This window comes from Salmo salar, chromosome ssa01 (genome assembly GCF_905237065.1).
Source record: "Salmo salar chromosome ssa01, Ssal_v3.1, whole genome shotgun sequence".
NCBI classification, from domain to species: domain Eukaryota; kingdom Metazoa; phylum Chordata; class Actinopteri; order Salmoniformes; family Salmonidae; genus Salmo; species Salmo salar.
In genome coordinates this window covers 52,283,298-52,427,476 of record NC_059442.1, presented here as the reverse complement: position 1 = coordinate 52,427,476, position 144,179 = coordinate 52,283,298, and the positions used below count along the sequence as shown (strand labels likewise).

Sequence of the window (144,179 nt, the reverse complement as noted above, 5' to 3'; positions counted from 1 at the left end):
AAACCAGATTGCATCGCGGAGAAGGTACGGTGGGATTCAAAATGGTCGGTAATCTGTTTGTTAACTTGGCTTTCGAAGACCTTAGAAAGGCTGGGTAGGATAGATATAGGTCTGTCGCAGTTTGGGTCTAGAGTGTCTCCCCCGTTGAAGAGGGGGATGATCGCGGCAGCTTTCCAATCTTTGGGAATCTCTGACAATACGAAAGAGGTTGAACAGACTAGTAATAGGGGTTGCAACAATTTCGACAGATCATTTTAGAAAGAGAGGGTCCAGATTGCCTAGCCCGGCTGATTTGTAGGGGTCCAGATTTTGCAGCTCTTTCAGAACATCAGCTATCTGGATTTGGGTGAAGAAGAAATGGGGGAGGCTTGGGCAAGTTGCTGTGGGGGGTGCGGTGCTGTTGACTGGGGTAGGGGTAGCCAGGTGGAAAGAACTTTTTTGAATTTGTGCTACAGGATGCAAATTTCTGTTTGAAAAGCTTTTCAAACTGCCTGTGTATATTGGTTCTTCACTTCCCTGAAAAGTTGCATATCACAGGGGCTATTCGATGCTAATGCAGTACGCCACTGGATGTTTTTGTGCTGGTCAAGGGCAGTTGGGTCTGGAGTGAACAAAGGGCTATATCAGTTCCTGGTTCTACATTTTTTGAATGGGGCATGCTTATTTAAATTTGTAAGGAAGACACTTTTGACTCAAGACATTTCAGCTTTTCATTTAATTAATTAGTAAAACATTTTAAAAACATAATTCCACTTCGACATTATGTGGTATTTTGTGTAGGCCAGTGACAAATACAAATCTCAATTTAATCAATTTTAAATTCAGGTCGATTTGTACATTGAACAGCGCAGCAGCTTTTTGGTATGTTTTTGTGATTTCTGTATAAATAAACATCGATGACAAAGATGGCTCTTCTACAATGTGGGTCATTGGGAAATAATGTTAGTTTTCCCCAATTTTGTCGAGGGGAATTCCATCTTATGATGACTATGTATTTATTTGTGGATGTCAATCATCGATTTCGTATGATATGTTACTACAAATTGCAATTCGTACAATATGTTACGAAGTCCAATTTGTTGTAGCCAACTTTAGGCGGTTTGCTAGCTAATGCTAACGTTAGCTAGGTGGATAATGTTAGCTAGGTTAGGGGTTAAGGTTAGGTGTTTGGTTAAGGCTAGGGGAAGGGTTAACTAACATGCTAGTAGTTTTAAAGTAGCTGAAAAGTAATAAGTTGCTAAAGTTGTCTGTGAGATTCGAACGGCAACCCTGACCAACCACCCTCTTTCGTTTTTGCCTTATGTAACCTTCTGTCTTAATGTAACCATACCAAATGTAACATATCATACAAATTTGAGTGTCCCAGATTTACTATGTTAAGTCTAGTCTATGAGACCAGGCTGTCAACACAACTTTATAAAATGACTGTCTTCTCTCTCTGTGTGTGTGTTATTGTTTGCCTGGCTGCTTCTTGGGTCATGCATTTTTAATGAGTCCTGTCCCCCATTTCTCAAACAGGTTGGAGCACGCCAGGCATGAGTGGTGCACACCTAGGCGAGTGGCAGAGGAGGTCCTTTGACATTTCATCTGGCACCTGCGCACCTGAGCAGACGGCAGACGCCTATCGGGCACACATCCTCGCCATTCAATATGCATGGGCGAGCTCCCAGCTCTCTCAGGCTGGCACGGCCAGCCTGCTCAGGACTTACTCTGAGCGCTATGCCGCAGTGCTGGACTCGGACGACCCTCGCACGGGGCTTAACAACTATGCAGAGAGCGCACTGCACCTGGCCCGCAGTCAGAGGAACCACAGCGACAAATGGGAGTCGTCCCTGACAACTGCAAATGTGCTGGAGCTGCCGTGCGTGCAGAAGATGATTCAGGCTGGGACAAGGGGTGGAAAGTCCCTGGTGACACCTGCAGATGTTAACGTCACTGTTGGACAAGAGAGCAGAGGTAGCTCCCTGCCTGTTTCCTCCACTGGACTCAGAGCTGCAGAGCCTCCATTCAACCCCCTGGGACCCACATCATGGCCCAAGGCTGCGGGCAACAGCACTTTCAGCAATTTACAGAGTATTACTGCAGAGAGACCAAGAGGCCCTGAGGGATTCCCCAGCCACCCCAATTCCTCTGCTGGCCCCTCAGGAAGTGCTCAGTCTCTGTTTGGCCAGCACTCCTCAGCTCCACCACATCCAGGCCCTGAAGCGAACCAGTCTGTCTTCTTCAACACTAACCACTCCAAGAGGAAGACATTCTATAACTCCTGTGGAGAGAGTGGCAGAGGGGGGGCATCTAGAGGGCAAGACCCACGTGGTGGTGGCACTAACTTCAAAACTGCAAGGGAGCAGTTTATTGTTGATCAGCAGAAAAAGCACTCCCACCAGCCCCAGAGAGCTCAGCAGCCCCCTGGGACGGTGGTTGCCATGGGGAATGCCACGAAGAAGTCACTGGGGGCCAACAGGCCACGGGGGACATTTTCCAAATTTGTGTCCCCAATGCCAAGGCAGGAGGACAAGGAGGGTGGGGTCGGTAGCAACAATGCCCAGGAGACTCAGCCAGTAGACGAGCGTCTGAAAAACTTTGAGCCAAAGATCATCGAGCTGATCATGAGTGAAATTATGGACCACGGGCCGCCCGTAGCCTGGGATGACATTGCTGGCCTGGAGTTTGCCAAAGCCACCATCAAGGAGATTGTTGTGTGGCCTATGCTCCGTCCTGACATCTTCACTGGCCTCCGTGGTCCACCCAAAGGCATCCTCCTATTTGGGCCCCCGGGGACAGGAAAAACTCTGATTGGGAAGTGCATCGCTTGCCAGTCAGGCGCCACCTTCTTCAGCATCAGCGCCTCCTCTCTCACCTCAAAGTGGGTGGGGGAGGGAGAGAAAATGGTGAGAGCACTCTTCGCCATTGCCCGCTGCAACCAGCCAGCAGTCATCTTCATCGACGAGATAGACTCTCTGCTGTCCCAGCGTACGGACGGGGAGCACGAGTCATCCCGGCGGATAAAGACTGAGTTCCTGGTTCAGCTGGACGGGGCGGCCACCTCAGCCGACGACCGCATCCTGGTGGTGGGGGCCACCAACCGCCCTCAGGAGATAGACGAGGCGGCTCGGCGCCGCCTTGCCAAACGCCTATACATCCCCCTTCCCGAGGCAGCCGCAAGACGGCAGATAGTCTCTAACCTCATGGCCTGCGAGAAAAGCCAGCTGGAAGAGGAAGAGCTGGAGAACGTGGTCACAGGGACGGAGGGCTTTTCCGGGGCCGATATGACAGGACTGTGCCGGGAGGCAGCGCTAGGCCCCATCCGGAGCATCCAGCTCAGTGACATTGCCACCATCACCCCGGACCAGGTACGGCCCATCCACCACTGTGACTTCCAGGAGGCCCTGAGGATCGTGAGGCCCAGCGTCTCAGCCAAAGACCTGGAGCTCTATGAGGAGTGGAACAATACTTTTGGTTGTGGTCGTTGATCAGGGAAGCGGTATGGACTCACATTACACATATTAGCCTATATTTGCTATTTACTGCTGTTGGGGATTTATTTAGTTTATGTTGAGTAAATAAAATTGCATTTTAGATTTCCCGCAACAGACTCCACCATAAAATGAGACTATTTTAATAATCTGTCTCAATGTTAACTTGATTTTTCATTTACTAATCCATGGCAAAATGTTTATTTCCAAATATAGGCTATTTGTTTTTCTACACTGTTGATTCACTAAATAAGATGTTGGTGTAAGTAATATGTTCCTAATAAATTTGCTAAATGTTTTCTATTGCGTTGCACAGCAAACAGGTTTTCCTTTGTAACACAGAGAGGAAATGTGACAGTGTTTTTCTGAGGACGGATTACGGGAAATATTCCCTATTCACTCCATTAGCTAGCTACCTGTTTATCCAAAGCAGATGAAATCAGGCCTACATCAGCTTTCAGTTTCTTGTCATCATCAATGAGGCCTAGTGTCTCCCTGTCACTTGCATATTTTCATCCCTTACAGTTTACATTCAACCTCGACCTTTGATCTGGCAAAATTACTCCACCTCAACAATTCCATTTGGCGAAAGCAGACCTGCCAACACGCACGCATTTTGCGTACCAACTACGCAATTCTCTGTCCATGTATGCAGGTATGAGGTCTGAGTTAAAAGTGCGCAGAAATGAATAGGGCCTGATTTATTTTATTTACATTTTAATAAAAAATAAATCCACTGAGTAAATCTAACATCCTGATTCTCGAGCTGCAACACACAGACGTGTATGGAGTTTGTGTCAACGGACATGGAGAATAAAACATCATTATACGATTAGTTGTATTTTCCACCTAACATTACGAGGATCACACATCCTGGTAGACAGTAACTGTAATTATGATCCACGTCACAAAAAGCATTACAAAAGTATAATAAAAAATAAATAGAAAAATCTTGGCATTAAATGGAGTCGGGAGTTTAGAAGATTGGGCGATGAAGAATGAATGAGTGTCCGGTATCAGCTATAGAGGCAATGCTTCTAAAATGCCTTTGCATTAGATTTGAGATTTTGTCAATTTCGAAAATCTGAATTGATGTATGCGCTGCAAAGAAATACAATAAGCACCTTTACGTAGGCTGAAACACCGGACTCTTCTAGCGAACAGTGTTCAGATTCCCTTTGCGGTAACCAGTCTGTATCGACGCGATCATTTTGTTTTTATGTTTTCAAAATGATTTAGCTTTTAGTGTTGATTAGGAGCCGTGTCTAAAACTTGTGAGCTGGCCCTAGTGATTGGCCCTGTTTGTAAGGTGACAAGCGTTCCTCTGCTTTAGAGACTAAACCTGGGGACCAAGGCAAGCTGGATCTGAAGACTTTCTATGCAGATGTCAGAAAATAATTGTATTTTGCAGTAGACTACATGTTGCTGAATTTACATTTGGAGATGTGCTCCTTCAGCATGCAGTGGTCGCTGACATTGCCAAAAGGCAGACTGTCAAGTTCTCATCCCTCAACCTTTTCATGGCATGCTTTCCCTGCATTATTCCTGAGGGAGCCCTTGTTGATCTGGTGGAGATGAGTTTAGACTCTATCAGGCAACAACCTCTGAGCAGAGTCTGGTGAACATGTGCACGGATCAGGCCTAGAGAGACATCGGCACAATGAAAAGGGGGGGCAGCCTTGTCTACTCCCACCTTTCGGCTGTGATGCTAGGGATATTGGTCATATTCCACAGCAATGCAGACTGTGAATGAATATTCAGTCTCGTTTCCAAGAACAAAACCCAGTACAGAGACTCCCTCAGTACAGACATGCTGAGTCCCCTCGTTACCAAGAAGGTTTCAACGATTGCCAGAGGAACTGTTTTCCACAGAGAAGTCTACCCTGATGCCCTGCTGCGTAAGGCTAAATCTGCTAGCTACCAGGCAAATCTGTCTAGGTAATGATTTCCTGAACATTTGAAGGTCTCCAGAAGATTTGTTCTCGCCCACTGTTTCCTATCATAGGTTTTTCGGTTTTATTATGGATAACATGTTTTATTTGATACTGATGCTCTTCTTCAAACATTTGTTCTTATCATATTAGAGTTTTTTTTATTTTATTTTTTTATGTTTTATCGTGGATGCGACGTTTCTACATTTTGTACCTAAACAAATAACTTATTTTGTTTAATAAAGTAAAACAACTCCAAGAATAAAGGCCCTTTGTATCTTCTTTGTAATTATGTCTTGTTAGTGACTTTTATCATGTGTAAATGGAATGCTGTCAAGAATACTTGATTTGGTACAATTCTATAATTGCGATCAGACTCACAAACGGCACGCGCACGAGCGTGCAGGGGAAAGAAAACCCCAATTCGGCGAGTGCTATGCAGGTGAGTTGTATCTCCAATTTTCCACGTGCGTCTGGTACTCTAAAAAGCTGGACAGGGTTGGCAGGTCTGCGAAAGGCACATGCATACTCAGATGAACTAGCTCTCGTTCAGGCAAATAAGTGCATTCAGGCTATCCGGAAGGCCAAAGTTAGTTACTTTAAGGCGCAGTTCTCTCTCTGTGGATCTAACCCCAAGAAGTTCTGGAAAACGGTTACAGACCTGGAGAATAAACCCTCCTCCTCACAGCTGCCCATGTCCCTTAATGTTGATGATGTGGTTGTTACTGACAAGGAGCACATGGCTGAGTTCTTTTAATCACCACTTCATTAATTCAGGATTCCTATTTGACTCAGCCATGCCTCCTTGCCCATCTAACATTTCCTCATCTCCCACTCCTTCTATTGCGACAAGCTCTGATGCTCCTCCCTCTTTTCCCCCTGCCCCACTACAAAGTTTCTCCCTGCAGGCGGTAACTGAGTCCGAGGTGCTAAGGGAGCTCCTTAAACTTGACCCCCCCAAAAAAAAAACATCTGGATCAGATGGTTTAGACCCTTTCTTCTTTAAGGTTGCTGCCCCTATCATCACCAAGCCTATCTCTGACCTTTTTAACCTGTCTCTCCTCTCTGGGGAGGTTCCTATTGCTTGGAAGGCAGCCACGGCGCATCCTTTATTTAAGGGGGAGATCAAGCTGATCCTAACTGTTATAGGCCAATTTCTATTTTGCCCTGTTTATCAAAAGTATTGGAAAAACATGTCAATAATCAACTGACTGGCTTTCTTCATGTTTTATCGTATTCTCTCTGGTATGCAATTTGGTTTCAGCTCCGGTTATGGATGTGTCACTGCATCCTTAAAGGTCCTAAATTATGTCACTATTGCCTTTATTCTAAGCAATATTGTGCTGCTATTGTTATTGACTAGTCTTATGCTTTTTGATACGGTAGACAATTCCATTCTTGTGGGAGTATTGGTGTCTCTGAGGGGTCTTTGGCCTGGTTTCCTAACTACCACTCTCAAAGAGTGCAGTGTATAAATTCAGAACATCTGTTGTCTCAGCCACTACCTGTCACCAAGGGAGTACGCCAAGGCTCGATCCTAGGCCCCACTCTCTTCTCATTATACATCAACAACATAGCTCAGGAAGTAGGAAGCTCTCTCATCCATTTATACGCAGATGATAATCTTATACTCAGCTGGCCCCTCCCCGGATTTTGTGTTAAACGCTCTACAACAAAGCTGTCTTAGTGTCCAACAGGCTTTCTCTGCCCTTTAACCTTGTTCTAAACACCTCCAAAACAAATGGTCATGTGGTTTGGTAAGAAGAATGCCCCTCTCCCCACCGGTGTGATTGCTACCTCCTGAGGGTTTAGAGCTTGATACAAGTTCTTGGGAGTATGGCTAGACACTGTCCTCTCAGCACATATCAAAGCTGCAGGCTAAGGTTAATCTAGACTTGGTTTCCTCTTTCATAATCGCTCCTCTTTCACACAGCTGCCAAACAACCCTGATTCAGATGACCATTCTACCCATGCTAGATTACGGAGACGTAATTTATAGATGGACAGGTAAGGGTGCTCTCGAGCGGCTAGATGTTCTTTACCATTCGGCCATCAGATTTGCCACCAATGCTCCTTATAGGACACATCACTGCACTCTATACTCCTCTGTAAACTCGGTTATCTCTGTATACCCGTCGCAAGACCCACTGGTTGATGCTTATTTATAAAACCCTCTTAGGCCTCACTCCCCCCTATCTGAGATATCTACTGCAGCCCTCATCCTCCACATACAACATCTGTTCTGCCAGTCACATTTTGTTAAAGGTCCCGAAAGAACACACATCCCTGGGTCGCTTCTCTTTTCAGTTCACTGCAGCTAGCAACTGGAATGAGCTGCAAAAAAACCACTCAAACTGGACAGTTTTATCTCCATCTCTTCATTCAAAGACTCAATCATGGACACTTACTGACAGTTGTGGCTGCGTCACCTGATGTATTGTCTCTACCTTCTTGCCCTTTGTGCTGTTGTCTGTGCCTAATTGTTTGTACTATGTTTTGTGCTGCTGCCATGTTGTGTTGCTACCATGTTGTTGTGTTGCTTCTATGCTGTGTCCTCGTGTTGCTGCCATGCTATGTTGTTGTCTTAAGTCTCTCTTTATGTTGTGGTGTCTCTTGCCGTGATGTGTTGTCCTATATTTTTATTTTTAATCCCAGTCCCCGCAGGAGGCCTTTTGGTAGGCCGTCATTGTAAATAAGAATTTGACTTAAATAAAATAAAAACGAATTCTCAAACGGAGAATCCAAAATGTTCCTGAAACATTGACTTAATTAATGGATGGGAGTATTCTGATCTAATGATAAGGCTTGCCCACTGATCTGCCTTGTATTGCCTCTGCCTGTCACGGTGACCGTATGCTATTAAGCTGGTATGTGACAGGAAAACTGTAATTGAATGTTTCTGTAAGAATCCATATTTTAATGATCCCAAAACAAGTACTTTTTGTATCCTGCTCATCTCACTAAGCTATTCAGGTATGTTTCACCAAATGCAAGACTGTCTGTCCTCCCCTTAAAGCTGAAACTTGCCCTCTCTGCCAAGTCTTAGTTCTCCAGATGTACAAGGAGTCAACAGAGATTTTGAATGTAGTTTAAGTTGAATGTCTTTCTGTAAATAGACTGTCACTGGTTGAGAAGGAGACGGTTAAAGATTGTGCACACAATTTTCATAAAACAATCTTTGAAAAACTGGAAGACCATGAAAAGGTTTCATGTATTTTTCATTATATTTTTGTCAAGTCGCTGATTAATATTTCAGAGTTCTGGCGTTGGCTGCAGTATTGAAACTTTGTAAAATCAGCCAGCAATGCAAGTAGTGCGCACATGCCAGAGGGTTGGTGGAAGCTTGTCAGAACAGCAAGGCTCCCCACAGCCGGACCGGGACAGATACACAGAATTCCTCTGGTGCTGGGATGGCAGATCCAGACACTTGACACCCAGAATAATGTCATATTCTACCATCATGTACAGTGGCAAGAAGAAATATGTGAACCCTTTGGAAATACCTGGATTTCTGCATAAATTGGTCATAACATTTGATCTGATCTTCATCTAGGTCACAACAATAGACAAATACAGTCTTCTTAAACTAATAAAACACAAACAATTATACGTTTTCATGTCTTTATTGAACACCCCGTGTAACATTCACAGTGTAGGGTGGGAAAAGTATGTGAACCCTTGGATTTAATAACTGGTTGACCCTCCTTTGGCAGCAATAACCTCAACTAAACGTTTTCTGTAGTTGCGGATCAGACCTGCACAACGGTCAGGAGGAATTTTGGACCATTCCTCTTTACAAAACAGTTCAGCAATATTCTTGGGATGTCTGGTGTGAACTGCTCTTTTGAGGTAATCTCAATCGAGTTGAGGTCAGGATTCTGACTGGGCCACTCCAGAAGGAATATTTTCTTCTGTTGAAGCCATTCTGTTGTTGATTTACTTATTTGTTTTGGGTTGTTGTCCTGTTGCATCAGCCAACTTCTGTTGAGATTCATTGGCAGACAGATTCTTGCAAAATGTCTTGATAAACTTCGGAATTCCTTTTTTCCATTGATGATTGCATGCTGTCCAGGCCCCGAGGCAGCCCCAAACTCTGATGCTCCCTCCACCATACTTTACAGTTGGGATGAGGTTTTGATGTTGGTGTACTGTGCATTTTTTGTTCTCCACACACAGTGTTGTGTGTTCCTTCCAAACAACTTGACTGTAGTTTCATCTGTCCACAGAATATTTTGGAACATCCAGGTGCACTTTTCCAAACTTCAGACGTACAGCAATGTTTTTTTTGGACAGCAGTGGCTTCTTCCGTGGTGTCCTCCCATGAACACCGTTCTTGTTTTACGTATCGTAGACTCGTCAACAGAGATGTTAGCATGTTCCAGAGATTTCTTTAAGTCTTTAGCTGACACTCTAGGATTCTTCTTAACCTCATTGAGCATTCTGCGCTGTGCTCTTGCAGTCATCTTTGCAGGACGGACACTCCTAGGGAGAGTAGCAACAGTGCTGAACTTTCTCCATTTATAGACAATTTATCTTACCGTGGACTGATGAACGAACATCAAGGCTTTTAGAGATACTTTTGTAACCCTTTCCAGCTTTATGCCAGTCAACAATTCTTAATCTTAGGTCTTCTGAGATCTATTTTATTCGAGGCATGGTTCACATCAGGCAATGATTCTTGTGATTAGCAAACTCAAATCTGGTGAGTTTTTTTTATAGGGCAGGGCAGCTCTAACATCTCATTGATTGGACTCCAGGTTAGCTGACTCCTGACTCCAATTAGCTTTTGGAGAAGTCATTAGCCTAGGGCTTCACATATGTTTTCCAACCTACACTGAATGTTTAAATGATGTATTCAATATAGACAAGACAAATACAATACTTTGTGTGTTATTAGTTTAAGCACACTATGTTTGTCTATTGTTGACTTAGATGAAGATGAGATGAAATTTGATGACCAATTTATGCAGAAATACAGGTAATTCCAAAGGGTTCACATACTTTTTCTTGCCACTGTAGCTTTAACAACTTCTAATTCTAGGAATGTTGGGTTGAGTTTTGGCTTTGAATTGAAGTTAATCAGTACTAGGCTACATTACAAAGGAAAAGGACCCCTGTCAAGTTTTTTGAAGATGACATAGGTCAGGGGTACTCGACTGCTATTTGAGAAAGTCCGGTCACCCAAATGTCCTAGGTGGCAAAGGTCCGGATGTATATTGTCATTTAACGGCGTAGTAATGGGCCCACCTCACACCCTTCTTGTTGGCGGAGAGCATTTTGCCATTTTAAAGCTAATTTCCTGCAATTTTACACATTTTGCCATGGGTCCGAGAGAATAATTTTGCAGTTAAAGCTAATTTCCTGCAATTTTGCCATGTTTTATGTGTGTTCATATGATACCTGAGTGACGGGGCACATTTGGGGTAAAAGCCCCTTGGGCGTGTAATCTGGCCATGATACAAGATTTAGGTAGCTGGTTAGCCTAATTTACTTATCTAGCTAGTAGTCAACTGGACATTTCTGACAGGTTATAAATAGATCTCTAACGTCTGTCAGTGAATGACATAACTAGACGAAAACTGCCCATGCACTATCACATTTCCAAATTGCACCTTGTGTGTTCTACATTTACAAACCTCAACAGCAGTAAATTGAAAGATTGACCGACAGCGGTCTGCCTGTTGAGGTATGGCTGATTTTAAATAAATGTTTTCTAAGTTTTATTTGAGTTGCTGACTGCCAAATAATCTCATACATCCATCTTTCACAGTATTTTTGTCCTTACACTCATCCCAGTTTGAGCTATCACAGCCGCCCACCGTCCATGAAGGTAATCTAAACCTGTGAACGCCAGTCTAACATTTGTAGTCCATGGATGGACCCCTTTCCGTCCATTCATAAGATTAACAGATATGACTTGTGGGCATGTTAAACTTTGATGCTTTTTTTCCCTTGATCTCAATGGTCAAATAGGAGGTGCTTATATTTGTCCTGTTTCACACATGTACAAGTGTGTAACCTGTACAAGTGTGTGGTGTGAAATGGACATGTGATTATTTTTTTTTGCATATCCAACTCCCCCGAGACACCCTCGGAGAGCGGGGTCACGGCCAGGGATCAGCCATTATTGGTGGTGACCCTGGAGCAATTAGGGTTAAGTGCCTTGCTCAAGGGCAGATCAACAGATTTCATGTAGTCGGCTCACGGATTCCAACTAGTAACCTTTCGGTTACAGGCCCAATCTTTTACTCTGAACATAATCTGTCAAATAGGATCCTCCCTAATGGAATGGTTCACTCTGATTCTTAAGTGGTTGAGTAGCCCTATTTTAGCAAACTGTCCGAAAGTGGAGGTGAGATTTGGGATTCTGGCAGGGGGAGCGTTTGTTGGCCAGATCACATTGCAGCCATCTGGACGGATGCCCCTGTCGCTGCACAGCCCTGATGAACTCATCTGCCGGGCCTCGCCTCTCTCTCCAGGCAGCTAGGCCTGGTCCTCTGAGCCCTGGCCCCAGCCTCATGTTCCACTGCCTCATCCTCGATGTCCTAGCTAGCTAGTTGTCCACTCTCTTGTTCTCTGTGTTTTCCTGGCAATTCACTCTTCTAGGTTATCTCTGTGTGCGACATGAAGCATTCACCCACATCTTCTCTGTGGCCTGGCAATCCTCTCTCTGTTCTTCTGTGTGTTCGCATTCACCCACTGTTCTCTGTGTGCGACAGTGGATCTTTGCTCCCTGGTTTTCTTTGTCCTGGCAGTCTGGCTCTTAGTGTGTAAGCACTCATTTCTCTCAAGTTATCTGTGTTCTGGGGTGCATTCACTCGGGACCAAACAGATCCAAACGTAAGCAAACAAAGCGGAACAGGGAGGGACCGTCCTGAATTTTTAACGGTTTGGACTAATAATTACACACCTGGTCTGGACCTCTGCTGTCCGGTGTTCAGTGTCCTGCCCTGTGGTTCTTTACCTGAATTATTTGAGCCCTACTGCCCTATTGCTAGATCTTTTAAACTATAGTGAATGGCTTAATCAACTTCTCTGTCCTTTAAGCCATGGTGTACCACTGCTTGGTCATCATGTGGTTTCATTATATCATTAATACTTTTATATTTCAATCTCTAAACTACCCTAAATATTCCTTTCTGAAAAATAGCAGGTAGATTGGGCACATATGCAAATGCTTAGTTGCCTGAATTTGATAGTAAGGACACTTTAGCAAACCCATATTGGAGGTAAAAACCATGTAAAGTATCTAATGTGCACTTTAAATACACTAAGTATTCATTTATTCATCATGAATTAAATTGGCAACAATGGTTTTACTTAAAAAATATATATAAATATTTACCAGGAATATACATGTCAATCATTCACTCAGTTTTTCCTTGACCATTAGCAGCTACATTTTGAATGACTGGCGTATTGTGAACTTAACGATTTAGGAAAGTTCGAGAGAGTGCAATTACATTTCTGTATTTCTATCCATTTATTTAGCCATTTGGTTATCATGGCAGCATGGTTTGGTAATGAAAGAATTGAGAAGGTTGCTCACTCATGTTTCGGGTGATGTACTATACTTGTAGCTTTGCCTAGGCTATATTCTCAATGGCTGAAATGTACAGAGCAAACACCGTTATCTATTCCATGGGATATTTTTAGATCATTTACATTAAAAGTCAAATGTATTAATGTGCCAGATGCTGCACCCTAATGATTTATGAATTGCTTTGAATAACTACAATGGATTGTCATTCAAATATCCAGGGGTAGAAATGGAATAGTGTGAAAAGTTGTCAATTTCCTCCAGTAGGAAAATACAGTGCAACCTTCTTTGAAATATCCTTGAAAATATTTGAACAGGTATATAATGTAATCCTGGTGAAGCTTACTATGAAAGAATGACATATCAGTGTTATTTTTGTGTATGTAAAATATCCTTTATTGATATTTTGCAAGCATGATATATGAGTGAAAATACTTTTTAAAAGTTTAGTCCAAATTGAGGGTAACATTTTCTTTGCCACCGAGGTAAAAAGCTGGGACAAAACCGAATCCCATCCGTACTTTATATCAAACAAACATCTTTCAGTAAAAACACTCTAGTTCGGTCATTTATTCAACTCAAATGAATGTATCACATTTGATTAATGGTAGGGAATGTTTGAACTAAACGAATCAAACAGGAAACCCTAACACCAACTGTAATAAATTACCAAAAGGTACACATGCATGTGTACACGGCATAAATAATATATAAAAAGTTCATATAAAAAAAACAAGAAGTTTAAAATAAACTGTTACATTTAAGTAAAATAAGGAGCAAAATTTCCTTCGGTGGGATTCAAATAGGTTATTATAGTGAAGAATAACATTGTAAAGTTATAACTTAAATGTCAAGCAATACCTTGCCATTTAAAAGACAAATTTTTTGCATGTTTGTATTCTTTAGAATAAAATATACAGATATTCCTGTCCAGGTAGGCTATCAGAAAACAGACATTTATTTCATGTACACAGACATCAAAGGGTAGATCAGTGACTTAACTATACAGAATGTGACATATGATACTTCCTGCTGAGGCACAATCATTTTTTAAGTTGTTTGTTCAGTTATTTGAACACCTTTTTGTTTTCTAAAAAAGCAGATCGAGGAATAGTTTCTTTTTCCTCCTGAACATGTGAAATACACATTAATTAGACTTGTTCTCCAACATGCAATTTCTTGACAATGTATAAAAATCGTGTGTGTGTGTGTGTGTGTGTGTGTGTGGTTTAGTACATGTGTGTGTTCATGAGTAAGTGTGTGTTCAGTTGGCAACTCAGTAGCGATGCTCCCCTCGGGTCATGTGTGACGAAAACTCGTAACGGTCCTGACTGCGATGGCCACAGAGGTTGCACTCAAAGGGGTCTCGGAAGCCATGGCAGCCCATGTGGATGGTGTACATCACATGGTCTAGGAAGAGGATGCGGCAGTGTTCACAGCGATATGCCCTCACCTGCTCCCCCTCTCCACTCAGCACCTTGAACCCCTCCGAGGCAATCTCCATACTGGCCCGCATGGCCTCGTACTGCCGCTGCTGCTCCTCCTTCCCCAGGGGCAGCACACCATTACGTACCCCGGACGTGATGTGGTTGGTCAGGTAGATGAGGCCCGAGGCCCCGACACCTGCCCTCTCTTCATTGTTGCTCTCCGTGTCGGTGGAATCCTGGCCACTGTGGCTGGGGGAGCCGTCCTTCTCGCTGGAGGCTGACTTAGACTTTGCGAGCAACAGAAGATTTTCGGCTGCGCTGTCCTTGGCTGACAGGCCGTGGCCCTCTGCAGGGGGCTTGTGGAGGGGGTACATGGAGCCCATGACCCCCATGTCAGAGGAGGTTGGGGAAGTCTGGATGAGCGGTCGGAGTGACTCGGCACCCAGGTAGTTGATGGCACTGTTGATGGCCTGGTCGATGACATGAGGCTGCATCAGTTCCCCCGGGCCACCCTCGAAGGAGATGTCGGAGAGGCGTTTCTCACCTGAGGGTTAGAAAGAGAAAACAGATGAATACCAATGTTAGACTGCAATTCAAATTTTCAAAAAAGTTTCCTGATATCAAACATTACAAGGACTTCTGTTTAATTGTGGTTCTAGTGGTCAATTTATTGGTCACGTTTGACATATTGAAAAGTGATATTCCTTATTTAGAATATTCCATTCTTTTGCATTTTTCTCATGGCGGATTACTTAGTTTTAGTTGTTATTTCTGATATGTTTTGTAACTATATTTTTATTGTTAATTTAAGAAAGAGTCATCTTCAAATAAATGTATAATACACCAAGGGTAAGGATCAAGTTGAAATCAATGAAAATATTCTCTTTGCTCAACTTAAATAAAGCTCAAACATTGTTATAATGATATGCAGATTCCAGGCACAAGGGTGAATATGTGCTGTTTCTTTTAAATAGCTTATTCTGCAGCGCAAAGGTAGCAAATCAGAATGCATCAAACTGAAATACACAATTCTGACAATTGGAACCTAAGTCCTGTGCTTTACATGTTTGTTGGTATGCGAAGGTAGAAGACTTTATCCCTTACCTACAAACTTCTGTGGCATAGTGCTCTTACGTTTGGCTACATTATTAGCTAGTCTGTCTAGCACCAAGGCTCTCTTAGATCCCATCTGGCTTAAGTCTTCCCTCTGCTCATTCTGGTTGCTTTCTTCCTTTACTACTGGAAAGCAAGACAGAAAAGTAGGTTTCAGAATCAAAGTAGTAAAATCTGAACTGATAAAAAGTATAATTACTGTATAACAGGATCTTGCTACAATTTGCAAAAGCATCCCTCCCTGACTGTAGATACATGGCACAATGATGAGGAGGCCTTTATTGATAGACGTGCTGCAGTTGGTATACATTGGCCTTACTGACTAAGAAAAGCAGAGTGATCAACCTTTCTCATAATTTCCTCTTCTAATTTCCTCTTCTTAACCTCTGCACTCTTGCCCCACTTCCTAATGTTGTCAGTTCAGTAGGCTACATGTACATCCGCTCACAATGGATCTTTCCTTTGTATAAAGAGGTATTTTTATGTGAGCAAAAGCTACATTATCTTACTATATTTGTTTAACTTTAAGCCATGTTCCACATGCAGAAAATGATTCTAAGATTTTAGCAGAACTGTCAATACATTTTTAACAAAACATGAACTGAAAATATTACAGAAAAAAATGTCACGCTCTTATTTTTGGTTCATGGATTCACAGAATGAAGTAGTAAAACTTGAAGACCTGTCCGCCATCCAAGAAAATAAGCTGCCACTTTTTTTTGACCACATTTCCTTACTGAATAAAGTGTTTTCCCCATTAGAATAACTGGATATGAGCACTCCAATATATTATGGAAGCCTTGCATCTGAAGAGAAACATTTATTCTCTAGATAAATGTCATTAAAATCGAGTCTGACCTGTTGAAGTATTGTTGCAATTTCAACATTGTTGGTGTATTAATGTTGCTACCAGAGAGAGTCGAGTAGCCAAGTTTAAAGTAGGTCAACAGTGTGGGTGGAGGTGAGAGACTGACACCAACTAACCTGTATAGATGCTGTTCTGCAGCCCCATGCACTGGAGGTAGTTGTGACATCTCTCCTTGTGTTCCTCCAGAGAGCTACGCTGCTTGTAGCTCCGCCCACAGTAGGCACACTTGTGGGGTTTTCCAACTGCAAGAAGTGACAGCATTTAATTGAGAGCAATTTTCAAGCATGTGAGATGTCCATTGTACTGTCCATATTGTGAGTGGTGTACATGGTATATGTTGTATTTTCAGTTATAATAATGGCATTATTTGTCATTCTCCAAAAGACCCAGTCCCATGTTTCATTGACATGATAAATGTAATGGTTTTATAATCATTTCTTTGCAGATGACACATATCCCACTGGGCAAAGACGTCAATTCAACATCCATTCCTCATTGATTCAACGTCATTTCATTGAAATGATGTGGAAACGATGTTGATTCAACCAGTGTGTGCCCAGTTGGATGGTTCCCACTCCACACTAAGACCACAGAGTACAGGGCAGGTGTTCCCTCACAATTCCACTGGGTAAGTACCACCACCTGGAAAGTTAATTAGGCCCTAAACGGGAAAAATTGGACTGAAACAGGGAGGGACTACATGGTCCCCCCCCCCAAAAAATCTGTTTGAAAACCTTTTAAAATGTTGTGTGCCCTAATGTCCACAACACACTGACCACTAATCATATCGTCCTAACTCACCAGAGTGGGTACGCAGGTGACCGCTGAGGGCGTCTCTCCTGCGACAGGCGTAGTTGCACAGGTGACACTTGAAGGGCTTCTCTCCTGAGTGGAGCTTGATGTGACGTAGCAGGTTGCCTTTCTGCGTGAAAGAAGCGCCACACTGGGTGCACTGGAATGGACGCTCTCCTGAGGACAACAAACACCACACAGCAGGTTGTTAGGGCCATCGCACAGGAGCAGCTGCCACTCATCTACACTATGTATCAACACTTTAAATGTAATTGGCTCATTGCAAATTAGTGCTTGCATATTTTTCACTAACAAGCCCACTTTTGTAATCTCACAAATACATAACTCACAAAGACACCTACACTGCAGTTATGTCAATGTTATCATGTAGGAAATAGGAATATTTTCAGCAAAATCTTGTTTTATGAGCTCAGACACAAAATGACAATAATGTACATTACAGTAGATTAGTATTTTATTTGTAAGAGTAGGCCTATATGAATGGAATTCTATGTTTTATATAATCGAGGGTTAATGCAAAGTGTTGACAGTGTGTGGGGAATGTATGAACATGCTTCCTCTTTTGTCATCTTACAGTATGAGATGGACCGATTTTGTCATTTGTATCCTTTTATCAACCATTCTGAGTTTGTCATTTTGCTTTGAGCCACACCAATGTCGGGGCTCAAAGAGAACAGCCTCTCTTCAGAGAATAATGGGCCAGGTATAAAGCCATTGTCTGAATTTTGCTATCTGGATGCTAGAACTAAAGCATCTCCACCAATAGCACCACTGTGAATGTGGGGTCACTGTACTACAAGACTCCCAAGCACTAGAACACAGTGAATGATGGAGGAACTCTGAGCACAGCCCAATCAACCAGCCTAGGAGGGTTTAAGAGCGGAGTGACACTCCATTTCTCCATGCACTCCCTGGCCCTGAACCTCGGAGCCGAATGGCGCTCTGATCGAACAAGAGCCTTTCAGACTCAGGCTGCCAGTTCCGTAATGCACCAGTGCCTGGGTCAATTTGATCAGAAAATCTATTTTTCTTTTTTTCTCTTCTTCGTCTCTAAAATAAGAGCAGCCCATCACAATGCAAATTCAAGCTCATTTGAATAAAGTGAAGGAAACACTTTGTGTTGAGAGCCAGTCTTCCTGATCAGTGATTCTGGAATAAACCAATATCTAGCCTCTCTGAGTGTTGTGGCATTCTGTGAGAAGGTTTTAATATGGCTTCTTTTTTTCTTCAAAAAGGCCCCATAAAATAAGAGTTACCAGTGAAGCATCAAAAAGGATAGAAAAAAGGAAACTCATTAAAAATGCATTTCAGGAGCAGAGACACCACAGAATATTTTCTATTTAAATAGGAGGCACTTCATTATATATTTTATTATATGTTATTTTGCATTTACATTAGTCTAGTGTTCCTTTCTTCCATTTTGGGTTTCATTAGTTTCTAAAGCTTGACAGTTAAGTGCCTTTTTGAAAAATGTTCCCCGCCACTGGTTTGGGTTCATTACAATAGAATATCAATTCTGAATTTTGAAAAACTTGTAGTACTCGGATAATTGCCATTTTTGTGGAGATTCCATTTAATTGCTGCAGATATCCTGTTTTTCAACTGTGATATAAGGGCATGTTTAGGGATTATATTCATCATACTTTTTCAATCTTATCACACAACAAATAGATCACGAGCCACTTCTCTCACGTGATAATTTAAAAGAACACTCAGAGAATTATAATTGTATAGTGGCTTCCTCAGTCACCCATACAGAATATAGTGTAGATACTACAGATGACATACTTGACTATATTTCAATATTTCAGTCTAAAACATACCTTTACAGCATTATAGACCCATATAATGACTATAGCACAGTAACTATGGGAAAATATGCCTCTGAAACGAATCCAAACCAATGAAAGCTATATATTATCCACATACAAAACTCAATACAATGTTTAATAACACATTATCGACTCATGTTAAGCTCTGCCATCATAAAATAGCTCCAATTGTTCAAGTAATAACTTTTACAAAACAAGTATTCAACTGCTTCATTGCACCTCAATTACGGAGAAATGACATGGTGACAGTTAGCAGCTCCTGGTGCTTATCTCATTGAATTAAACACAATCGGTGGATGCCTAGCACTGTAGCATGGTAGCCTACTTAGTGGTCAAATATTCAAAATCATATTTATTAGGTGATAAGCATGTAATTACCATTTTAGATTTCCAAGTAAATGGCGGACTCTAAAATAGTGTGAAACTCCAATTACGTGTGTTGAAGCTTATAACTCATGCTCTGTAGGCAACTTTGGAATAAGACATAAGAACACAGACTAACCCTAACAGCACTCTGTCTACTGCTCTCAGTGTCTCAAGTAATGATAAAGACACTGACAGAATCCATCTCATCTTCTCCACCCCACATACACATAATCTCTCTGTAAGGCTACCAGTGAGCGTGGGTGCAAAGTAAGGGCGATGAGTATCGCGGATGGCTTACCAGTGTGGCTTCGCTTGTGCACCATCAGCACATTGGGGCCAATGCAAACTATCCCACAGATATCACACTTGAGCTTCCCGTTGGGCAGGCGGATATCCCCAGCCGAGGAGTAGGGGCCCTTGCTGTCAGGGCCGCCTGCATGGGAGCCGTTCACTTTGGCCCCCGAGGCATCGAGCACGCGCAAGTCTTCCGCACACTCCTCCTCCTCCTCGCCATTCATCATCATGTCAATGGCGAGCCCATTCTCCTCGTCACTGCGAGCCTCAACTTTAATGTTACAGGCTGGAAAAGAGGGCAGTGGGCCACTGTTTAGAATAGGAACATGTTTCTGGGGGACTATAGCCCTTAACTGTGTAGAAATATGAGTACATTACTATATTACTACTTGACTAGATGTAAATCTTAGACTTTCTATGGGACAATATGTGACTTTTTAGTTTAAGGGCATGTCTATGTCTCCCTCTACTTGGCTGGTTGTTTTATTCTATGAGTTCTATGAACACCTGTGAGAGCATGCCTCACCTCCAATTAACTTACTGATAGGCATAGTTAATTGCGGCGTGAGAGCATTTAAATCAGCACTTTATGTGCAGCAATCCTCAATTCAACTTTATTGGCTGAGTACACTAGGACCAAACTTTGAAACAAATTAGCTGAAGTCATGCAGTAGGTTCTTGTGATCAGTGTTCCAGATCAAACATAACAGATGAATAATATATATTTGTTTTAAACTTTTGCTAATGAAGATGGGGAAACTATATACTGCATCTCTCATCATCACTCTTCTGTGAAAATGACAGCAAGATAAACAGGAAACAGAGACACAGGAAGCCGTGTGAAACTAAGGATGGCAGCGGTGTCAACCAGACCAACAAACTATGATAAACGCACACACAAACACGCATGCACATATACACACATAAAACGATAACTTAAAAACACAATATCTGAACACATAGCCTGTTAGGCTAAAACTGATTGAATCAATGTTGTTTCCACATCATTTCAACAACAAAAATTAAATGTGAAGATGTTGAATCAACGTGGAAAACTGATTGGATTTTTTTTAAAGTCATCAAAGTAAGGAAATGTTGTCTTTTTTTCACCCAACTTTTAAGCTAAATCCAATGACATGGTGAAATGTTTTGTAGATTTCATGTTGAATTCACTTGACAACTCAACCAAATGTAAATCAAAACTAGACGTTGGAACTCATATCAATTTCAACTGCCCCCATAGTCACTTCATCCTGGCCCCGGGTTTGCGTAACTATTGTCATTATTTTCAATGGCTTTGTAACCAGACTATGGCATGAAAATCATTTTAATCAACATTTATCATCTCAATAAGCACAAGTTTTAAAGGAGCGAGTGTAAAAGGAAATGTGACGACAAGCGCCTGATTAAATATTGGAGGGAATAAACACTTGAAACCTTGCAAACCCCTCAACCTCATTTGCATTTCATGGTGGCTGATTTCCTCATGTGGCTACCTTGTTTGTACACCCAAAGAGGAAGAAGTGGAAATAATGAATTATAGGAATCTATAGCGGAAAAAGGGGAAGCTTCAGAAACAAGGTCTGCCTAACCAAAATACCAAGAATTATGGAGAAGTGACAGAAAGGGAAGCACGGACAAGGAATTGTAAAACGGTGTAACTGAAACTTGAGTCTTTTTGCAGGACGGTTGTTTTCACTGACACTTGGAGGGAACAAGCTTCCATAATGCATGATTCATCCAGTGAAAGCGGAAAGGCAACTGGTGTGAACACAGTGACTTTCTGTTGCTCTCAAATACAACTTCATTATCAACCTAACACCACCATCTTGGTGATACTGGATAAAATCAGCATTTGGTATACAGTACTATGTCAACTATTCAAATAATCAAATTAAACATCACATTGGTGATAGTGGATTGACCAAAGAACAATTCATGTTAGAATTGGTTATATTATGTTAACTGCTGAAATACTGTAAGTCCAGGGCAGCATAATGCTCCTCCCTCGCCTTACAACATTTTGTCTGTTGCCCTGTTGTCACTTTGCAATTGGACACATAGCCTACATGTCTTTCCACTGAGCAGGCGAGGTGAAGAGAACACAAACCACACGCCTATAGAACACAAAGGAAGCTAGCTAGATGAAAGCAGAAAGGCACGAAATAGAACAGAAAGAGAGAGAGCACCCCAGGCAGAGAGGCAATGATAAGTGTGAAGAGCATATTTTCAATAACCACAGACGCTGAATTAAGGCCTGCATGTCTCCAAACATGTTAGGCCTACAGGTCAGGCAGAACAATAGACGTGAAGATGACTGGGTGGTTGGCCACAACATGAATACAACCATTTTCCAACTTCTACATGATTACAGTAATGAGAGAAAAATATGTTAGTACCTTCTATGGTTTTGTTGTTCGGTTAATGTAATGCATTAAACTTGTACCGTATTTGGGGGCTCGTCTGGGATTTCACTTATTTATTTGCATCAAAGAAAATAAGTGATAGACAACAATACAGAAAAAATGAAATAAAACATTTAATGGTGTGCAGGTGTGGTTGGAAGCCCAAGGGCTTACATGAAAACAATATACAATACATAAGTACAAAAATAAGAAATATTTTTAAAACCGATAACAAAACCTACTAATTATGAATGTATACATTTATTGATCAGTAATCACACACACACAAAAAATTTGCTTTGTTAAAGTGTGTGTGTGTGTGTGTGTGTGTGTGTGTGTGTGTGTGTGTGTGTGTGTGTGTGTGTGTGTGTGTGTGTGTGTGTGTGTGTGAGAGAGAGAGAGTTGCAGTACCAGTCAAAAGTTTGGACACACCTACTCATTCAAGGGTTTTTCTTAATTTTTACTATTTTCTACATTGTAGAATAATAGTGAAGACATCAAATCTATGAGGTAACACACATTGAATCATGCAGTAACCAGAAAAGTGTTAAACAAATCAAATATATATTTGAGATTCTTCAAAGTAGCCACCCTTTGCTTTGATGAAAGCCTTGCACACTCTTGGCATTCTCTCAACCAGCTTCATGAGGTAGTCCCCTGGAATGCATTTGTTAAAAGTTAATTTGTGGAATTTCTTTCCTTCTTAATGCATTTGAGCCAATCAGTTGTGTTGTGACAAAGTAGGGGTGTTATACAGAAGATAGCCCTATTTGGTAAAAGACCAAGTCCATGTTATGGCAAGAACAGCTCAAATGAACAAAGAGAAATGATAGTCCATCATTACTTTAAGACATGAAGGTCAGTCAATCCGGAACATTTCAAAGAACTTTGAAAGATTCTTCATGTGCAGTCGCAAAAATCATCAAGCGCTATGATGAAACTGGCTGTCATGACGACCGCCACAAGAAAGGAAGACCCAGAGTTACCTCTGCTGCAGAGGATAAGTTCATTAGAGTTTACTGCACCTCAGATTGCAGCCTAAATAAACGCTTCACAGAGGTCAAGTAACAGACACATCTCAACATCAACTGTTCAGAGGAGACTGCATGGATCAGTCCTTCATGGTTGAATTTCTGCAAAGAAACCACTACTTAAGGACACCAATAATAAGAAGAGACTTGCTTGGGTCAGGAAACACGAGCAATGGACATTCGACCGGTGGAAATCTGTCCTTTGGTCTGATTTGAATGATTTGAGAATTTGAGATTTTTGGTTCCAAACGCCGTGTCTTTCTGAGACGCAGAGTAGGTGAACGGATGATCTCCGCATGTGTGGTTCCCACCGTGAAGAATGGAGGAAGAGGTGTGGGGGTGCTTTGATGGTGAAACTGTCTGTGATTTATTTAGAATTCAAGGCACACTTAACCAGCATGGCTACCACAGCATTATGCGGCGATACGCCATCCCATCTGGTTTGCGCTTAGTGAGACTATCATTTGTTTTTCAACAGGACAATGACCCAAACAACACCTCCAGGCTGTGTAAGGGCTATTTGACCAAGAAGGAGAGTGATGGTGCTGCATCAGATGATCACCCAACCTCAACCCAATTGAGATGGTTTGGGATGAGTTGGACTGCAGAGTGTAGGAAAAGCAGCCAACAAGTGCTCAGCATATGTGGGAAGTACTTCAAGACTGTTGGAAAAGCATTCCTCATGAAGCTGGTAAAGATAATGCCAAGAGTGTGCAAAGCTGTCATCAAGGCAAAGCATGGCTATTTTAAAGAATCTCAAATATAAAATATATTTGGGTTTGTTTAACACTTTTTTGGCTACTACATGATTTCATATGTGTTATTTCATAGTTTTGATGTCTTCACTATTATTTTACAATGTAGAAAATAGTAAAATAAAGAAAAACCCTTGAATGAGTATGTGTGTCCTGGATACAGCCCTTAGACGTAGTATATTGACCATTTCCCACAAACTCTGACGTGCCTTATTGCTATTATTAACTGGTTACCAATGTAAATAGAACACTAAACAAGTATTTTTGCATCATCCCGTGTCATATTGTCTGATATACACACAGCTGAAATGCTGTTTCAGGCAATCAGCATCGAGAACCCTAACTACCAGGTTTATAATTATTGTTAATTTGACTTAAATGTCTGGCGTTGACATTGAGAGGCAGATTTAGAGATTAATTGTAGTTGTTTTATTGCTCTCATTGTTTGTCCTTCTCTGTGTGATTTGACACTTGCTTCCCAAAACAAGTAAATCAGGATGTGTGACTGTGTGACAACATGATATAAAGTAAAAACCCTTTTATTTTTTTACCAGGCATGTCAGTACAATGATGGCCTACACCGTCCAAACCCAGACGACGTTGGGCCAATTGTACGCCATCCTATGCGACTCCCAATCACTGCCGGTTGTGAAACAGCCTGGATTTGAACCAGGATGTCTGTAGTGACGCCTCTAGCACTGAAATGTAGTGCCTTAGGCCGCTGCGTCACTCGGGAGCCCCCCTTCTTCCTATCCCCAATTTTGTCGCAATTTCCCCATACTGTACATCTCTGAGAAGCTGCAGCACAGCAGTAATAGTTCCCTCTGCCTTGCTAGGTTCAGTGCTGTCTACCTCAGCTATGTGATAGTGAGTAAGAGAGAGGCCAGAGCGACAACATGAGGGTTGGTGTAGAGCACTGAAGCTCAGGTATCTTTCCAGAGACTTTCCAAGGCAAAACCCTGGGCTTATTCACTTTACTTGGAAGTTAAAGAACTAAACATACTTTTCAACACTGTAGGCTATCATATAAAATCAGCAAAAAAAGTAATGTCCTCTTACTGTCAACTGCGTTTATTTTCAGCAAACTTAACATGTGTAAATATTTGCATGAACATATCAAGACTCAACAACTGAGACATAAACTGAACAGGTTCCACAGACATGTGACTAACAGAAATGGATTAATGTGTCCCTGAACAAAGGGGTGGTCAAAATCAAAAGTAACAGTCAGTATCTGGTGTGGCCACCAGCTGCGTTAAGTACTGCAGTGCATCTCCTCATGGACTGCACCAGATTTGCCAGTTCTTACTGTGAGATGTTACCCTACTCTTCCACCAAGGTACCTGCAAGTTCCCGGACATTTCTGGGGGGAATGGCCCTAGCCCTCATCCTCCGATCCAACAGGTCCCAGACTTGCTCAATGGGATTGAGATCCGTGCTCTTCGCTGGCCATGGCAGAACACTGACATTCCTGTCTTGCAGGAAATCATGCACAGAAGGAGCAGTATGGCTGGTGGCATTGTCATGCTGGAGGGTCATGTCAGGATGAGCCTGCAGGAAGGGTACCACATGAGGGAGGAGGATGTCTTCCCTGTAACGCACAACGTTGAGATTGCCTGCAATGACAACAAGCTCAGTCCAATGTTGTTGTGACACCCTGCCCCAGTCCATGACGGATCCTCCACCTCCAAATCAATCCCGCACCAGAGTACAGGCCTCGGTGTAACGCTCATTCCTTCGACAATAAGCTCGAATCCGACTATCACCCCTGGTGAGACAAAACTGCAACTCGTCAGTGAAGAGCACTTTTTGCCTGTCCCATCTGGTCCAGCGACGGTGGGTTTGTGCCCATAGGCGACGTTGTTGCCAGTGATGTATGGTGAGGACCTGCCTTAGAACAGGCCTACAAGCCCTCAGTCCAGCCTCTCTGAGCCTATTGCGGACAGTCTGAGCACTGATGGAGGGATTGTGCGTCTGGGTGTGCGTCCGGGTGTAACTCGGGCAGTTGTTGTTGCCAACCTGTACCTGTCCCACAGGTGTGATGTTCGGATGTACCGATCCAGTGTAGGTGTTGTTACATGTAGTCTTCCACTGCGAGGACGATCAGCTGTCCGTCCTGTCTCCCTGTAGCGCTGTCTTAGGCGTCTCACAGTACAGACATTGCAATTTATTGCCCTAGCCACATCTGCTGTCCTCACGCCTCCTTGCAGCATGCCTAAGGCACGTTCACGCAGATGAGAAGGATCCCTGGGCATCTTTCTTTTGGTGTTTTTCAGAGTCAGTAGAAAGGCCTCTTTAGTGTCCTAAGTTTTCATAACTGTGACCTTAATTGCCTACCGTCTGTAAGCTTAACAACCATTCCACAGGTGCATGTCCATTAATTGTTTATGGTTCATTGAACATGCATGGGAAACAGTGTTTAAACCCTTTACAATGAAGATCTGTGAAGTTATTTGGATTTTTACAAATTATCTTTAAAAGACAGGATCCTGAAAAGGGACGTTTCGTTTTTTTGCTGAGTTTACTTAGTAAAAGCTCCAACTTCATTGATTTGATACATTGGTACAAAAGAGATGCTATATTTCTAAATTCACAAGCTATACTGAACAAAAATATAAATTCAAAGTGTTGGTCCCATGTTTCATGAGCTGAAATAAAAAATCCCAGACATTTTCCATATGCACAAAAAGCGTATTTCTCTCAATTGTTGTGCACAAATTTGTTTACATCCCTATTTGTCCTTTGCCAAGATAGTCCATCCACCTGACAGGTGTGGCATATCAATAAGCTGATTAAACCGCATGATCATTACAAAGGTGCACCTTGTGTTTGGTACAATAAAAACGTTTTGTCACACAACACAATGCCACAGATTTCTCAAGTTTTGAGGGATCATGCAATTGGCATGCTGACTGCAAGAATGTCCAACAGAGCTGTTGCCAGAGAATTAACGGAAGAAATTAACATTCAAACTGCCTCCAATGTCGTTTTACAGAATTTGGCAGTACGTCCAACCGGCCTCACAACCACAGACCATGTGTAACCACGCCAGCCCAGGACCTCCACATCCATCTTCACCTACGAGATCGTCTGAGTGGGGGTGGAGGGGGGGTGCTGAGGACTATGTGTCTGTAATAAAGCCCTTTTGTGAAGAAAAACTAATTCTGATTGGCTGGACCTGGCTCCCCAGCGGGTGGCCCAATGCCCACCCATGGCTGCACCCCTGCCCAGTCATATGAAATCTATAGATTAGGGCCTAATGAATTTATATCAATTGACTAATTTCCTTTTATGAACTGTAACTCAGTAAAATCCATTTTTGTTCAGTATAAAAAAATAATAGGAAACACAGGTAACTGATAACAAGCCATTGGTGTTGGCTTAGATATCTAGTGTGGAAGTAAAAATAGACTGCTGGAGGTTCCTGTAACGGGGCTTCTTTTCTCACTGCCTGATGAAAATAGGCCAGTGTGTGCTTGCTTGACTGTGGAACCAACCACATGCGTGTAAAACCACGTAAATGCCATACTGAACATGACTCCTTTCAGTGTGTCAGTGTTGATTAGGAGCACCAAAAACAAAGTGTACTTTTCTACTAGCCTTGAATTTTCGAGAACTCAAAAGCTTAGCACTCGGGGATGAAATAAACACGGTTGTAGTGAAGACTTAATAACTCTAACGATTCATAGCGAAAGAGAAACTGTGTCATCAGAAAGACCTACTGTGACATGTCATTTTACTGTCTGTGTGACTGTAATGACCAAATATATATTTTAACACTTGAATTCAGTAAGGCAACTTGTAAAGCATACTTGTGAGATGATACGTCTTGTACTCCCCACACAAGGGGAATACTTGTTGTGCTTGTTGAATTGTATGGTGAGGCAATGTAGGATGAACCTAGAGAAGCTTTGTAGGACGAACCTATGCTAGCTTTGGAAAGTAAATGGAAAACTACAAAAAGCAACCTGGCTTTGAGGTCTTGAGCTTCCGTTATACTTTCAGCCTCCCTGTCTCAGTTGCACGATCCTGTGTGCGATCTGCACTTCAGGCCCATAGCCTTTGTACCACATGATCCTGACAGATAATAATAACTCCCTGATGCATTTGGGGTTTATCAGCGAGCCAGCGATGCACTGCATAGATATAACAGTCACTTCCTCTCACGCTGGTGATTAGATCTTCAGGGAGTGCAGAGCAACACATACACAAACACTTACACTCACTCACACTCAAAGAACAACACATACAACAACCACACACACTATTGTCTATGTTTAGGCCGACCTCTCTCCTGATTCAGGACCTCTTCAAAATACTGTAAGACCAGAGATAGAGATGAAGAATCATTCAAGCCGTCCTTAAAAAACAAAACTCAACAAAGAACACAATACAGTACATTTTATCACTGATGACCTCTCATGACCTCTCAGTGAATTTACAAAAACATGTTGAAAGCACTATGGATTAATGTCTGTAACGACATTCCCAAATTGATCAACAAATATCATTCAATTCACTTAGGAAACGCGTGTAAAAATTCTAAACTGTCTGACTGTGATCTCTAAGTCATAGTCCCCATTGTGCATCAGTGAAGATTTGAGTCATTTGAGCTGTTTTTCCTAATATGTAAAATCTGGCAAGTGAAATGACTAATCATAGGCTCAGCCACAAAGACAGTCATATGGAGAAAGCCATGGCTGGCTAGGGTGAACCACAGCAGCATATGCCTGTGTTTCCCATGGCCTACTCTTCTATCTCTAGCTCAACTGCACACTTGCACAGAGCCCCCCAAAAAAGGAGCATTTATGACCAAAATATCAGGAAGTATTAGGGGCCAGTCCATGTAATGCTTTCAGAAATGTATTCAGTTGGTGGATCATGAATAAACCTTGGAATTGCAGCTGCTGGACGTGAAAGCCTCATCATGTTTTATGATGATTGCTCCGCAACAAATGCTGACAGACGTGTTCACATCGACTAAGTGAATCTTGATAAAGATACATGTGTACTTCGTGATAGGTAGGGTAGTTACAATAAATTCCTGGTGCACGACAATGGGTATCCTTGTCGTAAACTATGGCATGCTGGCAAGGGTTGGAGTTCCTTATGTGTGCTGCTGAGTTAAAAGCTTGACAGTTGAAGTGAAAGCGTGTGTGTGTTTGCAGGTGCGTTAGCAGTGCGGTGGTGCGATGCGCTGGGATGTGCAGTGCTGATCTCTGAACTTGACTCTGCTCCTGAAGACTTTATCTCCTGGAGTGTTGAAACTGACTGACGGCGAGTTCTTCTTAGGAAACTCTTGCACATCCTATTTCAGTTTCCTCTGCTCTGACATGTTATTTGACATGCGTCGCCTCAAAGTGCAATGGTACACTACACCACACAGCTATCTGGAACTAATACAGAAGGAAGGACATCTGAATTTTACACCACAATCTATAGTAACACTTACTGTGTATTGTAGTTATCACAATGGATCACCGACACATTCCCACAAAGATACCATAGCTATTGCTTGCATGAGCTACTGTGCTTTTAGGCATAAAATATGATATGGTTCACCTTGCATGCAGGTAGTGCAGCACTAGCGGTGCTTTTCACAAATGTTCTCATGAAGCAACAATTCAAATTCCAAAACTCCATGTGGTAAATGCTGCCTGGTGTCCCCTGATATTCCAGTCATGTCCTGAGTTTAAATAAACGTGTACATCAACTAGTGCTAATATTATGTCCGTGATATTCCCTGGCTTAATTTAGTAACATCCTCATATCAAGGGCACATTAGCCATTCCTTAAGGTTTTGCCCATCATGAGACGGATCAGAGAAATGTGCAACCTTTCCTGCCAATGACCTAAATGCATCAATAACTTTTAGATTGCATGTTCAAAAGAACTATGTTTGGTTAAGTGCCAGATGGCAAGTAATGAGTGGATCTAAGGGATTGTTGTTACATGTGGTAACCGCTTGTTGGGATGCCGTTACGAAATGTTACGTTACTAACAAAATAGTTATGTTACTAAGACATTTGTTTTTATGATATGTGCAGTGAGCTCCAAAAGTGTTAGGACAGTGACAATGTTGTTGTTGTTTTGGCTCTGTAATCCAGCACTTTGGATTTGAAATTATACAACGACTACGAGGTTAAAGTGCTGATTTTTTTGTAGAGTCTGTAAGCTTTATTTCGGGGGTATTTTAATCCATATTAGGTGGACTGTTTAGAAATGACAGCACATGTTGTACATAGTCCCCATTTGAAAGAGACCTAAAGTATTGGGAATATTCACTTATGCTGAGTGTACAAAACATTAGGAACTCATTCCTAATATTGAGCTGCACCCCCTTTTGCCCTCAGAGCAGCTTCAATTTGTTGGGGCATGAACTCTACAAGGTGTCAAGACAATTCCACTGGAATGCTGGCCCATGTTGACGCCAATGCTTCCCACAGTTGTGTCATGTTTGCTGGATGTCCTTTGTGTAGTGGACCATTCATAATACACAAGTGATACTGTTGAGCGCAAAAAAAACAGCAGTGTTGTGGTTCTTGACACACTCAAACCGGTGCGCCTGGCATCTACTGCCATACCCCATTCAAAGGCACTTCAATCTTTTGTCTTGCCCATTCCCCCACTGAATAGCACACATACACAATCCATGTCTCAACTGTCTCGTGGCTTAAAAATCTTTCTTTAACCTGTCTCCTCCCCTTCATCTACACTGATTTAAAGTGGATTCAACAAGTGACATAAGGGATCATAGGTTTTCCCTGGATTCACCTGGTCAGTCTGTCATGGAAAGAGTGAGAAAGTTACTGAGGCATAAATATCATACCCCTCCCCCCAAAATGCTAACCTCCCCTGATATTGTAATGGTGAGAGGTTTGCATTTTTTTTGGGGGGGGGGTGTAATATTTACGCCTCTGTAATTTTCTTACTTTTCATTATTCACGAGTCATTCAGGATTATCCATAATCATGGCAGCATCCACATTAATGTAGAAGTGTTTAGAAACATATCTATACTTATTTACAATAAAAGTAATTCAGAAATGACACAATACATTAATTTCTATTGGGAACAAAATTATCTGAAACACAACCAAAACAAAACAGCAAATGCATCCAACAAATTTGTACAGTCAAAGCTTGATGTAGTCATTGCGTGCTAGGAATATGGGACCAAATACTAAACTTTGACTATTTTAATACACATATAAGTGAATTTGTCCCAATACCTTTGGTGCCCTAAAATGGGAGGACTATGTACAAAAAGTGCTGGAATTTATTTTAAGTGTACGCGGGTGTAACAAACACATGTATTGTTAATTATTCATATATTCGTCAATTATTTCGACATCATTTTAATAATCATCATTATTTTCATTATTATTAGCAACAACAGTGCTACTAATTTTGTCCTTCTGTGGGTATACATATTTCTGAAGGTGCTCTGGAAACGGCTAGGTTTTGGGGTACACGGGTAAAGGTTTGATGGATATACTGGTCTAGGTGTAGCAACTTAACTGGTTTATAGGCCTACTGATGTAGGAGTGCTGCATTGGAGAAGCACGGTGAAACTCGTGATCTGTCACTCACCCATGCCTTCTTTGTCACCCCTGTTGTTGTGTTGCAGATTGGAGCTAGCAGACAAGTCCTCTGGGATGGGCATGGCCTCGTCGTTCTCCTCAGACACGTCATTGGGAGGGGGGCTGTCCCTGCCTACATGGAGAAACACCAGCAAACACCCATTAGTCACCAGAACATGGTTCATTATTGCTCATAAGATAGAACCATAATTATCTATAACCCATTACATGTGGTATGACTGTGTCACTCAGCTTGGGCTCTGTGCAACTCATGCTGTGCTTCTCTGTTCTACCAGACATGGTCCTACAGCACCAGTTCTGAAAACAGAAGCTCTTACCTGGCATCTGAGACATCTCCTGTGCCTCCTCTGTCTCCATTCGGTGCAGGTACTCTAATGTGATAGAGAGACACAGAGATGTAGATGTGTTTAAATGTAATCAACGGCACCGCGGGGCTGAAAAAACACAACATTATAAAAAAGACACAGCTGACTAAAGGGATGACCTCTCTCTGTACAACTCCGTCACCCCGGCAAGATCACTCTTGTCACACCGAAAGACACACCACTGTCCCCCACATTACATTACAAAGAATTACAGACATTTTCATTACAAGTCTGACAGAGAGGGCGGGCTGGGAGAGTGGCTTGGCCCCGCATGATGGACTATGGTGATGGGGGTGCTGGGAAGGGGCTTTCAGACCACATTTGTTATTTATTGTTAATTTCCTGCCACGTAATGATCCACAAATGCAAACTGACTGCCGCAAAATTAAGCAGAAAATTAACTGGCCCTAGGTCACTGAGGATGCGGCTGTTTGCCCGTGCCAAGCTTATCGGCGCTCGTGTTCGCTCTAATTTACTGAGCATGCATCGCTGAGCACGCCACTACCCGAGCACAGACATGTGCGAGAGGAGCCACAATCAGAAACAAAGAGAGAGGAGAGGGAGAAAGATAAGAAAGAGAGAGAGAGGGGAAGAGGGAGACAGACAGTCCGAGAGAGATGCAGAGCGGGACCTGGAAAGAGAGAGCGAGACAGAGAAATATAGAGAGGGGGAAGATACAGAGATAGAGAGGGGAGGGAACCAAGACAGACAGGGAGTGTGCCAGAGAGCAAAAGTGAAGAGAGAGAACCAGGGACAGAGAGATCGATAGGGGACGGCCGAGGGGCCCCGAAGTAAGTTTCTCTCGCACAAGAGGAGGCAGTTTAGTGAAGAAGAGCACATCCCCTGGCCAGAGCCTGCTGCATATCTGAGGAGTCACCAGTGCGCGTGGCCCCATTAATAATGCATCCCCCTCAAGCCTGCAGCAGATGGGCACAACAGCCTCAGCCTCGGCACCGCCACTTCAAGAAGGCCCTTGGTGGAGCCGCTTGCCCGGCCCAGCCAGCCACACAGGGAGAAGTGAAGCTCCCTAAAATAGCGAAGCAAGCCTGAGGGAGAAGGGGAACCTAGGCCTTCCTGTTTTACTGACAGATGGCTCCACACATTTGGAACAAATAGTGGGAAGCCACCAAGCAGCCCCCGCCGCTGTCGCAACGCACAATGTTCAGCGGACAGGCGAGTCGAGGCTGAGGTTCCACAACCCACAGACACCCAGGTCCCACGTGGGGGAGGTGGTGGGGGGTTGCCGAGGGGGTAGGAAGGGCAGAGGTCATTAGTGCAGAAGATGTGGTGCAGAAAGCGCAGTGGGTGTTGCGTGCTGGTGTGTGTCGATATAAGACTAGGAGACCAGGCCTGCGTCATCATTCTTTAGCATCTGGAGTTTGGAGGTCGAGAGGGGGTGGTATTCTCATGTGCCCTTTTTTTCTGGGCAGATGGTGCAAAGGGAAATACTGATGGTGTTGGTGGGGGACTTTGACAGAAGTGAGAAATGCATTCCCATGTTAAACCACAGAGTTGTGTAGGCATGTGGAGAGCAAGGTGCATGAGAACATTCAGGAAGTTGTATATTCACTCGCAGTGACACTGTTCTTACTTTTAGTATAACTACCCGATGCTAGATTCAAGTCATTTTTTGGTGGCGGGGAGCATTTTCCATATCATACTTTTATTCCCTGTCTAAGGTTCACGGTAACTTTTCATTTTAAACCACAGGCGTTTGTGAAAACAGACTATTAGTTGAATTTCTTGCTGTAATGTTTTTTTTTTCTTGTTGATGATTCTCAATATATTGTATATTTTGTGGATGGTTTCATTCAGACAGTATTCCAGAGTGACACCACCTTCTAAAGTCCAGTATGACAAAACAAGGCACTAATGGCAACAGCTGCTTTCTGAAAGTGCCTCATAAAGGGCAGGAAGAGTCATGGCAGTGGGTTTGAGTGCGCTTACTAAGGGGAGGAGAGACAGGAAGAGGGCTGTGGGTTCACAACACCCTCAGTCCTAACTCAAGGGATTGTGTGTGTGGGGTGTGTGGTGGGGGTGGGGGGGGGGGGCTGTGCAGAGCAGGGTGCGAACACATGAAAGGGAGCAGGGTGGAGACTGAAACAGCCAAACCGTTAAACAGCCAAAGTGGACTACACCAGCACACTTTGGATAATGGGAGGAAGTAAAAACGGACAGACAGGGTTTTATAATGTAAACTATAATCTAGCAACTCATATTCATCCTTAAATGTTGGAATATCAACAAAAAACATATGCAAATAACATGTGGGCTAATACGAATGAATAAAACAGTGGTATATGAAAATCAATTCAATCTAGGTGGTGATATAGAACTTCAAGTTTTTCAGACGTTTTTGTTGTTGGTGAAAATTAAAACAAGAAATTTATCATATCAAGTATTCTTACTGAAATGTTTTTGTTCCAAAACTATTATTAGTATATGCTGCTTCTGTGAGAAGTGTGATTCAAGACTGTACTTGAAAATACTCATTTGTTTCTCCAGAAAATTCCTTTTGACATATGGCATACAAAAAACAATCATATGGACAAGAAATTAAGAACAGTGGCTTTTGTGGCAATTCTTTCCTAAAATACAACGTTATCAGTTTGATGGATATATTTTGATACTAAGATTTAAAAAATGGATATGACATTTCGTGTACTGAGTCCCACCTCATCCATTGCGGTGTTAAATAAAACAATATTTGTGCCATAACTCGCTCATGCCTTACCAGCGACCCACCTGTGGTTCCAAACCCACAATTTGGGGAACCATGCCCTACTACACTACACCACGTAATATAATGAACAGCTAAACAGTCATCTTTTAAAATTATAGAGCGATTTCTCATTGGCAATTAAGGAAATGTGTCGCCATGAATTGAAAGATGATAATCTTACTGAGCAGATGTTTGGGCACCTATTGTAAGGGTTAGAATGGCTACATTATAGGGGCGAAAGGAGTTTCCTTATAGGGTCTTCAATTGCATCTGACACACTTCATTACACTAGTATTCAGTGACGATCATTTTAATAACTGCCTTTCTTTCGCTTTCCCCTTCCTCAGTCTGCTAGTAATAAGGAAGTGGATGTGTCCACAAGCATGTATTTGCAGCATTTCAACCCTCCTCAATCCGAAGAAGCAGATACATAAAATGTCATAATTGTGCTATGGGGTGGGGTGCAAGTCATTGTTTGATTTACTAATAGTCATTTCAATATACTAAATTGATTTCATATGAGGGCAAGTACATTTGACTAGTTGTTGTGTTTTTCATTTTGGATTCGTTTTTTAAAATCAACTTTTAAAAAGTGTGTAGGTTACTACCATCAAATTGAAATGCAAGTGTTTAGCTGCCCTAAAAAAACGAGTACCTTTAAGAACACCTGCTCTTTCCATGACAGACTGACAAGCTCAATCCAAATGAAAGCTTCAGTCAGTTTTTCCCCAGCGGGAGGCTATGTTAATTAACAAAATGGAAATATTGTTAACAACAAATTAAATCAAGTTAAAACAATATCCACATTGCTTTTGATGCTTTGTGAGTACAAACTTGACAATGCAGCAATGATATACCTTGTTATTTTTTAACCAAATGAATTAGACTTGAGTTGGATTTTGCATTGTTTATTTATATAGTTCTACGTTATAGGAATATTATAACCTACGAGTTAAAGTTTGTAGAATTAAATGTCCCAGTGCACAGAAGTGTGAGAAGTTTTGTCGACTTGTTTCCCCAATTTTTGTCTCAAAAAGAATCTTCCATTGGTGTTTTTGTTGAATGTCAGTTTCACAACATGTTAACAGTTACTTGAGTCCTGCCCACCAATACTATCAACACACATGTTATGTTCAGCTCAGACCAACCAATGATTGCGAACGTCTTGGGCACCTTGAAACAAGATTTCGAAGTGTGTGTGTGTGTGTGTGTGTCTCTTTTTCATGTAACTTTGAGAAAGCAGAGAAACACATAACGTTTTTTTTATCCTGTAGGCAACGTAGTTAGTTATAGATAATTAGTTTCAGCGGTTTCATTAAGGAGTGTTAATATAATTTTTATGCGTTTCTTTTAACTCAGGCCTGCTTCGTTTGATTTGTAATAATATGAAGTGGACTTCTGAAATAAGAACTCCAGCTTGAATGACATGAAGCAAAAAGAGTTATAATTAGATATTCATTCTGGATGCGCACAGTTGCAACAGGTGTTGAACTGGTACGAAAAGTGAAAGGAGTAAAACTTGCAAACCACAAAAACGTATTTTTGTTTTTATATTAACCATAATTATTTTAGGCTTAATCGTCAATGGCAAGAAATATAACCTAATGGTCCTATATGGTCAAGATAATTGTGAGCAATTCCTGCAATCTCCAAAAAGGAGTATGGGAAAAGAGGAACATTTTCCATTATTCCATTATTTTCCTAAGTGCGTTTGATATTAACTACAATGCTGATCAAAAATGATATAACATTCATTAAATATTACAATTTCCCTTGACTTTTTGGTCAAATCCGTTACATGCGCCACTATGCAAATACTCGCATCACAGGATTTCAGACGCTCGCGCACCTGCACCAGACTTCAGGACAATGTTTTCCAATCCGCTACATAGTTCCTTTTTTAAGAGTAAGGCCCTTTCTTACTATTTAGAAATACGAGTCAACGCTTTAAATTAGTTCGAAGTTAACAAGCATCGTGAAAGTTACTCTACCTGCTATTCCTTGAGTTTGCAATATGAAGTTCTTCCAACTCTCCCCCGCTCCATGTGCAGAAGTTCGAAGCGCCGCGGCAGCCCCATGGAACTCTGCCCTCGGTCCCTCCCCTCTCCACTGTACTTCCTCTTTCCAGCCTAACATTTCAATGTTTCTGTGCTCGACTGAGGCATTTTGCTTGCTTTTATCCAGAGGTCGAGTCTGCTTGGGGAGTGGAGGCAGCAGCCCTTGGCACTTGCTTTGTATCGTGCCAATCAAAGCTGACACCCAGTAGACCATTACTGGCAGCCATGCATGAGATGGGATGAGGCGCACAGGAGACTGGACGATTCATTGTTTATTTATTTATTTCGTAGAGAAGGATGGGGACTCCTCACTTGCACATGGGCAGCTCCCCCTCTGTCACCTGTTCTGGCATCCTATAAGAGTCACAGCGCAATTAAAACGATAACTCTGTCGGTTTCAGATTGTTTAAACAAATACTGTGGCAGGTACACCACAACCATTGTGGAAAGTTGCGTCTTCCCATATGCTTTTGTAACGACAAAAATGAATATTATCTCATATGCTCCCCTATACTTTTATACCATTCGAACACATTTCATTATTGAATCATGAATAATTCAGTGACGTTACAGAAATGTAGGCCAGTAGGCCTATGCGCTTAATCACCCAAGGTTTTACATTGTTATCCCATCTTTCCAGTAGGACAGAGACCTTTGAGGTGGCAGTGGTTTGCTGAAAAACGAGAAAAATAGATAAGTGTCTAGATCAGGTGATGCTAACTGAGGATAATGCTCTGGTCTATAAGTCTCATTTGAAATAATTTATTCCAAGCAGCTCTGCGATTGAAAAAAAAATGTCAAGAAAAGTCAAATGTATGAAACACCTAATAACACTTTAAAGAGACTCATAAAGACAAGCAACCAATTGACTCATTGCTACTGTCTCATTGATACTGTATATATACTGATTTTGTATCAGCTGCTTCCTTGTTTAGGAGTATCAGCATGTCCCTCCATTGGAAGACGGCAGTGTGGATGGATTGCGCGAAGAAGTGCTGCCTCTCTTCGCCAATCCCCCCACCTTTTTACTCATGTCACTACTATATAATTGCATTTTTGTTTAGTGCACTGAATTAAAGTTCTGCCAACATAGTAGCAGCATTTTAGCCAACATATTTTAGGCACATTAACTTTATTTTTTTTTCTTCAGAAAATTCATAGTAGTTTGTAAATGCATATTTAAAAAACGAACTTGTTAAGAATATTGGTCTATTACAGTATTGCATGCACAAATGGGATATTGCCTCAAATTATTCAAAGCGATATAATTTGTGGATTAATATTTATAGAAATAGTCAATAAATAATGAGTAATATACCTCTTATTTTATTCAAACAAATCGGCTCATTTCTCTGCCATGTTTAGTCATTACATCTTAAATGAAGTTTCTGGTACAGTGAATCTTTGCTGCCAATATACTATGAGAAAAGTGACTGTTTCTCCCATTATCCCATTCTTTTCTAACCTTTCTGAGTGGTGTTATCTGTGGAGATGCAGCATGTTCTAGATAGCCAAATCCCCTACTGTACAGTGGAAGGCAGCCCTTATCTCAAAAGTAGCACAACATTCATTCACAGGCAGTTGGTCTGGTCATGGCGCAAAAGAGGAACTTTTTGCAGGAGTATGTTTTTGGTCTGTTGTTTCCACATGCCACTATGGATTACAACAGTCTCCAAAGAGTCATTTCGATTCAGTCTCTATGAAGGCTAGGTACCTTTAGCTACAGTACAGGTCCGGTAAGGAACATACTGTGAGTGCGAGGCCAATATAAAGAGTTGTGTCATAGCAGAATTAAGGGCCCTGTAGCCCAACTCCTGACCAGAGGCCAGACAGAGGGAATCTCGGAGCAGAAGCATGAATCAGCACAATGCACATTCCAATCATGACCAGCAGAGGAGCATGGTTTTCCCAGCTGTAGAGATACCACCCTATTCCAGTGACACAGCGGATCTTCTCACACGTGGGGCCACACCAGGACACAGGGACACAGTGTAGTTTAAAGAGAGGTTTAATCCATCACGTTTACAGTACTTGTGTTTCTCTCAGCGGGTGGCACAGTTTTGTTTCTTGAGCACTACTTTTGAAACGTTTAGTGACATTAATAAAGTGTACAGGTATAATGGGTTATGATGAGGTTATAATACATTGTAAGACTTATAGTGAGCTTGGGTATGTCTTGATATCATCTTATATTGATACTGACTGGATAAAAGCCCTTAGTTAAAAATGTCAGTAAAAAATGTCCCACGTTGAGAGACATAACATACTATATTTATAAGCCTTATTATAAGACATGATACATACTCGTATATGCTTATAACAAGCTATGAAGCGTTATACTGGCAGGCTTTAAGTGTTACCAAATGATCCATCGCAATGTTTTATTTCGCACAGTGGCTTTCATAAACCTACAGTAACGACTTGTTATGGAATGATCATCATATAGACCAGACCACATACACCAAACACAAACACAGACTAATGAACAAAATATCCAGCCTGTTTCTTATTTCATGGATCTTTAAGCAGTATTCACAGCTTCAAATCTGGAAGCACGAGCAGCATGTAGCCCTTAATTGGTTTCAACACCTTTATAAGTCAAAGACGTTCAAGACCGGTAATCACGTTAAATAGTCAAATTTATCTAAAAAGTCAATTGGAAAGTGAAAAAACACTTCTTTTGGAATGTATTATGCTGTGGAATGTCAGAGTAAATTAAATTCCCCTCTGCACACTAAAGCATCAATTTCCTTATGGTAATTATCTGCTGGAATGAATGTGTTACTAGAAGTAGTCAGGCATGCTTGACATTTAGCCTCTGTATGGAGAAACGAAGACAAAAAAAATAAGATGAGGAAGAGAAATGAATCTACTGGCTAGGCAGGCATTGGAAGATCCTGAAGGATAGTGGGTGATTTAGTCATTGTGTTAGTAAACTCTGCTTTGAAAAGGGGACCAATAATGAGATTCAGTCCATTGGCAACCCTGTGGGAAAGGGAGGGTGTTTTTAGGGGGAGGTAGCTAAAGCAAAACTATCAATACGCTCCTTGGTAATGAAGAGGCATGATGATAATAAATACAAAAATCTCATTTTTTTCACTTTTTTTTATTATCACAGTAAACAATGTGCACAGCCCCCGAAGCATACCTGTATGTCTGCAGTATGCCTGTGTATCTGAAGCCTTAGGAAAGTTGTAGAGAATCTGCTGCTAAACTGCTACTCTGGCAGTTAGTAACAAACTACACAGTAAAAAACAGGATGAAAACAGAGTCTAAACTGACTTTTAATTTAAAAACTTTTAATTTCTAGGTGTGAACTTGTGATTGTCAAGCAGTTCTATCAAAGACAAGTAAGAAAGTTTTTGATACCTGTGACATTGTCAGAGACGCCTTTTTGTGACAATGACGATAGGAGTTGGCAAAGACACAGATCTGGGACCAGGCTAGTCAGAGACAGGAACAGAGTAGAACCATGCAGATGGATGGTCGTTAGCACATGCCAATCACTGAATGTCGAGCAGAGAGGCCCACACTCACACTCTCAGAAAAAAGGGCAAGGTTAGCATACAGTATTGTTCCCTGGGGTATAAAATATGAAAATACACATAATGTACCTTCAGAGATACACATATGATCTCACATGGTACTGTTTGGTACCTTTTGGGGTACATGTGCAGATAATCTAGTATAATGGCACATTTTTGCACCCAATATTTTGAAAATAAAGGTATAATAATTGGCTTAGTGGGGGTGTGGCTTTAAAGTAGTTATTTTTGGCCACCCGTGAGTAGAGGTGTTTTACCAGTTTAAGTGATTTATGGTTATGTAACTTACAGTTTGAACATGTCACTGCCAGTTCTGAAGCCTTTATAAAGGCTTACATAAGAGCAAGTGACAAAGAGCTGTAATAAATATTGTAGTGACCTTAACCAACACTGAGCGACCTAGTCAAGAGGTACGGTGTTGGCTTGACAGTCACTGGACCCAGGTTTGAGTCCCAGTCGAGGTTACCCGCTGAATTTGCTAAATTGGCATCAGAAGTGGAATGGCGGAAAGACGTGTACACGTGAAGGACTTGGCGTAGAGAAGAGGTACATTTCTGCCACTTAAAAAAACAAATGGCTTTGTAACTGTACCCTAAAAGAGCACATTTTTACCTTTTGGCAATTTAAAGTACGAACTGCAAGGGTACGATTATGTATCTATAACTAATGGTGCAATGGACGCACCTTACAGGGTACCACTACAGTGACAAACATTTGTACTCCTTTAAAGTACAATTCATTAGGGAGTAAATGTTTTTTATAATAAGGGTTACATGGAAAAAATCGAACCTTTTTGAAAAGAAAATGGATGTTCCTCCATTCAGCAAAATCTATTTAACCTAAGCCCTCGCTGAACCATTTACCCTCACTTCTTGGACAGACCAGAGCCTTAGGTATGCAGTTTTAGAAACTGTTTTTTTGTCTTGTAAACATTACATGGCAACGCAGAAATTTTGATAGGGCACAAGGCTGCAGGCCAAAAGGTTGTGGGTTTGCACACCACCGTTGACAAGAGTAGGGGTGGAAAAATGTCCTTTATAGTAAAAGTATTGCATGAATCTATCATCGAATTTGCAGATCCGTGAAAAAATTGCTTTTTATAAACATTTAATAAAATTCTATGACATTGTACATATTAGAATAATATTTTTTTAATACCACTCAAATTACCAAAATTACAGGCTAAGAATGGACAGAGATAGGTTAATCTTTTCATATTTCTCCAATGCTAAATCAGTGTGTCTTGTTTGCAAAGAAACTATCTGAGAAGTCATTAGGAATCTGAGCATGGTACTTTCAAAATTTAGGCCAACATTTCCACCCCAGACAGAGTAGGTCTACAGACACAGAAAAAGGTAAGCTTTAAAAACCTCTTAAATGCAACTACAGTAGAAGTCGGAAGTTTACATACACTTAGGTTGGAGTCATTAAAACTTGTTTTTCAACCACTCCACAAATTTCTTGCTAACAAACTATAGTTTTGGCAAGTCGATTAGGACATCTACTTTGTGCATGATACAAGTAATATTTCCAACAATTGTTTACAGACAGATTATTTAACTTAGAATTCGGTGTATCACAATTCCAGTGGGTCAGAAGTTTACATACACTAAGTTGACTGTGCCTTTAAACAGCTTGGAAAATTCCAGAAAATAATGTCATGGCTTTAGAAGCTTCTGATAGGCTAATTGACATCATTTGAGTCAATTGGAGGTGTACCTGTGGATGTATTTCAAGGCCTACCTTCAAACTCAGTGCCTATTTGCTTGACATCATGGGAAAATCAAAAGAAATCAGCCAAGATGTCAGAAAGAAAACTGTAGACCTCCACAAGTCTGGTTCATCCTTGGGAGCAATTTCTAAAAGCCTGAAGGTACCACGTTCATCTGTACAAACAATAGTACGCAAGTATAAACACCATGGGACCACGCAACCGTCATATCGCTCAGGAAGGAGACGCGTTCTGTCTCCTAGAGATGAACGTGCTTTGGTGCGAAAAGTGCAAATCAATCCCAGAACAACAGCAAAGGACCTTGTGAAGATGCTGGAGGAAACGGGTACAAAAGTACCTATACCCACAGTAAAACGAGTCCTATATTGACATAACCTGAAAGACCGCTCAGCAAGGAAGAAGCCACTGCTCCAAAACCACCATAAAAAAGCAAGACTACGGTTTGCAACTGCACATGGGGACAAAGATCGTACTTTTTGGAGAAATGTCCTCTGGTCTGATGAAACCAAAATAGAACTGTTTAGCCATAATGACCATCGTTATGTTTGGAGGAAAAAGGGGAGGCTTGCAAGCCGAAGAACACCATCCCAACCGTGAAGCACGGGGGTGGCAGCATCACGTTGTGGGGGGTGTTTTGCTGAGGAGGGACTGGTGCACTTCACAAAATAGATGGCATCATGAGGCAGGAAAATGATGTGGATATACTGAAGCAACATCTCAAGACATCAGTCAGGAAGTTAAAGCTTGGTCGCAAATGGGTCTTCCAAATGGACAATGACCCCAAGCATACTTCCAAAGTTGTGGCAAAATGGCTTAAGGACAACAAAGTCAAGGTATTGGAGTGGCCATCACAAAGCCCTGACCTCAATCCTATAGAAAATTTGTGGGCAGAACTGAAAAAGCATGTGCGATCAAGGAGGCCAACAAACATGACTCAGTTTCACCAGCTCTGTCAGGAGGAATGTGCCAAAATTCACCCAACTTATTGTGGGAAGCTTGTGGAAGGCTACCCGAAACGTTTGACCCAAGTTAAACAATTTAAAGGAAATGCTACCAAATACTAATTGAGTGTATGTAAACTTCTGACCCACTGGGAATGTGATGAAAGAAATAAAAGATGAAATAAATAATTATCTCTGCTTTTATTCTGACATTTCACTTTCTTAAAAAAAAGTGGTGATCCTAACTGACCTAAGACAGGGAATTCTTACTAGGATTAAATGTCAGGAATTGTGAAAAACTGAGTATAAATGTATTTGGCCAAGGCGTATGTAAACTTCCGACTTCAATTGTAAATGTAATCGAAAATGTAATCTACACTACCGTTCAAAAGGTTGGGGTCACCTAGAAATGTCCTTGTTTTTGAAAGATTTTTTTTTGTCCATTAAAATAACATCAAATTGATCAGAAATACAGTGTAGACATTGTTAATGTTGTAAATGACTATTGTAGCTGGAAATGTCAGATTTGTTATGTAATTTCTACATAGGCGTAAAGAGTCCCATTATCAGCAACCATCACTCCTGTGTTCCAATGGCACGTTGTGTTAGCAAATCCAAGTTTATCATTTTAAAAGGCTAACTGATCATTAGAAAACCCTTTTGAAATTATGTTAGCACAGCTGAAAACTGTTTTTCTGACTAAAGAAGCAATAAAACTGGCTGTAACGTCGGTCGTCAGGAATGGACCAAGGCGCAGCGGGTTGAGTGCTCATAATTAACTTTAATGAAAACACTTTTTCAAACAAAACAAAACGATGGACGACGAAGACAGACTTGAAGGCACAAGACAGCAATTCAAGTGACACCCTCCCACAAATTACAAACACAAACACACCCTAATATATTGGACTCTCAATTGAAGGCAGGTGTTGTCTAGTTGCCTTTGATTGAGAGTCCTATATATTAGGGTGTGTTTGTGTTTGTAATTTGTGGGAGGTTGTCACTTGAATTGCTGTTGTTTGCCTTCAAGTCTGTATTCGTCGTCTATCGTTTTGTTGTGTTTTGTTTGAGTAAGTGTTGTCATTAAAAAGTTAATTATGAGCACTCAACCCGCTGCGCCTTGGTCCATTCCTGACGACCGTCGTTACAGAACCTCCCACCAAATCCGGACCAAGCAGCGAAGGAAGGAGCAACAGGTGGACTTAGTGGAGAAAATGGAATTTGAGTTGGACTAACGGGAGAAATGGACATGGGAACAGATTATGGCCGGAGAGGGCCCATGGAAAAAATGGAGCGAAGACCGGGAATGCTACAGGGGAACACGACTGGCTATTAAGCCGGAGAGGCAGCCCCAATAATTTTTTTTGGGGGGGCACACGGGTAGTTTGGCAGGGCCAGGATTGAGCCGCAAGCCAAATCCCCGTGCTTATTGGGGGCAGCCTAGTATTAGTCAGGTCCCGTGCGTTGGAGTGAGGTGCACGGCGTTGAGGCCTAGTATTCACAGGCCGGTGTGCGCAGTACCTGCGCCCCGCATTTGTCAGGGGAAAGCGGGCATCCAGCCAGGAAGGGTGGAGCCAGTACTGCGCTCGAGACCGCCAGTGCGCCTTCACGGACCAATATATCCTGTTCCCGCTCCACACACTAGCCCTAAGGTGTGTGTTTCCAGGCCGGCATATCCAGTACCAGCACCACACACCAGGCTTCCAGCGCGTCAGCCCAGTCCAGTACGTCCTGTTCCCGCTCCACGCACTAGCCCTAAGGTGTGTGTTTCCAGGCTGGCATATCCAGTACCAGCACCACGCACCAGGCTTCCAGTGCATCAGCCCAGTCCAGTACATCCTGTTCCCGCTCCACGCACTAGCCCTAAGGTGTGTGTTTCCAGGCTGGCATATCCAGTACCAGCACCACGCACCAGGCTTCCAGTGCGTCAGCCCAGTCCAGTACGTCCTGTTCCCGCTCCACGCACTAGCCCTAAGGTGCGTGTCTCCAGTATGGTACCTCCATTACCAGCACCACGCACCAGGCTTCAGTGCGTCAGCCCAGTCCAGCACGTCCTGTCCATGTTCCTCGTACTAGCCATGTGGTGCGTGTCCTTAGTCTGGCACGTCCTAAGCCAGCCCCACGCACCAGGCCTTCCGGCAACAGTGCCTCGTCCAGAACTTCCGGCAACAGTGCCTCGTCCAGAGCTTCCGGCGACAGTGCCCCGGAGAGAGACGGCCCACTGTTCGGAACCAGGTGAGACGGCCCACTGTTCAGAGCCGAGTGAGTCTGGCTACAGTCCAGAACTTCCAGCAACAGTGCCTCGTCCAGAACTTCCGCAACAGTGCCTCGTCCAGAACTTCCGCAACAGTGCCTCGTCCAGAGCTTCCGGCGACAGTGCCCCGGAGAGAGACGGCCCACTGTTCGGAACCAGGTGAGACGGCCCACTGTTCGAACCAGTACGGCCCACTGTTCAGAGCCGAGTGAGTCTGGCTACAGTCCTCCGGCAACAGTGCCTCGTCCAGAACTTCCGGCAACAGTGCCTCGTCCAGAACTTCCGGTAACAGTGCCTCGTCCAGAACTTCCGGCAACAGTGCCTCGTCCAGAACTTCCGGCAACAGTGCCTCGTCCAGAGCTTCCGGCGACAGTGCCCCGGAGAGAGACGGCCCACTGTTCGGAACCAGGTGAGACGGCCCACTGTTCAGAGCCGAGTGAGTCTGGCTACAGTCCAGAACCAAGTGAGTCTGTCTACAGTCCAGAGCTCCTAGAGTCTTCCTACAGTCCAGAGCTCCTAGAGTCACCCTACAGTCCAGAGCTCCTAGAGTCACCCTACAGTCCAGAGCTCCTAGAGTCACCCTACAGTCCGGGGTCGACAGAGAGGGACATCACTGTAGAGACAGTTTATGAGGGGAGTGAGCCAGGGGTGGAGTGGGGTCTGCGACCGGCTCCTGAGCCACCTCCTGAGGGGGGAGTATTGGGGTTAGGGGGGGTGTTGCAGGAGCACCGTCGGTGACGGTGGCCACCCTCCCTTCCCTCCCATGTACTTTTGGGGATTTATTTGTGTTTTGGGGGTTATTTGTTGTTGTTGTTTTTTTTGTGTGTGAGGTGCATCCGGGGTCTGCACCTTTGGGCGGGGTAATGTCACGTTCTGACCAGTATGAGGGTTATTTTGTTAGTGTAGGCTGGTCAGGACGGGGCAGAGGGTATTTGGTTTATGTGGTTCGGGGTGTGTGTATTATGTAGAGGGTAGTTGATTTATGTATTCCGTTTTTTTTTGGTCACTGCTCTGTTAGTCTATGTTCTTTCTAGTTAGTCTGTTTCTATGTTTAGTTAATTGGGGTGTGGACTCTCAATTGAAGGCAGGTGTTGTCTAGTTGCCTTTGATTGAGAGTCCTATATATTAGGGTGTGTTTGTAATTTGTGGGAGGTTGTCACTTGAATTGCTGTTGTTTGCCTTCAAGTCTGTATTCGTCGTCTATCGTTTTGTTGTGTTTTGTTTGAGTAAGTGTTGTCATTAAAAAGTTAATTATGAGCACTCAATCCGCTGCGCCTTGGTCCATTCCTGACGACCGTCGTTACACTGGCCTTCTTCAGAATAGTTGAGTATCTGGAGCATCAGCATTTGTGGGTTCGATTACAGGCTCAAAATGGCCAGAAACAAAGACTTTCTTCTGAAACTCGTCAGTCTATTCTTGTTCTGAGAAATGGCCTAGAAGGCCAGCATCCCAGTCACCTCTTCACTTTTGAAGTTGAGACTGGTGTTTTGCTGGTAATATTTAATGAAGCTGCCAGTTGAGGACTTGTGAAGCGTCTGTTTGTCAAACTAGACACTCTAATGTACTTGTCCTTTTGCTCAGTTGTGCACCGGGGCCTCCCACTCCTTTTTCTATTCTGGTTAGAGCCAGTTTGCTCTGTTCTGTGAAGGGAGTAGTATACAGAGTTGTACGAGATCTTCAGTTTCATGGCAATTTCTTGCATGGAATAGCCTTCATTTCTCAGAACAAGAATAGACTGACGAGTTTCAGAAGACAGATCTTTGTTTCTGGACATTTTGAGCCTGTAATTGAACCCACAAATGCTGATGCTCCAGATACTCAACTAGTCTAAAGAAAGCCAGTTTTATTGATTCTTTAATCAGAAAAACAGTTTTCAGCTGTGCTAACATAATTTCAAAAGGGTTTTCTAATGATCAATTAGCCTTTTAAAATGATAAACTTGGATTTGCTAACACAACGTGCCATTGGAACACAGGAGTGATGGTTGCTGATACTGGGCCTCTTTACGCCTATGTAGATATTCCATTTAAAAAAATCCAGCTACAATAGTCATTTACAACATTAACAATGTCTACACTGTATTTCTGATAAATTTGATGTTATTTTAATGGACCAAAAATGAGCTTTTCTTTCAAAAACAAGGACATTTCTAAGTGACCCCAAACTTTTGAACGGTAGTGTATGTAATCCCCCAAAGTAATTGTTTATTATGAGAGGGTCATAAACAATAACTAGCAATGCTGCATACTCCAAGAAAAGGTGAAATCTCACCTGAGGTGTAGCCACTTTTGAGGACACAAGCTCAAGTGCACAGTACAAATATGATAAAAATATGAAATATTCAACAAACTGTATGATTAAGGCTTGAAATTACTTACATGTATTCTAAATATAATGTCATCAATTTATAAAACGACTAACTATAAGATTTCACCTTCTTTACAACTGTAAATTACATATTTGTATATTCAGTGTTTGAGAAAATGTGCATATTTTTGAAAGGTCTCTCTTGATCAAAACGTCTGCCCCCATCGCTGTGAACGTCTCACAGGCTTAACCCAAAAAGAGAAGGTCACAAGTGTTTCCCTAAAAGCTGTCTGGGTTTAAACATCTTCTATTGTACAGAAAGTGACTAGCTTAATCTTTCCAAGCAAAGTAAACATTTTGTCTCCTCGGCTATAGGTCGTAGCTCAGCCTCTGAATGTCGAAGAAACTAAACAATGACATCCCCATATGCATCGTCGTTCCCGGGTATTTCACAGCTTGCTTCTAGCATAAAGCATCATGGACCAAAGCTCTGTTAGCAGCCTAGCCCATAGCCTAATTTTGTCTGTCAAACAGGTCTGACTTCCTTTTATTTCTTAAATAGGAAGAAATAGCCTCCAACACAAAACCCTCTTTTTGTTACCAAATTAAAATGAAGACAGTTTAAATGAATTATGCCTACTCGAATGAGCCTACTTTCAGCACCATGAGCTGTGCATTCGTGATTGATTGTACCTTGGCTGCTACTTCCAAGTTTCAGCACCACAATGTAGGTTATTTGAATCTGGCTTATTGTGAGGCCAATAACTCTGATAAATAGGCCTACATCATGCCATGGGCCTACGTCATGCCATTGTTTTTAATAAAATAAATTAAAGTAGTAGCAAACTATCAAAGTTGACCTCTGGTGCTCCTTCTCACCTTCGCGTTCTCTTTCTCAAATTGAACAGAACATACAGTGGGGGAAAAAAGTATTTGATACCCTGCTGATTTTGTATGTTTGCCCACTGACAAAGAAATGATCAGTCTATAATTTTAATGTTAGGTTTATTTGAACAGTGAGAGACAGAATAACCACAAAAAAATCCAGAAAAACGCATGTTAGAAATGTTATAAATTGATTGCATTTTAATGAGGGAAATAAGTATTTTACCCCCTCTCAATCAGAAAGATTTCTGGCTCCCAGGTGTCTTTTATACAGGTAATGAGCTGAGATCAGGAGCACACTCTTAAAGGGAGTGCTCCTAACCGCAGCTTGTTACCTGTATAAAAGACACCTATCCACAGAAGCAATCAATCAATCAGATTCCAAACTATCCACCATGGCCAAGACCAAAGAGCTCTCCAAGGATGTCAGGGACAAGATTGTAGACCTACACAAGGCTGGAATGGGCTACAAGACCATCGCCAAGCAGCTTGGTGAGAAGGTGACAACATTTGGTGCGATTATTCGCAAATGGAAGAAACACAAAAGAACTGTCAATATCCCTCAGCCTGGGGCTCCATGCAAGAGCTCAACTCGTGGAGTTGCAATGATCATGAGAACGGTGAGGAATCAGCCCAGAACTACACGGCAGGATCTTGTCAATGATCTCAAGGCAGCTGGGACCATAGTCACCAAGAAAACAATTGGTAACACACTACGCCGTGAAGGACTGAAATCCTGCAGCGCCCGCAAGGTCCCCCTGCTCAAGAATACATATACATGCCCGTCTGAAGTTTGCCAATGAACATCTGAATGATTCAGAGGACAACTGGTGAAATTGTTGTGGTCAGATGAGACCAAAATGGAGCTCTTTGGCATCAACTCAACTCGCCGTGTTTGGAGGAGGAGGAATGCTGCCTATGACCCCAAGAACACCATCTCCACCGTCAAACATGGAGGTGGAAACATTATGCTTTGGGGGTGTTTTTCTGCTAAGGGGACAGGACAACTTCACCGCATCATTTGACAGGGCAATGTACTGTCAAATCTTGGGTGAGAACCTCCTTCCCTCAGCCAGGGCATTGAAAATGGGTCGTGGCTGGGTATTCCAGCATGACAATGACCCAAAACACACGGCCAAGGCAACAAAGGAGTGGCTCAAGAAGAAGCACATTAAGATCCTGGAGTGGCCTAGCCAGTCTCCAGACCTTAATCCCATAGAAAATCTGTGGAGGGAGCTGAAGGTTCGAGTTTCCAAACGTCAGCCTCGAAACCTTAATGACTTGGAGAAGATCTGCAAAGAGGAGTGGGACAAAATCCCTCCTGAGATGTGTGCAAACCTGGTGACCAACTACAAAAAACGTCTGACCTCTGTGATTGCCAACAAGGGTTTTGCCACCAAGTACTAATTCATGTTTTGCAGAGGGGGTCAAATACTTATTTCCCTCATTAAAATGCAAATCATTTTATAACATTTTTGACATGCGTTTTACTGGATTTTGTTGTTGTTATTCTGTCTCTCACTGTTCATATAAACCTACCATTAAAATTATAGGCTGATCATTTCTTTGTAAGTGGGCAAACGTACAAAATCAGCAGGGGATCAAATACTTTTTTCCCCCACTGTAGGCTATGAGCTAGAGTGTGCATTTTCTGGACTAGGCCTAATAAAAAATTGCACGAGGCCTTTGACACAGCATGGTTAGGCAGAACACCAAAAACGTTTTTGATCAGCACGATCAGAGCAGGCCGGGGCACAGGGTTGGAATATCCATTGCAGTGTGTAATGCAGCCTAGTTTTATTCACGCCATCCCAGCAGCTCATCCATAATGCTCTGTGCTTCTCCAAGCATGCACTTTGTAGCCTATAGCATATAGGCTATGGATCGTTTGATTGAGACCACAATAAATAGCCTATAGCTGCCCAGCGGAGAATCAGAGATGAGGGGTGGCATCGGGCACACATCAATATATAGCCTAATAAGCAACTCATTCTAAAACACTGACAAATATTGACATTTCATCAAGTACAAATTAGATGACCCTCCGCTGGACTAGATTAAAAGATACAAAAAAAAATACTAAACCCTCCCCTTGACTGAAATTGAAAAAGCATGACCCTCCCCCATTTTCCTCCAGGTACCCATTCTGTACATTTCTATCCATCCCTTACCTTCTGCTTTTGCCATCTCACTAATCTCTCGTGGACAGACTACGTAAACATTCTGGCACCTTAATTGAGCATCTGACCAAATTACACAAGATTTTTGTTCTGGGTTACTCGAGATTACTGTCTCAGTAAGAAGCCTCCACAAGGGTGAATGGGGAACGTTGAATGAAAAGTCTATACAGTAAAAAATATAAGGTGCCTGAACAGTGTTTTGAGCGGTTAAGGCAGCTGTCCTCGGCACAAATGTGATTCCTGGCCTGTGTGGTATCGAATCCCGTCTTCACAATGAGATAGAAAGTTTACCTCAGTGTGAGCATGATATAGATCTCAGTGAGCGTGAACGTCTTCCCTGGTTGAGGATGGAGGAGAAATTGACGACTTGTCTTTTTGAGAAACATTTGTGTGTTGAACATTCCTAACAACCTGTATAATTTATTTGCACACACTTCAAACAAACATACAATCTTTGTACCTGTCTTGATTATGGTGATGCTATTTATCAAAGTGCAGCTGCCACTACTCTTAAACCACTGGATGCCATTTATCACAGAGCACTTTGTTTTATAACAGGATACAGATTCATTACTGTCACGTCTTCCGCCGAAGTTGGTTCCTCTCCTTGTCCGGGCGGCGTTCGGCAGTCGACGTCACTGGTCTTCTAGCCATCGCCGATACACCTTTCATTTTCCATTTGTTTTGTCTTGTTTTCCCACACACCTAGATAACATTCCCTCATTACTTGTTGTGTATATAACCCTCTGTTCCCCCCATGTCTGTGTGTGGAATTGTTTGTTGTAAAGTGTACGTGCACTTCAGACTGGTTCGCGACGGGTTATTTGTACCCATATTTTGTTGTTCTGGGTGCCGTTGGAATTTTTGCATATTAAACTGCTCCGGTTTTTACCCAGTTCTGCTCTTCTGCGCCTGACTTCTCTACATCATTCCGCTCTTTTTGTTTATAAAGCCCTGCACCATAAGCTTCCAACTTACCTTACCTCACTGTTAAGATTTAAAATGACAAGTTATCAAACCCGTTCACTAAATTTCCTTGCACCCTATGTTTGAAATAATCTCAATTTTTTTTGATTGGATGCTTTGAAGTCCCTAGGTCAATTCAGACAGTTGACAGAGAATTTTTATAAAGAAGAATGTGTTTGTTTTAATTGACTATGTTTTGTGTCTTAATGTGTATATATTGAGATATATTTATGTTTATGTATACTTACCTGTTGTATGTAGTTGTTTTTGTATTGTGCAGAGATTCTTTGTAAAAGAGAATTTAGCCTCAATATGACTTCCCTGTTGAAATAAAGGTAAATAACAAATCAAATCAAATGTTACTGGTCACACACACATATTTAGCAGATGTTATTGCTGGTGTAGAGAAATGCTTGTGCCCCTAGCTCCAACAGTGCAGTATATTCTAACAGTTCACAACAATACACATTAATCTAAAAGTAAAATAATGGAATTAAGAAATATAAGATAGAAGCTGTTTTTCAGTCTCTCGGTCCCAGCTTTGATGCACCTGTTCTGACCTCGCCTTCTGGATGATAGCGGGGTGAACAGGCTGTGGCTCGGGTGGTTGATGTCCTTGACGATATTTTTGGCCTTCCTGTGACATCGGGTGCTGTACAGTAGGTGTCCTGGAGTGCAGGTAGCTTGCCCCCGGTGATGTGTTGGGCAGACCGCACCACCCTCTGGAGAGCCCTGCGGTTGAGGCTGGTGCAGTTGCAGTTCCAGGCGGTGATACAGCCCGACAGGATGCTCTCAATTGTGCATCTGTAAAAGTTTGTGAGGGTTTTAGGGGCCAAGCCAAAACTGTGGAGAGCCCACAGTCCTTGGTAGTGGGCTGCATCGGTGGAACTGTGTTATCCTCAAAGTGGGCAAAAAAGGTGTTTAGCTTGTCCGGAAGCAAGACATTGGTTAAATGCGGTGGTTCGCGCTTTCAGTTTTGCGCGAATGCTGCCATCAATCCATGGTTTCTGGTTTGGGTAGGTTTTAATAGTCACAGTGGGTACAACATCTCATCTTCCTGATGAACTCAGACACTGTATCCGTGTATTCGTCAATGTTATTCTCAGAGGCTACGCGGAACATATCCCAGTCTGCGTGATCAAAACAATCTTGTCGTGAAGTGACTATCATTAATGTGATGACTGCTATTTATAGAATAATAACCGACTATGTTTAATTGTTACCAGATTAAATTAATTATGTAACAATTCACTCATTTGGGATTTGTGGCACCACGGGAGAAGTTGTTTAACGAGTTACCATCTCCCGAAATAAACTCAATGACGTATATACAGTTGTAGTCGGAAGTTTACATACACCTAAGCCAAATCCATTTCAACTCAGTTTTTCACAATTCCTGACATTTAATCAGAGTAAAGATCCCCTGTTTAGGTCAGTTAGGATCACCACTTTATTTTAAGAATGTGAAATGTCAGAATAATAGTAGGAAGAATGATTTATTTCAGCTTTTATTTCTTTCATCACATTCCCAGTGGGTCAGAAGTTTACATACACTCAATTAGTATTTGGTAGCATTGCCTTTTAAATTGTTTAACTTGGGGCAAACGTTTCGGGTAGCCTTCCACAAGCTTCCCACAATAAGTTGGGTGAATTTTGGCCTGTTCCTCCTGACAGAGCTGGTGTAACTGAGTCAGATTTGTTGGCCTCCTTGCTCGCACATGCTTTTTCAGTTCTCCCCACAAATGTTCTATAAGATTGAGGTCAGGGCTTTGTGATGGCCACTCCAATACCTTTACTTTGTTGTTCTTAAGCCATTTTGCCACAACTTTGGAAGTATGCTTGGGTTGTGCCGTGGCGGAAATCTTTGTGGGCTATACTCGGCCTTGTCTCAGGATGGTAAGTTGGTGGTTGAAGATATCCCTCTAGTGATGTGGGGGCTGTGCTTTGGCAAAGTGGGTGGGGTTATATCCTGCCTGTTTGGCCCTGTCCGGGGATATCATCGGATGGGGCCACAGTGTCTCCTGATCCCTCCTGTCTCAGCCTCCAGTATTTATGCTGCAGTAGTTTATGTGTCGGGCGGCTAGGGTCAGTCTGTTATATCTGGAGTATTTCTCCTGTCTTATCCGGTGTCCTGTGTGAATTTAAGTATGCTCTCTCTAATTCTCTCTTTCTTTCTCTCTTTCTCTCTCTCTCTCTCTCTCTCTCTCGGAGGACCTGAGCCCTAGGACCATGCCTCAGGACTACCTGTCATGATGACTCCTTGCTGTCCCCAGTCCACCTGGCCGTGCTGCTGCTCCAGTTTCAACTGTTCTGCCTGCGGCTATGGAACCCTGACCTGTTCACCGGACGTGCTACCTGTCCCAGACCTGCTGTTTTCAACTCTCTAGAGACAGCAGGAGTGGTAGAGATACTCTCAATGATCGGCTATGAAAAGCCAACTGACATTTACTCCTGAGGTGCTGACCTGTTGCACCCTCGATAACTACTGTGATTATTATTATTTGACCATGCTGATCATTTATGAACATTTGAACATCTTGGCCATGTTCTGTTTTAATCTCCACCCGGCACAGCCAGAAGAGGATTGGCCACCCCTCATAGCCTGGTTCCTCTCTAAGTTTCTTCCTAGGTTTTGGCTTTTCTAGGGAGTTTTTCCTAGCCACCGTGCTTCTACACCTGCATTGCTTGCTGTGTGGAGTTTTAGGCTGGGTTTCTGTACAGCACTTTGAGATATCAGCTGATCTAAGAAGGGCTATATAAATACATTTGATTTGGGGTCATTGTCCATTTGGAAGACCCATTTGCGACCAAGCTTTAACTTCCTGACTGATGTCTTGAGATGTTGCTTCAATATATCCACATAATTTTCCTGCCTCATGACGCCATCTATTTTGTGAAGTGCACCAGTCCCTCCTGCAGCAAAGCACCCCCACAACATGATGCTGCCACCCACGTGCTTCACGGTTGGGATGTTGTTCTTCGGCTTGCAAGCCTCCCCTTTTTCCTCCAAACATAACGATGGTCATTATGGTCAAACAGTTGATTTTTGTTTCATCAGACCAGAGGACATTTCTCCAAGAAGTACGATCTTTGTCCCCATGTGCAGTTGCAAACCTTAGTCTGGCTTTTTTATGGTGGTTTTGGAGCGTTGGTTCTTCCTTGCTGAGCGACCTTTCAGGTTATGTCGATACAACACTCGTTTTACTGTGGATATAGATACTTTTGTTCCTGTTAACTCCAGCATCTTCACAAGGTCCTTTGCTGTTGTTCTGGGATTGATTTGCACTTTTCGCACCAAAGCACGTTCATCTCTAGGAGACAGAACGCGTCTCCTTCCTGAGCGGTATGACGGCTGCGTCGTCCCATGGTGTTTATACTTGCGTACTATTGTTTGTACAGATGAACGTGGTACCTTCAGGCATTTGGAAATTGCTCCCAAGAATGAACCAGACTTGTGGAGGTCTACAATTTTCTTTCTGAGGTCTTGGCTGATTTCTTTTGATTTTCCCATGATGTCAAGCAAAGAGGCACTGTGTTTGAAGGTAGATCTTGAAATACTTACACAGGTACTCCTCCAATTGACTCAAATTATGTCAATTAGCCTAACAGAAGCTTCTAAAGCCATGACATAATTTTCTGTAATTTTCCAAGCTGTTTAAAGGCACAGTCAACTTAGTGTATGTAAACTTCTGACCCACTGGAATTGTGATACACTGAATTAGAAGTTAAATAATCTGTCTGTAAACAATTGTTGGAAAAATTACTTGTGCCATGCACAAAGTAGATGTCCTAACCGACTTGCTAAAACTATAGTTTGTTTACAAGAAATTTGTGGAGTGGTTGAAAAACTAGTTTTAATGACTCCAACCTAAGTGTATGTAATCTTCCGACTTCAACTGTATATATCGATACAGTCACTTATTAATCATTACCTCATATCAGTCTCATTCTGAACGTTGCAGACATCTTGAATCTGCACAAACCGAGTCTTACTGATCATTCTGTACCACACAAATTGATTTGATAATTTATTTACTAACAAACAAAATGATAACACAGGATACATACACACACAGTATAGGTTATTGTTTAGAAACTTAATACGATGACAACAGGTCCCTAGCGGACTAACACAATATGACACTTGCTACAAAAGATGTAGAGTTAAAGAGATAGAGAGAATGCGAGAGAGAAAGAGAAGCAACACCTGGATCCATTTGGGAACTATGTTTAAAGTAATCATAATACCTTGCCCTGAACTGCCGCCCTATTGGGTAAGAAGTAATGCATATATTTACGCATTGAAGGTCTTTGTTGTGTATCTCTGTTGGACCTGGGCCTTCGTGAAAAGGGTTCCGCTTCACTAGAAGGGTTCGATTGGGCCTTCTCCTTCATTCTTCAGTGTAAGGCTCTGATTGTCCACAAGGTCACAGTGCCCCTCCTCTTAGTTGTCTGTGTTTACTTTCAGTGGTCTTCTGAGGACAGCTAATCAGCTGTGTCGATGATCCCCAGAGTGGTGATGAAAGCAGTGTAGGCGACGATGATTTGAAGAGAATAACTGGATGGTCCTACTTAAATTCACTTTCTTAGATACAGTTACTCAACTGTAACCTTGATTGTTAGAGGCTCCTTTGTCTTCTTCAACCTCGTGTTGATTTTCAGGGTCATGACCAATGTAGACCTAGCTGGAGCTGGTGGTCCTTCTAGTCTAGTACCGTAAATTCCGGACTATAAGCCGCAACTTTTTTCCCAGGCTTTGAACCTCGCGGCTTAAACAATGACCAGGCTAATATATGGATTTTTCCCGCTTTCAATTTTTTTTTCGAAAACAAAACGCATTCTGTGACGTGCTCAGTTTTTTGGCGGCATGAAGCTTTCATTAGACCAATGAAATTGCCGAACGGGTTAAGGTCAAACAACTTTTTTGTTTACTGTTTAGATTAAATCGAGCGCTCTCAAACTTCCCATCATTCTGATTATGGTAGTCATTTTGTCACCCTCATCATGGCAAAGACACAGAGAAATGCATATGATGCAGCTTTCAAGTTGAAGGCGATTGATCTGGCTGTTGGAAAAGGAAATAGAGCTTCTGCACGGGAGCTTGGTCTTAATGAGTCGATGATAAGACGTTGGAAACAGCAGCGTGAGGAATTGACTCGGTGCAAAAAGACAACTAAAGCTTACTGCTAATTTGTTATTTTATGTTGCAAGCCGTGTTTCGTTAAAGCCTATTTATTTTTGTTACAAGCCGTGTTTCGTTAAAGCCTGTGTAAAGTTCATTTGTTTCAATGTACCGGTAGGCACCTGCGGCTTATAGACATGTGCGGCTTATTTATGTTCAAAATAATATTTTTGTTTAAATTCAGTGGGTGCGGCTTATATTCAGGTGCGTTTAATAGTCCGGAAATTACGGTATGTTAATTCTTAACTCAATCTTTTATACCCTTGGGTACAAATAGGCATTTCCGTCATACTGACCCACTCTGAGCTCCCTCGGGCGTGGCTAGTTACGAGGCAAAGTATCATCACTTCTATGATCACGTTAGAGAACTAAAATCACAATCCTATTGTCACAAAAATATTCTCTTCATCAATTTTCTACACCATGTAAAGGAAGTAAACCTGATATACACAGTGTAAAAGCTATTCAAGTTACAATGTTTTCATTATAATACAATTTTTTATGACGTCACAAAATAGACATTAATTTCCCATATTCCATCTCTCATCATTCCCAACATTCGGATGTTGAAATATAATAAATAAAATATAAATAATATAGTGTTCATTGTTGGATGTTAAGAGTTTTTGGGCGGAATTTTTTTTGTAACAAAGAGACATTCCATTCACCCATTCTAGAGACCAAAAGGAGTAGTCTGCTGCTTACAATTTACGATCAACATGAGGAGTCATAAAACCCCCACTTCAATCCCTCCCCTCTGCGGGTGAGAGGACTCTGTAGACACTGATCTACTGTCACCGGATCTTTGGATCCTCACAGGAGAGTCATGACAATCTTGAAGCATGGATTCCAATTGGTCAGACTAGCATTGAATATAGACCTAAGCGCAGGTACTTCCTGTTTGAGTTTCTGCCTATCGGAAGGGAGGAGCATTAGATTTGCTGAAGGGAGGGAGGGCAGGGGAGGGCCTTGTAGGCATTTCGAAAAGTTGAGTAGCAGTGGTCCAATGTTTTCCCAATGCGAGTACTACAGTCAATGTGTTGGTAGCGTTTTCCTCAGATTTGCTTTGTTTTTATGCAAACTGGTTTCCAGTTTGCATAAAGTCCAGTGTAGTTCTTTGAGGGCCATTGTGGTTTTGGCTTGAGGGGGAATATACATGGCTGTAACTATAACCAAAGATAATTCTCTTTGGGAGGTAATATGGTCGGCATTTGATTGTGAGGTATTCTAGGTTAGGTGAACAAAAGGACTTGAGTTTTATACCATGAGTAGTTAATCATCTTCTTCCCGGAGAGGTCTTTATTCCTGTCTGCACTATGTACTGAGAACCCAGCTGGCTGTATGGATGGGGACACTCTATCCCGAGAGAGCCATGTTTCTGTGAAACAGAGTATGTTACAATACCTGATGTCTCTCTGGAAGGAGATCCTCACCCTGAGCTCGTCTATGCTATTATCCAGAGACTGAACATTAGCAAGTAATATACTTGGAAGCGGTGGGTGGTGCGCATGCCTCCTGAGTCAGACTACAAGTCCACTCTGAATATCTCTTCTCCGCCGGCGGTGTTTTGGAGCAGCCTCTGAAATAAGTTCAATTGCCCTGGAGGGTACGAACAAAGGATCCAATTCGAGAAAGTCGTATTCCTGGTGGTAATGCTGGTGAGTTACCGCTGCTCTGATTTACAAAAGTTCTTTCCGGCTGTATGTAATAACACAAAACATTTTCTGGGCTAATAATGAAAGAAATAACACACAAAAAAATGAAATACTGCAAAGTGTCTTAGGAGCTAGAAGCAGAGCTGCCCTATCTGTCGGTGCCATCTTACTATCTTAACATACCTCACCAGACACGCCACTATGGGTTTCTTCACCTTACCCAAACCAAAAACTGATTTAATGTGTTTAGGGCCATGTCATGTTTAGGACCCCTTCCCCATTACAGCCTTATTCTAAAATGGATTCAATAAAAAATGTCCACACAAAGAAAGACGTTTTTGCAAATGTATTAAAAATAAAAAACATTATTTACGTAAGTATTCAGACCCTTTACTATGAGACTCAAAATTGAGCTCAGGTGCATCCTGTTTCCATTGATCATCCTTGAGATGTTTCTACAACTTGATTGGGGTCCACTTGTGGTAAATTAAATTGACTGGACATGATTTGGAAAGGCACACACCCGTATATGTTCGGTCCCACAGTTGACAGTGCATGTCAGAGCAAAAACCAAGCCATGAGGTTGAAGGAATTGTCCGTAGCGCTCCGATACAGGATTGTGTCGAGGAACAGATCTGGGGAAGGGTACCAAAACATTTCTGCAGCATTGAAGGGCCCCAAGTGGCCTTGAAGGTCCCCACAGTGGCCTCCGTCATTCATAAATGGAAGAAGTTTGGAACAACCAAGACTCTTCCTACAGCTGGCCGCACGGCCAAACTGAGCAATCGGGGGAGAAGGGCCTTGGTCAGGGAGGTGACCAAGAACCCAATGGTCAATCTGACAGAGCTCCAGAGTTCCTCTGTGGAGATGGGAGAACCTTACAGAAGGACAACCATCTCTGCAGCACTTCACCAATCAGGCCTTTATAGTAGTGGCCAGATGGAAGCGACTCTTCAGTAAAAGGCATCCAGAGAATCCGGCCACACAGCCCGCTTGGAGTTGGCCAAAAGGCACCTAAAGGACTCTCAGACCAGGAGGAACAAGATTCTATGGTCTGATGAAACCAAGATTGAACTCTTTGGCCTAAATGCCAAGCATCACATTTGGAGGAAACCTGGCACCATCCCTACAGTGAAGCATGGTGGTGGCAGCATCATGCTGTGGGGATGTTTTTCAGCGGCAGGGACTGAGAGACTAGTCAGGATCGAGGGAAAGATGAACAGAGCAAAGCACCGAGTGATCCTTGATGAAACATGCTCCAGGGCGCTCAGAACCTCAGACTGGGGTGAAGGTTCACCTTCCAACAGGACAACAACCCTAAGCACACAGCCAAGACAATGCAGGAGTGGCTTCGGGACAAGTCTTTGAATGTCCTTGAGCGGCCAAGCCAGAGCCCGGACTTGAACCCGATCGAACTTCTCTGGAGAGACCTGAAAATAGCTGTGCAGCGGCTTGCCACATCCAAACTGACAGAGCTTGAGAGGATCTGCAGAGAAGAATGGGGGAAATTCCCCAAATACTGTACAGGTGTGCCAAGCTTGTAGCGTCATACCCAAGAAGACTCGAGACTGTAACCGCTGCCAAATGTGCTTCAACAAAGTAAAGGTTCTGAATACTTATGTAAATGTGATATTTCAGTTTTTCTATTTTTTTATACATTTGCAAATATTTCTAATAACCTGTTTTTGCTTTGTCATTATGGGGTATTGTGTGTAGATTGATGAGGGGAAATAAACAATGTCATCAATTTTAGAATAAGGCTGTAACGTAACAAAATGTGGAAAAAGCCAAGGACTCTGAACACTTTCCAAATGCACTGTATTTTATGTTTTGTGTGGACTCCATGCTGTGGCATGTGCAATAGCTAATGGGGATCCTAATAAACTAAACTAAACATTATATGTTCCATCTATCTGTCATCTTCATTCCATGCCTATACTAGTCAATAAAACTGGAAAAATACTTAAAATATAAGAAAAAAATTTACGATGATCAATTATATGATAAATTATATGATAAAAGATTCAAGTATGTAGGACTCCAGGAGCTGTACGACAGCTGCATGTAAAGGAAAGCAAACAAAAACTGAAGACACTATTCACATAAGAACCTTTTCAACTCTCTGTGGAAGGAGAGAGTGAATACATTTCCATTTCAGCCCCAACTGTTTCACACACATGAGGTTTGACACCAGAGGTTTCAGCAGTCAGGGTGTTGAGCCATTAGTGAGGAAATCCCTAAATCGGTCCAGAGGCCCTACAGGTAGTGAAAGCTAATGTGAATTGAAAAGGTCTTAAACCACTAGCTAAACATTTATTGTATCCTTGTGAACTGTGTTTGATTATTGAATTGAAATATATTGATTTCTAATGGTGCATAACTAGGGGTGGTATTGAAGAGGGACATGTGGGAACTCAGTCTGTTGTTTTTTTTATGGTAAATTCTAGAGTATTATTTGATTGAGTTCACTGTGAATTTCTTCCAACCCATTCAACAATTCCTTCCACCCCTGCGCAACATATTACTTTTGTAGAATTTTTACTGCTTTGGCCTTTCGAGTCAATCTCACCACGCTAAATCCTGGCGAGACAATTTTCAAACGCACAAACACATATTAGATGACGGACAAGAGACAGGAAAGCAGCACACCCCAGTTTCCCATCAACAGATGAACCTGTAACAGCACTCTGTCTTTTATTCACCTTACTGCAGATCTAAGCATTCACTTAAAAAATGACCCGTCTAGATTTGTATTACTCAATAAGTGTTATACCTGCATGATATACCTAGAGTAAAATAGACCACTTATGGGGATATTTACATTGACTACACACACATACACATTTCTTATTCACTGCAGCCTTCCTAAAGAACTGGGTCTTGGTTAGTGCTCTCACTGTTTTCTTATTCGGAGTGGCTGCGAGGCCGGATTCTCTGGACGCCTCTTCCCGACAGCTAAACAACTGTACCTTCACACACACATGCACGCACGCACACACACACGCAGGCTGGAGAGGACAATGATAACAAAAAGCTCACAGCCCTGAAGTCACAAAACCACTCATCTAAATCAGGGGAATTATGCTAATGAGGCCTTTCATTATTCTCCAACTCAGCCGGAATCAGTCATTGACATCACATCATTATAGATCTATTCACACTCACAGATTGGATGGTATAAAATGGACGACTACACCTTCCAAAGTTTCTCATATGCTTTGTTTAATATTTCTCATGTGTTCTTGAAGAGGCATTAAATAGGAAAAACGGGCCGCTTGGAGTGTAGGAATGGGTTTTGTGGAGGCACAGTGGTCACCATTCTGGACAGAGGTGCAGTGCGAGCATAAGCGGGAGGATTCCATAAACCCTGATTGGTCCTGTGAAACACATCAACACTGAGGCAGTTAGTTGGAGCATAAATAATATTAAAAGCAGAATTCTAACACATACTTAACTCTGAATATAACTCTCTCTGACCATACAAAAAAAGAATGAAAAAATGTGCACAATTAAAGAGATAATAAGTTATGATGAATGGGATTTTTTTTTTTATATGGATCTCACCTAAAGTTACAGTCCTCACTTTACAAACATTGGCCCGGCATTTAACTTTCCCACTTTCATTTTGGAAATGTTTCAACGGTAGGGTTGCAAAACTCCTGGTCATTTTCAGAAACGATGGTAATTAACAGTTTATTTTCAAAATCTCTGGAAATGTATACTTGAATGATATATTTTTTTACATAAAAAAAATCTGATTCTTTATATACTGTATGTGTCTATATTGTTCTTGAGTTTCCAGTGGATAGACCTAATGGTTCAGGAGAAAATAGCCATATTAATGAAAAAACGACAAGGCAGGAGAGGTAAAGGCAAGGTGAAGAGGGGCAAAGGCTAGGGAAGGAGGCCAGATGTCCTTGAACCTCAATTAGGTTATATTCCCAGGCCACTCATTGAAGGGTTCATCGTATTTGCATTCCCTGTCACTCTTGAGTTTATGTCACAGAGCAGCCTTGTGGCGAAGACGCACTAGGCTTGTCTCTCCACCTGTGCACTCTTCAAACCCACACCAAACGAGAGAACTTCGTTTCCGCATTGACATTTTTTTTTATGTTTCCTTCCCAAGTTAAAATGCATACAATAGTTGCTAGCGTTTCATCATTCTATTTCCTTACCGTTTATTGCAACATTTAGACATTTCTGTTTCATGTTTGGTAGGAAGGAAATATAAGGAGGCCCTATAGGCCCTGTAGCTACATTTTCATTTAGGCCTATCATTTCCTCTCCTCTGAGTGTGTTTATAGTGCACATGAACATTCGGAAGACTCTTGAGGAATAAGATCATTTTATTTTCTGAAAATGTGCTTGTTTGCTGTTAGTCTTTGGGCGAGCTCCCTTCCTGCGAGGACACTAATATGAATGAGTTTACTGTGATGTAAATTAAATTGTGTTCAATTATGAATGATGATGAAATATTAAGATTAAGTCTGATTTAGACAAATTTACAAATGTAACAAGGGATGTGGAAATTACCTTTACGTTGTAGAACCAGTTCATTGGTTGTAATTGAAGAGCTTCATTGCAAAATGGTATACTGTATATCCATTTTCAGAAATGTTGGTAAATTCGCTTTTATTGTTTAAAGAAGTTATGAAAGAGATTGGTGTGTTTTTTCACTATCTAATCATGGCATGGGGTTGTTCAATGACAGACATGTATTTGTTTAAAATCTATCACTTGATGGTTTCATTTCAGAGGGACAAAAAAAATCATGCTTTCTTTTTGCAAAAATGTATATATCCGCCTCATTCTCAGAGAAATAAGAAGCACTGCTAGGTTTTACACAGTCAAATGTAACAAATAACTACATTTTTAATAAAGAACTGTACAAATTATACATTAGTGAAATCAATATTAAAAAATTTTTATAATATGAGTAATAAGTGCGTTCAGACAGTATTCAGACCTCTTCACTTTTTTCACATTTTGTTACGTTACAGCCTTATTCTAAAACGTATTCCAAAAAACGATGTTGCTCATCAATCTACACACAATTCCCCATAATGACAAAGCAAACACAGGTTTTTAGAATTTTTGCAAATGTATTTAAAATAGAAAACGGAAATATCACATTTAGATAAGTATTCAGACCCTTTACTCGGGACTTTGTAGAAGCACCTTTGGCAGCCTAGAGTCTTCTTGGGTACGACGCTACCAGCTTGCACACCTGTATTTGGGGAGTTTCTCCCATTCTTCTCTGCAGATCCTCTCAAGCTCTGTCAGTTTGGATGGGGAGCATCACTGCACAGATATTTTCAGGTATCCAGAGATGTTCGATCGGGTTTAAGTCCGGGCTCTGGCTTGGCTACTCAATGGCATTCAGAGACTTGTCCCGAAGCCATTCCTGCTTTGTCTTGACTGTGTGCTTAGGGTCGTTGTACTGTTGGAAGGTGAACCTTCGCCCAGTCTGAGGTCCTGAGTGCCCTAGAGCATGTTTCATCAAGGATCTCTCTGTACTTTGCTCCGTTCATCTTTCCCTTGATCCTGACTAGTCTCCCAGTCCCTGCCACTGAAAAACATCCCCACAGCATGATGCTGCCACCACCATGCTTCACGAAGGGATGGTATTGGCCAGGTGATGAGCGGTGCATGGTTTCCTCCAGACATGACGCTTGGCATTCAGGCTAAAGAGTTCAATCTTGGTTTCATCAGACCAGAGAATCTTGTTTCTAATGTTCTGAGAGTCCTTTAAGTGCCTTTTGGCAAACTCTAAGAGGGCTGTCATGTGCCTTTTACTGAGAAGTGGCTTCCGTCTGGCCACTCTACCATAAAGGCCTGATTGGTGGAGTGCTGCAGAGATGGTTGTCCTTCTGGAAGGTTCTCCCATCTCCACAGAGGAACTCTGAAGCTCTGTCAGATTGACCATCGGGTTCTTGGTCACCTCCCTGACCAAGGCCCTTCTCCCCCGAATGCTCAGTTTGGCTGGGCAGCCAGCTCTAGGAAGTCTTGGTGGTTCCAAACTTCTTCCATTTAAGAATGCCACAATCCTGTCTTGGAGCTCTACGGACAATTCCTTTGACCTCATGGCTTGGTTTTTGCTGTGACGTGCATGTCCAATCAATTGAATTTACCACAGGTGAACTCCAATCAAGTTGTAGAAACATCTCAAGGATGATCAATGGAAACAGGATGCACCTGAGGTCAATTTCGAGTCTCATAGCAAAAAGGGTCTGAATAGTTATGTAAATAAGGTATTTCTAAAAAACTGTTTTCGCTTTGTCATTATGGGGTATTGTGTAGATTGATGAGGAAAGAAATGTATTTAATACATTTTTCAGTAAGGCTGTAACGTAACAAAACGTGGAAAAAGTGAAGGGTCTGAATACTTTCCGAATGCACTGTATATGTAAAACATGTACATTTTACATTTTGGTAATTTATCTAGAGTGACACACAGTAAGTGCATTCTTCTTTAGATAGCTAGGTGAGACAACCACATAACACAGTAATATATACAGCATACGAACATTCAATTCCAGCTAAACAATGGATATATTAAATTTAGCAAAAAAAATAACATTTTCATACACATCTAACATCTATGAATAAAAAATCTGAGAACAGTAATATTTTATACACACATGAAGGTACCCATAAGCAATTATTTCTGATGAAAAAACACAAATGTGAAAAATTGGTGTATATAACATTTTGGAAACAAACTCTTCAATTGCCAATTGCGTAATTGTATGGTCCTGGTAGGTGCCAAGTGAATATACAGTACGTAACGGCCTTGTTCACACTAGCAGTTTTGAAGTGACTCAAATCCAATTTTTTGTATATCCGATTCTAATCATATCTTTTTCCTTCAATCTGAACCGCCAAAAAGCACATGGAATCAGATACTTCAAGCCACATTTCAAACCACCTTCGTAGGTGGTTTGAAATTAGATACAAATCTGAATACCGGCCATGCGACTTGTGTCTGCATGGTCAAATCAGATTTTTTTGCCTCTCAAGTGGTGTTTAGACTGTTATTTGACATATCTTGGTAGCAACAGCTAACTGCCCAAATAAAGGAAACACTTGAGTAAATGAGGGATACAAAGTATATTGAAAGCATGCTGAGGGTTATGAATAAAAATGCTGGGCAGGCCTAGTTTCCCATTATTTTGGCTACCATGGCTAGAAGAAGAGATCTCAGTGACTGGTGTGATTGTTGGGGCACATTTGGCAGGAGCTTCAGTGGCGAAGACTGCTCAACTTACTGATGTTTCACTCTATGCCATGGCCGTCGAAGTCACCAGATTCAACCCAATTAAATGCGAGATTGCGGAGCGGTGCCTGAGATATCGTTTTCCACCAACAGTAACAAAACACCAAATTATGGAATTTCCTGGGAAGAATGGTGTCACATTTCTCCGATTGAGTTCCAGACAGTAGAATCTATGCCAATGCGCAATGAAGCTGTTCTGGCGGCTTGTGGTAGCCCAACGCCCTATTAAGACAATATGTTGGCATTTACCTGTAGTCTGTTGACAGTTTGAAAAGAACATGTGGTAGCTAACTACCTTGCTAACTGTTTACAAACAAATGAGTGAATGTGCTAGCAAGCTAAACAGCTACCTATCTAGCTAGTTGACTGCTGTGGCTAGCCAAAAAGGACTTATCCTTTAAGGCTTTCAAAGTGTTCTTACACTATGATTTCGAACATTCAAAGCAACTGGGAGACTTCCATGGCAGGCATGGTTGTAACCAAAGCTTGCTACACAGCAAGTTCTGAGTAGGAGGAAGCACAAGCACCACCACCAATCAGCCTATGCAACTGGACACACACCGGCCATTACCATGACAACTAGCATAGCCATGTTAGCAAATGGCTGCAGTCTAAACACACAAATACGATTTGATCACTTGTAACTTGCTGTTTGGACAGTCAGAATTCCAAAACTGGATTTGAAAAAACAAAACCGATTTGAGCATTATGGCCTCCAGTGTGAACAAGGCTTTTGAGGTCCTATTAGGCAGATTCAACTTGTTTTTTTCAAGCGGTCTGAGTCAAGACTACACAGTCTGCGCAGTCTTGCCCTCATTTCTGTGCAGATAGGACAAGTTAAGCCTGATACAGAGGGTATTTCTTTTGGGCTGATGTTTGTGTATATTTAGTAAATCTACTTTGACCGCTACAAGGTCCCTATTATAAAAGCCTCCTTATGTCCAACAACTTGAACTTGAATCATGGCTGCCACTTTGGGAGAGTAAAGAAAGATTGAGTGATAGTTACATTAGGTTCCATTTGATTGCTCTTAGGGTTGCAAAGGGAGGGAATATTAACAGTAACTTTAGAAATGTACCAGTAAACTACCGGAACCTTGGAAACGTTCAAGGATTTTATGTCATATGTGGGAAAAGGAGCTATTATGATTTGTATACGATGTGTCCAGTTCATGCTGTTAACCCAACCCTTTGTGTGTGAGACTTTCAGTTCGCTTCAATGTTTGCTATGTTGCGTGATAGCTTGTACTAAACAACACGTTTCTCCAAAACAGTGTGCACCGTTCTTCAACAGCCTTTGAGGTACGTTTGCTCATGTTTGGTGGCTGTGGCGAGGTCTGACCTGATCAATATGGGTGTGACCATCTGAAATCGCAAAACTTGTGCAGCACACTATATGGTAACTGCCCTCTGGGTCACCATAATCACAACATTTTTCAACTAGTCATTCAGCACAGTAGCGTTTCCGTTACATTCAACGTTGCACACCATTCTGTAATACCGAACTCAACCCCGGTTTGGTTGTCTCTGATTGCCCTCACGGGTGCACCTGCCTGGGTCCCTTTATAATGAGGCATGGACCCACCTTTGTCTCTTTCTCCTCCTGCACTTGCCACCAACCCAAGCTCCAGCTTTACGCGCTAACAGTGCCACATCAAAACCGAATGCCACCATGATAGCCACAGCCAGCTGGCCACCAAACACAACAGAACCAGCAATGAAGAAATGTCAAATTAGAAGTAGACGAATAGAAGCAGACGGATGAAGCAGATGGATAGAAGCAGATGGATAGAAGCAGATGGATAGAAGCATACGGATAGAAGCAGATGGATAGAAGCAGATGGATAGAAGCAGACGGATAGAAGCAGACGGATAGAAGCAGACGGATAGAAGCAGATGGATAGAAGCAGACAAGCGGCCACAAAACCTCCACAAGGCGCAACACCACAACCACTGGGAGTTTGACAGGGCCTGGTCAGCTTGTTCCAAACTTGACATAGGGATCAGAAAGCTTTACCTCTTTAGTGGGTCGTTCCACGAATAGAGTGCCTTTTATGTCCTTCAAACATTATGTTTGTGCATTTTTATAAAACACTACATTTAACAGTTGGATCCGTGTTAAAAATGTCCATTAGCATTGTGTTTTCTTTCAAATAAATGATTAATTTCCTCTGTAAATCCCCATCGTAAAGTCCTAGTTATTTTCTTCTTTTGGGAAAGTATTTCTAAAGATTTAAACTTATTTAATGTGATTTATTTACATTTGTCCCTCAGGTTTAAGGTCAACCCTGTTATGTGAACTGAACTCCTGTTTGAATATTGCAAAATAGTAAAATCATAGTGTGAAAGCAGGTGAGTTGATCCTACTCTTTAGTTCTACTCTTTACGCTTTATCATATAGTTTTGATTAATGTATTTATGCTTTGAGAAGGCAAATATATTTTGAAAATGTATTTACTGTTTTGCAAACGACCACGGAGTTCTGTGTCTTAAGTACACTGTTTTGAGAATTGACAACACTGTTCCAAAAAAATGCTTGTAAGCGATTGTAACAATAATTAGAAGGAAAAGGCACATCAGAAAGACAGTATAAGCCAGAGTCCAGAGGCCTCTGAATGTTGGCGGTGATAATCAATCAATCCGAGAACATGTCTTTTGTTTTGTTTTTTGGAAAAAAAAGATGGGAGGCCAGCTTAATCAGTAGAGGAAACAGATCTCACAGGGTGTCGGGCACCAGGAAAATGGACCTGGGTTGTGAAAAACCACCATTACCACGAGCTGCTTTGGATTCAACCATCTGGAGAGAGCTGCTCCAAAAGCCAGTAAAATTCGCTCAACTGGGGCCCAACTAGGAAACAGGTTTTTACGTCCTGGACAACAGACACACAAGACTCCCTGACTTTGGGGGATGGTTTTCCTCTGCTTATTTGTTATTGTAGACTATAGTATGCAATACACGTTCCATTCGATCCAATTCGAATCATTATTTGTGGTCTTCTTCTTTTGTACGTTGAGTACAGTTTTAGCTTATCTATCTGGGTTTCATATTGACTTCAACATACAAAGAAGTAGCAGTGCGTACTGTATTTTGGTCATTATGAAATAAGGATGAAAGTTTGTATAAGTAAGTACGGAAACACTTAAATATTTAAAAGACTAAGTCGTTTTGGATAAAAGCGTCTGCTAAATGGCATGTATTATTATCGTTATAAGATTGGCAGTATGATGAATGGTTCTTTCTTCCTGATTTTTATTTGCGTGGTTCTGCTCCCTCTGTGCCGATGTCAACCATTGTTTTTCTTGTGTCACAACTGTCGCTGTTAAGTCTTTTAGGTGACACTGTCATGTGATAGCCACCAACCGTTTTTTTTCCAAAAGCGACACAAAAGCTGACAAGCATTAGGATGACGGGGATCTAACGGAAACATGGGAAACAAAACTTCACATGGAGTTCGCCTGAAATTACAGTCCTTACTTCACTGGTCTGCGACACACAATGTCATTGATAAGCGTCAGTCTGTGCCACATTGACAAAAATAGATGTATCATGAGTCATGATTAGTTAATACATTGCGTTCGATGCAAAAAGATATGTGTCAAGCATATTGATACATAGATATGCATCAAGGTAGTTCACACATAAGTCAATACATTGCATTTAAGGCAAACAAGTTGGTGATAAAGCTGCAATGGGTAAATTGGAGAGAGAGAGAGAGAGAGAGAGAGAGAGAGAGGTGTAAAGGAAGTGTAAAGTGTAAAGGAAGGAGGGGGGGACATATTAAGGGAGGGGAGAGAGAGAATAGGTTAAAGGAGGGAGGGGGAGAGAGATGAGAGAGAGGTAAAGGGGTGAGGGAGAGAGCCGAAGGGAGGGGAGAGAGAGGAAGAGAGAAAGATGGAGGGTGGAGGAGGTGAAAGAAGGGCGAAAGATGAGAAGGGGGAATAAAGAAGAGGTAGAGAGAGACAGGGGGAGAGAGAAGGAGGGAGAGAGAGATGTCTGTCTGCCTGTCTGTCTGTGGGACCCACTTAGATTTTGGAAATGTTTCAATCGTAGGGTTGCAAAACTCCCATTAATTGACCAAAGTTACAGGAATTTTTGGAAACAGTGGTAATTAACAGGTTACTATAGAAATCTATGGGAATTTATATACACTGAGTGTACAAAACATTAGGAACACCTTCTTAATATTGAGTTGCACCCCCTTTTGCTTTCAGAACAGCCTCAATTTGTTGGGGCATGGACTCTAGAAGGTGTCGAAAGAGTTTCAAAGGGATGCTGACCGATGTAGATTCCAATGCTTCCCACAGTTGGCTGGAAGTCCTTTGGGTAGTGGACCATTCCTGATACATACAGGAAATTGCTGAGCGTGAAAAGCCCAGCAGCATTGCAGTTCTTGACACACTCAAAGTGCTGCACCTGGCGCCTACTACCATACCCCGTAGGGCTGAATGGCACACATACACAATCCATGTCTCAATTGTCACGCGACTTAAAAATCCTTTAACCTGTCTCCTCCCCTTCTCCTACACTGATTGAAGTGGATTTAACAAGTGACATCAATAAGTGATCATAGCTTTCACCTGGATTCACCTGGTCAGTCTTTGTCATGGAAACAGCAGGTGTTCTTAACGTGTATATTTGGTAACTTTGGTCAATTACCAACGTTTTGCAACCCTAATTGCTTCATTGTAGGGTTCAGTGAGCTCTAACATTCTCAGCTTTGCGTTATTTTATGGGTATAGGGACAATGACCAATGTAGCCTCTTGTTGTGCTCTGAGGTGAGCCCTGGCACGGTCCTCCTACTGTCCTGGCTGTCCACTGCGGTGGTGCTGAAATTGGCAGCGCATCCTTTCATCGCGCTGACTGGCGGTAGCCTTCTGTCCATGGTCCTAAATCAATGGTTATGGTGTGTGCTGTTTAATGAGAGCATCTTGGCCTACCAGTCTTCGTGGGGCTTCTCTTCAACATTGTGCGCTTTCTTGCTTGCAAAATGAAAATGTTGGTGTATATGGCTGCATTTCAGATAGGCCTACATTTTTGTACATTTTGTATGTCGCAGTAGTACAGGACCATTACTGTGTCTAGCCTACTCAAAGAAGTAGGCAAACGTTCACTCTGTTGTCATTCATTTTCATTACACACAGTCATTGTGTGATAGGCTACTGTAACAGTGATGTCAATACTATGAAAACGACACACAGCCTACTTTTTCCAAACCTCCCTGCTCTCTTGCTTTAGTGTGTGTGTGTGTGTGTGTGTGTTGCTTTCTGAATGTGAATGGGCAATTACTGTTATTCACGGCAGATTCAAATAGGCTACTGTCATGTAGGAAATGACAAATTGGCTATGAATATAGAATACGCACTAAGTTTAATTTAGTTTGCTTCTCTGAAACTCTCCCACGGAAAATATTGCACACCTGGAGAAGTGGCGGCTGTAGGTTACGCTCGTTGCGTAGAGTCACAAATTCGACAGATACGTAGCATATAGTTGTAATGATTCAAGTTTAAGCTATGAAGCCTGTAAGAATCTTTGATAGCCTAGTGGTGCTCATTCTGTCGAGCTGATCTGTGCGTGTTGGTAGGCGCAAATTATGTGACCTCTAGGTCATCAGGCTGCTGATTATACTCCCTCTCTGACCTCTAGGTCATCAGGCTGCTGATTATCCTCCCTCTCTGACCTCTAGGTCATCAGGCTGCTGATTATACTCCATATCTGACCTCTAGGTCATCAGGCTGCTGATTATCCTCCCTCTCTGACCTCTAGGTCATCAGGCTGCTGATTATACTCCCTCTCTGACCTCTAGGTCATCAGGCTGCTGATTATACTCCCTCTCTGACCTCTAGGTCATCACGCTGCTGATTATACTCCCTCTCTGACCTCTAGGTCATCAGGCTGCTGATTATACTCCCTCTCTGACCTCTAGGTCATCAGGCTGCTGATTATACTCCCACTCCTTCCTCTAGGTCATCAGGCTGCTGATTATACTCCCTCTCCTGACCTCTAGGTCATCAGGCTGCTGATTATACTCCCTCTCTGACCTCTAGGTCATCAGGCTGCTGATTATACTCCCTCTCTGACCTCTAGGTCATCAGGCTGCTGATTATACTCCCTCTCTGACCTCTAGGTCATCAGGCTGCTGATTATACTCCCTCTCCTTCCTCTAGGTCATCAGGCTGCTGATTATACTCCCTCTCTGACCTCTAGGTCATCAGGCTGCTGATTATACTCCCTCTCTGACCTCTAGGTCATCAGGCTGCTGATTATACTCCCTCTCTGACCTCTAGGTCATCAGGCTGCTGATTATACTCCCTCTCCTTCCTCTAGGTCATCAGGCTGCTGATTATCCTCCCTCTCCTCCCTCTAGGTCATCAGGCTGCTGATTATACTCCCTCTCTGACCTCTAGGTCATCAGGCTGCTGATTATACTCCCTCTCTGACCTCTAGGTCATCAGGCTGCTGATTATACTCCCTCTCTGACCTCTAGGTCATCAGGCTGCTGATTATCCTCCCTCTCCTGACCTCTAGGTCATCAGGCTGCTGATTATACTCCCTCTCTGACCTCTAGGTCATCAGGCTGCTGATTATACTCCCTCTCCTTCCTCTAGGTCATCAGGCTGCTGATTATACTCCCTCTCCTTCCTCTAGGTCATCAGGCTGCTGATTATACTCCCTCTCTGACCTCTAGGTCATCAGGCTGCTGATTATACTCCCTCTCTGACCTCTAGGTCATCAGGCTGCTGATTATACTCCCTCTCTGACCTCTAGGTCATCAGGCTGCTGATTATACTCCCTCTCTGACCTCTAGGTCATCAGGCTGCTGATTATACTCCCTCTCCTTCCTCTAGGTCATCAGGCTGCTGATTATACTCCCTCTCTGACCTCTAGGTCATCAGGCTGCTGATTATACTCCCTCTCTGACCTCTAGGTCATCAGGCTGCTGATTATACTCCCTCTCTGACCTCTAGGTCATCAGGCTGCTGATTATCCTCCCTCTCTGACCTCTAGGTCATCAGGCTGCTGATTATACTCCCTCTCTGACCTCTAGGTCATCAGGCTGCTGATTATACTCCCTCTCCTTCCTCTAGGTCATCAGGCTGCTGATTATACTCCCTCTCTGACCTCTAGGTCATCAGGCTGCTGATTATACTCCCTCTCTGACCTCTAGGTCATCAGGCTGCTGATTATACTCCCTCTCTGACCTCTAGGTCATCAGGCTGCTGATTATACTCCCTCTCCTGACCTCTAGGTCATCAGGCTGCTGATTATACTCCCTCTCTGACCTCTAGGTCATCAGGCTGCTGATTATACTCCCTCTCTGACCTCTAGGTCATCAGGCTGCTGATTATACTCCCTCTCTGACCTCTAGGTCATCAGGCTGCTGATTATCCTCCCTCTCTGACCTCTAGGTCATCAGGCTGCTGATTATACTCCCTCTCTGACCTCTAGGTCATCAGGCTGCTGATTATACTCCCTCTCCTTCCTCTAGGTCATCAGGCTGCTGATTATCCTCCCTCTCTGACCTCTAGGTCATCAGGCTGCTGATTATACTCCCTCTCTGACCTCTAGGTCATCAGGCTGCTGATTATACTCCCTCTCCTTCCTCTAGGTCATCAGGCTGCTGATTATCCTCCCTCTCTGACCTCTAGGTCATCAGGCTGCTGATTATACTCCCTCTCCTGCCTCTAGGTCATCAGGCTGCTGATTATCCTCCCTCTCTGACCTCTAGGTCATCAGGCTGCTGATTATCCTCCCTCTCTGACCTCTAGGTCATCAGGCTGCTGATTATACTCCCTCTCCTCCCTCTAGGTCATCAGGCTGCTGATTATACTCCCTCTCTGACCTCTAGGTCATCAGGCTGCTGATTATACTCCCTCTCCTTCCTCTAGGTCATCAGGCTGCTGATTATACTCCCTCTCTGACCTCTAGGTCATCAGGCTGCTGATTATACTCCCTCTCTGACCTCTAGGTCATCAGGCTGCTGATTATACTCCCTCTCTGACCTCTAGGTCATCAGGCTGCTGATTATACTCCCTCTCTGACCTCTAGGTCATCAGGCTGCTGATTATACTCCCTCTCCTTCCTCTAGGTCATCAGGCTGCTGATTATACTCCCTCTCTGACCTCTAGGTCATCAGGCTGCTGATTATACTCCCTCTCTGACCTCTAGGTCATCAGGCTGCTGATTATACTCCCTCTCTGACCTCTAGGTCATCAGGCTGCTGATTATACTCCCTCTCTGACCTCTAGGTCATCAGGCTGCTGATTATCCTCCCTCTCTGACCTCTAGGTCATCAGGCTGCTGATTATACTCCCTCTCCTACCTCTAGGTCATCAGGCTGCTGATTATACTCCCTCTCTGACCTCTAGGTCATCAGGCTGCTGATTATACTCCCTCTCTGACCTCTAGGTCATCAGGCTGCTGATTATACTCCCTCTCTGACCTCTAGGTCATCAGGCTGCTGATTATACTCCCTCTCTGACCTCTAGGTCATCAGGCTGCTGATTATACTCCCTCTCCTTCCTCTAGGTCATCAGGCTGCTGATTATACTCCCTCTCTGACCTCTAGGTCATCAGGCTGCTGATTATCCTCCCTCTCTGACCTCTAGGTCATCAGGCTGCTGATTATACTCCCTCTCCTGCCTCTAGGTCATCAGGCTGCTGATTATACTCCCTCTCCTACTTCTAGGTCATCAGGCTGCTGATTATACTCCCTCTCCTACCTCTAGGTCATCAGGCTGCTGATTATACTCCCTCTCTGACCTCTAGGTCATCAGGCTGCTGATTATCCTCCCTCTCTGACCTCTAGGTCATCAGGCTGCTGATTATCCTCCCTCTCTGACCTCTAGGTCATCAGGCTGCTGATTATACTCCCTCTCTGACCTCTAGGTCATCATGCTGCTGATTATACTCCCTCTCCTACCTCTAGGTCATCAGGCTGCTGATTATACTCCCTCTCTGACCTCTAGGTCATCAGGCTGCTGATTATACTCCCTCTCCTTCCTCTAGGTCATCAGGCTGCTGATTATACTCCCTCTCCTTCCTCTAGGTCATCAGGCTGCTGATTATACTCCCTCTCTGACCTCTAGGTCATCAGGCTGCTGATTATACTCCCTCTCTGACCTCTAGGTCATCAGGCTGCTGATTATACTCCCTCTCTGACCTCTAGGTCATCAGGCTGCTGATTATACTCCCTCTCTGACCTCTAGGTCATCAGGCTGCTGATTATACTCCCTCTCTGACCTCTAGGTCATCAGGCTGCTGATTATACTCCCTCTCTGACCTCTAGGTCATCAGGCTGCTGATTATACTCCCTCTCTGACCTCTAGGTCATCAGGCTGCTGATTATACTCCCTCTCTGACCTCTAGGTCATCAGGCTGCTGATTATACTCCCTCTCCTGCCTCTAGGTCATCAGGCTGCTGATTATACTCCCTCTCTGACCTCTAGGTCATCAGGCTGCTGATTATACTCCCTCTCTGACCTCTAGGTCATCAGGCTGCTGATTATACTCCCTCTCCAGCCTCTAGGTCATCCGGCTGCTGATTATCCTGTACACCTGTCGCCATCGTCAAGCGCACCTGCGCCTCATGACACTCACCTGGACTCCATCACCTCCTTGAATATCTTCCCTGTATCTGTCACTCCTCCTGGTTCCTTCCTCAGGCGTTATTGATTCTGTTTTCATGTCGGCGCGTGGTTTGTGTTACGTGTTTATTGTTTCATTTACTTATTAAAACACTCACTCCCTGAACTTGCTTCCTGACTCTCTGCGCACTCTTTACAGTAGGTACCAATCTGTCTTGTTATGTTAGGGCACGAAAGAGATTACTAGTTGTGCCTCCCAAGGATTTAAAAAACCTCCTCAGACATATCCTAAAGCTGGGGCTGGATACACAGTACTTATAAGATTGCAATTTGCCCTCAGTTTAGTGTCCTTTTTAACAGAAACATTTAGGCCCGGGATTCAATCTTATTGCGTCATTGACGGCAATAGCACCTTTTAAAGACAATGTTCCCAAGTTCACAGAGACCGCATTCACGAAAAAATATGCATACGTCTGCTCAATGGGAAATGACCTATAAATGTAAAGCGCGCTATAACGTTGATCTACTGCTGATAGGATTTGAACGCGGCCTTGGTTCATTTCAAAACTAAAGGTATTCCCCACATTTTAAATGGGCATCGCACAGATACCATGTTATTACATGGAATTTAGATTTCTTGGTGAAATTAAATGTAACCACATAAATACTTTCAATTTGAAACTACAAGCACTTCTTTCTTTTCATTTTAGTAATAGTTGAATATTTAATCTTCAGCCACAATGTGTAGCTGAGTAGTTATATTGAGGTTAGTATGGGATATTGTCAAACTGCATACAATCATTAATGTAAGAAACATGGTTCCTATGGGTATATTGGGGACACATTAACAAAAATCATCCTAAACACATTCTCAAAACATCCATATTGTGTTCGGGCAACATTACTGGGGGAACCGTTAGAAAACTTTTAGAACTGAGACCCAAACTCTTTGCTTGGTGCTAATTGCTATGGTATGACAGGACTTGAAAAGCTTGAGCCAATACAAATTCTCCATTTGATAAACAAGTAGTCATGTGGATCAGCTTTAATTGCCCAAACTTCCAAGTGATTTGATTGGTAGCTAGCTGCTTAGATTGTATTCAGAACTCCTTAAATAATACAGTATATGCTTTTTGAGCCATCATGTCACAGTTCAAAATAAGTATGTTGTTTACATTTTTTTTGCAGGATTATTATTGAAATAAAAACCTATTTTTCTTCTACCTGCTGTGGTTCTGAACTGATATACACTACATGACCAAAGGTATGTGCTCATTGAACATCTCATTCCAAAATCATGGTTATTAATATGGAGTTGGTCCTCCCTTTGCTGCTATAACAGCCTCCACTCTTCTGGGAAGGCTTTCCACTAGATGTTGGAACATTGCTGCAGGGACTTGCTTCCATTTATCCAAAAGAGCATTAGTGAAGTCGGGCACTGATGTTGGGCGATTAGGCCTGGCTCGCAGCCGGCATTCCAATTCATCCCAAAGGTTTTCGAAAGGGGTTGAGGTCAGGGCTCTGTGCTGGCCAGTCATGTTCTTCCACACCGATCTCGACAAACCATTTTTTTATGGACCTCGCTTTGTACACCGGGGCATTGCATTGCTGAAACAGGAAAGGGCCTTCCCCTAACTGTTGCCACAAAGTTGAAAGCACAGAATCGCCTAGAATGTTATTGTATACTGTAGATTTTCCTTCACTGGAACTAAGGGGCCAAGCCCGAACCATGAAAAACAACCCCAGACTATTATTCCTCCTCCACCAAACTTTACAGTTGGCACTATGCATTCAGGCAGGTAGCTTTCTCCTGGCATCTGCCAAACCCAGATTCGTCAGTTGGACTGCCAAAAGGTGAAGCGTGATTTATCACTCCAGAGAAAGGGTTTCCACTGCTCCAGAGTCCAATGGCGGCGAGCTTTACACCACTCCAGCCAATGCTTGTCATTGCGCATGGTGATCTTAGGCTTGTGTGTGGCTACTTGGCCATGGAAACCCATTTCATGAAGCTCCCGACGAATAGTTCTTGTGCTGATGTTGCTTCCAGAGGCAGTTTGGAATTCTCTAGTAAGTGTTGCAACCGAGTACAGACGATTTTTACGTGCTGCGCGCTTCAGCACACAGCGGTCCCGTTCTGTGAGCTTGTGTGGCCTACCACTTCACAGCTGAGCCATTGTTGCTCCTAGACATTTCCACTTCACAATAAAAGCACTTACAGTTGACTGGGGCAGCTCTCTAGCAGGGCACAAACTTGATTAACTGACTTGATGGAAAGGGGGCATCCTATGATGGTGGTTCGTTGAAAGTCACTGAGCTCTTCAGTAAGGCCATTCTAATGCCAATGTTTGTCTATGGAGATTGCATGGCTGTGTGCTCGATTTTATATACCTGTCAGCAACGGGTGTGGCTGAAAGAGCCAAATTGACTAATTTGAAGGGGTGTCCACATACTTTTGTATATATAGCGTCGCTCAAGGACAAAACAGAACATTCCTTTGTGAAATAAAGGTACCATGGGGCCCACACAAGCCGGGTGTACACTACTAAAAACATGAATTCTGTTATCAAGGAATTGTCAGTCTAATCACTGGCAAGCCCATGGATGCCTTGGGGTTCACAGTCATCAACGTAGCCTGAGGCAGATGTTGTTAGAGAGTTTAGGATGCCCTCTAATGGATTATAGTGGTAATCCTTGTCCAATGTGAATGGGAAAGAATACACTTGTTTCACATACTGTATGTCCCACACAGCTGAATGAGGTTGACATATATGTAATATGGTAATGAATCATTGTGTATGACTACATGTAGGGTATTAGGGACTCACCATGGGGCAGAGCTGGGTAGAAGAGGCAGACTGAACCCAGAGGACCGAGCACCATCATAGTGAGACTTGCCGGTATAGCCAGGGATGGTGGGGCGGCTGGAACAAAAATATTGTACATTTGTACATTATTCATAAATTGCACTGTACAATGGAAAAAAATGTATGTACACTGCCGTTCAAAAGGTTGGGGTCACTTAAAAATGTCCTTGTTTTTGAAAGAAAAGCAAATTTTTTGTCCATTAAAATAACATCAAATTGATCAGAAATACAGTGTAGACATTGTTAATGTTGTAAATGACTATGTAGCTGGAAATGTTCTATGGAATATCTACATAGGCGTACAGAGGTCCATTATCAGCAACCATCACTCCTGTGTTCCAATGGGACGTTGTGTTAGCTAATCCAAGTTTATCATTTTAAAAGGCTAATTGATCATTAGAAAACTCTTTTGCAATTATGTTAGCACAGCTGCAAACTGTTTTTCTGACTAAAGAAGCAATAAAGTTGGCCTTCTTCAGACTAGTTGAGTATCTGGAGCATCAGCATTTGTGGGTTTGATTACTGGCTCAAAATGGCCAGAAACAAAGTACTTTCTTCTGAAACTCGTCAGTCTATTCTTGTTCTGAGAAATGAAGGCTATTCCATGCGAGAAATTGCCAAGAAACTGAAGATCTCGTACAATGCTGTTTACTACTCCCTTCACAGAAAAGTGCAAACTGGCTCTAACCAGAATAGAAAGAGGAGTGGGAGGCCCTGGTGCACAACTGAGCAAGAGGACAAGTACATTAGATTGGCTAGTTTGAGAAACAGACGCCTCACAAGTCCTCAACTGGCAGCTTCATTAAATATTACCAGCAAAACACCAGTCTCAATGTCAACAGTGAAGAGGTGAGTCTGGGATGCTGGCCTTCTAGGCAGAGTTGGCAGAGTTGCAAAGAAAAAGCCAGATCTCAGACTGGCCAATACAAATAAATTATTAAGATGGGCAAAAGAACACAGACACTGGATAGAGGAACTCTGCCTAGAAGGCCAGCATCCCGGAGTCCCCACTTCACTGTTGACGTGGAGACTGGTGTTTTGTGGGTACCATTTAATGAAGCTGCCAGTTGAGGACTTGTGAGGTGTCTGTTTCTCAAACTAGACACTCTAATGTACTTGTCCTCTTGCTCAGTTGTGCACCTGGGCCTCTTTGAGCCTATAATCGAACCCACAAATGCTGATGCCCCAGATACTCAAATAGTCTAAAGACGGCCAGCTTTATTGCCTCTTTATTCAGAAAAACAGTTTGCAGCTGTGCTAACGTAATTGCAAAAGTGTTTTCTAATGATCAATTAGCCTTTTAAAATGATAAACTTTGATTAGCTAACACAACGTCCCATTGGAACACAGGATAATGGGTCTCTGTACGCCTATGTAGATATTCCATAAAAATCAGCCGTTTTCAGTTACAATAGTCATTTACAACATTTACAATGTCTACACTGTATTTATGATGGACAAAAAAATTGCTTTTCTTTCAAAAACAAGGACATTTCTAAGTGACCCAAAACTTTTGAACGGTAGTGTATATCCAATAGAATACAATTTAATGAATGAAACTACAAACAAACAGATAATACGTTTGAATGTGTGTGATTCCAGTCTTACTAGAATCTTCAATGCCACCAATAATGCTTAGTATATTATTAGTCAAGGTATCTTGTGTAAGGTAGCCTAGTGGTTAGAGTGTAGGGGCGGCAGGTAGCCTAGTGGTTAGAGTGTAGAGGAGGTAGGTAGCCTAGTGGTTAGAGTGTAGGGGCGGCAGGTAGCCTAGTGGTTAGAGTGTAGGGGGGGTAGGTAGCCTAGTGGTTAGAGTGTAGGGGCGGCAGGTAGCCTAGTGGTTAGAGTGTAGGGGCGGCAGGTAGCCTAGTGGTTAGAGTGTAGGGGCGGCAGGTAGCCTAGTGGTTAGAGTGTTGGGCCAGTAACTGAAAGGTTGCTGGATTGAATCCCCGAGCTGACAATGTAAAAATCTGTTGTTCTGCTCCTGAGCAAGGCAGTTAACCCCCGGGTGCCAAAGAATTGGATGTTGATTATGGCAGCCCGCTGCACCTCTCTGATTCAGAGGGGTTGGGTTAAATGCAGAAGACACAATTCAGTTGAATGCATTCAGTTGGACAACTGACTAGGTATCCGCCTTTCCCTTATACTGTGCAGTGTGGTATAATGATCATGTACGTCACGAAGATACATACTGTGCCGTGGGAGTGTATGGGGGCAAAGTGGTCCGCTGCATAGTCAAGGGGTAGAAGTCATGTCCTGTCTTATCTATGTTGTCCATGTTCATGGAACCTACCACACCACTCCAATAACATAGAGGACACACACAAAAGCAAGTCCAGTCACACTCAGAGAAACATTTTCACTCTTCCTTAGAGGCACTGCTTTAGCCTACACATGAACCTACAAACAAACAAATTGATGTGAAAAAGAGATATCAAAAACAGAAAAATCCTAAAAGTTGGCAAGAGCACAAACAGAGGCTAGAACTTCTTACCCATACAATGGAATTTGACAGGTGTTTGGGCAGGGACTGGTGCTGTGAAATAAAATGAAAGAATCTTACAACAAAGAAACAGGCCTATTTTTTTTTCAACAAGACAATCTAGCAAAATCCGTTCTCGTTATCACATCCTGAAATAAGGCTAGGCCAAAACACTCACAATGTTATAGGTTTCCGCACTTCATTCCTAGCACGAAGCTGGTGTCTGTTCCAATGGGCTCCAATCGCCTTAGAGAAGAGTTAGAGGCAGCACTAATTCTGCATTATTTGTTGGTTTCAGGTGTCCCATTAAAACCAAATCCTCTCATTTCAACTGGGATGGACAGTATTTAAATGAACTTCAGTGTTGTGTATTTTCCAGACACATGCACTCACCTGCCACAGCTCTGGTTTGCTGTGGTAACACTTCTGGGTGAAATGCCGATTCACAGGGTCCGCCATTTTCTCAAGGGTGGTTGCTGGGGGCTTCATGCGCCGCGGTAATTTTGAGTCCCAACCGACGTCCTCATAGCCCCTGCAAGTGAATATATTACAAAGCAGCGTGACACACTTAGGCCTACACCGTTTGGGATTCTTTATTTTTTTTTAAAGCGTACACAAATTAGAATATAGCTGGACGCTATGGTTGCAATGTCTTGATCATGCACAAGGTCAAAGAAACCATATGATACATATCAGAATGGAACACAGTGACTATACTATGCTGCACAATGTGTTTGAGAGAAAATGTGAAGGTCCTGGTTGGCACCTGACCTCTGAGCCACTGAAGTGTAGATATAACGTTGTGCTGCCTTCTCTATCCACTGACTGGAGCCAGAGGGGCTGACGTCCTTCAAAAATCAAACACATAAACAATCAACACGATTTCACTTCACTGCTTTGAAACCGTTGAAAATGTATCATTATGTAAACGTAAAAGGGTTATACCAGGTTCTCTCTTTCAGGGGAAAAACTGAAGGATTTCAGGGTACATGGCATTTTGGGAGGCCCTGGTTTCACCTTCGAATGACTTGTCCAACCTTTTGACGACATATCAGGCTAGTAAAGTGCGGGAATCTGCAAGCCTATTTGGCATAGTAGGCTACAGTGAAATGTTGGATTTATATACATACAGTCTTTAGAACCAAAATAAATACATTCGCCTAATGAATTGGGTCGGCCTATGTGTGTTATGCTATACTGTTAGCCTTATAAGTGTACTTGACATTTGACTTTATAATTAGGCCTAGGTTACTTTAAACTTAGATTTTTACCTCCAAAACTGGCCCGAAGAGCTGCGTCTGGCATTGTCCTTGAGTTCCATGCCTTGTTTTCTGACAGGTCGCATGTCCCGGCTGATGGCCTGACTGAAGAAGCCTGGGGCCTTTCTCTGGAGCCGGGGGCGACCCATAACCCAGACGGAATATAAGGGATATCTATAAATTGAGGTCTTCCTTTAGTTGCCAAATCCACCTCAGCCCCCGCACTTAGATGCCCAGAGCACGGATCAATCAACAAGACCTCATCTCGTAAAGGCGCCAAGGGCGCGTTGTCCGCAGGTGGATGGGCCAGTAGGTTGAATTTCGAGAATGCACTCCTCTGTTGTTCTAGTAAACTGTTGAAGTAATATCTTCCCTCCGGACCTCTCTCGCAGGGCAAGTTCATTTGCCTGTGCATCCATCTTGCACTAACTCGGTTTACATTTGATTGCAGAAGTCTGACCCGATGCAAATCCGCAGAGGATGGCTCAGATGGAACGCACACTTCAGCCATCGTTTAATCGGACACCGAGTGACAGACCAAGATACAAAAAATAATAATAATTAAACCCACGATTGCTTGAGTCACAGAGCCTTTGTTGGATAACTATGACGAAGTCAAGGCAGGTATGACTTTCTGAGTATCTTGTTGCCTGGAGACTGCTATGTTGGCTGCTGGGTCAAATTACTGATTTGGAAAGAGGATCACCCTTTCCAGGATTTAAGCAAATCAATGATTTAATCAGAGAGAGAAAATAAGAATAAGATTACATGTATTTAGATTGTAATATCGTTTAGCTATAAAACACTTTATGTGCATTTGTGGTGGTGGTTTGAGTGGTGGTGGAGCAAAAATGATCTAACACAGGGGAGGATATTGCAAGGAGAATTTGCAGAATGGAGCTCCCCTGTAATTTGGAGGAAATTCAAAATAATAACAAATACATTTACCCACTTAAGTATGCACTGCACAGCGGGCCTTCTCTTTGGTTTCATTTAACGTGTGCATTATTTTCAGCAATACCTGCAAATGGTCAGTAGATGGAGACACAGATCCACTATCTATGACAATTCAGTATCCTAATAGTAATTGTAGAGACCTACAATTTAGGCCTAGTGGATATGTGAGACTACCAAATAGTTTTTCTTGGACAAAACCAGTATGGTGACAATAATATAATACGTTTGAAGTTGTTGCATGTAAACTATCCCGTGTGAAAATGAAAGTTGCACATTGAAAATTCAAACAAAGATCGTGCTGACAGTCATGACATGACTATAAGGAAGAGCTGACTTTTCAGTTGAAGAAAGACAAATACAGTATGTACATTGGATACACAAGGATTGTTCATTTGTAATTTGCTTGATCTGGTGATATTGCTGTTCTGACTGCAAAGAGCTGTTTTGTTATGTGCAGTGGAGCAAAATACATCACATACAATCTGCTTCAGTGCCCATACATTAGAAGATGCTTGGGTTGTTAAAATTGCAATTTCAAAAGTACATGTTTGTGCAAATAAATTGAAACCCTTCCATCTTAAATACTACCTTACAATTATATGGTCATCTCAATCTCAATTGTTCATTGTGGCTAAATTAAGGCCTATTTATGCTCTGATCTTGAGCGGTAATTCATTCTAATCTAGGCTGTCATAGTGATGACAGTGACGTCTGTTGATGGATGATCTTTAGTCAGGCTGTCTTTAGCTAACGTAAACATCTCAAGAGCTGTACGTGTTAAAAGTGCTGGATTAAAAATAACCGAATGAGTTATTCTGATAACTATGTGCTGTGAAAATCACACTGCTTGTCTCGCACGGTGTGCTTCACTCAAGGGTGTCTCAAATGACGCTGGCTTTTCACCAAACTGAACAGGCCTACCTTATTAATAATACAACCATTTACCAAGTCAATATACCTTTTGTAGAATGTGTCAGGTAGTATGTGTCAAGTACAGTATATTTGCCCTGGCATAGAATAATATTGAAAAGTTCAATGTCCAAAACTCCCGAGGTCAAATAATTCATTCCACCCATTGCCCTATTTATTACACTCCCATTCCAAATGTATTCTACATGATATACCATCATTTATTTCAATGAATGTGTTTTTTTTTATTCCAGTTATGTAGCAGGAAAAGCTATTAATGAATTGAAACCCTCCCCTTGCCCCAGGATGAAAGTATTTTTGGCAGGGACATGGGTATTTCTGGAGTGAGAAATTTCCGTTGAAGCAGTCCTTGTTACAGAATTCTCTACTATTAGTCAGCTTGTCTGCCTCTTTCTCCTCCTCCTCCTCCGCAGTCTCGGAAATTATTTAAATCTCACATCTATCCCGTAGTGCCGGGCCTAACACTACCGCGCTGCAGCGACACGTCTGAACTGGCTGCATTCCTCTGTAAGAAAATGCAGCTTTGGAATTTGGAGCTGTTGTGATACAGAGGGTCATTAAAGCAAAGTCATGATTTCAGTGTTGTTGTCGTTGGCAATGTGTGTGGGGTTGATTCTCCTCCTGGGCAGGGATTATTTTAAGCAATCAGACAACCGGCTGAAGACTGATGGTGACCCAGAATGACACCTGCAGATCAGGCAATCTTGATGGGAGAAAGAGAGACAGATACTGTTAGGAGGGCATGGATCTGTGGGGTCTTAGGTTCAAGAGTACATAGCAAACTGTAAAGAGGCAGTGAATTGATCACTGGCCATGCATAAGAGTTGACTCAGGGCAAAGTGGATGGACTAGATTCTGTCTCATGTTGTACCTCCAACCACTGGAGAAAAAAATTCTAACAGAATGCTTAGATGAAAACTCCCATGAGCACCAGGGGCAGTCATGTCCTCTGAGAGTGGCCAAGGGCTTTATTGTGCTACTGCTTCCCTGCCCTCAGTCGCTCCTGCTCTGTACTTGTCACACTCAGTTAGTTCAATGAAGTCATAAATATGCCTCTGTACATTTTTCATGAAGGAGGTGGGGGGTGAAAAATCTCCACTTTATAATGCTTCTAATATGGAGCTTTTCACACACATTATTTCCCCAAACCAGCCTCTAAGGCGCTATCATGACGCTGTATGAGCATGATGGTTAATGTTCAGATTCCCCAAGGCTGAATATTACTGAAAATCATCATATACCAATGTCACGCTCAGCGAAGCTGTCAGAGACTAGGAAACATACAGTACATACAGATGAAGAATTCATGAGTAGTTAGAACTCACGAAAGAAAAGTAAGCAGCCTACCTACGCAAACAAAGGTCTACCTGCTGGAGAAAAGTGAGTCACCTCATTACGTTTCTCCTGTTCATTCCCATCACTAATTCAGCTGTGGAGTTTTCCACTAAACATACTGCTAATTAAAGCTTTTAGTGGGTGTTCAACCTAACCTGGATTATGCAACTGAAGCATAGCGCTTCAAAGAATAATGCAAATATACATAAGCAATATTAAAAACAAATTTATTAGTAAAAAATCCAACCATATGTGACCGACCGAATTGATTCAGTCTTATGTAGCAACATTTTAAATTGTGTTTTTTTTACATTGGATAAAAGCAGAGACCGAGAGCTACAAAATGGTATATCATACACTGCATTTGAGGAACAATGGGTACGTAATTCTGCTTTGAAAGTTGATGAACTTGTAACCTCACTTTTGAAAAAATGACCTTTGAATATTTTGGTACCTACTGGAGAGCTCTTCTTTGTCTACACCCATTCAGCATCAATCACACCCTCTTAAGCTTTAGCCCCACCCAAACTCTGACCATTTTACTCGCCCTAGCAAAGCTGGTTAGGCTGTTTTCATGTTATCCAGAGAGTTGGTGACTAACTGCGCTGCTGGCAACAATTTAATTCCGCTTTTTTGCCGACGTTTACTGACACCGGCCATATTCAACAGATGTTGAGCGTTTGTAAATTCATCAGCTATTCTGTGCTCTTGCACAGTCAGACGAGAGTGCTCTGAAATCAGAGTAGATGGCCAGATTGAATTTACGAACACACGCGAAATGGTTACTTAGTGGAGTCTTTTGTTAAGACATGTAGCTAGTTAACCAGCTAAACAATGAACCACAATCCCAACTCATGACGTTACTACCCTGCATGAATCTGCAGGTAGCTAACCAACCAGGTTCAATGTTAGCTAGCTAACATTAGGCTGTAACTAGCCAAGCAAATGGCTCTGAGATACGAATAGTAAGATCATGCATGTGATGTTAGCTAGCGAGCCAACCAGCTAACATTAGCTAGCTAGCTAACAGTACACTCTAACCAATTTGATTTAAGTACAAATGGGTGTAAAATGAGCGCTTGCCAAAAATTGAATTCCATATTTCAGTCATAGACCATTGACCTAAACAGTTATACATATTCTGAAATTGCTGTTCTATTGCTAAAAGAATGCATCAGCATCAACCAATAATATGTATTCTTTTAGCAATAGAACAGCAATGACTGAATATGTATAACTGTTTAGGTAAATGGTCTATGACTGAAATATTGAATTCAATTTTTGGCAAGCACCCATGTTTACACCCATTTGTACTTAAATCAAATTGGTTTTTAATATGTAGACTATGACCCAGCATTACAAGGCTACAGAAAATCAATCAATCAATTATTCCTCAGAAACAAACTATATTCAAATTATTTATCATAGGAAACAATAAGAAATTGCTCCCAGGAAACAATCTACCCAAAGGAATTTCAGACCCATTGTCCTGGTATATATTTTTTTGTGTAGTATTTCCCATAGGTGAGGCAGAAGAAAGAGACAACTCTGGATGTGGCTAAGCTCTTTATCTGTGTGCAATAATAATACATCTCTGATTTTGAATTAAGATAGTAAGAGTTTGCATTAGGCAAAGAAACCCCGAGGGTAATGGACATTCTCTGTTGCTCAGAGAAATGGGCTTGTCTTCAGAGACCTCTGTTTCCATTATTAAACAACCCCACTATTGCCTAGCCAAGCTGTTTTCATTCCCACCGACCAAAGTGGAATTACCTGCTTTTGAAACTTAAATGCAGCAAATGCACTGCCTCAGTCAGTCACTCTCTAACCCATAATTGCTGTCAGGTATCTGGAGGATTGATATCATTAAGGAAGGACTCAGTTGAAAATGTCAAGAGTTGTTTGCATTTAATTCTGACACACCTGTGTTGTTCACAAACTAGGTACCCGCAGGGGAGAAGATGGGCCATCGATATTACTGTAAGCCAAGTAATATATGCACTGTGTGCTCTGACAGCGCGTATCAAGTGTTAAATGATGAATTACAATACGAGGGCCATATAAAATGGTGGGTTATAAATACAAACATGTGGTGCTCAGTCGAGCAAAGAGAAAGGCTGCTTTCTTTACGGTAACACAATCCTCCCTACGATCCGACTGACAGCTAGTTATGCAGATGTGCCTATCAAAACGATGCTCTTCGGTATTGAACCACCTGGAATGCATCCAGTAATCAGGTCACCCCGGAGTTAGCTGCCTCTCTCTGGAGGAGATGGCGTTGCAGTGCTGTCCTAGAGGATGTGTAGTCCTTATCTTATCATTCATCCATCTGGAAGGGAAACAAGCCATGATGGATGGAGCTAGATTAAATCCCCAATATCCATTAGGCAGTTACTTTTGGGAGAAGAGGAGACGGAGACATGCTTTTCTCTCTTCACGCAGTGTTCATTAGTGATTGATGTTGATATGGAGGTAAAGCATTGTCTGTTGCTGATGCTGGTTTCTGATACCACAACTGGACCCTTTTTCAACCAAACATGGTGACCGGGATTCTGGAATATAATGCTATGGTAGGGTATGCTACAGAGATGTTGGCGTTTCACCCCTGTGACGGGTCAACCCCATCTGAATGTAACCCCATCCGGAAATGTGAAATTCAAAATGTTAACGTGTGGCTGATAGCAACAGACGAGATATAATACTGAATCTAAAGCACCATTTCAGGCCAGTCAGACTCTCTGGAGCTCAGCATTCAATCATGAACAGATTAACTTAAATTGATCAAGGAGTGCCAGGTCACATGGGAATGTTACTGTACGTGTTCTGTGATTGTTCTGTGGAATTTCTAGAGACGGATTTAATGGATTTAAACAGATCTGGTTGGCTATCAGTTCAGAAGGACATAGAAGCAAATGGGATTATCAAAGCTGTTTAGTAGCATTAGGCTGCTGTCTGGTGTAATTCATGTACAGTGTGCTGTACTGCAGAATTCTTAAGAAATAAAGCCAAGAACATGACTGAAATACACAAAGACAGAAAAACGATTCAATCTATACCTAAAGGAGGACTGACTGAATTACTGCAACTTTAGTCTTGAAGTCTGTGTATATGAAATATCTTAACGAGTCAGAGTATTGATAATAATAGCCACACATTACAGAAAACAGCACACCTCAATGCACTCACAAGCAACACACATTCCTACTATTCGGACTGAAATGGTATAAAGGTAGATTTGTTTGTGGATGTGAACTCTGCCAGAAGCAGAAATCCTTTTAAATGACTGGCCTCTACATGACAACATGGAAGCATGGCCTTTAGCTCCCATTAAAGGTACAGGTCATGAGGCAATAAAGATGTAAAATGGTAAACAATATTACTTTCAATGTCATAAATAGATAGAAAGGAGACTCAGAATTACTCACATCTCCTAAACTGAAAAGAGTAAAACAAAAACGTATTTCAGCACAAGCATTTGTTACAGATATTTCCTACAGGCACATTCAGAATGCAGCAATGTTGCATCCTATACTCTGAGAACTGACAAGCTGCATGAAGATGCACTCCTAACAGATTAGCCACCAAAATGCCTCAACTCTTCTTGACACACACAGGCAGTAGCCTAGGTCCGGGCTGTTTCCAAACCTCCAGTACAGTATGGTTAACTCTTGACTTTTTTTTTGCCAGACTTTTCCACTGGGGGCAATGATGAAAAATATCAAGAGAATGTGTCTGTAAACAAATGATCTCTGGCTATACCTATGTTTGATATCATACATCATTTGAATCCGCCGTATTTATGACGCACACAGACCCTGTTCTGTCTGAAGTGTCCTTGTAATATCTCTGGAACCTTCGAGGAGCTCAAATGCAGTGATCTGTAGCTCTTTGAATGCTGACTTATATATAGATATGTACAGTATGCATAGATTAGCTACATTGGCATCCACATGTAAATGGTATTTATCACAACATGTTTATTCCACAGCCGTATGGATATTGTAATGCATAGATTAGCTACATTGGCATCCACATGTAAATGGTATTTATCACAACATGTTTATTCCACAGCCGTATGGATATTGTAAGTCATTAAGGTAGATGTTGCTAACACATTAATATCCCTCAAGAGATAGCTCAGCAATGTAATTCTAACAAAACATAATTCATGACAGATTCTAGTCTCAAATACTGGTATACTGTCGCAGATACTGGTTAACTGATGGTGCCTTCATAATTTGAACACTTGACTACACAAATGGTCATTCAACCCTTGCAGGCACTTTTTTAATTTTACAGAGGTCCATGGCTGGGTGCCATTAATGAATAATGAATTTCGTAATTTAATATTGTCCAGAACGATAGGGATTCATTGTCAGGTGACTGTGTCGAGAGAACCAGGATAATCTCTTGTGTTTTTCCCAGACACATGTCTCCAATTAATGTACACTCTTTGAAGGAAGACTCGGCAGTCTTGAAGCACGATACTTTGGGAATTTCATTTCAAAGTAGACAACTCATTTAGTCTCTCTTGGAATGTGTAGACATTCGAGATGGTTTTAATCATGCTTTTCAATCTTAAACTTCACATCAGACAACTTTGAATAGATAACTGTTGAATAAATGGCTGAATCCCAAAACCAATATTTCATTAATATTGGATCCACAATCACTAGAGATATAAAATAAAGTCCATGCACACATTCATTACTTTTGGAGTGGATACACAGTTGGCCTCTCTTCTGTTATGACAATTAGTCATTTGGAAGTGAATCTTATATTTTCTTCCATTGCTAACTTAGAGAGAGGAGAGAGAGTGACAAAGACAGATGAAGGGAGGGGAGAGAGAGACAGACAGAGACAGATGGAAGGGAGGGGAGAGAGAAGCTGCAGATAGTCTGTATGGCATCTACAGATGGACTATCCAAATAGAGTAAAGCGATCAAAATCTAAATGGAGAATGGAGTATGCGCAGTGCACACCAGTAAGTGTAACCTATTGTATACAGGAAAAGAGGGAAAGAAGAGCATTCATTTCAAACAAGTACATTCCCAATCCATATATCTTGAGAGTGAATTGAGATGTGATTGGAAGGGAGCGGAAGCGTATGGGAATAGGGGTAGATGAGGAGAGACAGAAACGGATGTGTGGCACTGCTCCCTTACTGCTTGAGCGGAGCTTGTCATGTAAATGCACACATTTGGGCTTATTTACCTCGATCCTGCAGGGCTGGCTCACAGGCACGTCTCACTGCTGGAGGCACACTACCGTTGTCAGGCAACCCTGGATCAAAGAGCGCTGCTGTGTGGCTTGCTCATTAGGGACCGGGGCACCGAGAGCCAAGCTGAAGAGCAGACAGAGACCCTCTCCAACAAAACATCACCACATCTGTCCATTTACCTCCTTTTCATCATGCACTGTTCTGTGCTGTTACTTTGTAAAACCATAATGGGATTAGGCTAAATTCTTTCACCAGTATTAAGAAGGGTAATTGTCCAAAAGTAGTCTGTAGTAGAGTCAGACATAAAAAAAAGAAACGTCCCTTTTCAGGACCCTGACTTTCAAAGATAAATCGTAAAAATCCAAATAACTTCACAGATCTTCATTGTAAAGGGTTTAAACACTGTTTCCCATGCTTGTTCAATTGACCCATAAACAATTAATGAACATGCACCTGTGGAACGGTCGTTAAGACAGCTTACAGACGGTAGGTAATTAAGGTCACAGTTATGAAAATGTAGGACACTATCGGATGGGGCCACAGTGTCTTCTGATCCCTCCTGTCTCAGCCTCCAGTATTTATGCTGCAGTAATTTATGTGTCGGGGGGCTAGGGTCAGTCTGTTACATCTAGAGTATTTCTCTTGTCTTATCCGGTGTCCTGTGTGAATTTAAATATGCTCTCTCTAATTCTCTCTTTCTTTCTTTCTCTCGGAGGACCTGAGCCATAGGACCATGCCTCAGGACTACCTGGCATGATGACTCCTTGCTGTCCCCAGTCCACCTGGCCGTGCTGCTGCTCCAGTTTCAACTGTTCTGCCTGCGGCTATGGAACCCTGACCTGTTCACCGGACGTGCTACCTGTCCCCGACCTGCTGTTCTCAACTCTCTAGAGACAGCAGGAGCGGTAGAGATACTCTCAAAGATCGGCTATGAAAAAGCCAACTGACACTTACTCTTGAGTTGCTGACTTGTTGCACCCTCGACAACTACTATGATTATTATTATTTGACCATGCTGGTCATTTATGAACATTTTAACATCTTGACCATGTTCTGTTATAATATCCACCCGGCACAGCCAGAAGAGGACTGGCCACCCCTCATAGCCTGGTTCCTCTCTAGGTTTCTTCCTAGGTTTTGGCCTTTCTAGGGAGTTTTTCCTAGGGAGTTTTTCCTAGCCACCGTGCTTCTTTCACATGCATTGCTTGCTGTTTGGGGTTTTAGGCTGGGTTTCTGTACAGCACTTTGAGATATCAGCTGATGTACGAAGGGCTATATAAATACATTTGATTTGATTTGATTTGATTTAAAGAGGCCTTTCTACTGACTCTGAAAATCACCAAAAGAAAGATGCTCAGGCTCCCTGCTCATCTGCGTGAACGTGCCTTAGGCATGCTGCAAGGAGGCATGAGGACTGCAGATGTGGCCAGGGCAATAAATTGCAATGACCGTACTGTGAGACGCCTAAGACAGTGCTACAGGGAGACAAGATGGACAGCTGATCGTCCTCGCAGTGGAAGACCACGTGTAACAACACCTACACAGGATCGGTACATCCGAACATCACACCTGCGGGACAGGTGCAGAATGGCAACAACAACTGCCCCAGTTACACCAGGAACGCACAATCCCTCCATCAGTGCTCAAACTGTCCGAGAGGCTGGACTGAGGGCTTGTAGGCCTGTTGTAAAGCAGGTCCACACCAGACATCACCGGCACAACGTCACCTTTGGGCACAAACCCACCATCGCTGGACCAGACAGGACTGGTAAAAAGTTACCTTCTCTGACGAGTCGCGGTTTTGTCTCACCAGGGGTGATGGTCGGATTCGCGTTTATCGTCGAAGGAATGAGCGTTACACCAAGGCCTGTACTCTGGAGCGGGATCGATTTGGAGGTGGAGGGTCCATCATGGTCTGCGGCGGTGTGTCACAGCATCATCAGACTGAGCTTGTTGTCATTGCAGGCAATCTCAACTCTGTGCGTTACAGGGAAGACATCCTCCTCCCTCATGTGGTACCCTTCCTGCAGGCTCATCCTGACATGACCATCCAGCATGACAATGCCACCAGCCATACTGCTCCTTCTGTGCATGATTTCCTGCAAGACAGGAATATCAGTGTTCTGCCATTGCCAGCGAAGAGCCCGGATCTCAATCCCATTGAGAACGTCTGGGACCTGTTGGATCGAAGGGTGAGGGCTAGGGTCATTCCCCCCAGAAATGTCCTGGAACTTGCAGGTGCCTTGGTGGAAGAGTGGCTTAACAACAGTCCATGAGGAGGAGATGCACTGCAGTACTTAATGCAGCTGTTGGCCACACCAGATACTGACTGTTACTTTTGATTTCGACCCCCTCTTTGTTCAGGGACACATTTTTCCATTTCTGTTAGTCACACGTCTGTGGAACTTGTTCAGTTTATGTCTCAGTTCTTGAATCTTGTTATGTTCATACAGCTATTTACACATGTTAAGTTGGCTGAAAATAAACGCAGTTGACAGTGAGAGATCGTTTATTTTTTTGCTGAGTTTAGATGTATAAACATCTGGTACTACTACAGCAGATCACACTGTGAGTGAAAATGGCTCAATACAAAAATACAGCTGAGCACTAAATCCACCATTACAGATTGTGTCTCCAACCCTGGAGTGGAGCTGGTTTTAGTACCCCATTATACAGTGCATTCGAATAGTATTCAGATCCCTTGACTTTTTCTACATTTTGTTACATTACAGCCTTGTTCAATTTTTTTTTTTAAATCCCTCATCAATCTACACACAATACCCTATACTGATGAAGCAAAAACAGGTTTTCGAATAAGGCTGTATGTAACAAAGTGTGGAAAAAGGGAAGGGGTCTGAATACTTTCCAAATGCACTGTATCATGACATTGTACGGTCTTTTCATCCTTAGCCTACCTGTATGATTAAATACAACCTTTTCTCTTTCCTAAATATTAATTCCGACTGACATATTCCCAGTCAGCAAACCTTTTACAGCTGGGAAAGAGAGCAGAAAGTGGGGATCAACGTAATTAGAGCCCAGTCTACTCCTTATTAATTCAGTTAAAAATAACACGATTCCAGCTTATGTCCTTAGGCAAATTTTTATGGAAATTCAAGATTTTCAGTTACCGTTGGACCTCTATTGTAATGCAGATAGCTGTTGCATATTAATTGGCACAATTGTTTAATAATTTCATCTATGTTCTCTTGACAGTCTATGAAATATTAACCATCAGCTCTTGCATCAAGCATATAAAAATGGTCTTGTGAGCTAACAGTTGCAAAAATGAAATATCTAAATCTACATGAATCAATAGGATGTGTGCTGCGACATCTAAAAACTGTATTTGGTTGAAGGAATTGATATTACCATACAATCACCTACAGTGCACAGGTTGCTGTTTATTTTAAACATGAATACATAATAGAGAACTGCTTACAAAATGCACATAAAATCAAAACACATCAAAATGGCAAGAAAAGAGAGCTAAATCTTTAAACAGTCAAGTAATTTCTTACATTTCTTCAATAAGTCATTTTCAAAATTGCGTAAAGTTGTCATATTGAAACCTTACCAATTGGTTAACTTTAGGTAATGACACTGCCTGTCTGTAGGCTATGATTTCTACCTCTATAAAACACAGACAGCTGTACAGTAAGGATTCTATACATTCCATGATGTTTATTTGACCTCTAACCCAATACATAGCAGCTTAATAAAATACAGTGCCTATAAAAAATATATTTTGGCTAGTTTATAGTTTTTCTACTATATATCTCCATAAATAATTCAGTACATAGATAAATAGATATTCTGTATGTGGATTACAAATCTTCATACAAAGCTTGATTTAATAATCCATGTGATTATAAATGCAGAAATCATACGGTCTGGAGGGTGACCCTGACGTCAGGTTTAGACTGAGTGAAGGCTGCGTTGAGTTAGCCTGGTCAAACCAGAATGAACACTGCGCTCACCGTTGTTTGTGCTCAACAGCGTTCACTTTGGTTTAGTCAGGCTAGCATTGAGTTGCGTACTTACTGGCAATTATCACGGTGGGAGCACCCATGGCCCCATAACCCCTGCCCCCCATGCCCACTTCCAGTGCCAGCCTCTAGTTCTACTAGCACTCATTCTTGCTGCAGGTGGCCTGCCGCTCAATCTGCCACGTGCCCTCCTCATACGTGCAGTAACAGATTGAACACTCATCAATCTTCACCTCACGTCCAGCTGGGATCACTTGTGTGTCTGCATAACAGTTTGGCCCTGGCAAAAGAGGAATTGAATAAACGGTTAAATTGGTCTCAGTCAATCTCATGATCTTGTATACAGTCAATCCAAGACCTGAAAAAAAGGTTTTGTGGGATTGTGGTTGGAGTGGATGGAATGGCAAACACAGTAGGGCCATTCCACCCACTCCAACAATGATCCCAATGAGCTGTTTTTTTGTTTGGTTAAAGGGAAGACATGCCTTAATTTGTTGCCCTTCATTGGATTGTCTCTCTGATGAAAAATTATGTTACTGATGCATAAATGACCATTAACCAAAAATATTTACTAATAGTTGAGGGATTATCCAAACAAAACCATTTCAACATCATGAGTATATCAACCAACATACCATACAACATACTGTACAACTTTGTAAAACACAGATATCCAATGGATACTACAGGAAAAGGAGGGCCGAACAGGCCTGAATTAACATTGACGGGGCTGCAGTGGAGCAGGTTGAGAGTTTCCAGTTCTTTGGTGTCCACATCACCAACAAACTATCATTGTCCAAACACACCAAGACAGTCGTGAAGAGGGCACGACAACACCTTTTCCCCCTCAGGAGACTGAAAAGATTTGGCATGATCCCCAAATACACAAAAAGTTCTACAGCTGCACCATCGAGAGCATCCTGACCGGTTGCATCACCGCCTGGTATGGCAACTGCTCGGCATCCGACCGTAACACGCTACAGAGGGTAGAGCTTATGGCCCAGTACATCACTGGGGCCAAGCTTCCTGCCATCCAGAACCTACACTACCATTCAAAAGTTTGGGGTCACTTAGAAATTCTTGTTTTTGAAAGAAAATGTAAAAGAAATTACCATTAAAATAACATCAAATTGATCCAAAATATAGTGTAGACATTGTTAATGTTGTAAATGACTATAGTAGCTGGAAAAGGCTGATTTTTTTAATGGAATATCTACATAGGTGTAGAGAGGCCCATTATCAGCAACCCTCACTCCTGTGTTCCAATGGCATGTTGTGTTAGCTAATCCAAGTTGATCATTTTAAAAGGCTAATTGATCATTAGAAAACCCTTTTGCAATTATGTTAGCACAGCTGAAAACTGTTTTTCTGATTAAAGAAGCAATAAAACTGGCCTTCTTTAGACTAGTTGAGTATCTGGAGCATCAGCATTTGTGGATTCGATTATAGGCTCAAAATGGCCAGAAACAAATAACTTTTTTCTGAAACTCGTCAGTCTATTCTTGTTCTGAGAAATGAAGGCTATTCTATGCGAGAAATTGCCAATAAGCTGAAGTTCTCGTACAATGCTATGTACTACTCCCTTCACAGAACTGCGCAAACTGGCTCTAACCAGAATAGAAAGAGGAGTGGCAGGCCCCCGTGCACAAATGAGCAAGAGGACAAGTACATTAGAGTGCCTAGTTTGAGAAACAGACGCCTCACAAGTCCTCAACTGGCAGCTTCATTAAATAGTACCGCAACACACCAGTCTCAACGTCAACAGTGAAGAGGCGACTCCGGGATGCTGGCCTTCTAGACAGAGTTGCAAAGAAAAAGCCATATCTCAGACTAGCCAATAAAAAGACAAGATTAAGATGGGCAAAAGAACACAGACACTGGAAAGAGGAACTCTGCCTAGAAGGCCAGCATCCCGGAATCACCTCTTCACTGTGCAATGCCTTGGCTTTGTGAAAATTATTAGTGAAAGTGTTTGAAGAGGAGAAGCATTTGGAGCAGTGATTTTTCTATGGTATGAATCATTTATCTTTCAAAAACAAGGACATTTCTAAGTGACCCCAAACTTTTGAACGGAAGTGTATATACTAGGCGGTGTCAGAGGAAGGCCCAAAAAATTGTCAAAGACTCCAGTCACCCAAGTCATAGACTGTTCTCTCTGTTACCACATGGCAAGCGGTACCTGAGCGCCAAGTCTAGGTCCAAAAAGCTCCTTAACAGCTTCTTCCCCCAAGCCAAAAGACTGCTGAACAATTAAATCACATGGCACCCCGGACTACAGTGCCTTGCAAAAGTATTCACCCCCGTTGGCGTTTTTCCTATTTTGTTGCATTACAACCTGTAATTTAAATGGATTTTTATTTGGATTTCATGTAATGGACATAAAGAAAATATTCCAAATTGGTGAAGTGAAATGAAAAAAAATAACTTGTTTAAAAAAAAATAATATATATATATATATATATATATATATATATTTTTTTAAAAAGTTATTTTTTTTTCATTTCACTTCACCAATTTGGAATATTTTCTTTATGTCCATATATATATATATTTAAAAACGGAAAAGTGGTGCGTGCATATCTATTCACCCCTTTGCTATGAAGCCCCTAAATAAGATCTGGTGCAACCAATTACCTTCAGAAGTCACATAATTAGCTAAATAAAGTCCACCTGTGTGCAATCTAAGTGTCACATGATCTGTCACATGATCTCAGTATGTATACACCTGTTCTGAAAGGCTCCAGATTCTGAAACACCACTCATCAAGGGGCACCACCATGCAAGTGGCACCATGTAGACCAAGGAGCTCTCCAAACAGGTCAGGGACAAAGTTGTGGAGAAGTACAGATCAGGGTTGGGTTATAAACAAAAAATATCCGAAACTTTGAACATCCCACGGAGCACCATTTAAATCCATTATTAAAAAATGTAAAGAATATGGCACCACAACAAACCTACCAAGAGAGGGCCGCCCACCAAAACTCACGGACCAGGCAAGGAGGGCATTAATCAGAGAGGCAACAAAGAGATCAAAGATAACACTGAAGGAGCGCAAAGCACCACAGCGGAGATTGGAGTATCTGTCCATAGGACCACTTTAAGCCATACACTCCACAGAGCTGGGCTTTACACAAGAGTGGCCAGAAAAAAATAAGCAAACATGTTTGGTGTTTGCCAAAAGGCATGTGGGTGACTCTGGTCAGATAAGACTAAAATTGAGCTTATTGGCCATCAATGAAAACGCTATGTCTAGAGCAAACCCAACACCTCTCATCACCCCAAGAACAGCATCCAAAAATCCTAGTTGCTAGATGTGCCAAGCTTATAGAGACATACCCCACGAGACTTGCAGCTGTAATTGCTGCAAAAGGTGGCTCTACAAAGTATTGACTTTGGGGAGGGTGAATAGTTATGCATGCTCAAGTTTTCTGTTTTCTTGTCTTATTTCTTGTTTGTTTCACAATAAAAATATGTTGCATCTTCAAAGTGGTAGGCATGTTGGGTAAATCAAATGATACAAACCCACCAAAAATCCATTTTAATTCCCAGTTGTATGGTAACAAAATAGGAAAAATGCCAAGGGATTAAATACTTTCGCAAACCACCATATTTACATTGACCCCCCCCCCCCCGTGTATAGCCTCGTTATTGCTATTTTATTGTGTTACTTTTCACTTTTCATTTAATCTTTTACTTTAGTTTACTTAGTCAATATTTTCTTAACTCTATTTCTTGAACTGCATTGTTGGTTAATTAAGGGCTTGTAAGAAAGCATTTCACGGTAAGGTCTACACCTGTTGTATTCGGCGCATGTGACAAATAAAACATTGATTTGACAAATGATGCAGTTGCAATGAAAAGTACAGTCTCTGTTCATCAATCTGTAGTTACATGTAACCTACATTATAACCTACGTAACTCTGGTTCCCAATGTGAAACATTAGCCATTGTCTCGAGAAACCCCATCTGTCTTCCCCAACTGGCAAAAAAGATATTCACATAAATCACCCCTTCAAGCAGCATGGACCCAAATACCCACTCCTGGAGCTGCAGCCACAACATGGCATACAGCTGCAGGGAATGGTTTCTCCTTTAACATGGGCTTGAGCAACACTATTCTAGTATTAAGATGCAGCTGCCACTGATAAATTGAAAGTCTTTCACTTGAAGCAAAGGAATCTTCACTGGACAGAAACACTAAGGAAAAGCATGCTGGCGCATCAATCAATAATGAACAGTTTGTTGAGGCTGTAAAAATGTCAGCACTCACACATTTATAACTCTTCAAATGAAAACTGAAGAAACTCTCCCTGAATAACAACTCACCACATGTCCCTGTCTGCTGTCGCAATTGATTCATTAATAATAATAAGCAAAATATTGCCTCAAGGATAGTCCATCAAAATTATTAAGACACACTTCTGAATGAACAAACTGGCATATAATCATATGTTTGACACTATAAAGAGGTAGACTGCAGCCCAATAAAAATCAGGAGAAATGTTATTATGCAGCCAAAACTTAAGCGACAGCCTGTCATCAATTTGTGCACAGAATGATTAGCATGACACTCATTCCTATTTATATATGCACCCATTCTGTGCTTCGATGTGCTTACTCATTGCTGTCACCCTTTCTTTTTGCTTAGCACTTGAACACCCACCTTTTAGTCACAGTGGCTTCATTAACACATCTCTCTTCTCTCTGACAGTAGATAGTGTTTTTATCCGAACACATTAAATGGGCCTCAAAAGAGCATTATCCTCCATTAATAACCTCCAGCATCAGAGTGTATCAGAAAACACAAATGGACAGTCCAAAATGTGCTTGTGTGATATGTAGGTACTGAAAACTTGTCCCAAAATGTCACTAAGCAGGTGGACTGAGTGTGAAAGGAACAGCCATTACCACCTTTGGCTCAACACTAGTGATGGTAGATGAGAGAAATCAGGGACACCTTAATGCTCCACTTTTCTGGCTCTGAGAGCTGAGGTAAAGGAAATAGCCGAATAGACAGAAATCACTTCCCCGTAATGCAGTTCCTTAGTACATATGCATTATGAATGCAGCAAAATGCCTTGGCTTTGTGAAAATGGTAAGTGAAAGTGTTTGAAGAGGAGAAGCCTTTGGAGCAGTGATTTTTCTATGGTATGAATCATTTACTTCCCAACATGTTGCAATAGAATGAGTGTGTAGTCTTGAATATGTGCTGTCACATGTTAAATGTCATCTTTGTTATTCTAGTCTAGTAAAAGGCATGAGCTGACGCACACCCAAAAATGTTTGTTTTGTAGAGGTGCTGACTAACGGAGAGTAAACTATGAGAATAATTAGAGTGTGTGACTTTGTTTCTTTCTTTTTATCTTTTTATTCCGGAACAATGCTGTAAGACAGCAGAAGGTTTTATCTTGTGAAGCGACAAGGTATATTCGTTTTTAGTGTTTATCTAGAAGTAGAGCATTTTCCATTCTTGTTTATCTCACAAGCTGTCACTAGCTAGGTTTCCATCCAATTGGCTACAGATTTTAATGTGAATATTCTAAAATCCGTATGAAAACAGTGGTGGAAAAGGTACCCAATTGTCATACTTGAGTAAAAGTAAAGATACCTTAATAGAAAATGACTGAAGTAAGTCACACAGTAAAATTCTACTTGAGTAAAAGTCAAAGTATTTGGTTTAAAATATACATATATATATAAGTATCAAAAGTAAAATTATAAATAATTTCAAATTCCGTACATTAAGCAAACCAAACGGCACCACTTTCTCGTTTTTTAAAATTATTTACGGATAGCCAGGGGGACACTCCAACATTCAAACATCATGTACAAACGAAGCATGTGTGTTTAGTGAGTCCGCCAGATCGGATGCAGTAGGGATGACCAGGGATGTTCTGTTGATAAGTGTGTGAATTGGACAATTTTCTTGTCCTACTAAGCATTCAAATTGTAACAAGTACTTTTGGGTGTCAAGGAAAATGGAGTATGGAGTAAAAAGTACAATATTTTCTTAAGGAATGTAGTGAAGTAAAAGTAAAATTAGTCAAAAACATAAATAGTAAAGTAGATGGCCAAAAAAACCCATTTAAGTAGTACTTTAAAGTATTTTTACTGAGGTACTTTACACCAGTGCATAAAAACAATATGCCTATTTTCCCAAATTTCTATCAAATTGAATGTGTGTAATGAAATAGTGCACATACCAAAAAAATAATATTAAATTCCTATGTAAGTAAAATGGGTTTTGAACTTTACTAGCGGTTTTGTCATGAAACACAAAACCATCAATGCTGAGCGATTACTAGTGCTAAGCGATTAGTGTCGGTTTGGTTTCTGATTTATTATTAAAAAGGTTTGGTCTCTGATCTATTATAAAAAAAATGATCACGGTTTTCAGTTTTTAATGAAATGCACTGTATTATGTGGGTTGAATGCTGTAACCAGACAGAATAAAGCAATCCATAAAAGTGTCATGATGGTAGAGACTGCCCATTACTGCTTTTCACTTAACCATCATTTGTTCACATTACTTTTCTTTAATAAAATATTTCAATTGTTGCATATGCTGTCTGACAAAAAAATCCCTATTTTAGTAGTTCTTCAAAGTAAATAAGGCATACTTTTATGAATGCTGAATACCAACTATCAATCACTTAGATCATGCATTTTCAGGTAGAGATACCTCGTGAAGCAACTGTTCTCTATCCTTCTTGATAGTGCATTCCTCTGTCACTTCTCTCTGTCTGCCCGACTAACCAGCAGGCATAAAATAAACAACACAGACCGAACAAGTAGGCACGGAATAATTATGTACATGTACTTTACTCACATAAAAAGATTGGATGGAAATCTGGATACTAGCTAGGTTGCCATCCATTTGGCGACAGATTTACATGCGAATATTCAAAAATCTGCATAAAAACACTATGCACATTTTCCCACCAGAGGGGTGTTTCCATCAAACTGACTTGTTGGGGATAAAAGGCTGTGCAAATAAAAATGACTCTACTGATGGTTTTGTCTGTAAAAATGTTGCATTATATAGCGATTGTGCTCATTCTGGTCTTGGCAAGTGCACTCTAGCTAAATCAAAAGTGCTTGAAATTAACATTAAAATATTTCCAGCGTAATAGGTCTTGCAAGTGAACTGATTTGTGCACACTGTAGACTTGCCCTAATAAAGTCTGTTTACACAGATAAAACGTCATTTTTTTTAGATACTTCGGATGATTTGGACAAAATAAAAAAAGAAGGACCTTACAGTGGGGGAAAAAAGTATTTGACTTACAAACAAATGATCAGTCTATAATTTTAATAGTAGGTTTATTTGAACAGTGAGAGACAGAATAACAACAAAAAAATTCTGAAAAATGCATGTCAAAAATGTTATAAAATGATTAGCATTTTAATGGGGGAAATAAGTATTTCAAAGCACTTCATGGCTACAGACCTGTGTCCTAAGGGTCAGTAGTCATTTAGGCAGGTTACCTTAGTGTTCTTGGGCACAGGGACTATGGTGGTCTGCTTGAAACATGTTGGTATTACAGACTCAGACAGGGAGAGGTTGAAAATGTCAGTGAAGACACTTGCCAGTTTGTCAGCGCATGCTCGGAGTACACGTCCTGGTAATCCGTCTGGCCCTGCGGCCTTGTGAATGTTGACCTGTTTAAAGGTCTTACATCGGCTGCGGAGAGCGTGATCACACAGTTGTCCGGAACAACTGGTGCACTCATGCATGTTTCAGTGTTACTTGCCTTGAAGCGAGCATAGAAGTAATTTAGCTCGTCTGGTAGGCTCGTGTCACTGGGCATCTCTCGGCTGTGCTTCCCTTTGTAGTCTGTAATAGTTTGCAAGCCCTGCCACATCCGAAGAGCGTGGGAGCCGGTGTAGTACAATTCAATCTTAGTCCTGTACTGACGCTTTGCCTGTATGATGGTTCGTCGGAGGGCATAGCGGGATTTCTTATAAGCTTCCGGGTTAGAGTCCCGCACCTTGAAAGTGGCAGCTTTACCCTTTAGCTCAGTGCGGATGTTGCTTGTAATCCATGGCTTCTGGTTGGGGTATGTACGAACAGTCACTGTCGGAACGACGTCATCGATGCACTTATTGATGAAGCCAATGGCGATGTGGTGTACTCCTCAATGCCATCGGAAGAATCCCAGACAATTTTCCAGTCTGTGCTAGCAAAACAGTCCTGTAGCTTAGCATCTGCTTCATATCACCACTTTTTTATTGACCGAGTCACTGGTGCTTTCTGCTTTAAATTTTGCTTGTAAGCAGGAATCAGCAAGAATCAGGAGGATAAAATTATGGTCAGATTTGCCAAATGGAGTGCGAGGAAGAGCTTTGTATGCGTCTATGTGTGTGGAGTAAAAGTGGTCTAGAGTTATTTTTCCATCTGGTTGCACATTTAACATGTTGGTAGAAATGAGGTAAAATGGATTTAGGTTGTTTGTGGTGGTAAACAGACAGCTACGAAGACTATAGATGAAAACTCTCTAGGTAGATAGGGTGGTCTACAGCTTATCATGAGATATTCTACCTCAGGCAAGCAAAACCTTGATACATAGACAGCCACCCCTTGTCTTACCAGAGGCTGCTGTTCTATCCTGCCGATACAGTGTATAACCCGCCAGCTGTATGTTATTCATGTCGTCGTTCAGCCACGACTCCATGAAACATAAGATATTACAGCTTTTAATGTCCCGTTTGTAGTTTAATCTCGATTGTAGGTCATTGATTTTATTTTCCAATGATTGCACATTGGCCAATAGAACGGATGGCAGTGGGGGTTTACTCGCTCGCCTACGAATTCTTAGAAGGCAGCCCGACCTCCGCCTCCTTTTTCTACATCTTTTCTTCAAGCAAATGACAGGGATTTGGGCCTGTTCCCGGGAAAGCAGTATATCCTTCACGTCGGACTCGTTAAAAGAAAAATCTTCTTCCAGTTTGTGGTTAGTTATCACTGTTCTGATGTCCAGAAGTTATTTTAGGTCATAAGAGAAGGTAGCAACAACATTATGCACAAAATACGTTTAAAAAAAGTTACAAACAATGCAAAAAAACCTAAGAAAATAGCACAATCTTGTGCAATCTGCCCAGTGACGTGATCTGCCCAGTGAAGCGAACCTACCAGATGGGCTAAATGCCTTTTATGCTCACTTCGAGGCAAGCAACACTGAAGCATGCATGAGAGCACCAGCTGTTCCGGACGACTGTGCGATCACGCTCTCCGTAGCCAATGTGAGTAAGACCATTAAACAGGTCAACATTCACAAGGCCGCGGGGACAGATGATTACCAGGACGTGTACTCAGAGCATGCGCTAACTAACCGGCAAGTGTCTTCACTGACACTTGCCAGTTTCAAGCAGACCACCATAGTCCTTGTGCCCAAGACAGACAAGGTAACCTGCCTAAATGACTACCGCCCCGTAGCACACACGTCTGTAGCCATGAAGTGCTTTGAAAGGCTGGTCATGTGTCATAAGCATCGTAAGGGACAGACCAAGGCGCAGCGGGTATAGTGCTCATCTTCCTTCTTTATTTAGAGAGAGCAATCAAACAAAATAAACAAACGACAAACAGTTCAGTAAGGTTCACAGACTATACCGAAAACAACCACCCACAAACCCAAAGGAAAAAAGAGCGTTGCTGGAGGCTCCGGGCTGAGGAGCGTCGCTGGAGGCTCCTGACTGGGGAGCGTCGCTGGAGGCTCCGGGCTGAGGAACGTCGCTGGAGGCTCCGGGTTGAAGAGCGTCGCTGGAGGCTCCTGACTGGGGAGCATCGCTGGAGGCTCTGACTTGAGGAGCGTCGCTGGAGGCCTCCTGCGTGGAGCTGGGACCGGTCTCCCCGGACTGGGGAGACTTACAGGAGACTGGGTGCACCGAGCAGGCACGGGGCACACTGGGCGGTCTGGAGCTCTTGGCTGGCACACCCCGTCCTGGCTGAATGGTCAGTGTAGCCCGGCACGGGCGGAGCGCTGGCACAGGGCGAACTGGGCTGTGCTCGAGAGTGAGGGCTGCCGTGTGTAGAGCATAAGCTGGACCGAGGAGACGCACTGGCGGCCAGATGCGCTGCGCCGGGGCACTTCTCCCTGGCTGCCGGCCAACTCTCACCCGGGCAACGACGCGGAGCCCATACTGACCGCACCGGACTGTGCGTGCGTGTGGACGATACCGTGCGCATTTCCGCATAGCTCGGTGCTCTCCTTGTCACCCGCTCCCCACGGCAAGCACGGGGAGTTGGCTCAGGACTCCACCCTGACTCGGCCCAACTCCCCGTGTGCCCCCCCCAAAAGGTTTTTGGGGCTGCCTCCCGCACTTGCCTCTTGGCTTATACAGTGCCTCATAGTAGCGCCGCTCTGCCTTCGCTGCCTCCACTGCCTCCGCTGCCTGCAGTTCCTCCTTTGGTCGACGATACTCCCCAGCCTGCCTCCAGGGTCCCTTCCCGTCTAAAATCTCCTGGCTGTCTTCTTTTGGTGGGTGGTTCTGTCATAGGGGTCGTAAAATGGAGACCAAGACGCAGCGTGGATAGTGCTCATTTTCAAACTTTTTAATGAACACACTTGACAAAATAACAAACAACCAACACAGTCCCGTCAGGTACAAAGACTATAACGGAAAACAACCACCCACAAACCCAAAGGAAAAAAGGGCTGCCTAAGTATGGCTTCCAATCAGAGACAACGAAAGACACCTGCCTCTGATTGGAAACCATACTCAGCCACACATAGAAAACGATCATAGAAAATGAAAACTAGAACAAATCCCCTCTAAATAAACCAACCCCAAAACACACAAAACAACACCCCCTGCCACACCCTGACCATACTACAATGACAAATAACCCCTTTACTGGTCAGGACGTGACATCATGGCTCACATCAACACCAGATGACGCAATCTCAATTGCACTCCACACTGCCCTTTCCCACCTGGACAAAAGGAACACCTACATGAGAATGCTGTTCATTGACTACAGCTCAGTGTTCAACACCATAGTGCCCACAAAGCTTATCACTAAGCTAAGGACCCTGGGACTAAACACCTCCCTCTGCAACTGGATCCTGGACTTCCTGACGGGCCGCCCCGAGGTGATAAGGGTAGGCAACACCACATCTGCCACGCTGATCGTAGACTACAGAAACAGGAGGGCCGAACACACCCCCATTCACATCAACGGGGCTGAAGTGGAGCGGGTCGAGAGCTTCAAGTTCCTTGGTGTCCACGTCACCAACAAACTATCATAGTCCAAACACAACAAGACAGTCGTGAAGAGGGCATGACGCCTATTCCCCCTCAGGAGACTGAAAAGATTTGGCCCCAGATCCTCAAAAAGTTCTACAACTGCACTATCGAGAGTATCCTGACCGGTTGCGTCACCACCTGGCAACTGCTCGACATCCGAACAGAAGGTGCTACAGAGTGTAGTGCGTACGGCCCAGTACATCACTGGGGCCAAGCTTCCTGCCAAAAAAAAGTAAATGGCTCAGTAGAATAGAATAAACATTTTGGCTTAACTATAACACAGGAAGGCACAATTTGTAGTCCAACATTTACATGTTTTGGGGTAGGGGGATTTGGGGGCAAGTGTTTAAATAGTTTATAGTTGACACATGTTCCACACCACTGGTTGCCAATGACCTATAGACAGGGGTCAACTGTCCTCTGGGGTGTCATACAGCATACACTAGGCGGTGTCTCGGGAAGGCCCCAAAAAAATAATAATAATACTCCAGCCACCCAAGTCATAGACTGTTTTCTATGCTACCGCACGGCAAGCGGTACCGGAGCACTAAGTCTAGGTCAAAATGGCACCTTAACAACTTCCACCGCTGAAAAATGTATCAAATGGCTACCCCTTGCATTGAATGCATTGACGCCCCCCCCCCTTTACTTTTACAATTCTGCTGCTCGCTGTTTATTATCTATGCATAGTCACTTTACCCCTACCTACATGTACATAATACTAAAATCACCACGACTAACCTGTACCCCCACACATTGACTCGGTACCGGTACCCCCTGTTTATAGCCTCGTTATTGTTATTGCCCTGGTACTTGGGGAAAACAGCCCATTTATAAAAAACAACATTTCATTAAATAACACAAAATGTGTAAACTATAGCCACTCAATTCCATTCATAGTCCAACCAAGACCATCATCCACATACCACAATTTTACCAAACTCTTTGTGTCAGCAAATGGACATTGTTATTGGTGGTGCTGGTTACCCCACGTTACCTTATATCTTCAAGCCCTGACATTTTATAAATGCTTTTGAATATATTTTCGCAGCATCTCTAAACCTATTCCATTAATATTTTTACCTCATTTTAAATGAGAAAGTTCCTGTTCCCCCTGACGACCAGGCTTCCCCTGACGACCAGGCTTCCCCTGACGACCAGGCTTCTTCATCATGTTTCGCTGTTTGAAGTGGTTTTGGCTCTGGTTCAGTTTATTTACGTAAAAAGAAAAACATGAACTACTTTTTCAAGGTAACTTTAGTTAAGTAAACTATACTTTTCTTAAGGGTAGCTTAACTTCCTCCAGTGGGCAGTAATTGGTAGCTTGGTAAACTATATATTCTAAATGTAAATGTAGCTTCCCCAATACTGATTGAAAGTCAGTCAAGTCAACTACCGGATTGACTTTCTTCTTCATGCCTTCTTGGAGAGTGCAGGAAACTGAAAATGTACAGAAGTGAAGATGAAGTTCCTCAGCATACTTTTTATGTATTGTGTTGACAGGTATAATTGATTGTGTGTTCAAAGTATGGAAATGGAATCTTTAGAACAACCGAGACTTACATTTTTTGTTTTGTGATCTACATCTGTCAATATTAGTTACTATGCTGTTACTAAGCAGTAATGCATTACGGCAGTGTTATGTTACAACACCTAATAGACAGACACCTAATGGTCCTAAGTGGTATTGCACGAGATGTTTTAATGAACGACACACTTCTTGTACTCCCGTCTCCTGCCTGGGGATATTCTCAACATCACAAATATTACAGTGGCGATGAGGTGATCAAACTTCATAAACGGACATTGCTTGAAGGGAAGAATGAGTAATGAAATTCGAAAATATGATGGCAATGGCAATCGTCAGTTTTTACCGCCAGTAGAAGACTGCTATAAAGCTAGCTAAGCATTACTAAATAGCACAGAGATCGGAAGCTGCTAATAGTGAGCCTATTGGAGTCCAGAAAATCGACACTGGTGGTGAAAGTAAGAACTGGCACTGAACCCATTGAAAAAAGGGTGATCTCAGTGGAGAATATGTATTCTGATAAAGGGGAAAATATTTTTTACAAAAAGAAATAGGCATACGAAGACAAAATAAACGTAAAACAGTGTGTGCATGATTACAAATGTGTGTAGAAAATGAAGAAATTGCAAAAACTTGAAGAATTAGATGAACATTCTGAAAATTAAGGAATACAAGTGAATGTAGAAACAGAAAATGGCAACCATTGGTAAAGTACCAGAGTTTGAGGCTACAAAAGAGGATTTTGATTACTATTTAGAGTGCTTTGAGCGTTGGCTGGCTGCAAATTAACTCAAAAGATGAAAAAAAAGCAGACGTGTTTCTCAGTGTTTTGGAGTGAGAATTAAATATAGACAATGCGAGAGTTTCTCCAGGTATCTCGGATACAAGATCAACAACCCAACCGACAGCACCAGCAACCACGAATGTATCAGAGCTGAGGTAATTTTTGGGGTTCCTGAACTACAGATGTAGGATCTCAATTTGATCACCCTGCAATGTAGGAAATGTAAAACATATAATGTATTTGAGATTTAAAAAGGCTTCTGAAGTTTGTAATTTCCACTTTGAAATTTCAGACTAGATTTTTCCTTACGAAAAATCTATTATCCCCTACAAAAACCTATCCACACTGTTGCATCCGCTTCACCAACTGCTGCAGGCCAACACAATCTGGAAATGGTTTTCACAATTAGAAGAAGCATTCGAAACTTGCAAACAGCATCTTCTAAAGAGCAAGCGGCTTGACCACTACAACACAGAGACGAAGCTGAGGCTCGCGAGTAATGCATCTTCATACGGAGTAGGAGCCATCATCTCACATATTTTATCATCAGGTGAAGAACACCCCATCGCATTTGCATCACAGACTCTGTCACCAAGTGAGAAAAATTCAGCTCAAATTCAGAAGGAAGCCATGAGCATAATATTTGGAGTGAAGAATTTTCACATATACCTCTACAGAAGGAAATTCCAATTGCTGACAGATCACAAACCTCTGTTGGCCATCCTTGGACCAAAATCAGCCATAGCAACCATGGCTGTACTTTGAATGCAACTTTGGGCTCTGATACGGCTAGCCTACGACCACGAGATCGAGTACAAATACAGATGCACTATCAAGACTACCATGCAAAAGTGACACCGCCATTGAAGTAATGGAGCACTCTTCCAGATCTCTCTCATCGACAAACTGCATATATCTCCTTCAGACATAGCAAAGGAAATAAGGAAAGACCCAGTGCTTTCAAAAGTCTTGGACTTAACATAGGTGGGCGGGCCAACCTTTGTAAGCAACAATAGCCTTTGTCCATTCAACAATAACAAATATCAGTTATCTACAAATCAAGGTTTTGTTCTGTGGGGATCAAGGGTGGTGTTACCTCCCAAGTTCTGGAGGAGACTGCTATCTGACTTGTATGAGGGACTTCCAGGGGTCACTCAAATTAAAGCACTCGCCCGCAGTTATCTGGAACCACTTCTAAATGTTTCGCAAAACAACAGATTAAGGCACATCCTGCTACCACCTTACCATCCTGCATCAAAAGGAGCAGCGGAGAGCAGTGCATACCTTTAAGAAGGACTAGACTCAAGGCTCAGTCTGTGCCCACCCACCAAAGGCTTGCCCACTTGCTGTTCATTTACCGGAACACACCACACACACAGTAAAGGAATGTACAGCAGCTGAACTGTTTCTGAAACGCCAACCACGTACCCACCTGACACTGTTGAAACCAGACTTGTCCAACACTGTGGCTAAGCACCAGATGCAACAGAAGAATGCTCATGACAGACTCAGACTGTCAGAGAATTCGAAGAGGGAGAAAAGGGTGATGGTACGTGATTTCAGACACCCCAAGAAGGTGTGATCCTTCGACACATAGCTCTTTTTACCTACCATGACCAAGTTGATCATTGCCATGTCAACGTTTATGTGGATCCTCTGCTACGGTCCAATGCCCCAGCAGAGACATGCAGAGAGAACGAGAACAACGACCCCCAGGACTATGCTCCTGACTGTGGACGTACAAAAGAGACACAGCCTGACCTCCCACCTGAACCTGGCCTACCACTGGAAGCCCAGAAAGAGCGAAGGTATCCTTTTCAACAGCAAAGAGCACCTCAAAAGCTTGACCTTTGAGTTGAAAAATGAACAGTGAAATAACAAAGACTGATACGTTCTAAAGCAAAGTGAAAGAAAAAGGACATTACCTGTCTTTTAGTTAATAGGGCACAAGTTCCTCCTTCGGAGCAGAATAATCCCCTGGACTTGTGCTGGGCTCTGATAAGTCTACTTCCACCCAGTAGTTGAGACATTTTTAATATACATTGTTCAGGTTTTGCATTAGAGTATTTCCAGAATACTTACCTCATTCTTAGGAGTTAAAGGCTATGGTGCAGGAGCGTAGTATCTGTGATCTACGTCTGTCTATATTAGTTGCAATGATGTTACTAAGCAGTAATGCATTACGACAGTGTTACGTTACGACACCTATTAGACAGTGCACATGCGCACTATGGTCCTAAGTGGTATTGCACGAGATGTTTTACTAAACGACATGCTAGCCTGTACTCCCGTCTCCTGCCTGGTGTTATTCTCCACAACACAAATATTACAAAATTGACTGTGCATGCATTCTGCCATCTACTGTATCATTCCAGATTCTACTATATGGTAAACTAGGGCTGTCCCCAACTAAAAAAATTATTGGTCGACCGAAAGTCATCTGTTACTTCGACCAATCGATTGCTCAAAATGTTATAGGTGTATTTTTCCATATATAGACACACCCTATGTGTTTTAATAAAATCAACTATGTGCATTGAGGTTGTCTGATGCTTTAAGCTTATGGTTTGATGCTTCAAGAGGGCACCAGAGATCTAGATAACCAGAATAAATAAAATAACCTGACCCAACTATTCTCCTCCCCGCTCCTGCTGGCTTTCGCAGATTCTGCCATTAGGGCTGCCATTCTGAAGATGCCGGTAATAGGCTACACGAGGAGTCGGCAACCTTTCTCATATGGAATGCAAAGTTATCTTACCATTTCTACCGATCTGCATGCCAATAATGGTTTTCATATGCACATTTTTGTGAAAAAGTTTAATTTTATAATTATGTCTTCATATCTCAAAATCATTGTCATGTGGCTAATCAAAATTATATCCAAAGCTAAATGAAAATGATACAAACCTAAAAAGTAACTTCTACTGCCATTGCCAACTATGTAAAAATAGCCTACATAAAGCCAACGAATAAAAACATTGCAACCTGCAGGTAGAAAATATCCTGATAAAAAAATAAATATCCTATAAATCACATTGGCTACACATGGCCTGTCTGCAACAAACCTGAAACATTGTATCAACTATTAACTTGGGTCTGGTCCAAAGCTTGCGCTAGCGAACTTACAACATTGTATAAAATATTCTGGGCCCGCAGTTGCCCGCGCCAGTGAGCTCGGGACAGGTTATTTGCACAAGTGATAAGAAGCAGTGCTTGACTTGGGCAGGAGCTCACCGGAGCTGAGTAGCGGCACCTCAAATGTTCTACTGCTTGAGCTCCTGTTCCTCTTATAGACATTTGCTCAAAAGTATTATGGAGCACCTCCACCTAAATATAAACAGTACCAGCACCCCAAAATGAGTACCGGAACCTATTTCAGTCCAAGTCATGCACTGATAAGAAGCCTATTTTATGACGTTTCCACTAGCTCAGAACATGACATTTTTTCCTTTCATGCTGAGTGTATATCGAAAGGGAGAGAGCTGGAAAGATTTTTCAAATTCCTTGGGGAACTATTGTAAATTTCAATGGATGTAAAAACAGACTTCGTTGTTTGCCGTTTGATGTGAAGAAAACATTAATTTGAGAAGCTCCACAGGTCATTAGTGGTGGTGCGTTAAGTCAATCAGAAATACTATCAGATCACGCAGGCCAGGTAGCCCATAGGCCTATTTTTATGCGCGTTTGTCCTTACTCAACATTGACAGGAGTGCTCCAAACAAAAGACAATGACTAACTTGACAGAACTGGCAATGTGGTACAGAGCTCGATTTGGCCTCTGCGTGCCTCGAGGCTCAGCAATTGCGTAACACCGTCCATATGATCCTCTGACCACATTTTCGAATCAAGCATAAATTGACTTTTAGTCTAGGCCTCCGCAATGGATTAGTTCATTGAGATGGGCGCAAATATATATATTTGTTACCGCTCGACTAAAACTATCTCGGTCGACCAACAGCCCAACGACCAAACAATCGACGTATTGTATTTTAGCTGTTATATGAAACAAAATAGAACATGATGATTGTATCTTCACGACAGATTACCCTGCTTAAATGAACAGGTAAAAACCCGGTGGAGCCTGTTTTAATTTCACAAAGTTGCCATACCACAGATGTTCTTTGATATTCATGAACAACTGCCTGGGGTTGGATGTTAGCAATACCACTCACTTTCATCTCTCTCCCCGGCTCTTCCTCAAGTGTCTCTTTGCGTACAGTGGGAACAACACATCTGAGACATGGTGCTCTAGCTGCTGATCATAAATGATTTTGCATGCCTGAAAAAGCCCAAATGACTGTGTCAATCTTCCAAACCCTTAGGTTTTTTACAATGGTAATACAATGCATACTATGAAATTAATTATAGTAATGTAATGTGTGTGAAAATTAGATAAAAGAATGACAGCATGAATGATGACAAGTATTCTATGACCAACTTCTATTTCTCACTTTCTTCTAAAAACAATTCCTATTGTACATGTCAGTAAGGAACGGGTAATAAAAAGGTATTTCCACGACTGCACAATCTTTTTCATGAGGCTCCCACCCTGTCTGCAGCATGATGGCCATTAGCAATGAGAGATGCTTTGATGTCATACTTCAGATGCACGGAGCTCTCAGGAGGTTGCAACAGCTGTTTCTGCCTTAAACAACATCTGCGTGTGAGCCTGACACCTACAATACAGTCAAAACTTGAGACTACCTGAGTCAAACTTATTGGAGTATGGGTGAGTTGTTGAATATTGGCAGATGTAAAGTCAACATTGAAGTGGATAAGGACATATAGATCACATAGGGCTCTACTAAGGCGGTGCAAGTGCCAAACGCACATTAGTTGGCAATTTCAGCATGTAAAAACTGGCGTTCTGGCATTTTCCACCCCTTGCGCCAGGTTCAGCAATTTACTTGTCTGATAACAGCTCACTTGTGCCGAGGTGGGAGAGGTGGCAATATTTGAGGTGTGTGCTTAAAATTAAGCGCATATCGGGATTTTAAAGACCAACGAAAAGCAGGTGATAGCGGTAAGGCAGTTGGTAATGCCATGGATTTTGTGAGTGGAAGCGCAACCTATCCGGCCGTGATGCAGAGTGCCCTTTATGCTCATGGAACAAGAGAGATCTGTTTTTGTGCCAGTAAAAAAAGGAATGTTTTTCTCCATTTAGTTTCATTTGATTTAAAACAAGCATAACCTCCCCTCAATGAAGCCACATTTTCTTGTTCTGCCTAATGTGTTGGCCAATTAGCCAAGCCTATCAATAAAGGGTTTGGCTCGTGTGACTGGTTTGAAATCAATCTTAACAACCAAAGCTTTATTAAAAGATCAAGTTTGGGAGCAGCAAAACAGTGAGTGGACATCCCCTTTTTATCTATGTATTAGAGGCTGACATTTTAGCCAGCTCCCATTTTGGACATTCGTAAAACCCCCATCATGTAAGCTATACAGTGCATTCGAAAAGTATTCAGACCCCTTGACTTTTTCCACATTTTATTACATTACAGCCTTATTACAGCCTTATACAGCCTCATTACAGCCTCATTACAGCCTTATGGGGTGGCAGGTAGCCTAGTGGTTAGAGCGTTGGACTATTAACCGAAAAGTTGCAAGATCGAATCCCCGAGCTGACAAGGTAAAAATCTGTCGTTCTGCCCCTGAACAAAGCAGTTAACCCACTGTTCCTAGGCTGTCATTGAAAATAAGAATTTGTTCTTAACTGACTTGCCTAGTTAAATAAAAGGTAAAATAAATGATATTATGGATACATTCGTTTTTTCCCCCTCATCAATCTAAACACAATACCCCCCATAATAACAAAGCGATAAGGGATGGTGCGGGGGTGCTTTGCTAGTGACACGGTCAGTGATTTATTTAGAATTCAAGGCACACTTAACCAGCATGGCTACTACAGCATTCTGCAGCGATACACAATCGCATCTGGTTTGCACTTAGTGGGACTATCATTGGTTTTTCAACAAGACACTGACCCAAAACACACCTCCAGACTTTGTAAAGGCTATTTGACCAAGAAGGAGAGTGATGGAGTGCTGCATCAGATGACCTGGCCTCCACAATCACCCGATCTCAACCCAATTGAGTTGGTTTGGGATGAGTTGGACCGCAGAGTGAAGGAAAAGCAGCCAACAAGTGCTCAGCATATGTGGGAACTCCTTCAAGACTGATGGAAAAGCATTGCTCATGAAGCTGGTTGAGAGAATGCAAAGAGTGTGCAAAGCTGTTATCAAGGCAAAGTGTGGCTACTTTGAAGAATCTAAAATATATTTTGATTTGTTAAACACTTTTTTGGTTACTACATGATTCCATTTGTGTTATTTCATAGTTTTGATGTCTTCACTATTACTCTACAATTTAGAAAATTGTAAAAATAAAGAAAGACCCTGGAATGAGTAGATGTGCCCAAACTTTTGACTGGTACTGTAAGTATTCAGACCCATTAATCAGTACTTTGTTGAAGCACCTTTGGTAGCGATTACAGTCTTGAGTCTTCTTGGGTAAGATGCTACAAGCTTAGCACACCTGTATTTGGGGAGTTTCTCACATTCTTCTCTGCAGATCCTCTCAAGCTCTGTCAGGTTGGATGGGGAGCATCGCTGCACAGCTATTTTCAGGTCTCCCTGAGATGTTCGATCGGGTTCAAGGCCTGGGCTCTGGCTGGAGCACTCAAGGACATTCAGAGACTTGTCACGAAGCCACTCCTGCGTTGTCTTGGCTGTGTGCTTAGGGTCGTTGTCCTGTTGGAAGGTGAACCTTCACCCCAGTCTGAGGTCCTGAGCGCTCTGGAGCAGGTTTTTATCAAGGATCTCTGTACTTTACTCCGTTCATCTTTTCCTCGATCCTGACTAGTCTCCTAGTCCCTGCAGCTGAAAAACATCCCCAAAACATGATGCTGCCACCACCATGTTTCACCATAGGGATGGCGCCAGGTTTGCTCCAGACTTGACGCTTAGCATTCAGGCCAAAGTGTTCAATCTTGGTTTCATCAGACCAGATCATATTTTTTCTCATGGTCTGAGAGTGCTTTAGGTGCCTTTTGGCAAACTCTAAGAGGGCTGTCATGTGCCCTTTACTAAGGAGTGGCTTACTTCTGGCCACTACCATAAAGGCCTGATTGGTAGAGTGCTGCAGAGATGGTTGTCCTTCTGGAAGGTTCTCCCATCTCTACAGAGGAACTCTGGAGCTCTGTCAGAGTGACCAATGGGTTGTTGGTCACCTCCCTGACCAAGGCCCTTCTCTCCCGATTGCTGTTTGGCCGGGCAGCCAGCTGTAAGAAGAGTTGGCGGTTCCAAACTTCTTCCATTTAAGAATGATGGCCACTGTGTTCTTGGGGATCTTCAATGCTGAAGACATTTTTTGGTACCCTTCCCTAGATCTGTGCCTCGACACAATGGGGTATTGTGTGTAGATTGATGAGGGAAAAAATGCATTTAATCAATTTTAGAATAAGGCTGTAACGTAACAAAATGTGGAAAAAGTCCTGTATGTGTCCATATGACCATCATGAAACGAGAGATGAGATGATGCTGGTGACCCTCGTATTTAGAAGTTATTTTTCTGTAACAATTGCTTGTTTTCCATTTCATATGATTAAAAACCAAGCCCTCCGTAGGCTACATATACCCTTGGCCTAGGCTACTATAATGAAGGCTGGTTCAAAAGCAATGTGTCATGTCTTTTTTATCCTGGCAATTTTATGATATCATGCTTCTGACCCCAATTTATTTAGAGATATTATTGCAAAAGAGAAAAAAAGAGAAACAAATACACAATTTCATTAAAAAACAAACTTATTAATGGTTTTACGATAAGAACGTCCATGGCTCGCGTGCAATGAAATTAAGGAGCTGTCTGCTATTTCTGGAGAAGTGTGAATGAGATTCGTAAGATGGTTCCATTATGTATATAGAGTTCAATAAGTACTTGCACTCAAAACCATGAAGAGGAATAACCCCAGCAGGCTGATACGCAAAAATAATACAACTCATTTATTCCATGCTCAAAAGAATAGAAAAAGTGAAAGTGCCGTGGTGCTTTTAAAAAATATAGATTTCTTTTAATTAAACGGAGCATACGTTTCGACCATATGCCTTCATCAGTGCTGTACAAACAAATTAAGAAGACATGTACTTAAAACACCTGCTGTGCGTAACAAGTGCAAGCAGATAGTTAATAAGAGACGGGCGAATAGGGAGTCAATGCATATTAATATATAAAAGAATATATAAAAAGGAATTGAAAAAAATTGACAAATCATATCTCACATATAACTGGGAAGAGACAACAGTCTGGGCTACATAACAATATCAGAAGCAATAGATACGGACGGACTGCTTAGTGTGTGTAGACAACACTAGAAGAAACATAAAAGGTCATTAAGCCCTTGAGTTAAGGAGAAGATCCATAGGATACCAGTAGCCAGACGTTTTCATGAGGCTAATCATGTGATTGATCTGAAATTCTGTGCCACTGACCGCATTCTCAAGCTGCAGATGCCGCAATACGGATGAGCGCCTTCTCCAGTGCGAAGCCCTACGGATCTTCTCCTTAAAAACGCTACACCCACAAGGGCTTAATGAGGAATTGGACCTTGCATGTTTCTTGTAGTGTTGTCTACACACACTAGCAACTGTATTTAGACATAGCCTATTTAAAACAAGTTGTTTTGATTAGAATTTCATTAGAGTTATTCACTCTCTATTTAGGCCTTATAAATAATGCATTTCATCTTGCTTATTGACAACATTTTGCAGGTCCATAGCTCAGCCATAATGCATTTATGGTAGGGCCTATCCCCTATATCAGTGTGAATGCTATGTTTAACAACTACGACATTGTACCTATAGCGCTACTGCCGGCGCTAAGATGTTCCCTTGTGTTAGGTGTGTTAAAATAGAGCCCATACTGTAAGTAACAAAGTAGTCTACTGTAGGAAAATATGAAAAGTTGTGTTGTCTACCTACACGTTCACATACAAGGAAACCTAATGTAAGAAATGTGAATGAGGTGGCAAGGGACCATCAAGGGAAGCAAATGAGCTCAACCAAACATGTGTTCATGTATTTCAATCTCTTTGATGGGGGGGTCAAAAACATGAGAACCTAAACAGCTCAGTGTCTATGATACACTGGGACATTGAGATCAGAATGAAGATGCTGCCTACTGGCCCAGTATCACAACTTCCTGCATCAACACTGGCTACGTCACAATTATCTTTGCTTCCTACCAAGGCGTGCACTTGCTCACTTCGCCTCACTGTTTTTAATTATTTTAGATTTGTGTGACGTAGTGAATGGGTGTGACTGGGGGCGCCAAAATGTTCATACATAGTCCTTTAAAGCAGCTGGAGGTGTGACATTAACAGAGACAAATGAGAAAAAGGTTAACTTCTCAGCTTGATTCAGATACAAGTGGCCTTTACTATAGCTGACAGTCGTCCTCTTACAGACTCTAGATGAGGAAAATGTTTCATTGTTACAAGACAGACCTATGTGGATACCCATGTAATAATCTACTGATCCAAGTACTTCTCAATGAAGCCATGACAACATTTGCGTTAAATGTAGAGTCAAGTACCACTTGAAAATTTTACAGTGCCTCTCTGAATTGGGGAAAATGGTAATGTAGTAATCTTATGGTTATAGAGGGCCTGACGCTGGCCTTGATTTGTCTTAAAAGCATGAAACCACAAAGCTCTTATTGCCTGAATGAGCACATGAATTTGTTACGATGTTTGAATATACATGGACACTACATTCAGTATGTCATATTTACATTTTAGTCATTTAGCAGACGCTCTTATCGAGGGACTTACAGTAGTGAATGCATACATTTCAATCCTTTTCATACATTTTTTTTTAAACATTTTTTTCTCCCCATACTGGCCCCCCATGGGAATCGAACCCACAACCCTGGCGTTGCAAACACCATTGCAAACACCATGCGCTACCAACTGAGCCACAGGGAGCTACTTCTGCTAGTCCTTGTGCCTCTTAACGCTGAAAATGCTGACTTTGGGACAAACATTGATTACTGTCTAAATCTCTGCACCAGGGAACTTGCAGTAAATATAGTACCCCCAAAACATCCATAGAGAGACACTACTACTGCTGAAGAGAACAAATGCACATGTATGCAAAAATAGCTATTGCAAAAATTTCAATTTAAAACAATACAGTACTTAAAAATATATAAAACATATTAAATATTGTATTTCTCAAATGAAGTTAACAAAGGTCAGGTGAAGTTGACAAGGATCATAGTGACCTTTTAACTCCACTTGAAATGCCACACCAACACTGGTTATTTGATGTGTATCAATAAATACACCCCCAAAAATATTTGTTGGTACCACTTTTCATTGAATGTTTGCTGCAATAGGGTAAATGATATCAAGATACAGCGCATTCAGAAAGTTTTCAGACCCCTTGACTTTTCCCACATTGTTACATTGCAGCCTTATTCTAAAATTCTACACACAAAACTCTATAATAACAAAGCAAAAACATTTTATTTTATTCCAAATGTATCATATAAAATAAACGGAAATATCATATTTACATAAGTAGCCAGACCCTTTATTCAGTACTTTGTTGAAGCACCTTTGGCAGCGATTACAGCCTCGATTCTTCTTGGGTATGATGCTACAAGCTTGGCACACCTGTATTTGGGGAGTTTCTCCCATTCTTCTCTGCTGATCCTCTCAAGCTCTGTCAGGTTGAATGTGGAGCGTCGCTGCACAGCTATTTTCAGATCTCTCCAGAGATGTTCGATTGGGTTCAAGTCCAGGCTCTGGCTCTGCCACTCAAGGACATTCAGAGACTTTCCTTGCAACTTTCCTGTGTTGTCTTGGCTGTGTGCTTAGGGTCGTTGTCCTGTTGGAAGGTGAACCTTCACCCCAGTCTGAGGTCCTGACCGCTCTGGAGCAGGTTTTCTTCAAGGATCTCTGTATTTTGCTCCATTCATCTTTGCCTCGATCCTGACTAGTCTCCCAGTCCCTGCCGCTGAAAAACATTCCCACAGCATGATGCTGCCACCACCATGCTTCACCGTAGGGATGGTGCCAGACATCCTCCAGATGTGCGCTTGGCATTCAGACCAGAGAGTCTAATCTTGGTTTCATCAGACCAGAGAATCTTGTTTCTCATGGTCTGAGAGTGCTTTACGTGCCTTTTGGCAAACTCCAAACCAGCTGTCATGTGCTTTTTACTGCGGAGTGGCGTCTGCCTGGCCACTCTACCATAAAGGCCTGATTGGTGGAGTGCTGCAGAGATGGTTGTCCTTCTGGAAGGTTCTCCCATCTCCACAGAGGAACTCTGGAGCTCTGTCAGAGTGACCAGCGGGTTCTTGGTCACCTCCCTGACCAAGGCCCTTCTCCCCCAATTGCTCAGTCTGGCTGGGCGGCCAGCTCTAGGAAGAATCTTGGTGGTTCCAAACTTCTTCCATTTAAGAATGATGGAGGCCACTGTGTTCTTGGGGACCTTCAGTGCTGCAGATATTTTTTGGTACCCTTCCCCAGATCTGTGCCTCGACACAATCCTGTTTCGGAGCTCTACGGACAATTCCTTCATCCTCATGGCTTGGTTTTTGCTCTGACATGCACTGTCAACTGTGGGACCTTACATAGACAGGTGTGTGCCGCTCCAAATCATGTCCAGTCAATTTAATTTACCAAAGGTGGACTCCAATCAAGTTGTAGAAACATCTCAAGGATGATCAATGGAAAAAGGATGTACTTGAGCTCAATTTCAAGTCTCATAGCCATGGTACTGAATTATTTCATACATTTGCAAAAATGTCTAAAAACCAGTTATCTTTGTCATTATGGGGTACTGTGTGTAGATTGATGAGGGGAAAAAATGATTTAATACATTTTAGAATATGGCTGTAACGTAACAATACGGGGAAAAGGTCAAGGGGTTGGAATACTTTCCAAATGCACTGTATTTAATTTAATGTTGATAGCATTTCCCTTGTTTGTGATAAACAGCATCGCTTTAAGAGGCCACGTCTGAGATGCGTATCGCCAGTCATCATTCTTTTTGCTGAAGGAAGCAACGTTGCTGACATTGCCATGTTGCATTAGAGTCACGCCAAGAAAAATAAGGGGACACAATCTAGGACATGCTGTCTAAAATCATCTGAAACAACTTCAGATAATCCACAGTGAGCCAGAGAAGGGCTCTTATAAGACACTGTAATGCTTTCAAATCAGAGGGCTCTCACACACTAACCCAGGATGCTCAAACCTTGATTCGCCTTTTATTCACACCAGCATACTGTGGCACCGAACCAGGAATATCTGTTCACGTTGGAAACAAACAGGGCTGGCTAATAGAGAGTCATACATTATCACATACGCACAATCATATGAATAAATCTAGCACTGCAACCAACTATTGTCAATAATTTGTCAGGCCAATCAGTATGATTTCTCAAAGAGATACAGTCAAATGAAAATGGTCAATGAAATGTTGTGTGTTCCGTATTAAGGTACCAAACATGTTGAGACAAGCAGGATCTCTCACCGGTCTTACAGATGGGGCAGCACTGTTCAGGCTCATACACTGGGTCCACACACTCTGTCTGGGGGCAAGCTGACACAGAGCACAACACCTCTCCACTCCCCTCACAGCGACACTTCTCACACGGAGACACCTGGGGGCAGAGGGAAAAAGACCGTGTTTAAAAATCTCTCTCTCTCTCATGCAAGAACTCACTCACTCACTCACCTGTCTGGTCCACTAGCCAATATAAGGACATTGAACATCAAACATTCAGCCACAGAGCTTAGAACACAGGGAGGTCCCATCTTACGGCACTTTATTGGAAATACATACTTCATTTGAAGGAGACATGCGATTGTGTGCTCAGTTGGAAACAGAAGCTATAAGCTTCAAATGTCTTGCTTTGTGAACTAGAGAGAACAGTTTGATTAATGGAGCTTTCCAAGTCCGAAAGTATTGGAGAAAAACAGGGCCCAAGTCCGTATGATGCAACTTGTGTCGACAATATGCCTTCAACCAAGTCACCCCCCTTGACTGGAGATGCTACCACCGTAGGCTTTAGTCTGAAGCCACTCGTAGCCATGTGAGCATTTCCTTTTAAATCAGAGAACATAGGTTAATCCTAACAGCATGGATCAAGTCGACTGCAGAGCGGCAAAAGCTTCTGACCAGCACGCCAATGTGAAAAACGGCAAGAGAGAGACCCCACTTACAGTATCGCCGCGGAACACAGCAATCAACCACAAGGCTCGCCTGTTGCTTTCTTTCTAATCCTCTAGGCAGGCATCCACAGAGGATAGGAGACATTTACTTTAGTGGAAGTGGGTCCCTCTAGCTCTCTTTTTCCTTTCTCTCTTTCTGATCTCTCTCTCTCTCTCCACAGACTTCTCCCAGGAGAGCTACAAGCTGTGCCTTTCAATACAGAGCTGCTTGTATCACTCTGCATTAATGGAAATAAGTCCCATATTAGACCTCCAGTGGGAGGTATAACTCCACCAAGACTAGAATATATCAAGATAAGAATATTAACACAATTACTCTTAAGCTTAAACATACTATTCAATTTAGCAGCCCCAAGTAATGTTCAGACTTTGTGTGAATAAAATAAATGCTGACTTTTGCCATCATAAATGTGCTTCGCTGCTTGTTTGCTTGCTACACTGAAAAGTATTTTGGTATAGTCTTCACGATACACTGGCAATCTATCAACAGTTTCCCACATGGAATGTCTACGGAGACCGAAACGTTGGTAACAAGATCCACTAAAACTGTGGAACATCTAGATTACCAGCCGACTAAATTCAACTCCATGATTTACAATGGAGTTGAGTGGCGACTAGTGGGGACTGGAGCTCCGACGTCATTTTAGCATCCAAAGAATAGCTCGCAACTACCCAGAACAATGTCGTGTGCAGAGGTGTAAAGTACTTAACCCAAAAAACTACTATAAAGTATTTTTACTTATCTGTACTCTACTTTCCTATTTATATTTTTATACTTTTACTTTTGATACTTAAGTATATTTGAGCAATTACATTTACTTTTGATACTTAAGTATATTTAAAACCAAATACAGTTAAGACTTTTACTAAAGTAGTATTTTACCGGATGACTTTCACTTTTACTTGAGTCATTTTCTATTAAAGTATCTTTACTTTTACTCAAGTATGATATTTGGGTACTTTTTCAACCACTGGTAGTGTGTAATTCATTTTATGTGATGTCAGAGCTCCAGTCTTCCCACACAAGTCGCCGCTCAACTCCATCGTAAATCGTGGAGTTGCGTTTAATCAGCTACTAGATCCCTAGTGTGCTGGAGTTTCTTTTCAATTCAGAGGTTGATCTCTTGAAGCACAGACTGTCATAAGAAAACATTTAAATTAAATAGCACTATGAAAGAGGCTGCCTAAGGAGGTCATCATCACCTGGGTTGTATTCATGTACAAAAACGTTTTGAAACGTATAACAAACACTAGCGTTTCTTGTTGTACACGTTCAGGTAATCCATTCCCGTTCCTCGTTTGCTTAATGTTTGGTTCCTAGAGAATAACACCCTGTAAACCTTTAAAGATATCATTTCCAGACTCACCTTAAACTCTTGTAGCGTTGTGTAGACCTTTCCCCTGAACTCACAGTAGTTCTTCTTCTCCTTGCACTCTGGACAGCACTGGCTGGTGTCCACCCGGATGCAGCGAGGGTGAACTTTGGGACATTCAGGTTTGGCACACAGGGGTCCCTCGTCCGTGCAGAGGCAAGGGCATGTGGAGGGCCCCGGGGTAAACTTCTCCCCAATTGCAAACACAAAGCCACTTTCGTCCATGCAGCCCTTCCCCCTGTAATCTGGATATGCGTACTCATCGATAGCATCAAGAGAGAGATTTGTTTCACTCGTGGGACCCTCGTCTACTCGGCTCAGGCCCCCCTCTTGCTCTTCCCACAACTCCTGTGATGCCTTCCCACCCTTGGATCCAGCAAGTTTCTGGGAGCTGGAGTTTGGCCTGGATCTGTTGACAGAGGTTCTGTTGCTGGCCCCTCTGTGGGTCTCCAGGCCCATGAAACTGATCTCCTCCAGCTGCGGCTGGGTGCTGTAGCTGAGCGCCCCCACTGAGACCTGCTGCTTGTCCTGCTTGTCCTCTCTGGCCTGGGTCAGGACACGCTCCAAGCGTTCCCGGCTCACTGACAAGTCTGCCACGGGATTACACTGAGTACTGGTCAGAAACAACATAACAAAGAGGACTTCCACTGTCATGGCAACAGAGTGCACCATCTCTCCCCACCACCTGGAAGGTGGGATGACACCTTGGCTTCACATAACACACTTCATATCTCAGGTGTGAGCCAGTCCATCTGGAAAAAGAGAATGAAACTGGAATGAAGTATTTGACAGTATGTAGTCTAGACATTGATATTGTCTCTTAGCCTGGTCCAAATTCTGTGCTTTATAGAAAACTCCTCTTGTCGTTATCATGGCCAAACAATGACCAAGACAATGTTCATAGGAGTTGGCTATTCAGCATAAACATATCTGACTAATTGTCTTCATGTTAGCCCCAATAAGGACTCTGTTTTTTCATTGCAATGCCAGATCCTATCAAAGAAACACCTCACACGACCTAAAGAAAACCTCAGCGACTTGGGCTGTCAGAACGGAGTTTATTCATATTGCCAGTGTCAGGAAATCAATAGGCGTTCTTACACTAACACTTCCTTGCATCAAATGCTCCCAGCAGGGATAGACTGTGGAGAAAATTGCCAAAAAATAACCTGAATCTCACTCCCCACCCGGAACAAAGGAAATATAATCAATGGATTCCGGTTCAAATAAAATCAGACAACTATACAGGGAGAAATTGATTAGAAAAGAGATCGTGATTTTCTTCAGGAAGAATGAATTTACTGTAGCTAGGGGAAATTTCTAGACCAACTTAGATCAGTGAACAGCTTAAAAAGTGTATATTTATTCATTTATTTCTTTACATTTTTGGGGGACTTGTGTGCATTGTTTGGTGTTTGTTAGGCATTACTGCATTGTTGGAGCTAGAAACATAGGCATTTCGCTGCACCTGCGATAACATCTGCTAAATATGTGTATGCGACCCCAAAAAATGGATAAAAAAAATAACAATAAAATTATGTGTTCCATTATATGTTCTAGATCTATGGCTCTGGTTTTGTACATGTGCAGTGGTCTCACACACCAGGCCTGGGGCCACCAAACTGCAGCTTACGGATCTGATGTGGCACGCAGGCCAGGAGTTTGAGACCACTAATGTAAAGGGGATCAATATTTGTTTCATTATTTATATTGGTCAAACAATGCCCCCCCTTTTATTTTGTTACAATGAAATCTATTGAATTCAGTAATTAAACAATGGTTGTTTTATGACATAAACATGCTGTCATAAACAGACAGAAACTGTCATGACTATTTATGACATTGCCTATTATATTATCATGGCACCAACATCCTTGTTAAGTAGCAGCCTTGCACGAGGCTTGGCTTCTGTGAGCCAGAACGGCTCATTCTGTAGGAGCAGGAGCCTATCTCCAGTTTCTGTAGCGTGAGACAGGGTTTACCCTATGGGTCCACATCTGGTCCCATTTTTACAATCTTTGGTATGTATAGAGAATTAATCTTTGTGTGTGTAAATAAAGTTTCCCTGTGTGTGTGACTTTTGTGAGACTGCCTTATTCCCCTCTGACCGGGGGCGGAGTACATACTCCAAGATGGCGTAGCAGTCAGGCGTCTTTGTCCTGTCGTGTCCCTTGTATATATCTTTTTACATATTTTTCTTCACATATCTTTTAAAAATATTTTCCTAAACCTCAACTTCTAAATACTCTCCTGCAACCCGCCTCACCCAATGTGGCGTGGATCTGTTTTTTTTCTCTAAAGTATTTCTATTTACTTTGGATCCGGAATCCCTCAACTGAAGCTAGCCAGCTAACTACCTACCAGCTATCAGTCAGCAAACCATTGCTAGCGGTCATCAGCTAACCTTTAGCTCGGAAAGCTCTCGCCAGTTCGAACAACGTGACTCAAACCAGAGCAGAACAGACCTATTATTATTTTTATTTTTTTTCCCTCATATCCCCGGATTCCTACCGCAAACTCTGAACATTTTCATCTGGATCTTCGCAACTAGCTAACCGCAATCCCGGGTGACTACTCCTGGTTAGCGTTTCCATCCCGGAGCATGCACCAATTAGCCTGAAGCTAGCCCGGCCAGGGCTCCTGTGCTACCACCGAAGCCCACTCCTGGGCAACAATTTCCGGACCCCTTCTACTGCCGGTACAGGGCACGGAACCCCGCCGATCCTCTACGACTGGAATACCGACATAATCTGCCCGAGGATTCCAACAGGCCACGATGACATCACCTGGTTTAAACGTCTCTAGAGACTATATCTCTCTCATCATTACGCAATGCCTAGGTTTACCGCCAATGTACTCACATCCTACCTTACCTTTGTCTGTACACTATGCCTTGAATCTATGCTATCGTGCCCAGAAACCTGCTCCTTTTACTCTCTGTTCCGAACATGCTAGCCGGCCAGTTCGTATAGCCTTTAGCGGTACCCTTATCCTACTTCTCCTCTGTTCCTCTGGTGATGTGGAGGTTTAATCCAGGTCCTGCAGTGCCTAGCTCCACTCCCACTCCCCAGGTGCTCTCATTTGTTGACTTCTGTAACTGTAAAAGCCTTGGTTTCATGCATGCTAACATTAGAAGCCTACTCCCTAACTTTGTTTTACTCACTGCTTTAGCACACTCTGCCAACCCGGATGTCTTTGCCGTGTCTGAATCCTGGTTTAGGAAAACCACCAAAAACCCTGAAATCTCCATCGCTAACTATAACATTTTCCACCAAGATAGAACTGCCAAAGGGGGCGGTGTTGCAATCTACTGCAAAGATAGCCTGCAGAGTTCTGTATTACTATCCAAGTCTGTACCCAAACAATTCGAGCTTCTACTTCTAAAAATTCACCTTTCCAGAAACAAGTCTCTCACTGTTGCCGCTTGCTATAGACCTCCCTCTGCCCCCAGCTGTGCCCTCGATACTATATGTGAATTGATTGCCCCCATCTATCTTCTGAGCTCGTGCTACTAGGCGACCTAAACTGGGACATGCTTAACAACCCGGCCATCCTACAATCTAAGCTTGATGCCCTCAATCTCACACAAATTATCAGTGAACCTACCAGGTACAACCCCAAATCTGTAAACACGGGCACCCTCATAGATGTCATCCTAACTAACTCGCCTCCAAATACACCTCTGCTGTTTTCATTCAAGATCTCAGCGATCACTACCTCATTGCCTGCATCCGTAATGGGTCTGCGACCAAACGACCACCCCTCATCATGTCAAACGCTCCCTAAAACACTTCTGCGAGCAGGCCTTTCTAATCGACCTGGCCGGGGTATCCTGGAATGACATTGACCTCATCCCGTCAGTAGATGATGCCTGGCTATTCTTTAAAAGTGCTTTCCTCACCATCTTAAATAAGCATGCCCCACTCAAAAAATGTTGAACTAGGAATAGATAGAGTCCTTGGTTCACCTCAGACCTGTCTGCCCCTGACCGGCACAAAAACATCCCGTGGAGTTCTGCATTAGCATCGAATAGCCCCCGTGATATGCAACTTTTCAGGGAAGTTAGGAACAAATATACACAGGCAGTTAGAAAAGCTAAGGCTAGCTTTTTCAAACAGAAATTTGCATCCTGTAGTACTAACTCAAAAAAGTTCTGGGACACTGTAAAGTCCATGGAGAATAAGAGCATCTCTTCCCAGCTGCCCACTGCTCTGAGGCTAGGAAACACTGTTACCACCGATAAATCCACTATAATTGAACATTTCAATAAGCATTTCTCTACGGCTGACCATGCTTTCCACCTGGCTACCCCTACCCCGGTCTACTGCCCGGCACCCTCCACAGCAACCCGCCAATGCCCCCACCATTTCTCCTTCACCCAAATCTAGATAGCTGATGTTCTGAAAGAGCTGCAAAATCTGGACACATACAAATCAGCCGGGCTAGACAATCTGGACCCTCTCTTTCTAAAATTATCTGCCGAAATTGTTGCAACCCCTATTACTTGCCTGTTCAACCTCTCTTTCATATCGTCTGAGATTCCCAAAGATTGGAAAGCTGCCGCGGCCATCCCCCTCTTCAAAGGGGGGTGACACTCTAGACCCAAACTGCTACAGACCTATATCTATCCTACCCTGTCTTTCTAAGGTCTTCGAAAGCCAAGTTAACAAACAGATTACCGACCATTTCGAATCCCACCGTACCTTCTCCGATATGCAATCTGGTTTCAGAGCTGGTCATGGGTGCACCTCAGCCACACTCAAGTTCCTAAACGACATCATAACCGCCATCGATAAGAGACATTACTGTGCAGCCGTATTCATCGACCTGGCCAAGGCTTTCGACTCTGTCAATCACCACATTTTTATCGGCAGACTCGACAGCCTTGGTTTCTCAAATGATTGCCTCGCCTGGTTTACCAACTACTTCTCTGACAGAGTTCAGTGTGTCAAATCAGAGGGCCTGTTGTCCGGACCTCTGGCAGTCTCTATGGGTGTGCCACAGGGTTCAATTCTCGGGCCGACTCTCTTCTCTGTATACATCAATTATGTTGCTCTTGCTGCTGGTGATTCTCTGATCCACCTCTACGCAGACAACACCATTCTGTATACTTCTGGCCCCTCTTTGGTCACTGTGTTAACTAACCTCCAGACGATACAACTCTCCTTGCGTGGCCTCCAACTGCTCTTAAACGCAAGTAAAATGAAATGCATGCTATTCAATCAATCACTGCCCGCACCTGCTCGCCCATCCAGCATCACTACTCTGGACGGCTCTGACTTAGAATACGTGGACAACTACAAATACCTGGGTGTCTGGTTAGACTGTAAACTGTCCTTCCAGACTCACATTAAGCATCTCCAATCCAAAATTAAATCTAGAATCGGCTTCCTATATCGCAACAAAGCATCCTTCACTCATGCTACCAAACATACCCTCATAAAACCGACCATCCTACCGATCCTCGACTTCGGGGATGTCATCTATAAAATAGCCTCCAACACTCTACTCAACAAACTGGATGCAGTCTATCACAGTGCCATCCATTTTGTCACCAAAGCCCCATACACTACCCACCATTGCGACTTGTACGCTCTCGTTGGTTGGCCCTCGCTTCATACTCGTCGCCAAATCCACTGGTTACAGGTTATCTACAAGTCTCTGCTAGGTAAAGCCCCGCCTTATCTCAGCTCACTGGTCACCATAGCAGCACCCAATCGTAGCACGCGCTCCAGCAGGTATATCTCAATGGTCACAGCCGCAGCCAATTCCTCCTTTGGTCGTCTTTCCTTCCAGTTCTCTGCTGCCAATGACTGGAACAAACTACAAAAATCTCTGAAGCTGGAGACTCATATCTCCCTCACTAGCTTTAAGCACCAGCTGTCAGAGCAGCTCACAGATCACTGCACCTGTACATAGCCCATCTGTAAACAGCCCATCTATCTACCTACCTCATCCCCATACTGTATTTATTTATTTATCTTGCTCCTTTGCACCCCAGTATCTCTACTTGCACATTCATCTTCTGCACATCTACCATTCCGGTGTTTAATTGCTATATTGTAATTACTTCGCCACTATGGCCTATTTATTGCCTTATCTTACCTCATTTGCACTCACTGTATATAGACTTTTTGTTTTCTTTTGTTCTACTGTATTATTGACTGTATGTTTTGTTTATTCCATGTGTAACTCTGTGTTGTTGTATGTGTTTCGAATTGCTATGCTTTATCTTGGCCAGGTCGCAGTTGCAAATGAGAACTTGTTCTCAACTAGCCTAACTGGTTAAATAAAGTCACAGACCAGCAAAAGCAGAGAGTCGCTCTCTTATAGCATGACTCGGCCGTGGATTGAACTCCCAACCTTCTAATCTCAGGGTGGACACTAACCGCAATGCCACTAAGTTGGTCTTAGGTAAGCAGGACATACAACAATGAATGAATTAAGTTGATGAGTTTCGTTTTTGTTTCATTACTAATCAAATTATTTGATTACCCAACTAACTTGACATGTAAATGATTTGAGTTTGAATGCCTTACTGGGTTTTGTTTCGACTTTCAATCATGTTCTTAAGAGTAGTATGTTGAGTACATTTTTTTTTCTCTATTAAAACACTTGCAGTGGGATTAATATTTGTATCTTTGTGTAAAAAGGTGAGATTCCGCTGTATTGACTTTGACCTGACAATTAGCTGTAGATGAGTGTCTGGACTCATTTAAGAATAAACCATTCAGTATTTATTAATATGTCAACTCCGCTGGCAATGAATTCGTTTTCAATAGAGTAGAGTGCAACTGCTGTTTCCGAATTAGGATTCTCAAGAAAGAACAGAAGGTATATAAATACTTTAAGCTTTCCCTGAGCAAGTCAGCCTTGTTAAAAATGCAGTAGGTTAATATAAAGGGAATGAAAAACGTATGTTATCAGTAAGAATAGAAACATAGTATTTCTTAGGGAATACATTTTAATAAATGCATGTGCCTGACACGTAAAATCATGTCCTGGCACCTCAGGGAAGTGTATATTGAGATCAATCAAATGTATTTATAAAGTCCTTCTTACATCAGCTGATGTCACAAAGTGCTGTACAGAAACCCAGCCTAAAACCCCAAACAGCAAGCAATGCAGGTGTAGAAGCACAGTGGCTAGGAAAAACTCTCTAGAAAGGCCAGAACTGAGGAAGAAACCTGGAGAGGAACCAGGCTATGAGAGGTGGCCAATCCTCTTCTAGCTGTGCCGGGTGGAGATTATAACAGAACATGGCCAAGATGTTCAAATGTTCATAGATGACCAGCAGGGTCAAATAATAATAATCACAGTGGTTGTAGAGGGTGCAACAGGTCAGCACCTCAGGAGTAAATGTCAGTTGGCTTTTCATAGCCAATAATTTAGAGTATCTCTAACGCTCCTGCTGTCTCTAGAGAGTTGAAAACAGCAGGGGATAAGAGATAGAGATACAGAGAAAAGGGCTGTGGTGAATCTCAATTCTAGACAACTCTAAACATAAGTTGAAAGTCACTTCACGTGTAGTCTCGAACACCACAGCCCAGGACTTCCAGCCTGGGGATGCAGTTACTTCACAATGTAGTTCCTTCAGCAAGTATTCAGACCCCTTGACTTTTTCCACATTTTGTTACTTTAGAGCCTTATTCTGAAATTGATTCAATCGTTTTTTCCCCCCTCAATCTATACCAATACCCCATATAAAAAAAACGGAAATATCACATTTACGTAAGTATTCAGACCCTTTACTCAGTACTTTGTTGAAACACCTTTGCCAGCGATTACAGCATCTATTCTTCATTGGTATGACGCTACAAGCTTGGCACACCTGTATTTGGGGAGTTTCTCCCATTCTTCTCTGCAGAACCTCTCAAGATATTTTCAGGTCTCTCCAGAGATGTTTGATCTTGTTCAAGTCCGGGCTCTGGCTGGGCCACTCAAGGACATTCAGAGACTTGTCCCGAAGCCACTCCTGCATTGTCTTGGCTGTGTGCTTAGGGTCGTCGTCCTGTTGGAATGTGAACCTTCACCCCAGTCTGAGGTTTTCATCAAGGATCTCTGTACTTTTCTCCATTCATCTTTGCCTCGATCCTCACTAGTCTCCCAGTCCCTGTCACTGAAAAACATCCCCGCAGCATGATACTGACACCACCATGCTTCACCGTAGGGATGGTGCCAGGTTTGCAGAAATGCTTTGGTACCCTTCCCCAGATCTGTGCCGCGACACAATCCTGTCTCGGAGATCTACAGACAATTCCTTCGTCCTCATGGCTTGGTTTTTGCTCTGGCATGCGCAGTCAACTGTGGGACCTTATATAGACAGGTGTGTGCCTTTCCAAATCATGTCCAATCAATTGAATCTACCACAGGTGGACTCCAATGAAGTTGTAGAAACATCTCAAGGATGATCAATGTAAACAGGATGCATCTGAGCTCAATTTAGAGTCTCATAGCAAAGGGGCTGAATATTTATATAAATAAGGTATTTCTGTTTTTTATTTGTAATAAATGTGCAAAAATTACTAAAAACCTGTTTTCGCTTTGTCATTATGGGGTATTGTGTGTAGACATTTTTGTATTTAATCCATTTTAGAATAAGGCTGTAATGTAACAAAATTAAGAAAAAGTCAAGGTGTCTGAATACTTTCTGAACGCACTGTATGCATTTAAAATAATGACAATTTTGCAATGCCCTAAAATCAGTCCAACCTATTCACAGAACAGAACAGACTTGACTTGAAAATGAATGGACTCTACCCAGCTGTTACGCCAGTGGTGATTGGTATTTGTGAGGTGATTCTGTTATTTTGTTGTGTATGAGCCAAGAGGCAAAATCCAAGGAGCAAGGCTAAGACTGGGCCGAACGAGGTAGCAGAACGAGGTAGTGATAGTGCCATACAGACAGTGCCGCAGCAGACAGAGCCAATAGTTCATTAGTAAAAGTACTTAATTTGGCTCCGTTCTCCATAACCTCACTCCCTTTAACAGCTGATAGTGCCTGGCTGTCACAGTCCCACTGCTACTGTTGCTAGCTGTCCTCTTCCCCTCCTACTTGCCTCTGGATGGCCCTCAGGCTAACCATCATCTCCTTAGTTCCAAGTGGCCCTAGTCAGTTCCATGTTCATCTTTGTTTACTCACATTCTTTTTTTCTTATTGCCTTTTATCTGTTAGTGCATGTGAAAGGAAATTGCGTATGTGGAACAAAAATCCCAATGGTTATCAAACAGTGGTTATTAGCCATTTCTGTATAGCACAGAACAAGCATAGTGGTTTTATCAGCACAGAATGAATGGTTCCTCTCTGGCGGACAGAAGACTATCAATGTTTCCAGTGACATTTAAAGGTGTGTAGCATTACTGCTCTACTGCATCAGAATGAATAAACGTGTTTTGTCTTAATTGTTGAAGAGAGAAGGTTAAGTCATTACTGTTGACATAGTTTTAATTCATTCTGTTTAAGGTCAAGGCTGTCTTTACATCTCAAATGATTATTTGTTATTTTATTTTTATTTCACCTTTATTTAACCAGGTCGGCTAGTTCAGAACAAGTTCTCATTTACAACTGCGACCTGGCCAAGATAAGGCAAAGCAGTGCGACACAAACAACAATAGAGTTACACATGGAGTAAACAGACATACAGTCAATAACACAATAGAAAAGGTCTATTTACAGTGTGTGCAAATGAGGTAGGATAAGGTAGGTAAGGCAATAAATAGGCCATAGTGGCGAAATAATTACCATTTAGCAATTAAACACTGGAGTCATAGATGTGCAGAAGATGAATGTGCAAGTAGAGATACTGGAGTGCAAAGGATTCTAAAACATTTTACAGTGCGTATCTGACTGAACAGAGCAATATTTCAGCCACATTTAATTGAGCTAAGATATTGAAGAGTGTGAGACTGCCAGGTTCACTAACACTCATTGAGACATTGAAATTGTGACATATGTTATATTATAGTCTTATTCTGTAAGACTGTAGTAGGACGTTGGTGGCATCTAAACTCTATGAGGGAGTCCCTCTTCTGTTCTACTCAAATCCCATCAAACAGGAAATGGACATTCCTGATGTACCAGAGTAGCTGATGTCCTGTGGTCCCTAAAGCCCTCTGACAGCCTAACCTTTCACCCCCTGGTGGACTTCATTAACTTCATCGTCAGGGACCGCCCCGACATCTGCATACTGCTTGGCGACTTTGCATGAGCAGATATAGAAATCTCAGGTGACTGAGACGTTTGATGCCATCTTCTCCAGATGTGTGGGAAGCATTGTAGAGGGCACACAAGGAGTTGGATGTTGGTTGGTATTTGTTCCCTCCCAGAGATATGTCCTCCATCGCTTAATTTACCCACAACCCCCTTTCACCCTGCCGGACCTCAGCAAGGATGATGCTGAGCGAGTGACCCTGGTGCCTGACCCCCGCACCCTGCTCATCGAGGGCGTGACCTTTGGCCTGACCTCTACGAACATCGTGTTCGACATGGGAGCAGAGGAGATCAGCTGTGCTGCCGGTTCGGAAAGATTCTCACGCATCTTGAAACACATGCTGACCCAGAGAAGCTACCTGCTGGTGAAATGAGAAATTCCAGAGCTACGGCCAGATGCCCCTCAGTCCTGATGTGCTCATCGTTCCCTCCAAGCTACGCTACTTCATCAAGGATGTGATTGGCTGTGTGTGTGTGTGTGTGTGTGTGTGTGTGTGTGTGTGTGTGTGTGTGTGTGTGTGTGTGTGTGTGTGTGTGTGTGTGTGTGTGTGTGTGTGTGTGTGTGTGTGTGTCAATCCTGGACGCCTGACCATGGGCCAGGTGGGAGGGACTTATGGCAAGCTGCTCACCAAGAGGAGCTCCACATCGATAGATGGGAAGAGAGCCAGTCCCTGTGTGGCCGGCTAAGTGGTCAAGATCTAACCTGATTGAAGACTGACTGAAGATTGATCGCTCTCCCTACTTCTCATCATATTACACAATGATCTATTCTACAAGGGCTTGTCTGTTTATTTTTTTTACATCAGTACTTTGATATAATGTAACTGGCCTGTATTAACCCATTCATAGACGCAAACTGCTTTCGTGCCTAATGGACGATAGTATCTTCTGGTCAGGAGTTTTGAACGTTAAAATGTATAGTTTGCTGTACGGTTTTGGAAACATACGGAACTTATCTTTCATATCAGTGGCTCAGTTGGTAGAGCATGGTGTTTGCAACACCAGGGTTGTGGGTTCGATTCCCACGGGGGACCAGTACGGAGGGGGAAAAAAAAATTTCAAAAAGAAAAAATGTATGCATTCACTACTGTAAGTCGCTCTGGATAAGAGCATCTGCTAAATGACTAAAATGTAAATGTAAATAATTTTCCAAAAACAAAAGGTTAAAGTACTACACACCTCGATAGGGTTAGGGTTAGTGTTCCCACACGGCCATATCGCCATGTTATATTGCTTGTTTACAGAAGACAGACGGAAGACATAGGCGGCCACCTGTGCTAATTAGCTATCTAGCGTGCTAGGAACACCTGTGTGCAAGCGTAACTGGGGAGGCAGTGTAGTTTGTCAACTGGAGGCACACACAGCAAATTAGCACTTTAGGGGACCTGATCTTCCTCCTCCTTCCTTCCCACCGGTCAAAAACTGGTTGCATCAATGTTGTTTCCAGGTCATTTCAACAAAAAAATGCAATCTGATGATGTTGAATCAACGGATTGGGAATTGCAAAAATGTCCTCAACGTAATGGAATTTCGTCTTTTTTTCACCATACTTTTAACCTAAATCCAATGACATGGTGACATTTTTAGTTAATTTCACGTTGAATTCATGTTAGTTGACATCTCAAACAAATGTAAATCAAAACTAGATGTTGAAATGACGTCTGTGCCCAGTGGGTTCCTTCTTTGTTGTGAGCCTATGGTTGTTCCATGGCTGATTGTTCGAATGCCCTTGTTGGTCCAACACACATCTATGAAGGGGCAATCTCTTATTCTTGAGTGGAGTTCTCACTTCATGCCAAAATCTTCTGGGGGCAATTAGCAAATAATTACCACAATTGTTTATTCATGATTATCATCTCTACACTATGTTGTTCAGCCTCTTGTGTCAAGGAGTGTCTACCCAAAAATGTAGTCTTATGCAAATAGGAATGAGGTGGAGTGTGCTCTTACCTCCGAGGTAGGATGTTATCAGCAGTGTATAATATAACAGACTACGGCTGGGAAGAGGATAACTGGCTAAAGCATTTCCTCTTTTGTGGCCGTGTACACACTCATGTTGTACAACTGATGTACAAAGACGTTTTCAGAATGGTTGTGATACAGCTGATATTTTTGTGAGTCAACAGAGAGCTTGACTGCACAAATAATGTTTACACAACGACTGTGGGGTGACTCCAAAATGCTTGTGTATTTATTTTGTGCAGAAAAACTCTCTGTTGTATCACTACCATTTGTATCAGTTGTACAACTTTAGTGTGTACAGAGCCATTGCCTCTTAAATCAGGTAGCATCTGTGTGCTGGAGGTCACCTATCACATCAGCAATGAAGCCCCATTAACACCACAAATCTCCAGAGTGGTTCAACTCCATCATGTTGAGGTCCCATAGGGCGGCGCACAATTGGCCGAGTTAGGGTTTGGCCAGGGTAGGCCATCATTGTAAATAAAAATGTGCTCTTAACTGACTTGCCTAGTTAAATAAAATATCTTAAAAATACATAAATAAATGGAGTCTACAACCAAAATTCCCCAATTAAAGCTAAGCTGCAATTAAAGGGAAAGGCAGTGTTCTCCTTAGGCTTATACTAAGCACTATTACAACTATAACATAGACACACAATTTTCTAAACGGATTGTGTGAGAGATGCTTACTAAGCACACTGAGGGCTCATATTTCTGTTCTGCCTTCAGAAAGTATTCCCCTTGACTTATTCCACATTTTGTTGTGTTACTGCCTGAATTCAAAATGGATGAGATAGATTTTTTTTTCTCACCCATCTACACACAATACCCCACAATGACAAAGTGAAAACATGTTTTTAGACTTTTTAGCAAATGTATTGAAAATGAAATACTGAGTCAATACATATTTGGCAGCGATTACAGCTGTGGGTGTTTCTGGGTAAGTCTCGGTAAGAGCTTTGCACACCTGGATTGTACAATATTTGCACATCATACTTTAAAAAAATGTCAAGCTCTGTCAAGTTGGTTGTTGATCATTGCTAAACAACCATTTTCAAGTCTTCCCATAGATTTTCAAACAGATTTAAGTCAAAACTGTAACTCGGCCACTCAAGGAACATTCAATGTCATCTTGGTAAGCAACTCCAGTGTATAATTGGCCTTGTGCTTCAGGCTATTGCCCTGCTGAAAGGTGAATTTAAACTCCCAGTGTCTGTTGGAAAGCAGACTGAAACAGGCTTTCATCTAGGATTTTGCCTGTGATTAGCCCTATTCTGGGTTTTTTTAGCCCCCAAAAACTCCCTAGTCCTTGCCAATGACAAGCATATTCATGACATGATGCAGCCACCCCCATGCTTGAAAATATGAAGAGTGGTACTCAGTAATGTGCTGTGTTGGATTTGCTCCAAACATAAGGCTTTGTATTCAGGACATACAGTGCATTCGGAAAGTATTCAGACGGCTTGACTTTTTCCACATTTTGTTACATTACAGCCTTATTTTAATATTGATTAAATCGTTTTTTCCTCTCATCAATATACACACAATACTCCATAATGACAAAGAACAAAAATGTTTTTTAGAAAATGTTTCGAATTTATCACATTTACATACAGTACCAGTCAAAAGTTTGGACACACCTACTCATTCAAGGTAATTTTTTTATTTGGACTACTTACTACATTTTAGAATAATAGTGAAGACATCAACACTATGAAATAACACATACAGAATCATGTAGTAACCAAAAAATTGTTAAACAACTTTTATATTTCAGATTTTTCAAAGTAGCCACCCTTTGCCTTGATGACAGCTTTGCACACTCTTGGCATTCTCTCAAACAGCTTCACCTAGAATTATTTTCCAACGGTCTAGAAGGAGTTCCCACATATGCTGTGCACTTGTTGGCTGCTTTTCCTTCACTCTGCGGTCCAACTCATCCAAAACCATCTCAATTGGGTTGAGGTCGGGTGATTGTAGATTCCAGGTCATCTGATGCAGCACTCCATCACTTTCCATCTTGGTCAAATAGCCCTTACACAGCCTGGAGGTGTGTTAGGTCATTATCATGTTGAAAAACAAGTGATAATCCCATTAAATGCTAAGCAGATGGGATGCCGTATTGCTGCAGAATGCTTCGGTAGCCATGCTGGTTAAGTGTGCCTTGAATTCTAAATGAATCACCGACAGTGTCACAAGCAAAGCACCTCCACACCATCACACTTCCTCCTCCATGCTTCATGGTGGGAACCACACATGCAGAGATCATCCGTTCACCTACTCTACGTCTCATAAAGACACGGCGGCTAGAACCAAACATCTCTAATTTGGACTTATCAGACCAAAGGACAGATTTCCACCAGTCTAATGTCCATTGCTCGTGTTTCTTGGCCCAAGCAAGTCTCTTCTTATAATTGGTGTCCTTTAGTAGTGGTTTCTTTGCAGAAATTCGACCATGAAAGCCGGTGTCAGAGGAAGGCCCTAAAAATTGTTAAAAACTCCAGACAACCTAGTCATTGACTGTTCTCTCTGCTAATGCACGGCAAGCGGTACCGGAGCACCAAGTCTAGGTCCAAGAGGCTTCGAAACAGCTTCTATCCCCAAGTCATAAGTCAAATCAATTTTTAGGGCTTTCCTCTGACACCGCCTGGTATAGAGGTCCTGGATGGCAGGCAGCTTAGCCCCAGTGATGTACTGGGCTGTACGCACTACCCTCTGTAGTGCCTTGCGGTCGGAGGCCAAGCAATTGCCGTACCAGGCAGTGATGCAACCAGTCAGGATGCTCTCGATGTTGCAGCTGTAGAACCTTTTGAGGATCTGAGGACCCATGCCAAATCTTTTTAGTTTCCTGAGGGGGAATAGGCTTTGTCATGCCCTCTTCACGACTGTCTTGGTGTGTTTGGACCATTCTGGTTTGTTGGTGATGTGGACACCAAGGAACTTGAAGCTCTCAACCTACTCCACTACAGCCCCGTCAATGAGAATGGGGGTGTGATCGGTCCTCCTTTTCCTGTAGTCCACAATCATCTCCTTAGTCTTGGTTATGTTGAAGGATAGGTTGTTCTTCTGGCACCACCCGGCCAGGTCTCTGACCTCCTCCCTATAGGCTGTCTCGTCGTTGTCAGTGATCAGGCCTACCACTGTTGTGTCGTCTGCAAACTTAATGATGGTGTTGGAGTCGTGCCTGGCCATGCAGTCGTGGGTGAACAGGGAGTACAGGAGGGGACTGACTGAGTGGCTCCAGTGTTGAGGATCAGCGTGGCAGATGTGTTGATACCTACCCTCACCACCTGGGGCGGCCCGTGAGGAAGTCCAGGATCCAGTTGCAAAGGGAGGTGTTTAGTCCCAGGATCCTTAGGTTACTGAACATCTAATCAAATGGCTCCCCAAACGACTTGCATTGCACAAGTCACTTTAATAACTCTACCCACATATTACATCAATTACCTCGACTAACCGGTGCCCCCGCATATTGACTCTGTACCGGTACCTCCTGTATATAGCGTCGCTATTGTTATTTTACTGCTGCTCTTTAATTATTTGTTAATTTTATTTCTTCGTTTTTTTTGGCATTTTTTTTAAAACTGAATTGTTGGTTAAGGGCTTGTAGAGTAAGCATTTCACTGTAAGGTCTACACCTGTTGTATTCGGCGCATGCAACAAATAACATTTGATTTGAAATTTGGTGTGATTCACGCAATCTCCTCTGAACTGTTGATGTTCAGATGTGTCTGTTACCTGAACTCCGTGAAGCATTTATTGGGCTGCAATTGGGCTGCAATTTCTGAGGCTAGTAACTTTAATGAACTTATCCTCCGCAGCAGAGGTAACTCTGGGTCTTCCTTTGCTGTGGCGGTCCTCATGAGAGCCAGTTTCATCATAGCACTTGATGGTTGTTGCGACTGCACTTTTCCAGATTGACTGACCATCATGTCTTAAAGTAATGATGGACTGTCGCATCTCTTGATGGACTGTCGCTGTTCTTCCCATAGTATGGATTTTGTATTTTACCAAATAGGGCTATCTTCTGTATACCACCCCTACCTTGTCACAACACAACTGATTGGCTCAAATGCATTAAGAAGGAAAGAAATTCCACAAATTAACTTGTTCATTGAAATGCATTCCAGGTGACTACCTCATGAAGCTGGTTGAGATAATTCCAACAGTGTGGAAATGCTACTTTGAAGAATGTCAAATATAAAATATATTTGTAACGGCTGTCTTTGTCGTCAGATGAAACAGATAAGTCATCGTCCGAAAAGGTGGACCAATACGCAGCGGAGTGAGTGTTCATATTCAATATTTAATTAATAGAAACACTTTAAACAAAACACGAAAATGAACGACAGCCTACAGTTCTGCTAGGTACAAAACTAAACAGAAACAATTACCCACAAAACCCAAAGGAAAAACATGCTCCTTATGTGTGACTCCCAATCAGCAGCAACGAGCTTCAGCTGTGCCTGATTGGGATCCACACACATGGCCCAAAACAAAGAAATACCAAAACATAGAAAAAGGAACATAGAACGCCCACCCAATGTAACACCCTGGCCTAACCAAAATAAAGAACAAAAAACCCCTCTCTATGGCCAGGGCGTTACAATATTTTGATTTGTTGAACACTTTTTTGGTTACAACATGATTCCAAATGTGTTAACTCATAGTTTTTATGTCTTCACTATTATTCTACAATGTAGAAAATAGTACAAATAAAGAAAACCCCTTGAATGAGTAGGTGTGTCAAACTTTTGACTGGTACTGTAAGTATTGACCCTTTACTCAGTACTTTGTTGAAGCAACTTTGGCAGCAATTATAGCCTCAAATCTTCTTGGGTATGATGACACTACAAGCTTGGCACACCTGTATTTGGGGAGTTTCTCCCATTCTTCTTTGCAGAGCCTCTGAAAATCTGTCAGGTTGGATGGGGAGCGTCGCTGCACAGCTATTTTCAGGTCTCTCCAGAGATGTTCGATGGAGTTCAAGTTCAGGCTCTGTCTAAGCCACTCAAGGACATTCAGACTTGTCCCGAAGCCACTCCTGCATTGTCTTGGCTGTGTGCTAATTTCCCTGTTGGAAGGTGAATCTTAGGTGAACCACCCCAGTCTGAGGTCCTGAGGGCTCTGGAGCAGGTTTTCATCAAGGATTCACTGTACTTTGCTCTGTTCATCATTCCCTCGATCCAGAGGTCTGAGAGTCCTTTAGGTGCCTTTTATCAAACCCCAAGCGGGCTGTCATGTGTCTTTTACCATTGGTGTAAAGTACTTAAGTAGTACTTTAAAGTATTTTTACTTAAGTTGTTTTTTTTCGGTATCTGTCCTTTACTTATTATGTACTTTTTACTACATACATTTTCTCTGACACCCAAAAGTACATTTTGAATGCTTAGCAGGACAGAAAATGGTCCAATCCTCTTATCTGGCGGACTCACTAAACACAAATGCTTTGTTTGTAAATTATGTCTGAGTGTTGGACTGTGACCCTGGCGATCCATAAATTAAAGAAAAACAAACAATTGTGCCTTCTGGTTTGGGTAATTTAAGGAATTTTAAATGATTCATACTTTTATTTTTGATACTTAAGTACATTTTAGCAACTACATTTACTTTTGATACTTAAGTATATTTAAAACCAAATACTTTTAGACTTTTACTCAAGTAGTATTTTACTGGGTGACTTTCACTTTGACTTGAGTCATTTTCTATTAAGGTATCTTTACTTTTAGTTTGAAAATGTACTACTTTTTCCACCACTGCCTTTTACTGAGGAGTGGCTTCATTCTGGCCACTCTACCATAAAGGCCTAATTGGTGGAGTGCTACAGAGATGGTTGTCCTTCTGGAAGGTTCTCCCATCTCCACAGAGGAACTCCAATCATGTTAAGATGGCATCGAAGAGGATGGCTGACATTTTACATGCCCGTAACCAATTGTGCTATTTTGTTCATTTTTTTGCATTGTTTGTCACTTATTTATTTACTTATTTTGTACATAATGTTGCTGCTACCGTCTCTTAAGACCGAAAATAACTTCTGGACATCAGAACGGGGATTACTCACCACGAACTGGAAGAAGCTTTTTCCTTTAACGAGTCAGACGAGAAGGATATACTGCTCTTCCGTGAACAGGCCCAGATCCCCGTCATTTGCGTGAAGAAAAGACGGAGGAAAAGAGGACGCAGATCGGGCTGCCTTCTGAGAATCCGTAGGTGAGCGAGTAAACTTCCCTTGCCATCAATCCTACTTGCTAACATACAATCATTGGAAAATTAAATTGATGACCTACGATTATGATTATCCTACCAACAGGACATTAAGAACTGTAATATCTTATGTTTCACCGAGTCGTGGCTGAACGACAACACGGATAATATAGAGCTGGAGAGATTTTCAATGCACCGGCAGAACAAAGAAGCTACGTCTGGTAAGACGAGGGGAGGGGGTGTGTGTCTATTTGTCAATAACAGCTGGTGTGCAATGTCTAATATTATAGAAGTCTCGAGGTATTGCTCGCCTGAGGTAGAGTACCTTATGATAAGCTGTAGACCACACTATCAACCAATAGAGTTCTCATCTATTTTTTTACAGCCATTTTAAAATATGGCTGTAACGTAACAAAATGTGAAAAAAAAGTCAAGGGGTCTGTTCAGTTTTACTTTAGTGCCTTATTGCAAACAGGATGCATGTTTTGGAATAATTTTAGTCTGTACAGGCTTCCTTCTTTCCACTCCGTCATTTAGTTTAGTATTGTGGAGTAACTACAATGTTGTTGATCCATTCTCAGTTTTCCCCTATCACAGCCATTAAACTCTGTAACTGTTTTTAAGTCACCATTGGCCTGATGGTGAAATCCCAATGTCTGTTTATTTTTATTTTTTACCCATCTACAAATAGGTGCCCTTCTAAGCGAGGCATTTGTCTTTGTGGTTGAATCTGTGTTTGAAATGAACTGCTCAAATATAGGGAACTTACAGATAATTGTATGTGTAGAGTACAGAGATTAAGCAGTCATTCCCCCAAAAAATTTAACACTATTATTGCACACAGAGTGAGTCCATGAAACTTATAATGTGACTTGTTAAGCACACTTTTACTCCTGAACGTTATGCTTGCCATAACAAGACACTTCAGCTTTTCATTTTCAATGAATTTGTAAAATTTCTAAAAACATAATTCAAATTCATCTGGCCAATGGTTATTGTGTGTAGGCCAGATGAAAAAAAAATCTCTATTTAATCCATTTTAAATTCAGGCTGTAACACAACAAAATGTGGAAAACGTCAAAGGGTGTGAATATTTCCTGAAGGCACTGTATGCATAGATGACATTGCGTGTTCTGCAAAGAAGACATATGCAGCTCAAGCATTTCCTTTGAGATCGGTTTAATTTTGTGACAATGTAGATCAAGTGAGATGGAATGGAAAGTGTTCCAACAGTGGTGGCTAGTGGGCTGAGAGTTGACAGTGTTAGGACGGCATTGAATACATTTTCCTTAACTTGAAAAGCTTCCATATGTTTATGTGAATAAATGGTGTGAAATTATAAAAATAGAATTAAAGCAATGAGAGTGGCTGAGACAGAATCCAATAATTTTCTAATGCTGCCTGCCAGTGTTTCATTGAATTGCATGCATTGACTGTGATATTTATTACTGACCCAAATCCCAAGTCTCAAAAAAACAAGCCTAAACATGCAATGACAATCCTTAATCAAAAATAATTAAATTACCCCAAAATGTAATTTATTAATATAATTGTGTATGCCCAAATACTTTAAGCCTGTTGAAGGATGAAACTGAAAATAACAACATTGGATACTCAATATTGATCCTCAAGCTTAATGGCCAGTTAATAAGGCTGATATGCAAAATGTCCCAGGTTCATGTCTGCTGGGGTGAATGTGTTAACCATGTGGGTTATCTGAGATGTGTGGGATTATTTAGAAATGATGTGAGGTTGCAAAATCTTTGATCCAGTAATCCAGATCAAATGTATCCCCTCACCACCACCACCCTGGTATCTCTTTGCTTTTGGGTGGAACTTAAAATCAAATTTGAACCAAATGTCTGACGATACTGCATCTTGTGCAACAGCAAGGAACCTGTTTTATTAATAATCCCATGCTATGCAATTAATAACCAAATATTGCCTTTGGTTGAAATATTGCCACTCCCTTGGGTGAACAGAATCTTAGACAAAGCATGATCATTTTGATATTGATTAATATTATAAAAAATTGGCCCCTGGAGTCCATGCATGTCTGGAATCGTGCAGATGGATAATGTATGGGTCCCCATGAAAAATGGGGTTTGCTGGTCATTCAACACAATGTGTGCATACATACCTTTCAATATGATTTAACTTGATGACAAATTATGCATGTGATAGGAGAATGCAATGTTCCATATTGCAATTGCTCATTCCAAGGCGTGCATTTGCTGTATAATGCGTTGTATGATAAAATAGATGATGCTTGGTCTTGACATCCCCACCTGTTACAGCCCTAGCCTAGTCTACTGCATGCACTTCAGACATTGCAAAACGTCGCAAAACAGGAGGCACGATCAAACAATAAATCAATTTTTTTGGCCAGCCCATCCACATTGTACAGTAGTCCACTTCAGAATGACAATAAAACCTTTCAATATTCTGAATATAGCGGCATACACAATTTGAGCTCATTAAATTGGTTGGCACAATAGAGCACCACAGTCTTTGCAGGTAGACTGTCTTCGAATTGTGCTCTTAGTACTACCTCACTGGATTCCATGCTTTTCAGATGCATAAAAAATTGCATGTGCATTTGCATTTACTACCTTTAAATCCTTTGCAGATTGGCTACTATGGATGTCAGGGGCGTAACGTTATGAATCTATATATAGATACTATCTCCTATTGCAACAAAGTAAGTTGGTATGAATGTACACTATTTCATATTGGATGAATTGGTTGAGTATTCACCTGTTAAGTTGTGAAACAATTGAAAGAGTGGCAGATAATATAAACGCATACCTGAAAGCTTCTGCATGTGTCCTTATCCGTTGGGTGACCGTTGGGTTGAGGTAGAAGTCGAAGCTTTTTTATTGCAGGCTATAAGCTGCTCACGGTAACAACATATCACTATAGAGACATAACAACTGTCGCATATAGCCTACAACAAAACAAAACTACAAACACTATTGCAAACACGGATCTAGTAGTTCCCAATAAGGATGCTTGATTGTCCGTAGATGCGTCTTGCGCAACTTGCGGTCCTCCTTCATATAGGGAGGTCCTCCTTCCTATGGAGAGGTCCTCCTTCCTGTTCAGTCGTTCGTTCGAAACACTGCAAGGCGAGGGGCGCCAATGTTTTCTTCCTCGTCTGCGATGGCACTTTTTTTTGGAATGAGTGACAAAAAAAATTATTAGGGTCCTTACGTCACATATTCATGATTCAGTGAAATGGGAGCGTCGATTTGACCACTAGGAGGGGTATAGCTTCTCTGTGGAGAATTAATGAGTGAACTCTGTGAAGACGCTCAGATTAACCAATTAAGATTGATTTTAGCATCCTGTTTAATCTTTAATGGTCTCTGTGTAATGTTTAACGACTGCAATTTAATTGAGCTGATATGAGAAATACATGGTAAACTGAGAGTGTGCCCAGATGGATCAATCCTATAGTCTAATAGCACGCACGCACGCATGCACATACA

General features: G+C 42.2%; 4 protein-coding genes across 6 annotated transcripts in view; 1 reads left to right on the top strand and 3 right to left on the bottom strand.

Annotated features, from left to right (window-relative positions):
- The window catches only part of fignl1 (fidgetin-like 1), a 9,573-nt gene extending 5,797 nt beyond the window's left edge, over nt 1–3,776 (top strand). For all 3 annotated transcript variants that reach the window (XM_014199780.2, XM_045719453.1, XM_045719457.1), the window contains one exon: nt 1,519–3,776. In XM_014199780.2, the coding sequence (XP_014055255.1) occupies nt 1,519–3,470 (1,952 nt within the window). In that variant the 3' untranslated portion in view covers nt 3,471–3,776. The remainder of the gene's footprint in view (nt 1–1,518) is intronic.
- Nucleotides 3,777–13,316: 9,540 nt separating this feature from the next.
- ikzf1 (IKAROS family zinc finger 1 (Ikaros)) lies at nt 13,317–36,566 on the bottom strand. Its single transcript, NM_001173899.1, is given in 8 exon segments — nt 13,317–14,915; nt 15,476–15,607; nt 16,469–16,594; nt 17,154–17,321; nt 19,662–19,943; nt 31,441–31,563; nt 31,769–31,822; nt 36,530–36,566. Coding segments are annotated over 7 exon segments (1,566 nt in total). The 5' UTR covers nt 31,809–31,822; nt 36,530–36,566; the 3' UTR covers nt 13,317–14,220.
- A 24,877-nt stretch (nt 36,567–61,443) lies between these two features.
- spmip7 (sperm microtubule inner protein 7) lies at nt 61,444–82,339 on the bottom strand. Its single transcript, XM_014200778.2, has 9 exons — nt 81,722–82,339; nt 81,396–81,487; nt 81,222–81,298; nt 80,844–80,982; nt 80,629–80,696; nt 80,463–80,504; nt 80,161–80,268; nt 77,930–78,025; nt 61,444–61,620 (listed from the first exon to the last, which is right to left on the bottom strand). Exons 1-9 carry the CDS (start codon nt 82,218–82,220, stop codon nt 61,497–61,499), a joined length of 1,245 nt encoding a protein of 414 aa, XP_014056253.2. The 5' UTR covers nt 82,221–82,339; the 3' UTR covers nt 61,444–61,496.
- An 11,197-nt stretch (nt 82,340–93,536) lies between these two features.
- LOC106605291 (brorin) lies at nt 93,537–143,816 on the bottom strand. The gene is made up of 4 exons (XM_014200767.2): nt 143,497–143,816; nt 122,308–123,065; nt 120,240–120,369; nt 93,537–94,421 (listed from the first exon to the last, which is right to left on the bottom strand). The coding sequence occupies exons 2-4, from the start codon at nt 122,983–122,985 to the stop codon at nt 94,279–94,281; spliced, it is 951 nt and encodes a 316-aa protein (XP_014056242.1). The 5' UTR covers nt 122,986–123,065; nt 143,497–143,816; the 3' UTR covers nt 93,537–94,278.
- Nucleotides 143,817–144,179: the final 363 nt, after the last annotated feature.

Coding starts and splice junctions, on each gene's coding strand:
- LOC106605291 (XM_014200767.2), bottom strand. CDS start 122,985: ATGGTGCACTCTGTTGCCATGACAGTGGAAGTCCTCTTTGTTATGTTG. Junction 120,370..122,307: donor CAACGCTACAAGAGTTTAAG/GTGAGTCTGGAA, acceptor CTCTGCCCCCAG/GTGTCTCCGTGTGAGAAGTG. Junction 94,422..120,239: donor CTGCCCCATCTGTAAGACCG/GTGAGAGATCCT, acceptor CTCTTTTGCCAG/GGCCAAACTGTTATGCAGAC.
- spmip7 (XM_014200778.2), bottom strand. CDS start 82,220: ATGGCTGAAGTGTGCGTTCCATCTGAGCCATCCTCTGCGGATTTGCAT. Junction 80,505..80,628: donor GTGCGGAAACCTATAACATT/GTGAGTGTTTTG, acceptor TTTATTTCACAG/CACCAGTCCCTGCCCAAACA. Junction 61,621..77,929: donor CTACCCAGCTCTGCCCCATG/GTGAGTCCCTAA, acceptor TGTGTTTCACAG/GACCAATCAGGGTTTATGGA.